At 39.9% G+C, this 143,946-nt stretch overlaps 5 protein-coding genes across 7 annotated transcripts; 3 read left to right on the top strand and 2 right to left on the bottom strand.

The window, feature by feature from the left end:
* Positions 1-30,780: 30,780 nt before the first annotated feature.
* LOC104684719 lies at positions 30,781-52,767 on the bottom strand. The gene is made up of 9 exons (XM_039552249.1): positions 51,755-52,767; positions 51,024-51,070; positions 40,966-41,087; positions 39,746-39,884; positions 38,780-38,901; positions 36,976-37,086; positions 33,521-33,627; positions 32,049-32,139; positions 30,781-31,003 (listed from the first exon to the last, which is right to left on the bottom strand). The coding sequence occupies exons 1-9, from the start codon at positions 52,765-52,767 to the stop codon at positions 30,887-30,889; spliced, it is 1,869 nt and encodes a 622-aa protein (XP_039408183.1). The 3' UTR covers positions 30,781-30,886.
* Positions 52,316-67,782, top strand: SRP54 (signal recognition particle 54). The gene is made up of 16 exons (XM_039553184.1): positions 52,316-52,435; positions 55,954-56,062; positions 57,510-57,601; positions 58,170-58,254; positions 59,180-59,284; positions 60,925-60,991; positions 61,078-61,135; positions 61,466-61,616; positions 62,500-62,648; positions 64,025-64,125; positions 64,235-64,321; positions 64,732-64,805; positions 65,057-65,165; positions 65,934-66,104; positions 66,580-66,675; positions 67,317-67,782. Exons 2-16 carry the CDS (start codon positions 55,985-55,987, stop codon positions 67,406-67,408), a joined length of 1,515 nt encoding a protein of 504 aa, XP_039409118.1. The 5' UTR covers positions 52,316-52,435; positions 55,954-55,984; the 3' UTR covers positions 67,409-67,782.
* A 3,512-nt stretch (positions 67,783-71,294) lies between these two features.
* On the top strand, positions 71,295-87,826 carry FAM177A1 (family with sequence similarity 177 member A1). The gene is made up of 5 exons (XM_010392271.4): positions 71,295-71,433; positions 75,414-75,590; positions 82,553-82,619; positions 84,309-84,406; positions 85,222-87,826. Exons 1-5 carry the CDS (start codon positions 71,365-71,367, stop codon positions 85,432-85,434), a joined length of 624 nt encoding a protein of 207 aa, XP_010390573.3. The 5' UTR covers positions 71,295-71,364; the 3' UTR covers positions 85,435-87,826.
* Positions 87,827-88,381: 555 nt separating this feature from the next.
* Positions 88,382-102,088, bottom strand: PPP2R3C (protein phosphatase 2 regulatory subunit B''gamma). Its single transcript, XM_039553185.1, has 13 exons — positions 101,981-102,088; positions 101,147-101,274; positions 99,922-100,026; positions 99,207-99,319; positions 98,306-98,403; positions 95,841-95,911; positions 94,969-95,101; positions 93,816-93,871; positions 93,668-93,743; positions 92,936-93,072; positions 91,223-91,360; positions 89,536-89,595; positions 88,382-88,822 (listed from the first exon to the last, which is right to left on the bottom strand). Exons 2-13 carry the CDS (start codon positions 101,237-101,239, stop codon positions 88,634-88,636), a joined length of 1,269 nt encoding a protein of 422 aa, XP_039409119.1. The 5' UTR covers positions 101,240-101,274; positions 101,981-102,088; the 3' UTR covers positions 88,382-88,633.
* Positions 102,089-102,130: 42 nt separating this feature from the next.
* On the top strand, positions 102,131-143,469 carry PRORP (protein only RNase P catalytic subunit). Of its 3 annotated transcripts, none has more exons than XM_039553182.1 (8): positions 102,131-102,218; positions 102,722-104,126; positions 105,224-105,271; positions 108,620-108,752; positions 119,763-119,870; positions 140,503-140,651; positions 141,193-141,388; positions 143,071-143,469. In XM_039553182.1, exons 2-8 carry the CDS (start codon positions 103,126-103,128, stop codon positions 143,197-143,199), a joined length of 1,764 nt encoding a protein of 587 aa, XP_039409116.1. In that variant the 5' UTR covers positions 102,131-102,218; positions 102,722-103,125; the 3' UTR covers positions 143,200-143,469. The 3 variants fall into 3 exon arrangements, with proteins under 3 accessions (XP_039409116.1, XP_039409117.1, XP_010390609.1); XM_039553183.1 differs by lacking the exon at positions 102,131-102,218 and adding an exon at positions 102,285-102,338; XM_010392307.3 differs by lacking the exon at positions 102,131-102,218 and adding an exon at positions 102,323-102,399.
* The last annotated feature ends 477 nt before the right edge of the window (positions 143,470-143,946 follow it).

Raw genomic sequence — 143,946 nt, 5'->3', positions numbered from 1 at the left:
TAGCAAAGGGCACAAATGCTACCTGAATTAATGCACTTGTATCTAACATCTGATAATTTTTAGTCTGCTTTGCTTCAAAACTGTGTAGTATGCCATGCTTATGACATTTAGTGTTGCCAACTCTTAGGGTTACAGTGAAGTTTTGCAACACTTTGTTTTAAGCTCTTCAGCAGATGTAATTAAATTGGAACCTCAGGTCACCTTAAAAATAATTACATTCCTAAATCTCAAGTTTGAGAGAAATGCTGGAATATGTCAGCCCCAAAAGGCTTACTAATTAGAAGGGAAAGAAAAGCTCTGAGTTTCGAATTCTTTTAAATCTTATTATTTTTAAGCCAGTATCATTTTGTTTGAGAACCTGGCTACTTTTTTTCATGCTTGTATTGTCAGCACAGCATTATTTTAGCACTAGTTGGTATCCATGAAAAATGCATGAGCTGATAGAACTGTGACATCAAAAGCAAATTCCCTTTTCCTCTTTGCTCTCTCTTGCCCTTTTTCTCTTTTCTTCTCACCTTTTCCTCCTCCTCTTGTTCTTCCCCCCTCATTATTCCCTCGGTGATTTTCCAGTGAACAGATCCTCACTGAGTAATAGGGTTGCACTGTGTTTTCATGTTCTTAGGACAGAGAGGAGCAGTTCATTTAGTTTTCACCTTTGTTCTTTAAAATCTACAAATCCAGGCTCTGGTTCTTCTTGCAATAAGGTCAACAGGACCTAGAACAAGTTTTTATGAAGCCAGCTAAATGTCTACTGAGTGGGCATTGAGAAATCAGTGTTAAATAATTCTGAAACATCAGAAAAAGTTTACTTTCCTCCCAAGGGAATATTTATTTTATTGTAACACTATGTTTAATCTTTACAATAATTTGGGACTTTTCTACAAATTACTCAAAGGAGTTTTAATTTAAGATGCGGAAATGGGATGATTGATTGATGACATTCAGTGGTGCTGTTGATGTGGATTTTACCACAAAGCAGCAAAAATGAAGCTGCTTTCTTTTAAAAGATGACTTAGACACTAACAGATATATTAAACTTAGTTCCCTAGCCGGGGAGATTGCAGTTCTCATTCACAGAACTTTAAAAATAGCTGTATTTGAAACATAAAATCTTATAAAACACTATACTGTACTCTATGCTGTACAAGGGTAGAACAATTTCCTAGGGACAGAGTCAACCCAGACTTGGGGCAGCCTCCCCCACTCCTGCCCAGCTGCTCCTTCAAAGCTCCCCACAATTTGAAAATTTTATATTTCTTTTCACTGGATCCCTCCAGTATTACAGATTCACTCCCCTATCCTATTTCTTCCCCTCTTTAAACTACCAAGAACTGCGTTACACAAAGACGCTCCAAAATATCTATTCAGCTATTTTCATTACAAAATAATCCCATATATGACTGTTGCTATTCTGGAACAAGTAGAGCACATGCAATATTTTACTAAAGGATTGTCACTTTAAAATCACACTTAACTTTATGTTGGAATAACTAGTATTTGTCCAAATCATATATTTGGAACAGTGCAAAAGCAGAAATTTTACTCAGTTTTACCTATATTATCATGCAACCGGGAGAGTATTTTCTGTAGAATGTGTTTAGCCACTTCTTCTCCTGCTTTTTTTATTCTTTTTATTTTTTCCCCAAAGTTGCCACTTTATTCTCTCAAGGTTTGGCTGAAGTTAGAGAAAAAAAGTAATTGGATTTCTTCATCAAGAACATCCTTGGACTGTGAATGGCATGCTAGGTTCTCAACTATAGTTTTTGTAAAAAACATATGGTTGAAAAGATAAATGTGAAAATGTGTAAATGATAGATTGCTAGTGAGTTGTTCTGTCAAATGACATGATACCAATATTGTCTACCTTTTTCCCAGTTTACTGGATCATACATAAAGGGGGAAGTATAACATATATGTAAGCATTGACTCATTCTAATGCACTGAGTAGATTTTGGGGGAATAGTGTCATCCTTTTTCATTCCAAATGCTATTTTGAAAATCCTTCATTTCTGTAATGTAAACATGAAACATAGATCACTTTTTTTTAAAGCTTAGGGCACACAGCAAAATATTTATCCAGTTAAGCATTTTATAACTTACTGATACAGCTTTTTTTCACCTTTTGCCCTTTCTCTGTCACCTAGCTAAGTCAATTCACTCTTTTGATCACATATCTTTATTTAGACTTTAAACGATGTGAGCAAAGACAATGTGCTAGTTTTATCAATCCACTCCAGCTGTGGGTAACAGTAACATTTGGTCTATTGTCTTTTACTGGCTGTAAAGCACTATGTTCAGTGTTTAATAACATACTCACTTATAAATAACATACTTCAGTCAAAAAAAGAAACCATGGAAGAAGTACACGGATGATTTTTCACAACGCATTTAATCTTTCGTTCTAGTGCAGTTATATTTCAACATTCTTTTCAAGTAGTTCTGTAATAACAAGGACAGGAGGTTCCTTATTCTGCAGCTGCTTGATATGTTCATCTCTTTGTTGCTTTCATGAGTCACAAATAAAGGTAAAGAATCAATCCCTGTTGACAGTGAATTTTTGGTGTGGTCACAATTTTTGGTAGTTTCTTAATAATCTTAAAACAGGCATTCCACAGTTGCAAATGCAGGCATAATTGTTGGGTCTGTTGCTATCATAGAGGGCAGTAAGTCATGGCCAGAGTCTGCTTTGGCTCTTGTTGAGGTTAAAGAACACGCAGTACAGCAGAACCCATCCCTCAACAAAGCCCTTGGGGAGCACTGGGATGTTTCTTATATCATCAGATTTATTCTGTGGAAAGGCATTCACGTTCTTAATATTTTTTTCACAGTTTAATAGGATTTAGACATATGGTTCTCACTGCTTTTAATGGATATTGCACGTTTAATTTCTATGCAACTCCAGAAATTAAGAGATACGTTCCTTTAAAGTTTACTTTAATCATAGCCTGTTTTTTCTCTCTCAGAAAATACTATTAAAGGTATTTAAGCTGATAACTTTATACTAGGGGGGAGGAACTCTGACCTTATCTACTTTACAGCAATGACCATGTATGACTGGCCTCTAACCTGGTTACAAAATGATAAAATCATGTTGTGAAACCACTATTCATTTCCTAATAGTGTCTCTAAAACCAGCTTAAACTCTGAGAGAATTGCTACTGCATTTTCTCTCTTACAGTTGTAGTGCACATGATACAGAGTATTGGCACTACTGTAATTTTCTAACACTAAAATATCCTGAATTTCTATTGCTAACTAATATTTAGAATGAATGATGACTGATTAAGGATTTTGAATAAATGAATGAATGATGGGCAGATTTGCTAATTTTTGCTACATATGCACATTGTCACTACTGGAGCAATGTATGGCATTTTACAATAGACTTGAATATCCTGCATCAGCCTGCTTGAAACCTGGGTCTGTATCATTAAGAGATTATTTATGCAGTCAAATTTAAGATTGGAAACTCTCAAGCTGCATAATACTAACCTACCATATAGTAAGTTTGCATTCATCTTATTTGAATTGCTTACATTGAACCCCTCTCTGTCAGGTCGATGAGTAGAACAAATAATTTCAAGGATGTTGCTTTATGATTTTTGTTATATGACTATACAGTCCCAACTTGTTTTTTGGGGGTTTTTTGTTTGTTTTTGGATTTTGTGGGGGTTTTTGTCACTAATACTGAGATTAGACAAACCTGCTTGCACACTGAAATGATCCCATGCTGTGCAATTCCTGTTGAGGAGCACATGAAGAGAAGTTGGCCCAGTAGCTGATCTGAGTTATTTAGTCAAAGTTTAAAGTGATGAGTCAATCTGAAGCATATACATCTGCTCAATCAAATACAGACCGTGCTGGATTTTCTTTGAGTCATTCATTCGACAAATGACTCACAACTGTGACCAGTATTCTGACTTACTTATCCCTTTAATATGAAACTGCTTTGGCCTCCACCTTATTTTCTTCTGTCGTGCTACTGATCTCTCACAGAAGACCCTAAGAGCTAAGGCAAAGAGTTTAACTATCTAGGCACTCTGCTGCTGGTAGATCCCAGATAAGCACAGAATTGGAAGGAGAGAGTAGCTGGCTAACAAAGACTCTGGATGTCTCCCCACTTGACAACGCATGGGTGAGTCACGGTGCGTACAGGTGGAACAGCCCCACCATGATGCTTCTGCGCATGCTTAGACCACTTCAGCCAAGGTAGACGAGGGCTGGAGTAAACTGGTGGCTTGCTCTGGGTACAAAGTGAGCTTCAGTTTTGATTTCATGCTTTTACAGGATGCTCCAAGCCTAGTCTGCTGAGTCCTACAGCTGGAGGGGAGCCAACCATACTACATCACAGCGACAGAATATAGTCCTTAGGGAATGCTATACTCTGGGGAAATCCTCTGTAAGGAAAGCTTCTCAGGCACAAGTCCAAATGATCATTCTCCCTTCTCCCACAGATCCAGGGACAGACATGTTTTAGGTGGACACCACTGTCCACAATACCCACACTGGGGCCTCACACCCAAGAGAAAGTGATACACTGACAGAATTTCTACATTTCTTAAAAGTCAGGCACTCATAGATATGTCTGGTTTATATAAAGCACGCATGTAGAGCAGAACTAAAGGAAACAAACTTTAAAGGTGGTAAATCCAGTGCATACTTTAGTCTTGCTGTCTTTGGAAGACTTAGGACAGCTGGAAAGTTATTCGGATTGTTACCATAGAGTTGCTAAGCATTCATGGCAAGGAAGACAATGTAAACCTTTTTGTTACCAGTACCAATTTAGTGCACAGTTGATAGAATGAAATTGCTAGTTTCAGTAACTTATGAATTAAGAACCAACAATTATTTCAGTTGTAATTTCCAGTCATCCAAGAAGTTCTTAGACAAAAAACAAAGGCAAAGGCAATCCTAAGACTACCTTCACACATGGAACTTATAGACTGCAGTGTGGACACAGATATAAAGTTGCAAAAATGCTTATATCCACATAGTTTATTGTTCTATAGGAACACTTTCTAGTGATTCAATGTATCATTATACATCTCTAAATGTACCCATGTTTAAGGTTGAATTGGCGTAAATATCTCAGCCTAAAATATATTTGGAAAGTTTGCATCCTTGTTATAATTACAGAATGTTGTAAAACATTGCATGTAAACCCAGATTTACAGAGACAGGAGCACTTAAACCAGCATACCAACCACTGTGTTGCCCCCAGAAATCTTAACTGCAAGCTTCCTTTAGTGCAAAAAAAAGTCATCTACAGCTCTGCCTAGTCCTTACTGGATGCAATGGATAAGACCCCTCCTTTAAAAATAGCTTTCAGTTACACTCCGTACCGCTGACTCATCTGAGGTACAGTGAAATAAATGCAGCTGATAATGAGAAAAAGGAGAAAATGTGCAAAATATTTCTTTTACACCTTATCTCGGTTGGTATCCCCACTAAAGTCAGTACCAAGAAGAAAGGTTTAAAAGATCAGATGAAGTTTAAAAATGGCCATACCTTCCCATTACTGCCCTGAACTGCCTTGATTTTTATTTTCTAATGTTTGTGAGTGGGTGTGTTGTGCCTCTGTGACAAAACTGGAGTTCAGTGAGAGAATTTCCTGCTTCACAGATAGATTTTTAAGCATGCAAGGCATATGCATGACCTCAATTCTCCATTTCTTGCCTGTTGTGCTACTGAGAGTTTAGCAGCAAAAGGGTTACAATCTCAGCATTATCTAATACTTGTGCATATTGCATGCGCACATGCTTGGATAAAAATGTTTAGCAGCTGACACAAGTTGAAATAAAATACTTCCTCCCTCCTGCCTCCAATAATACTTCTTTCACACCATCTAAAGGAATCTCCTTGGCAGGAGGACAGTTTGTCAAAAAATCAGGAGGAGGAAAGGGAAAGGTATGCCAAGAAACACAGCTCATGTCTGTGACGATGGTGGGATTCTCAATGAGTTCAACAACAGCCTGTGAGTACAGCCCATCTCTGAGTCCAATACATATTGATTCTTCTTAACATTCATGTAAAACCTGGTTACAAAAAGTGGTGACTTTCCAAACACCTTTGCAGAACCAAACAGAACTGCTCTTCGCCTGGTGAAGCTCAGTCCGACTGTGTGAATGGGGAAATGCTGCCAGAGGAGTTTTATTCACTGCCATCAATTTGTATCTGTTAGGCTGACATTGCCACCCTGGTGGGCACCACTTCGCAGGCTGGCCTGTCTGTGGGATTTGGATGGATTTTGGCACTAACAGTGGGATCTGGAAGAAAACACTTTTGGGAACTACACATTTTGTGCCTAAACCATGAGCAGTTGGGGGTGGGGGTCTCTAGACATCCATATGGAGGGGCTGGTAGTGGGACATGGCAGTCATACGGGAGAAGACCCTCACAGCTGCCCATTATGGCTGGCCTTGTTGCAGGTGGAGTGTCCGCCTGCTCACCTCTGGATAAGGCAGATGGTTAAAGCTTAACCTGAGCGGGCGGAGGAGGTGATGTAGGGACAGCCCTCACAGCTGACCTGACCATCTTGCAGGGGTGTGCAGGGGCTGGAAGCAGCCATTGCCCAGGCCTGCAGCCTGAGGAGGCAGGCTCGGTGCTGTGGCTGCCATGGCAAGTCCATCACCATGGCCTCCTCCTCATGTCCGTCCAGCACATCTCCAAACAGCTCATCAGGAGCCTGGGCAACGCTGGGGCTGCTGCTGGCCCCTGCACAGCAGTCATGCGCCACCAGCACACCATGGAGCAGGTCACCACCTGCTCCAAGGAGGCCCATGGCCATACCCACCTTTTAGGCCTTTGCCAAAACTGGGTAGGAGGTGTCTCTTGGCTCCAAGCCAGGTAAAAGCTTTGAAGCCTGTGGGTTACGGGCACTGGGTTTGGCCACCCGTTTAGCCGACAGGGTAAGAAACAGCACTGAGTTCAGCACTGTAAGCTGGGCTATTCCTCCTACACCAGCCGGATCACGTCCAGTGCTAGCATCGGTGCGTGGTATATATAAAACCTCACGGAAATTAAGAGGTCCTTCTGCTGAGAGTCATAAAATGTAATCAGTTCCAGTGGGGGTCAAACAACAAAATGCTCCTGGGAATAATTTGGACTTTGTTTCTTCAGTTAAGCCAGAATGAATCTACTAGTGATTCATATTTCAGTGGTGTATAACCTTGTGCATGTGACCATCCTTTGTTCTAAAATTAAGTCTGTCCCCTCTCTCCCTTTATTTTGTAAACTATCAGTTCATAAGGATTTAGGGAAAGATAAAAGCTCCTGTAAATAGTTATGGTTTCACAGTGTTAGGGAATGCAGGACAGAACTTTCCTGATTTTTTTTAACACATTCTACTCCTAAATCCTACTCTTAGATGTACCGTAAGCTTTGCATGCAGACCAGACCATGAACTAGTTTAACTAGAGTTATTTTGGCATCAGTTTAGTAGCTGTGCTGTGAACTGTCAGGTGAACACATTGAGAAACAAGGTGGAAACACCACATTAGCACATTAACACAGAGGTTTAAAGGTATTTAGTTAAGTAGGAGTAAAAAGGGGTCTAGATGAGCCAGCGAAAGCTTTGTGCATAGACTAGTTTTTCCTTTTGTCCGGATTTTGCTTGTGTAGGAACTCTGCTTAATTCTGTATCAGATGACTGGTGTAAGTATATGCTTGTCCCACCAAAGGGAGACTTGCCTTGAAGTATCTGAAATATGTCTCCTAGTATGCTTCCCTCCTACAGTAGTAGTAAAGATAAAAATCCATCTCTGTCAGCTGACTTACACACTGTTTCCTTTACACTTAAGCATATTATATTAATTCCTTTGACAATCAATAACCATGTATTTCAAGAGATAATTATTTTCCCCTAGATGAATATGTTCTAAAGCCTTTGCAAAAGGTCTGCAAGGGGAAAAGCTTATTAGTGTGTTTGAACTTCTAATGAAATTAAATGAAGAGTCCACAGTAAGATGAAAAAGTATTCAGAAGGATGGCGTGTTACGTAAGTGAACGTAAGTTCAATCATACTAAAATTATTCTTTTGTTCAGTATGAAACACGATTATTTTTTCCTAATAAAAATAATGTGGATGAGTAAGATCTGCAATTTTTCTGAAGGAATATGTGTAGATAGATTCTTTAAATATTCGGTGGTGCTCAGTATGTCAAAACACTGGAGCAGCTGTAAGATCAGAACCCAAAGGCCAACAAGCAAGCATGCAGCATCCAGGAAGGTGATTAAGGTAAAATGAAAGGCGCTTATATGGGTTCCATTCTAGTTGCTATTTAATAAACCTATCTGAACTTAACTTGTACATAGAAAAATAATAAACTCTTGCAGGTTACTTGTGCTTATGCAACTTGAAAACAAAATCTATCAGTTGAGCCAGGTCCTTGGCTGTACTCCAATAGCTCAAAACAGGTCTAGAGCCAGCTTAACTGCCCCAGCCATAAGTATTTTCACATCTCCAGAAACAGCTCTGCCAGGCATAGACCTGCCGAGACAGTGTACACTTCCCTACTTCTGAACTCTGACTCCCAGAACACAGACAAAGAAACAAAAGGCATGGGAAGCATGGACCTGCTCTGCAGTGTGTCTCTGCCTCCAGAATACTCCCCCTGGGCTAGGAATAGCTGATTAATTCTTTAAACAACAAAACAAACTCCAAGATAATTAAACAAAATGTTCGTCATGTCTTTCTTCCCCTATCCTTCATGGGTTTTTTTTTTTTAATTCTTCATCTTTGGAGATTGGATAGAATAAGTCTTGAGAAACTATTTAATGTCAACTGATAGGGTTTGGGCATGTTTTCTTTTCCTTGGTCTTTAGTGAATCATCCAAGGTATCATTTTAGAATTCCTGTTGCTTGTTTTATACAAACATGCTCTCAAAGCTTCTGTCTGATGAGGAAGTAATGACAATTTGTGGAGTAATAAAAAGGAGTCAATATTTTACAATGTTGAAAACTGTTAATAATCAACATCAAAAGGTTTCAATCTGTTGACAGTTATCCACTTGATTTATACATCTGGCTGCCCTACTGTCTCCTCTTTCAGGCTAACTGGAGGCTGCTCCTCTAGTACAGTGGTAACTCTGGAAACATGGAGGTAGCAGCTCTCCTAAGCAAGGGGTTGAACCATTGCTGAAGGCCTGAGCAAGAAGTAGTCCAGGCAGTACATGTGATTTTCCCAGGTTGATGTGAATTAATTAAGAGCAAAGACACTGCCTCTAGGAACAAAAATCCCACCAGCCCCAAAACAAAACAGAACAAAAAACCCAACCCTCTTTCTAGCAGTTGGCTAGAGCAAGGGGATGGAAATTTTGCTTTTGTGTTCTTGTTGCCTAGAGTGATGTAAAACCTTTGCCCTGTTATAACTAGCTACAAATCCTGGGGCTGACTGGGTACTACACTGTGTGAGAAGGAAGAAGAAAGAAAAGAGAGAGTCATTTGGGGCACTGAGTGGATCTGAGGGCCAAGCACAGTGTTTGAGAAGAAGAAATTTCTTACTGTCTGTTTATTTAGGAAGACTTGAAGGGATAGAGTTGATGCTGCCCTATTATCCTCCTGAAAGACATACTAATTCAAACATTCCAATAATAACTTCTCATGCCAGGAAGAAAATGTTATTTTTCCTTTTATGACAATCAGATGTATAGTGGGAGGAACGCTCAATGTGCATCTCAGAGATAGGTGATACCAATTATGAGAAAAAGAGGACTTCACACCCTCAAACTAAACCTGTTTGGTTGCCAGTACAGTAAGCAGCCTGAACAGTGCAGGGATAGAATTACAGTAATTTAAAGTGTAGTAGGTAACACATAAAATCCCTTATCTAGAGACACCATAAATTTGTATGGCTCACTTAGCAAAATGAAATGATGGCTAATGTTCTCCAGACTCAGGCTTGTCTCTTTCTAGGTTTGACTGAGAAGGGAACAGAACAAGGACTCTGGAGAAAGATGCTGATTTCAGCCTGTTTAAACCTGCTTCTCTGGTGTAAATGATCACTTTCTGTCCTCTTTTTCTGCAGATGCATGAAATCCTGGTTCAAAGAAAGATTTTCATCCATATCCTATTTTGGAAGGTTAGGTAGCAACAGGGATGAACACGTGACAACCAAAAAATTAAAAGGCAACACAGACACCTGCTTGAAAGTACTCTTTTCATACTTGTAATTTGCTCCATCTCCTTATCACTTTATGTGAACTTTGTCTCACAAAAAGATAAGAAAAATATTATGCACCAGATGATTCAGATGGCTCCCTATTATGACACTTTGCAAAGAAAGTGGTATATAGATGTTATCTGTACAAGGTGAATTTCACCTTGCCCTTCACCGCCCGATTTCAAAAATATTAGATTTATAACATTTCTGTTAATGTCACCCTTTTCAGCTTGGTTCTTATTTGTTTTTCATTTTATCTCTGAACTTGTTACAGTTTCCTAGAACTTACAGTTCTGGAATAGTTTAGATCATTAGGCAAAATCAATTGTTAGTGTTAGTTTAAGTGCATCCTTATCAATCAAAAACACAGCTTAGCATCGAACTGTTATATCCAGCTTTACAGCAGTAGGGTAAGTCAAAAGTTAGCTTGCACTGATGTTATAAAAAGTTTTTGTGGGAGAAAGAGTCACAATTCCTTGGGATATTTATAGTATTTAAGAATGCTTTTAAGTCACTTGTAATGGCAGATGTCATTGGGTACTCTGTCATAAGTGGTTTTCTTATTCATAACAAGTAATGCATATTGTAATACATTTCAAACCAGGCCCACATTAAACTTCATAGAAAAAATAAAAGACCGTGTCTGAATTACTGTATGAATTCCATTTGGATCTTGTTAATGCCATGTTGTGTTTTGATTTTTGTTTTGAATACAGCTTTAAGTGGGGTTTTTAGCCATCAATTTGATTGGATGGACTTCATGATGGATTTCACTGGATTACATTTAAAGCTCCAACACAGGTACCAATGTCACAGGCTAAATGGTGTTACCATTGGACAGGTAATGGGCTTGTTACAACAGAACTAACCTTGAATGGCTTGGGCAAGAGGCCTGCATACTAAGAGTCCTGCTTTTGCAAGTGCTGGCTCCCTTCTCCCTTCCACAGGCCACCTCCTCCTACCTCTACTACACAGGAGTGCATTCTCTTCCCCCAGGGTATGTAGCTGTGGATTTCTGCTGCTGGAAACATTGAGAGGGCTACAGTGCATCCTGGCTTGGATTAGAAGAGCAAGAGGGACTTGGAGGACCACTGGGAACTCAGAGGGACTGGGATACCAGATCTGGAGTCTAAACAAGTTCCAGTCACTGGTCCAGAAGGATCCCAGACATGGAGCTAACAGTTGTCAATGTGCTGGAAAATCAGAGTTAGAAATGATTAACCTGTAAGTGATAGGATCAATTCACAACACCACAAATCTTAGAACAGGAGCAGGCCACGTTCTAACGGAAATTGCCAAATTGGATAAGATTTTACATTTCATTCAGGCTTCTCCAGATTAGTGATTTCACAGCTGTTGAAAAACTCCCAAGAAAATAAATTTGGAACTTCAGGGGCATGTAGGTAGAACTATTTACAGTCATTGTTAAATAGGTTAAAAAATAGGTCAGTCTTCTTTCATTTCTACTCTTTCCTCAGCCATTTAACATCATGTGTGAGGATTTTAATTTTTTCAGTTACACAGCTCCCTTAATCAGCACTTCTCTCCATCTCATAAAAATCAAAGAGTCTGGACTGGGAGCTTCTCACATGTTAAGGCCTTTAGTCCAAACTCCATCTTAAGCACTGTTAGTAAGATCCACACTGGGAAGATGTAGCTCTGCTGATTTCTGAGTGGTTTTTTCCCTTGGTTTTTTTTTTTCCATTTTAATACATTTATGTAGAACTAAGCAGATAAGGCTCTGTGTGGTATGCCTCGACATGCCACTTGAGTCACTCTGGCTTCATCAAAGCACTGAATTGACACCCATCTTGGTTTACAGTTCTTCTTGTCGCTGCTGAGTCCTCCTTACCGCAATTATTCCACAGCCTCATAACTCAACAACCTGTCCTTTTTCCTGTCAACACAGCTTTTCTCTAAAGAATGCTGTTGACCAAACAAATACCTTCAAAGAGGATGAGACTGCTATTGCATGTGTAGCTTTTTTAAAAAATCAATCATCTGCTGAGGTGATGAGAATTTGGGGAATTCTGTGTTATAAATACACTGATGTTTATAGTACATGTATGGCTTGCTTGTGAGACTTCAGCATCTAGATAGAGCTATAAACAGGTGATGTTTAGTTCTGTCCTAGTGAATTATGTACCAGACACAGAGACTGGAGGTTCTGAGGATTACTTTTGAACAGTCAGGTGTTTGAGTTCTACACCATTTTAAATGCTCAAGGTGAAGCAGGGGCTGGAAAAGGCAGATTCTGGTGGCAAAGGGGAACTTTTATATTATATTGCTGCTAGCCTACAGTTTTCACTTACTGCCTTTAATTATTCTTGAATTGTATATTAGGTATGGCTTATTCAGGTGTTTCTCAAGGGCAATGAGTGTTTTGTTTCAGCAAAGTGTAAAGGTTACCAGAAGAGTGACTCCTAGAAAGTTACAATTAAGTACAGAAATGTAGATTCCATTCACAGGAAACTATTTTTAAGATGTGTCATCACTGAGAGAACAGACTTGGGTTAGTATAAGCTAGTTATTAATGGCTTTCTGATGTTAGGCATGGTAAAGGTCTGAATGTGATGAAGTTAGTAGGAATTCTGCTGCTCTTTGGTGACAATGACGTTGAGTCCTGAACTGAAAAATAAGAACATCTTAGCAAAAGAGTAGCTATTCTGAATAATTGAAGTAAAATACTAGAAAATTTCAGGATAAATGGAAAGAGCAGACCTCAGCATGAGTAATTAAAAAGAACTACAGTTGTTAAGATCTAATTATTATGCAAAACCTGAGAAGCTTAAAAATCCTTAATGTTACAGTTACATTTTCAGTCTTTTGACCACCTTATTTCTAGGTGATGGCATGATTAACATCTGACTATGAAGGCAGCTCAAATTACTTTCAATACTGCTTTACTGTAAGTAATACTATCAGCCCTAGCAGAATCTCTAAACCTAGTTTTCAGCCTATTAGTACAGGAATCATTTGTTTCTCAGCTGTTACTTTGAAACATATTGATTTTTCAGCCTACACATGCTTTCACTTGTTTGTGATCTTATCTTACTCAAATTTCAGTACCACACAATTCACTGCTAAGATAAAGAATGCAAAATTATTCACCTAGTTTGGCTTCAGACAAACAAATGGAAGTGAACACAAACAAAGAGAGTTGAATCCAAGCATTATTTGCCTGTGTTCTTAATATTTCAATACTTTGTAGAAAAAGCAAGTTGGGTAACAAGCTGTTTTGACTTCGCTTCCAGTACACTTTCAGGTTTCTCTAGTCTCCAAAGCCAAGAATCCAGTCTAAAGATGCCACAAAGCTTCAGAATGCTTCAGGCAAGACAGTGCCGTGTTCTTTCGACCTTTGTTGCTATACTTTGGAATAAAATAAAAGTTTTGCTGTAGGTAAAAATAAAAGCAGTCTAAGATGCTACCTAAATTCTTTTACACTTATTCCATATGTGATTTATGCTTAGAGGAAAGAACCTTGAGTTGGAACTGGTTACATTTGTGTTTTCTACTGAAACAAGTTCTGAGCTTGAAGCATGTCATTGGAAGCACCCTGCTTTGACAAAATTTCAGCAATCAGAGCTGAAGCCAATCTCCCCAAAATGGGGCAGTACACTGCCCAGATCTCTGGTGTCCAACCTGTTGGCAAATGGTCTGTGCATAGAGCATCCAGATCATCCATCTCAATACCAGCTGACACAACTTCCTCAAAGAACAATTGTGATTTTTCCAGGAAAAGCACAAGTCTTGCAAGTGTCCATGTTGGCATGACACTGTTGCTCCACTGCTATGAAGGAAACAGGACCAGCTTTGTAGAGAGCAGCCTCTCGACTGCTCTGGGTTATTGAACTGGCAGCTTGAAAGCCAACCTCCTGCAGCCCGAGAAACATCCTGAGAGTTTGCAAGCCTGAACTGTGGCCCTGTGAAGGACTGCACTTTCTAGCTAAGTAAAATCTTTTTGATTCATTGTCTTCATTTGGTAGCAATTTGTTTGTCCCCATCAGTACCAGAGGACAGGACCTGACTTCTTGAAAAACTTTTGTTTGTCCCCAGCAGGACTTGACACTCCTTGCCCATGTTATGCAAGCCTGGCCTACCCTACATGTGACAATTGAGAATTGTCTGGCAAGATCTACCACCACCTTTCTTGAGAAAGGGCCTTTCTGAGACAGGGCCACTCTTTCAATGCCAACTGAATGGAAAGTGTTTGTCAATTTCTGTTTTATTTTAGTTTCCTCTGCACAGATCTGGAGAGTGCCTGCCTATAAATACTTGCTTATAGGGTACTTGGGAAACCACTGTTTTCTCCAGGGATCATGTTTTCAAGTCATATCCTGCCATGGAAACAGAGGGGTAATAAAGGACCTGAATTTAATTTTTCTGCGTCAACATCTCAGTCATTCATTCATTTGACCAGGTGGAAAAGCTGTATCACAAAATAAAGTCTGCAGTCTAAAATGATGGTTTCAGAGAAAGCAGCATCCCAAAGCCAAAGGGCTCACAGTGTAATAATAGAGGTAAGCAATCTTTTCCAAATCAAAATAAGTAGTGTAGTGATAACGACCAAATATGATACTCAAATTTTCAAGTCTTACTATAAAAACTTTTCCAGTCAATTCTGAATGTGTTTCAGACTGGCCTATGAATCAAAAAATATGTATTAAAACAGAGACTAGAATGTGTGACTGAATTCCAATTCAGTCTTTGCAACTGAATTCCAGACATCATAGAATGTTTTTCAAGATGTTATTCAAAGCAATGGAATATGTATCTTAAAGCAAGCTTAATCTTGACTGAATTTTGAATGAAAACATTTGGAAATTCATGCTAATGCAATTTTTTATTACACTTCAATCTTTTACAGTATTCAAGAAAGCTATTGGAAATTAAAGGCTACAATCCTGCAAATATCACCATTAACTTTAATAAAACTACCAGCATGCTGTTAGGAGGGGCTGCTAAACACCAAGAATTAATAAATGTACATTTTCTTAAAAGTCTTTGCTGAACCAGTACAAAACTATGTCAGCATTAACAATGAAATCATTCCAATTTTTCAAGATGCTATTGAAATTATCATTAATTTCTGAATATACACATCAATCAAAACAACCAGTGAAAAAAATTAAGGTTTTGGGAAAGACCAGATCTTTATTTGACAATGTACCACACTGAAATGCCTAGAAGTCCCTGAAATGGATGTAAAAGATTTGCTGTGAACAGCTCGCTGTGCTTTTGAGAAGTACAAGAGACAAAGAGTATTCCCAAAAAAATCACCATGTGTTTCACAGCCCCCAGAGAACACTGAAAAAAGACTTCAGAAATCTGTTTGTCCAGGGAGAGCACATAGTTTCCATCATCTCTGGTAAACCTTGTAACAAGTCTTGTTGTAATATTTTAAAGACTATTTTAAAAAATTAATCTACAATAGTACTTTACAGTACTGTCATTCCTGAGTAGGAATCACTAATTTCTTGGAGCTCTTGATATATGTTTGCTAATTGGAGAATGGTGATCAGAGAGATGTCAGAAACAATTTTTTTTAATCTTGCACTTTGCTTAGCCCTCTTTCCTCTTTTGGGTGAAAGAGTAGTGGTAGCATTTCATTCTTTGTCCTCATTACTCCAGGAAATTATTATTTTGTGCTTGATCATCTTTCAGTCCAGTTTGTACCTCACTCATGACACCAGGGTGGTAGGAGCATTCTGACAGAAGGGAAAAAAAGCTATAGAAGGACTATCTAAGTGAAAATGTTTGAAAGTCAAAGGGAGGGCATGTTTGACTTCACAAAAGAAAATGCCGGTTTCTGTTGCAATGTTGGTTACACAATCACATAAGGTTTTATTTTTAAAAGCAAGTAAAAAAATCATAGTGCATCAGCTCCTTGACTGGTGTAAATCAAGATGATTTTATTGACTTTGATGGAGCTATGTCGATTTATACCAGATGAGGATTTGGCCTACTGTATGGAGATATTTTTATTTCTCTTCTCACTCTATCAGTTAAGGAAAGGGTAATAATCAGCAAGCTGGAAGCAATTATGTGTGTGTGAGGAGGGGGTAGTTTCATAATAGCTAACTTAATATTATTTCCTGTAAAATGCATCAGGAGAAAAAAGCCTGGAGCCTGCTGACCAGTTTGTTTTGTAAAGAAATATTTGTTCAAATCTGTTTATAATAATTTGTCAAATTATGGGCAGACTCAGCTCAAGCACTTGCCTTCCACTGACACCAGAGGCAGCAGTTCTGGAGCTGATCAGGGCACCAAGTGGCACCCATGAGGAAAGGCCCAGGCAAAATTTGGCTTTCACTTGCATCTGCGTAAATCTGGAATAATTCTACCAAAATCAGTGGAAATATTTTCTATTTACAAGTGTGCCTAAAAGCAAAATTTGGCACGGTCTTCAACTGAGCATTTATAAGCTGTTTCTGGCAACAAATGAAGATGGGGGAGGGGAAGATTATTCTTTGCAGATGCTTTGTAAGATTACCAGAGGCTTTCTGGTGACAATAAAATCTACTAACATAGTCACTTTTGGAAAATGCTTTTGAAAATGTGATTTGAGGGGGTTTTCTGTCATCCTTTAATTCTTAGATTGTTTCACGGTGGTAAAAAATACTAACCAAGACCTCAAGTGAAATTACTTAAATTTTTCTCCTTATCCTGGTGAGGCAGATAAGTCCCAACCTGCAATTCCAAGTGGACTAAAGCAATCCATGGGAAGCGGTCTTCTTCATGGGAAGAAACCATCTTGCATAAATGCATTTCATAAGATGCAGTTTAATTATTGTTAAGCAGCCACATATTGACAAGGGAGCTGAGGACAAAATAATCACAACTAAAATACATTGAAAGATTAATGAATTTATTTTTAAGTTACAATGCAGATTATTCTAAAGTACCAACATTAGCACTATAAACACTAAAGTATTTCAACCAGCTTTTGCAATATAGCTCATTCATCTGTTATCTTTGCTCCCAGGAATGATTTATACACATTTTTGTAATGTTTTAACTTAAGAATATAATTAAAATTACTTCCTACCCTGCTGGGGTGAACACAGTTATACTAGGCTAACGATGCTTTTAGCACTATAGTTTATACCCATATAACCACCTCTTTCTGAACTGATCTACAGGTAAATGAATCCCAAAACCAGCATGTAGGTGAACCTTTAAGCAGTAGCACACAACTCATAAAAGACTGGAAAATATGCAGTTCAGAAATTATTATGCATGAATGCAGTTCTTGTCCCAGCTAGGGAGAGCCCCGAGGAGCTGTGCAGCCCCTCTTCCCTGCACCGGCCCTCTCCAGCCCTCGCTGCTGTGTCTCCCTGGGAAAGGTCAGGTAGCCTATTAATCAAGCTCTGGACTTAAATTTGGAGTATGTATATGTCTACCATTTCCTGGATCCTTCTGAGGCAAGGAAGAATCAGCAAATTTCCAGGGAAAGTAGGTTTACTTATTTTGGGATTCTTTTTTTCAAGAGCTCGAATGCAACCGCCTTAAAACCAAAATAAGGTGTCGTTTCAGCTAGGGCAGGTGATGGCATTCTGACATTGAATTTAAATCCACCTTCCTGTAGTGAATATGTAACTTTATGTATAAAGTGCTGCCTGGTTTATTCTGTGTGTTGGTTGCTACAATGCATCTTTCGCCCGTTTTCTTACTCAGCTTTTCAGCTATGCATGGAAATTCATGAGGTGTTTTTTCCCAATGAGTTTCAAAAGTATACGCTGTTCTACACTGAAAAAGACAACTGCAAGGCCATTATCATCTTTTCTAGTGAGAACACAGAATAGAAAAAGAAATGCATTAATGTAACCAGGAGCTACATTGATTGACTGAATTTCTATGATTATGTGTGTGTATGTAGGGGCATGTGTTATATGTATAAAAGAATTATTCTGTTTTTTATAAATACATGCACTGAATTGTTTTTACTATGTAATATATTGCACAAAATATAACTGCTTACAGACAGTATTCCTAGAATCAATACCACAAAATCAATTCACACTAAGAATAATTTAAAAGGATGAGAAAACTTTGATTATTTTTCTGCTTAGGTTTCAGATCTTTACAGAAAAAAAAAATTAAAATATCTCTTTCAAATCTGGTGTATGCTGCAAAGATGATGTCCTAGCTAATGTTGATGTGGACAGAGGTTATGACTGAAGTCAGGAATACATAGAAGACTAAATTCTAAACCATGACCCTGTTTTCATGGAAACGTACTAAAGAAACAAAATAGAATGACATACCTAAACCAAAGCATTTCTAAGGAAGGCATCTGTCAGATTTTTCCATGAGGTATAGGCAGTTTAAGATGTACTGTGACGGTAAGATTGCTGCATTTTAGTGTTGCTCAGCTTTCAGGGTAAGAGTGGTCCAAAGCCTGAAAATGAATTTCAGAGATAAGCTGAACAGTAGCCAGGAAAAAGGTTAATATCACAGTTAATATTAGATTTATATGTGTCAGCTAATCGCTAACTTGAGAAAACACTAGAAGAGGTCATCATTAAATCAAGTGAAGCTTGAAGGTATGAATGAATTTGAGTTTGGTGTTAAACTACACAGAGGATCAGGTACTACACCAGTATCTAGTGCTGTGTATACTACTGGAGTTGGTGCTTAGTGCAGCAGAACTTCAGGCTGTAAGCACAAGTTCTCATGGGGAATATTTGTGGGATGCACTGCATGCCTCTTTTGTCCTAATCAGGGACCAAAATAATCCTGTCACCAGGATCTGTCATCTGCTGAGAGATCTCTGAAAGCCACCTCTTGGGGTCCTGCAGGAACCACTGCTCATCACTTGAGGCTTTGTTCACTTGCTGTTACCCAGATGCAGGAGAGAAGTGACCCAAGTACCAGCTCAACTCCCTAGACAGGCAGGACTAGGGTAAAAACCGACAAAAGTACCAGATTTCCCTTCCAAGTGCTTTAGCCTGATCTGAGAAGAAACAGTAATCATATCTTTACTGTCTAAAATAGAGAAATAGTGTTCAGCAATTCTGAGGTACATAGTTAAGGTTCTGAAGGCCTCCTAAGCTTTTTTTGGGGTTATTTTTTGGTTATTTGGTTGGGGTTGGTTGATTTTTTTTCCCTACACATGTAGTTAACTTGTTTACCAGCTAGGAATAAATCTTTGGAAGCAAGAGGCACCCACCACTTTTCAGTCATCATTTTCCCATGGATATTATGAAGAGTGGAACAAATAGGGCTGGATGGGGTCTCTGAAGGTCATCTATTCAAACACAGGTTGAAATAGCAAACATAAAATTGCTGGAATATTTTCATTCATATTACCTATTTCTAGTGTGTAGCCTGGATCTGACTCTACTGCAAGGTTTTACAAAAAGGATTAGTGTGGGACTTAAGAGTTCCTTGGGAAGAAATGCAAACAGAAGTGGAAGTAACAGAATGACTTCTAAAATGCAGTTGCTCAGCTTGGCCTCCAATTGAGTATCAGTTTAGGAGAACTTTTAATTAAAAAATTCAATTTCATTAGTCTGGTTAGTCCTGAAATTTAAGAAGCTAGTGTCAAGGCCCATAGAGCCCGAGACCAACTACAGTCTAATTACCAGACTGGAATTTTTTAATTACTACAGGTAAGAGTATTGGGGGAAAACTGTCATGATTCAGAATTCAGAAACCACATCCTCCCTATTTTCTGGCCATCCCACTCAGCCTCTGAGAGGGAGAGTTCAGAATGTAGTAAGTGAAGGCAGATAACCACATCCCCAATCTGCTGTCATCCTCAGACAGCAGAATTTCCGATGATGTGCCTCCTGCTTAACAAAAACAAGTGATGAAATCAAAGAGGGTTTAAGTAACCTCACTTGTCAACAGTTGCCTTTGCTATAATTATTCATAGTTGGCCTTTTGCCAACAGGCAAAATTTCAATTAGCTTTTCAGCAAATTTCTGCCATGTCTCCACTTAGAAAACTCAAGACGAATCAGCTAAAATGTGTACAATTTAAGACATCTTAAACTCTACATAGATCCTCTCATTCAAGAGCAAAGGGTCTGCAAAACTCTAATGGATCTCCCCTTCTTGCGGTATCATAGTCACAAAATATTAGTCTCTTTTGCCAGGTAGCAGAGCAGGATTTGAACATTTGTGAGGGATATCCTCATTTACAGCTTGGTGTTTTTGCACGAGGCCACCATTTTTAATGGCTTGAGACAAAACCCTGGGCTGTGAACGGGAAGGGATGAGGTGTGTTACCCATCTTGTTCGACTCTGCAGGGAGGAGTAGCAAGTTGGTTATGCTAATGCATTGAACTGCTTAGCTAGATTTGGCAGACGTGCCTGTCCAAGTTTTTGGTTCATTATTAGCAGATCCTACTAAATAGCATCAAACTAAAGCCTCTTGTTTTGTACTGGGACTGAATGCATTTTAAAGGCCCTGACAGATAGGCTCTGATGAACTGAACAGCAACAATCTGTAACGCTTTACCTCCCCCATGTCTGCTGTGCCCTCTCCCAGTGCCGTCTGTCCCAGCAGCAGTCCCAGCAGCAGGGGAAAAAAAGCAGATGCTGATAAGGGCAATTTCTCCAAGTCTGGCTGGTGGACTGTGCGGGCTGAGGCAGCAAGCCCCTGCTTTGGCCACTGCTAGTGCAAGGACCCCGGCAGTGAGGTGGGGAAGATGGGAGGTAGACAGTGTGCAACCATCACTGTTAAACCTGACAGGGTTCCACCAGGATGTCTCACACTTGGCTGATTTGCCAAAACCTGCTGCAGCTGCCTCATGTGGCACCTTCTTCACATGCATAATTATTTGACCACAGTCAAAGGTTTTGCTTAAAGCAAAGCATAAGAGAGTGCTGGTGCAGTGCAGGAGGAGAGCAGAATGTGTTTTAAAGCCCTTTCACAGCTTTGATCTGAAACTTTTTGGGTTCCAGTTAAACCCATTTGGCCCTGCCAGCAGCAATCCCCACAAGTACACAAACAAGGGCCCTGTCTCCTCCCTTTTGCAACACTCACACCCCTTGTGTCTGGGCTTACCTGCCAAATTTTGTGCATCTCTGTGTCTGGCACCTATGCAAATTAAGCAATCTGTATCTAATGTATATATTGTCATAAATATGGCTTCTGAAAAAAACACTGGTAGGGGTGGTTAAAAGTGTTAGGCTGAGCCTAGGCTTCGCAGAGAGAGCTCCCTCAAAGACCAGGGTCTGAGTGCAGTGGAGATGGAAAGAGCCTTCTTGATAGCCAGACTGGAAAGCCTTTCTGTGGCAAACACAAGTAACAGGTGTACTCAATGGTTCTTACGGGTCTCTTCCAGCTCAGGATCTTCTGTGGCCAATGAGCATAGCAGGGGAAGACCAGAACTTGACAGAGGGCTGTTCCCCTTGGAAGGAGGAGAACTAACTGCTATCCCATGCTGCAGACTCATCAGGTGCTGCCAGTCCTCTGCTGGCTTCTTGCTCCCTCTTCCCCCTAATCTACCTCTTCCTCTTCACTGGATGTCCAGTGCCCTAAAACTGTCCTGGGAATGGGGAGCACACAGAGGAGAAAGGGAAGGCTGTCCATCAGCTGTACATCACCCCAGCTCCCAGGGATAGATACACAGACTCCCTGCCTGGAGCAATTTTCCCCTAATTCTTTCAGAACAAGCCTTGCTGCTCCTGATTTCTCCTACTTTTCCTTCTTGCCTTGCCCCTTTCCCACCTCACAGGAAGTCTGGTTGGGAACCAGCATCCAGGTGAACCAGTTTGGGCAGAAACAGATCCCAGTCTATTGACTTCTGTAGTCCAACTTCCCTCACCGAGGGGTGAGGCAATTGGATAGCTCATGTAAATTTCTAAAAACATTGTAGGAAGAGTAAAGGAGGGAACATGATGGGGGGAGTTGGGATGGTTCTGCAAGGCAGGGCAGAGAAAACAGTCTGGGTCATGCTAGAAGCAAAGCGGGAATCTATGGGGAGAAGTCCTGACTGACTTAGCAAAGCTAGTGGCTGCAGCAACAGACAGATGGCTGCTCAGGGCTGTGAGTGATGGAAAGGGCTCAGTTGTGGCACAGTGCTGAACAGGGCTTATCACTAGGCTCAGGTCATCATTGAGTCTGCAGGCTTTACCTCCTCTCTGGGGCACCGAGCAGTGTATGACTGCTTTTCCCACCAGACAGCCACTAGGCTGCTCTGGTGATGCTGAGAAGTTTGCACCCTGTTTCTCCTGTGCTGTGATCCCAGAGGTAAGGTTAGCCCATTCCCATGCGCTGGAAATACTTGTTTTGGAGCCTAGATATCTGTCAGTTAATTTAGGCTGTGAGCAGGGACGCCATGCACACGTACTGGATGTTTGTCTGCTCTCCTCTCTGCCAAGGTCCTTCATTACTATTAAGGCCTGCATGGGGAGTGGACAGAATTAGTTGCTGACCAGCTGTGCCTTCTCCAATCCCTCCATGCCCTTTGCAGCCACTTGCAGAAAGGACGAAGGAATAATCCCAAGTCTGGGTACCATAACACTGTAGCTACAAGGCAGTAAAATAAAGTAAATCCTTATTACTGAAAGGCCATTAGCTCTGGGTTGAATGGTCTGCTTCAAAGTCTCAGTGAAATAGCTCTTTCTAGCTACTAAATACTCATCCCTATTATCTGTGAGAGCTAAACCATATGCACAGTTACGATTAAATGTGGGTGCTGCAACTAACTTCTGTTAATTCAGAGCATGACAAGCAACTCAAAGCAATAAGTGGTAAGAACATCCTTCTGTTATGAGAGTTTCAGGGTGGCATCACCTGTTCTGCGTGGAAAGTTTGGGTGGAACAGTTGACCAGGAAAGAAAACCCCACTGAACAAAACCAAACACAAAAACAAGAGACAAAACCAAGAAGAGCAGAAAAAATTAATGCAGTGGTGGATTTTATATCATACATGTACTGTAAAAGAGGATCAGTTTGAAAGAGATCGGGAAATTTCACAGAAACCATCTTGTTATCTATGCAAGTAAAACCAAACCTAATTATCAGGCTTGCTCAGTCATGCTGTTCCTGTTAGCAAAGCCCTCTCAGAAAGTGAACAAAAACCAAGTAATTTTAGGGTTCCTCTTACCTGGAGAAAAATCTGAGGATGGAAAGGAAGAAAATAGCAGCCTTAAGACGTACTTTCAGCCTTCCAGACATTAGCTGGTAGTAGAGACCCTGGGATTGCTAACCAGCTCATGTTTGGCTATTCTGCAAGTTAAAGTATTATTTATTTTAATCAGAGCAAGCAAAATAATACAGATAAGGCAGAAATTCAAAGGTACCTAAATCCATTTTTGTACTCTCTCAGCCCATATCTTTGGCTGTAGCTCAGGATCTGACCATCTGTGCATAAACAGGCTTAAAGATCCATCTTCAGAAGTCTCAGTGCTCAGAGTTGAAGGTGGAGAGCCAAATACTCAGATGATGAGAACTGGAGGAAATTCAGTGAAGTCTTGCACACATGGAGTTACACCAGCAAGCAACCAAACCAGCTCCATATCCCTTTAATTTTATCTAACAGTTCCAATGCTCAGGACCATCTAATGGGTCCTGGTGGCTCTTGTAAAGGGAAGATGCTTAAATTGTGTCAATTTTGTACTGCAGAGACACTTCAATTCACTCTGTTACCTGATGGGAAGGGATGAGAGGCCTGCAGCAACCTCATTTGCTGGTGCCAGCCTTTTGGTCCGTAAGCTGGCAAGTCTCCCTTTCCCATGCATGCCTGAGGCACTGGTTCCAGGGCAGCAGTGCAGCAAGCCTCATTGCAAAGGCATCTTAGTCGAGGCATGGACCAGAACACAGGCTAAAAACCTCTGGGCATGAGCTGAGGCTCCTCTCCAAAGCTGTCACTCATCAGCAAGCAGTAGGCAAGAGCCTGGGGAGTCAGAGTTAGAAAAAAGCCCTGTAGAGAAGCAGAACATAGCAAAGCTGGCAGCAGCCAGGGGACATGCCAAGAGGCAGGATCACACCAGTGGATAGGAAGAGCTGAAAAGAGCTGGGACCATGCAGCAGCAGCAGCATGAAGTCGCCCGGAAGCTGGATCTGGGAGAAGATGCTGTACTCAGAGCCTCCATGAAAAAAAAAAAGCTGAAAGGTAGCTCCCCAGCTTTATTCCCCAGCTGAGCGTGTGCAAGTAAAATGGCAGAGGCAGCACTAGAAGTTGGTATTAACACTATCACAGCTAAATGTCAGAAGTAGCCTAGAGAGGGAATTTCACTCTGGAAAATGCATAGCTGTGAAATCCATCGACAAAACTGATGTCTGCTTCTATTAGTACCACAACAGCAGTTTGACCTAAATAGTAGTTTCTGTTTGGCATTGAAAGACAAACAGGAATAAGGTCCAAAATATGAGTCATTAAAAATAAAAAAAGGCCAACAACATGTACTGTACTCCACAATTAGCCCCTTCCCGAAAGGGGGCCAAAATCTGTACACATTTTGGATTCTTCCATAGCAAATCTTACTGCCACTTCAGAATTTTTGGCTGACACCTTGATGACACTGAAGTAGAGTCAGTCTATGACACAGAGATTTTGACTAAACAGCGGTGGTCCTTACTAATTCCAGTAAGTGCATTAGAAACACAGGCTCACAGTTTTGCAACACCACTTGTTGTACTCACACATGTGGTAGTTTTGACTATAAAATCCTTGAATGCTTGGTGACCCCCTCAGTGCCTGGCTCTGGTTTGGATTTTTTTGCTGATGACCTTTTGGGTTATTGCCCTGGCAGGAATGGAGTGCTGACAATGACCTACCAGTCACTGGTCCAGTCTTTCTAATATACACAAGTGGGAAAGGATCAGTGGGAATGCCTGAGATGTTCCTGTGTAGACTTCTTGAGAGTGACACCCCTAGTGCAAAATATGTAGCACAGTAGTTCAAGATTACTTGAGCTCACGAGCTCAAATAATTGTTTTCCCCAATTGCCACAGCTCCTAACTGAAATGTACTTACTATTCAAAATGCTTTCAAAATTACAAAGCAAATGTGCGTGTTTACTTACATCCTCAGCATGGACACCTTACACAGGACTGAAAGAAAACATGTAGGCATCTGTGATCTCTAGTAGGGAATACTGTTCCTCAGCATCCAACCCTAGTTAGTTGGAAAATGCTTCTGCAACATCATGCTTAGTCTCATTTTAAAATGCTAAGTCCAATGTTTTGTTAGCTTTCTCTTTAGCTTACTTTTAAAATTAGTAATTTTTCCTTTGTTAGTTTCTTTGTTCAAGCAGTTGGAAGCAGGCAGCTCCACCCAAATTCTTCATTACACCAGTGCCCTTACAATGTTTATCTGTGTGTCAGCTTCGTGCTTGTATTCTAGTGTCTTAAATTGTTTTGCCAGGAAGCCGTCAGTAATGTTCTGTCTCCCTCCTTTACTTCCCCCAGTAAATTGTGTACTATTTATCTTTTTAATGCCGTTTTTAAAATAGAGATTATTTATTTTAACAGCTATGTATTTTCATGCTCCCAATTTTAAGTCCCTAAAAATACTGACCACAAAAAATACACTCAGCAACCCTACAGACCATGTGCATGCAATTACTTCATTTACACAATCACAATAACCACACAAAATTCAATGCCCCATCTGGTAGATAGGAAATATTATTTCCTTTCTTCTACCTTTATTCATGTACATAACCAACTCTCGAGGATAACCAGAGTCTCATTTTGTGGGTGGATATATATACACACACATACACAATACATACGCTCACACAATACTGCAGACAATCGGGGCCTGATCTCTGTTTGGGCTACTACCAACTCTGGTAAATTATTGGGCTTCAAATTTTGGCATGAAATCGCTTGCCAGCTTTCCCCATCCTTGCTATTTCCAGCTCAGGCTGACAGTTTTGGCTGGCTGCCTTCCCTGCTTGGGCAAACCTGGGGAAGCACAGCAGAGCAAAGACACAGAACCTGCCCCATACATGTTTGGTGGGGCTTGAGCCAGGTGATGGAAAGTAAGCCCTCAGACTCATTTTCACAGAGAAAGGGGCAGATCAGGAAGAACCTGGGACTCTGATGCACCCTGTGATGAAGAATAAAAACTGTTTTCCTCTCTTTCTGTCCCACCAAGTGGAAGGAGTCTCCAGAGAAGCATGAATGCAAAAATCCCCAAGACAGGGTGTCCAGGTAAAGTAGTACCACAACTGCAGGAGGAGCTGGGACATCACACGAGTCATGCAGCAGAAAAAAAGGGGGGAAGCAAATGCTTAGTACAAAAGACTTACAAGGAATAGTGAATTTCTGGGCTTGGGGTTTTAAGATCTCTTCATTGGATGGGGAGTGACTTCACCATGTGCTCACGCAGAGAACTCCTATGTTATAAGCAACAAGGGACTCTGGAGGTGATCTAAGCCTTCAAGCATACTGCTACCTTGCTCTTGTTGGAAAAGACTCACCACTAGGGCGACACAAACACGGCAGTTTTTTAAGAGATACAAGCTGCACTGAGTTTCAGGAATTTAAAAAACATTTGTACTTAAGCACGATGTTCCATCCCTCTTCCTTCCCCAAAACACTGTGCCACATTAATCTGGTCTCAAATAATGAATGAGTGAAAGTATAGACATTTCCAGAAGGAGCATTTAACATGCATTTGTTGGAAAATAAGCAGCACTGCCTTCTTCTCCCACTTATTTCTACAAACACAACCCCCTCTACTGCAGAGGGCTTGTGACAGCCCAAGGGCATATGAGAGGCCATTTGTTAAAATGCTGGCAAAGAGTACTGGCATTGTGCACGTCAACTCCTGCTTTACCGAGGGTGGGCAGCGGGCAGCCAGAGCCTGAGTCTGTTGTGAGGCCTCAGAGATGAGATGCAGTAGCTTTTCACTGGAGTCCCCACCAGGAATTCCTGGAGAGCACAAAGCAGCCCCTTAAAAATGTTTCTGCCTGCAGCGAACCCTAGAAGTTGCTCAGCTGAAGTTACCGGTCATATTTTCTATTATTGTCTTCCAGTAACAGAGGGAACGTGCAGGCTGCTGCCACACTCAAGCACAGCTCCTGCTGCACCACAGGCTGGTCCTGGCACTAGCAGCAGGGAGAGAAAATACAGCTGATAAGAGACGAGACAGAAGCAACCTAGGAAAAGAGTAGGATACGGATGCTGAGGAATGAAGGAGCTGGATTTGGGTTTTCCCAAGCATGGGTCATTAGCCCCTTCCGGTATTGCTTGCTGTGAAAAAAGACACAGGGAAAATGACACACCTTTGAGGGCTGGGCTGCCCTTATTAGGCATTTGGCAACTTTTTGAAAACGAATTCTCAAAAATATTTGCAATGTTTCCTGTCTGCAAAGTGAATCTATCATTCTTACAGCTTAACAGTTTTGTGCTATTACAGAAGATCCAGAAAGTCTTTTTTTTCTTCTTCTTCTTTTACTACTACAAAAGTAGTTCTTGATGGGTTTAAATTTCAGATAGCTCTTCCTGCAGAAACCAGGGTACTGCATGGGAAGTTATGCTACTTACTGTGGAATAGCAGAGCTGCTTTCCATGTGTGACAGGAACTCCTGGTGATTACAAGCACTGCAGATGTGCACCTCCCTCATTAATTTTTTCTAATTCAGGCATACAATAGTGAAATGTTGTGATTTACGAGTTGTTCATGACCACAGTGTACTGCTGTTGTAGCTGGGGTTGGGACCTCTGTCAGGCCATACGGAGCTGTGTTTCACAGGCACTCGCAGCACACACCAGCCGTGCAGCCCCAGAGCTGTGTGGGGCAGCGAGCAGCGAGGGCTGCCAGCTTCTGGGAGCCACCGTGACATCTGCAGCAGCTGTCACAGGGCTGCCCTGCATGCAGACCTGAAAATCTGGGTGCCAGTGGGAGTTTGTTTCTCCCCTCTCCCTTCCTCCCAACACCAGTGGCCATCTAACAGCAAGGGAAATGTAAAAACTGAGAGCACTAGGAAATAATTATTTATGCATTTTCAGCACTGTACTATGGTTAATCTGTGCTTCCTTTTCAATGCTGTCAGGTGTAGGAAAGAGCCAGAAAAGTGTCTCAGAGAGGTACTGGTATTTTTTTTGCCTTTCAGGTCTTTTAAATTAGGTCACTTTACAAAGAAGAGTTTCGCTGTTTAATGTTTTTTATATGACAATCTCAAAGCAATTGATATTCAATCAATTCACAACCTTGCTCTGATTTTGTTGTTCTCATTTTCACTTGGTAGACACCACGGAAAAGTTCAATCACTGGCCAAATACCATGCAATTCAGCAGTAGCAGAACCAAGAACAAGGACTCAACATGGTGAGTATACTCTGGCAGCTTCCTCAAGCTGAACAAGCAAAACCTGACTTGAGGCAGTACACACACTCTCAGGAGATTTCAGCTGATGTCCGATGCCTTCCGAGCATGCACAGGGAGGACTGATTTGCCCCCTTTTACACGAGGTTCTGCTTCATACTTTACCTTTGCTACTCCTGTGTGTGGGAATGTATAACAGGACTAAAAGGGGCCAGAGACAATTACTACCTTCATTCATACATTTGTTGTTTCTACCTCTTCAGTAGGTGAGTCCAGCAGGTCATAACATCCTTAAGAATGGCCCTATAATCTCTGGCCCTATGAAGTCAAGTTAGGAAGAGGCTTCTAAAAGGACAGAGGGGTTGTATTTCTTAGTATCGGTTTAATCAAACCAAACTGAATTACCACCTCCTCTTCTCGGTGAACGTGTCAATGTGAGGGTTTTAACCAAGGACCCATTAAGGGCGAGAGAGGAAAACACACATTTCAGCAGCTCAAACTTACCTCTTGAGTTTCTCCTGATGTCTAAAAAGACAGGGGGACCTTCCCTTTTGCACTCTCTGTTGCATATGAGCTCCAGATGCGTGCATGCTATTTTCAGAGTCAGAGGATACAGATGTCATTAAATATGCTGGTGATCTGCTCCAGTCTACTGAATTTTTTTTTTATCTGAGATCAACACCCAAAAAAAGTATTTGAAGACTCAGCATGAAGAGGGGAAACAACTGCAATGAAAGTTGTAATTCCTGTATTACCAAAACAAGGTGCAGGGCACGGATCATACCCAGTATCATGAGCCCTAAGTCCTGACAATTGATTCTGGAGATCTTGCAGGACCTCTGGCAAAAGTAAAAAACATTCCAACATGGTGTTTTCTTCTCACATGGTAGTAGGGTTATGAAGTAACTTTTTATGACCCATTCAGTCTTCCTTTTATAGCAGCCTATTTATACACTCCACTTCAGTCACAGCTTCCACTGTACTGATTACTACAGTGCTCATTTCCTCATTCTGAACTGCGCATGCATTTCTTTTCTCAATTTTTATTCTCTCCTTATTAGATCTATTGGCCTTGCATTACCCCTCCACCCTGTTGCTTAGCCTCTCCCAGGGTTCCTTTCTAGGGGCACTTGTTTCTCTGACAACAAAGTAACCAACAGTTCAGTTATTGTACTTTAATAAAATAAATGTTTTAAGAAAAGCTTTCTATCTTTGTTCATTTTTAAATGCATGAAGATTAGATTCAACACAGTATTTGAACAGCGGTTCAGTATCACTCAAGTTAAAACATCCTTTTCCACTCCGAACAGGCCATGAAAGTAAGACTTCTTAAAACTCACTATCCTTTCTACAGTCCCAATTATTTACTGTGTTGGTGAGTGCCTAAAGGTCACTGATCCTTTTTGCTTACAGCATGTATTATCAAAGTCACTGACCTGTACATCATTTGAAGACTGAAATCCAATTTAATGACTTCCCATTTACACTAGACATAAATTGTGCAGCAAACTTTTTAACAACGCTTCTAAATTCACAACACACTTAGTCCAAAACTCCTGAAGTTAATATTTTTGCACTTGGGATTGTTAATGTTTGCTAAAACCCGAAACATACTTCAGCTGACTAAAAGCTTTACATCCTTAGAACGTAAAATCTAAATATAAATGTGGTGGGCGTATGTGGATATTTTCTCTCTGAGGAGGCTCTGTTACAAATTTCCAATGTTTTACGCCACCACCAAGCCTCTGCTAAGCCGTGACACCTGTTCAGAATTTTCAGCTTCTTAACCCCTTATTACACTTCCTACCATCTGCAGCAGAAGGTGGAAAAGAGTTCCATCATCCCGGACTTGCTGTATTAATTCTCAATGGCTCCTTGGTGTCCTCCAGTATTTTATATTAATACCCACTTTAAGGACAACTAACTAAATGGATGAACTTGCCTCTCTCATAACATATGCCAGTAGATAATCTGGTTATCAAGCAGACCCTGGGAAAAAAACCTACAAATTCCATAGGAGGAACACCAAAGATAATACTGTTAATAATAAATGTTATTACTGATAATAATAAATGGTTTAGAGCAAAATGGAACAGCACTAATCTTTTAACATTATGCTAAATGCATTCTTATCATTCACATTAATAAGGATTCACTATTCTTAGGTTTGATATATTTAGCAAACATTGGCAGTACACAATGCTACTGGCCGAAAATTCTTTTAGCATTACTATGTAGACATTCATTTTAACATTTCTGAAAAAAATAAACCATGAGGATATCTCCTAGTTAAAAGTCAAAATACCCTGTTGAGACAAAATGCCTCTGTAAGAAAACCTGTTTCAAAAGACTCCTTTTAATTAAAAACTACACACGAGTCAAATTAATCACAATATGAATTTTGACCTGATTTATTCATACAAATCAATCCAAATTCATTTTAGGCCCAAAATATATATGATAAGGATACTAGTAAATTTTTCCAGGTACTAGAGAATCTTGTATAAATGTATCTGTTCAAGTGCTTCTCTGTCAACATCCTTTTCCATATACACATCATAGTTCAGCTGCACCTCTTCGACCCATTGACTGAGCTGTACATCTGTCTGAAACAATGAAAGCAGAGCCTTAAATCAACACCATGTTTAAAAACAGCAGGAGTTTCAAGGTCAATACAACATTAAGAAGGCAAGACATAATATGAGATTAGTCATTCTAAATTATATGGCAATGATAAATTAATTTCTGGAAAAGCCATTTTAATTCAAATAGGAGATAACAAAGATAACTTTAAAAATTATCTCAGTCAATAGTCTAGATATTTTGTTAGCATATTCCAACTGCCTTTCTGTATGCATTTGTGTAAGCCTCAAGCATCCTGATCAGAGAGCAACACTCTGACAGATGTGCTGAGGGAGCAGCTAACAGTACCATGGAAGAATTGCAGGTATTTTCTTGTTTTACACCCAGGGAGTATTGTATTAAGGCTACAAAGGGCTTGTCAGCTGCTGTGTGACTACAGCCTGCTCCAAGAAAAGTTCAAATGACACCATTGCTGCTCTTGGGTCTGAGGATCTACTTCACCCATGAGCATACAGGCAACAAGTAATTCAATTTCTCTAAAACTAACTAACTACTGTGGCGAGCAAGTCACTTTATACACAACCTTGTCACATCTGATCAGTGTTTTGTTTCCTAACTAAAGCTAGACCACATAATTTGACTAGGTATCACATACATGATCTACCAATGAAAGACGGCACTGTTGTTGTTTCCAACTGCCATTTAAAGCTATGTAACTGATTCAGGATGCCTGATGGTAGTCACATGGCTAGCTGGGAGACCACATCTCTCACTAATCTGTACTTCCAAAAGCTCCTACTGGCATATTAATACACATGATAATACAATGATTCATGCAGACTACTGATACAGGCTGGGATTTTCATTTTCACATGAGGACAATCGAAGCACAGGAAGATGTGTTGGTGGTCAAAACAGAGTCCAGAGTCTTACACCTTTTAATCTCTGCACAAAATTGTATATCCTTCCTTACAGTAATACTGGCAAGCAGCTAACTTCAGCTACAGAGATGCCACTTTGATAGAAAATAACGAAGTGTGTCAGCTAAAACTGGCTGAGGGAACTTACCTGGAGCTTTGAAAGTGATTCTTCAAGACTTGGAACTGTCACTAACAGGGACCCTCTTTTCCTTACATTACAGGCAATAAATTCCCAAGCTCTGAAACATATTTAAAGGTAGATGACCAGTTTTTTGGGGAAAAACCACCCATATTTGATATACAATGAATCTAACACTTTATTTAGTTTTTTGGCCAGAGGTAGAGTAAGCTTAAAGATTTGCAATACATGCTTATCAGTCATTATTAATATCTAAGCAAATGTATTTGCAGGAATAAAACCAAGCTTTGTATTAAAAACACAGGGAATATACGGTCTTAAAATGTTAGATTTTGTAACTTTTTATTTCTCATACATACATGCATATCATTTGGTATTGTCAAGACTTTCACTTTGAACAAGGGTTAAACACTGACATTTAGTCCCTTTAAATCTTTGGGTTTGAAGAAAATCCAGTCCTGAAGTGCAGTCTTTTATTAAGCTTCACAACAACATACATACCTCGTGTACAGTCGTGACAAAGTACTTCTCTTAAGACATTAGTAATCAGAGTATTTAAATATAGCCCCCAGCACTCCTTTTTTTTTGATTTTGCAAGTAAGATAATTTTTCACACTATGGTAATTCAGACTAAAAAGAATTTAATTTCCAGCATTCTTCAAATGTCATTTGTCTTCATGCTACTAATGCAACACTAAACCACTATCCCCAAGTTAAGACAGAATCAAATGAATTCTTAGTCATGTGCCTGGAAACATATCTCTTGGCATTTTGAAACACCCACTATCCTTCACCCATCCACTCTTTGCCTCTCTGGTTGGCATTACCATCTGGTATCCAGGGCAGCAGGGCAAGCCTTAGCTGAAATTGGTACAAAATGTCAGACTTGGCTGGGACCAAGTGGAGACACAGGTACTCCTTCTTTTTGACTGCCCATTCTAAACTTCAGATGATCAAGTTATTTACATTTTAAATGGATGCTGCTGGATTAGCAAAAGCTCATCTGTGAGTGTCTTGTACCTGAAAGAGAACCTTAGCCACATGTTTGTTTGCTACCACATCCTTATGAGTATCTATTAGAAATATAATTAATAACCATGCTTTGTAGTCTGCATATATTACAGCTCTGACATCTGCAAGTCAGTGACCCATCTTACTTCTGAAGATTGAGCTTTATGCTGATACAAAAAAAAAATTTCAGATTCTTTAGCAGCAAGATACTATTTTACCATATCAGTGCAAGGATTCAAGCCAAGGTTTGGGTAAACAAAGCAGCAGGGCTTAGTGGGTTTAACAATAAGCAACTGCCAGAACACCTTAGCAGTTAAGTGTAACAATTAAAAGTAGGCAGTCTGAAACAATTTCCTTATATAAATTATGTATGTGCCTTCAAAAAGCACAACCTTAAGGTTTTCCATAATTCACAAGGTTACACACACACTCCCAAAGAAATAGGTAACTTGTTTGGACACAGAGCTTACCTGGCCTGTTCCTGTCTGTCAAGAAAATATTCAAAGACATTATTCATTACAACAACATCAGCCTTCTGCAGAAGTGAGGGCTGAGTACAGATGTCTGCATGAACCACCTGAAGGAGAAAAATTTCCCAAGGCATAAATTAAGAGACAAATACAGCCTTCAAGCAGTCATGAAGCCTGTCAGCCTAATACAGCACCTGCTACCACCCTTTTGAACCAGCCACAAAACCAGGTATTTCACCGGCTCCCCAGGAGATAAAACTGACATACAAAACCATAATAACCTTTCAAAAACAAAAAAAAAACCCCAAAATCAGATTTAACTCTTCTAAATAAAATACTCAATCCATTATGTTAAGTAAAATAAAGTACATCTTAATTTTGGTTTAGAACTGTGTGCCATAAAAGAGGAGATGATGTATGTGATGGCTGTTACATTCCACTTACCTATATTTTATAACAAATGTCCAGTGATTTCAGGAAAGATGTTAAGCTAGTTGAAGCTATTTTGAGGATATTAAAAGGTATCTCACAGGGTCAGTGGGTTACTGAAGGATTATAGCTAGAAAAGACATAAAGGACCCAGATTTGACAGCTGAATTCTCACAATGCATATTGGGACTGGGAATGCTGGAAAGGCAGGATGCTCAGCAGCACTGGAGGATCTTACTAAACAACTTCCTCTCCAGTCAGCACAGGAGGAGCTGTTTTGATTTCATCTAACTTCACCTACCAAAAAGGATATTAGCACATCATGTCATTTTTCAAAACAAGTGAGATGGGAGAACATGGATGCTCATTAACACTCTGATGTGTTTGATTTCCTCTTAAAGACAGAAAAATCTATCAGTCTGACTTGATGATCTATATGGGTCTTTTTCAACTCAGGATATTCTATTATTCTGTATCCCAAATCTGATGAGAAATGTAAATTGGAATATCTTTTGAAGGGGTAAGTGCTAGTCAGCATGAATTCACTAAAGGTAAATCATGTTTGACCAACCTGACTGACTTCTGTGATGAACCAACTGCCTGGATGGATGAGGGCAGATCAGTGGATTTTGTCTACGTTGATTTCAGCAAGGCCTCTGACACTGTTTCTCACAACATCCTCACAGGCAGACTCAGGGTGTGAGGACTGGATGAGTGCACAGTGAGGTGGATTGAGAACTGGCTGAACAGCAGATCCCAGAGGGTCATAACCAGTGGCACAGGGTCTAGTTGGAGGCCTGTCACTACTGGTGTCCCCTGAGGCTCAATACTGGGTCCAGTATTGTTTAACTTATCCATGAATGACTTGGATGAAGGGGAGATGCCTCCTCAGCAAGTTCACTGAGGACAGGAAGCTGGGAGGTGTGGCCAATACCCCAGAGAACTGTGCAGCCCTTCAGAAGGGCCTTGACAGGCTGGAGGGATGGGCAGAGAGGAACCTTCTGAAATTCAGCAAAGGCAAGTGCAGGGTCCTGCACTGGGGGAGGAATAACCCCATGCACGGGATAGGATACTAATGGCAGTCCTAATATTTTAGGCCACAGTTCAGAGAGATGCTTGAACTATAGGCAAACTTTGACCGTAAGTTGATGTTTCCTTGCCTTGAATGATACTTAAGACTTGACCTAAAATTACTCTGCATTTACAGAGTGGGTGAGCATACTGACCAAAGTGACCTAAGCACCTCATTCTCTCCAAATACATCCTCATTCCTGTTAGGGAATTAGGGACCACATAAGCATGTATGGTTGTACAGTGAGCCAGACCCAGGTACTGCTCTAGTCAAAACTCCAATATTGCTGGGTCCAGTTTCAGCTCAACCAGTTCTCTGATCTGCTTGGCTGTGTGCTGGCACAACAGAGGAGGCAGCAACTGATTTTAAAACTGCCCTGTCGTCCAATGGAATACACACCAAGCCTTTCATGATTACAGGCAATTTCTGAATTGAGGTCACAAGTTTCCTAAGATCTGTTGAACTGTTTACTTTCCTCCCAGTATTTGTTTCCTCAAATGGCAAAAGATGCTGAGCAACCTTCTATGTACTTTAACAAACCAAGTGTTGATCAAAGAAACACAAGGATCACTCAGAGCCACTAAAAATATCATTTCACTTTGCTATCCTTTAGGAACGTATTCTAATAAAAATTCAGAATATCTTGAGAAAAACAATCTCTATTTAAGAAGAGTCTCTTAAAAGTTTTTCAAATTTGTGTCATGAATTATGACCAGCAAATGGATTCTCACAATTTTTCAAGCTGATATGTACCTCTAGAGAGGATTCATTTGGGGGTGAAATAAAAATCTAAGATTTAAATGTTCAAAGCAGTGTGATAACAGGAGTCACATGACTAAATTAGCATTTAATGAGACTCAAATAGCTAAGTCCTCAGGCACTGCTTTGAAAACCTATTATCTTATCTTTATGCTCCAAAATTAATACTTCAGCAGAATTACAAGGTGTGAAGAAAAACCATAAAAGTTTATAATAAAAAAATACACAAGGCTGAAAAGCATGCTTACAGATCTCCAGCTCCACTGAATTAACATGACAGAGTTCCTAACTGCACTTTCAGTTTCATCACAATGAAGTGTTATGAACACAAAACATATGCAAAACCCAAAGGTTATGGATAAACTGTCAGCAACTGCGATTGAATTGAGCAACCCAATGATACTGCTTACCCTGTGTTAAATATTTTATGTTTATTGTTTCTTTCTAGTTTAAAATTGGGTTACCTTAATTCCAAAGAAATTACTATACTCAGCAGTTTGTGTGACTTCATTCAAGAGCACATGCATACAACACAGAATTAAAGCCAGTATTTTACCCAGCATATTCTATTTACCAATTTTTGCTGGTAACAAAATAATGGGTATTGTCCAGAAAGGAATTTTTTTTTCCTCTTTAAAATATTAGTAGCTATTCCCATAATGAAACTAGGGAAATGGTTCCCATAATGATAGCACTTTGTTTGAAACCCATTTTGTTTGTGGAAGGTACATATACACAGACATTCTATGGAAGGAAATACTGATAATTCTAAGTCCTTTAGGAGTCCTTAGATGCAAATTTGCGAATCCTACAAACATCTTTCTGCTAACAAAAGTGAATCACAGACATATACTTTTGTATTCATGACAGAAATTCTTTATACACTCAGTTTCACAGAAGTGAGTGGCAATGATTTCATTGATTTTACTGGGAGAATCAGCTAAGATATATCTGTTTTGTGTGAGCCAATGGGAAAGTCCAGTCAGGAAAAAGGCTAAGTGATTCATATTTTGATAATTTCCCTCTTCCTCTCTGCTATAAGATTTCTTTTTTCCTAATGCAAAGCCTTTGTATAGGATCAAAACAAGCAAAGGCAGAAACTTTTCAGAATGCTGATTTACCAGCCACTCACTTAAGCCAGATACCTTGTACACAGTGGTTAAAAATACATAAACTAAAACATATATTTAGTTACCTTTATTCTGTCAATGAACTCGTACTTTGTAATCATCATTTCTTGCAACTGGCAAAAGTCTGCATTCATTTCTACTCCGTGCAGCTGGGAAGCTGAGCTATAAAGATAACCCTACATTAGGAAAAGGAAATTTAGTAACTGTGATGCCTTTTAAACAAGTTCAAATTTTTAATTTAAAAAGAAGAGAATAAAACACAAGTTAAGATTTAAAAAAATTTTAAAATAGCGAGTTGAGAAATGCCTTTCAGTGGATGTGACATATTTTTCAGAGCTAAGCCCCTGATCTGGCAATTCCCACTTATGTCGCATGAATTTTAGTAAGAGATCCGAAATGACATGTCAAAAAGACAAGAAGGAAAGCTCCAAGTTCACTTCAGTTGCAAAACATACGGAAAATAGTCTAGGAAAAAAAAAAGGTGTACCAAACAAGTTATGAAAATAGTGTGAAGGGAAAAGACTAAATGTAATTTTTGTTTCTTGGGAGAATTGAAGAAAGTATCAAGAGAAAAGAACAAAACCAGGAGACATAACATAGTCAAAGTGAGTGAAAATGGAGGACAATGTACCAATAATATAGTGGGATATTTTGATACCAAGTCTATATCAGCACCTCTAAGTTACTGTATTACTGACATTTTCAGATGCTTCATACAGGTACATGAGCAAAAAAAAGCTAAACTATGCCTTAATCTTAAGCCCAAAAACCAGTTCAGTTTGGACTAAGATTTTGAGAAGTTGTTCGAAACGTCAGAGAAGTACAAATACTTGAGCATACAGGGCCCGAGCAAAGATACTGCTTTAAGTACCACTGTCTCCACTGAGCACAGTTACACCTTGCCAACAATGGCAAAGGCAAACTGCTGAAGATACAGAATATCTGAGATACACATGTATTACAGCTTCATTATTAAGTTTTCTGAAACCATTCAACTCAGAGAGTAGAAAAGCAACCTGTGAAGGTGAAGTCACCCCTCCTCCAAGGCAAGGACATGTTACAAAGCAGAACCCTTTTTTGAAAGAGTGCTTTGAGAGTACCTTCTACTGTAATAATACAAGCATTTAAATACTTCAAAACAAATTCAGCCTAGCAAAAGTGTTACCATTTAAGGACCCAATGCTGCAAATATTTACAAATGGGAGTAACTTTCCTCATTTGAGTAATCCCAAAATTAGACTATTCAAATGAGTAAAATCACATGCTCAAGTGTTTCCAAGATTGAGCCCTAAACAGCCATTGACTTTTTAAAGAAAATAGTAATGTGTGTTTTGCATTGCTGTTGGCCATATGTTGCACCAGCCATGCCAAAAGCAATCAAAATTGCACTCAAGTTTCTCGATGAAGTATTTTATGTGCATTTTAAAACGCAGAGCAGGACAATATGTTTTTGGAGACAAATTCATATCAAAGTCTTCCTTTGTGTAATTTAACAGTTTGTCAGCTTCATAAAGGAATTTAACATAACTAATCTATATATAGGCATGGTCAAGACATAAGAGGACAAACTTACTTATGAAAGAGACAGCAGGAACGAGTAAAAGAGCAGCATGTGTGACAGCAATATGCTACTCTGTTGGACAACACAGTTTTCCTCTCCATAAGCAAGATCATTTGTGTTCCCTCTTGTGAGGAACAGCGGAAGAACTGAAATCGCTAGTAAACAGCACCTTACACTATTCAGAGAGTCAGATCAGAGGTGCCTCTCAGAATGACCCATCCAAGATTGAGTAATGAGAGTAGGCAGTCAGAAAAGAGGGAAAATGTTTGTCACAGTAATAAAATATGAATTCCTGTGCTGGAAGTTACCGCAAATAGCACTGCACCAAGCCTGGAGCCAACGTCAACCACTACCTTTCCTGTCAGGTCAGGCAGTACATGTTGATAAAGAAACTTCAGTTCCATGAGGGAAAAGGAATGCGAAATAAACTCTGGGAAATAAGAACAGAACAAAGGTGTTGGGTGGGCAGTACTAACTACAGTGTAATTAACTATTGAAATAGTAACCCAAAGAATTATCTTCACTGAAAACTTGTATGGTTTCCTGCCTGCACTAGCGCTGGGCACCCTGGAACACCAGGGTTTGCAGATCAGAGGTAATCTGCCAAGCAATCTGTCCCAAGTCTGGGGATTCTTTGCCTTACATGGAGAATTTTGAAATCCTTCATGAAACTGAATTACCTTTTTCTGCACAGTAACATATGTTAGAGAATACAAAACAAAGTAACTGGGAACTGTTCAACTGAAAAAGGAAATGTGGTATCCAAGGCTCAATACAATTTGTGCATAACGTTTTATGGGCAGACACCTTAATAGCTTTAATTTCAGCTCTAAGGTTTTAATGAATGAAATGTTCTCCATATAAACCATTCCTTCAGTGGCTGTGCTATACTGGCAACAGCACTGATCTGTACCACACCACACAAAAGCTTTAAGACAGATGGTGTTTTCTACTGTTTTTCAGCATGTGAGAGGAGACTGAGGCTACTGCATGGACTCCTACAGTGTTGTCTTCCTCTCCAGGGGTACATAGCCTGCCTCTTACCTGCTCAGTTTTTGTGGGCAACAACCGTCACTCATACACTGCAAATTAATTCAACTTACATGTGTAGGAGGCTCCTTCCACTGGTTATGGGAAATAATTCTGGCCTGTGTATTGCACCAGTCTGGACAGAGTCCTCCATCAGCTGGATGTTGTCTTGTCCAGCTGAGTCACTGCACAAACCAGTTTAATTAAACTCAATTTGTTTCTCTTGTTCCCAAAAGAACACTTACCTAAAGATGCAGTTTTGTATGAGCCACACTCTGTGCAGTAGCTCCTACTCATTTTCCCCTCCTCACACAATGAATCAACAACATCATCATCATAAAGGAATGCATCAACATGAATCATGGGCAGTGGATGCTGGTGTATCTGAGAAGAGGAATAAAACCTTAGAAAGGCATAACCAAGTCTCTTAATTTCATTTACACTGTCACATGTTAACTGTCCCACCATCCTACCTTTCCTAAATCTCAGAGATCCATGTTTTTCCCTATGCAACAATTACAAAAAAAAATTAAACAACAGAAATCCTACATGTAAACTGGGTCATCAAATTCCACTAAAATAATCAGTACGTGACAGTCGACAAATGAAAGCAAGCTAGTTTTGATACCTGAGCAGGGGCCCGATGTGAGTTTTGTCTCCTTAGTGCTTGCTTGGCTATAGAGAAGATACACGGTAAAGGAAGCTTTTCCTCTTCTTTTAATGAGGAGAATGTAACTTAAATTTAGGAGAAAGGTCAATTTGCTTCTCAGCCTCAACTGACTATTTTTAACATCATGCCTTATGCCTCTACCTAGAAGCACCCCTGATTAACATGAGTGTCACTTTCAATCAAAAGTACACCAGGTGGGATGCTTGCCTTCTCATCATTTCAAGGGATATGATCTTCATCCTCCTACTCATCTTTCCTCCCTTTTCCAGGCTTGCTGCATGTGGCCAATCCACTTTTCCCATTGAAGAGCCATACACCACTTTTCTGGGGAATGCATTAACTTTCCTTGTATACTGACAGCTCAAGTAGAAAAGGTGCACTCCCCTCCCACAGGACTCACAGCCCACTTCTTTCTGAGACATCAGAATCTGAAAAGAGCTGGATTATCATCTCTGGGCTGCCCACATTATGGCAACAGCAAAACACTGGCCCTGGGTTCTTGTTGCCTTTAAGGGGGCTGTTAGAGCCTATTATGGAGCTAGCATTAAAGAATCACTGTGACAGGTGCCATACCACACAGAATTAAAGCTATGCCAAATAACTCATGATCAAAGTATTAAGAACTATGAAGAAACTTCCCTGGAGTCATGCAAACACAGAGCAACAGACCTGAGAACCAAACTGAGATTTCCTACACTTCAATCCATGCTCATTCTCTATTATGAACTACTGCTAAAAATGAAATCAGAATAAATGATGTGGTTCAGCAAAAGCAGACCGTAACAGTTAGCTTACTTTCTGAACAGCTTGATGTTCCGAAGTGAACATTGCCTCAACGGGTAAACGATTCCGCAAATCTTCAGCGATATTTCTGAGCACAACATCGCTGTTACTCACCACAAACTCATCAAAGTCATCTATAAATCAAGACAAAAAAAACCCCCTGAACAATCACATGCAGATCACGTGGACTAAGTGATGACCAGTACAATACAGTTGCAAGACATAAACAACACCAGATGGATAAAGTTTTTTATTTGAATGCATTTTTCAGCCTTTGTTAGCTTTTCCAGCCAATGACAGTTTTGGATTGTAATAACTTTGCCATGTAAAATAAATGCACTGCTTTTCTGAAATCTCAAATTATTTTCATATTTATAAATTTATAACTCACATATGATGGTCTGGGCTGCCACCAAAGTGATACTGTTTCAGCTTAAGATATAAAAAACATCAAAGATGTTTTTGAACTATTGGAGAAATGACAAAACTCGATAGTTGCCCGAATGCAGGCTCTTTTTTTTTAATACAAGTTTCTTTTTATACATATGATCTTTCTAATAAATTTACAAAAAAATCGGGGCTAATGCACAGTTCAACAGTTCAACTCACAATATATTTTACATTACCTAACCTATCAAAATATTTCAAGTGGGAAGGAAAATAGGAATGGATGTAAACCAACACATTTTTGCAAAGCCAAACTGTAAATTTTTGCTATTTTTCCAGGATATTCCTGCATTACTTTAGCACATTTTTTTAAAAGACATCTAGAAAAAAGATTGAGAAGGAAGCCATGTCAAGTCACTAATCCTTTCTTCTTCCAAGGCTCAATCAATACTGTCATTACTTCTCCAAACTGTTCTTTTAAAAATGATTGTTAATCCTGGAGACTCTATAACCACCCTTAGCCATCTATTTCAGTGTTTGACTACCCTTAATATTAGAAAGGAATACTCTTCGTAATTACTGATTTAGACTTCCTCTGCCACTACTTATTCCTTTCCATTATATAGTAACTATTTACTTCCCTGAAGACTTATCGTGCATCACATCAGTCTTCTTTCCAAGAAAAAACGAGATTTGCCTATCCAGACCCTTCCTGATTTTTTTTCTCCTAGAGTATGATCATTCTCAACACTTCCCTTTGGATCTTCTGGACTCTCTCATCCTTTATGGCCTGCAGTATTGAGTGCCAGACACGCCAGCCAAAGGTTTACTTGCACTTACCAGACTTCACATCTTGCAGCCAATATCCTGCTTACACCCCCCCAATTTCACCTTGAGAGTATGATGTTCCTAACTGGCATTCAGCAGCTTTTCCTGCTATGGTTTCCTCAAAAGGACTAGATGAAATTCCTTTTTGTCTGGACATCCCACTGCTTTGAGGATGTTGAACTGGATCTAAACAAAGGCTCATCTCAGATCAAAGCTACATACCTGTAAAAGACAACAACCGCTACCACCAAAAAGCAATCACTAATCTAATCCTGAAAAAATACACCAAACCCATCTATTAAGTCACATCTAAAAACAGACATGTATGTCCTCTCTTCCCCACCCCTTCTGTTTTGTTTCTTGTTTTATTTAGACTGCCAACATGTTGGGCAGCAACTGGGCTTTTTCATGTACATGCATCACTCACAAAAAGAAAATCTGACAGCTTTTACAAGTGTTTTTAAAAAAAGCAGTGTTTGCTAGCATTGCTGTTCCAGGTGGCAACATTAGTACAGAAAAGCTTGATGGCAAACACGCTCAAAATAAATCTACAGCATACACTACAAGTTTCTCCATGCTAATATATTTAATCTTTCCTGTGGATCATGGGAAATGCTAGAAAGAGTGAGAAATTTCAAGGCTAATATAGAAAACAGAAACCTGCTAACCTTTTAAATGCTTCTGAAATGCTTTTTGCTTAAGCACTGTAGTGAGAACAGTATGATTAAAGAAACCATCATTTATTGGTGCAAAATGCTCTCCTCTTAACAGTGCAAATGTAAATGGTTCTTTCAACCCATCCCAAAATGGACTTGAACAGATAATCCTGAATCCCCCTTACTACTGCTGTGTAGTAAGCAGCAGAAACTTTAAATTATCCGTATTCCCTTAAGATGTATTTGGTTTATAATTTATTAAATGCATAGCAGTAATGCTCCAAGGCCCTGATGGGCCATTGCCATTGGTAGTTGTTATACTTCAGGAAGACAATTCACTGCTCCAAAGTGCTCACAGTTGCGTTCTCCAGAACCTCAGCTCCTAAAGAGATGCAGACTTTGCAGTGAGGAACACAGGAGGGATAGAGGCAGCTGCAACAGCAGCAACACCAACACAACAGGTGCAATGTAGCAGCTCCAGCTTGTCAGCATTTTAATTTGAAACCTCTAATGAGCACCCATCCTGTTAAACTCACAGTCCATCCAACAATTTGTAGATTTGTTGTGAACATCCCAGCAGCAGTGAGTGATTTTTCCGATCAGCTCCGGGAAGATTTCTATGGATGTGATACAGCACAGAATAAACCCAGATATTATGGGAAAAGAAGGTGGGGAAATCTAAGTACCTTAACTGGGACTATCAGCACCACGACATGCCCTCAAGAGTGCCAAGGTGCCAATTTGCTGAGGTGGATAACATCTGAGGAAGCAAGGGGAAAAATCATGCTAGAGACAGAACAAGAGACTAGAAAGCTGATATTAGCAGCTGAACAGATCAGTGCCTGTGGGCAATAAGCCTCTACATCTGGCATTTGCTTTAAAACAATACTATTACTATGCAAGAGAGCTCATCCAGCTGTTATAGTGCCTGTTAAGAGTATCAAATTCATATACAGCATTTAATGAAACGCAGGAAGTGTTCCTAGACCACCAGGCCAGCCACATCACACTGCAAATACAGAACTTCAGCTCTCTTCCTCACAGATCTAGTGCATCAATAGGATCTGCTTCCTCATGGCCTGGGTGACCTTTCCTGGCCAACATTAGTGACTGACAGCTCTCCAGACTATTCAGTGTTCCAGCTCCATAGTAGAGAAACACACACCTTCAGTGGGAAGACAGGCAGCACATCCGTCTTCCTCTAATCCAGAATATCCCTTCCCTGCCTTGAGTTCTATCTGTATGCTACCTGTCACAACACTGACCATCTTGCATGGGGCCCTCTGATCTCTTCTTGCAAAACAAAGTAGGACACACACAGGTTCTTGTATGCTCTGTACAAAACAGGTCCTAAGGACAACACACATGCAGCCCAATGAAAAAACTGTTGAAACACTGACACTGAAAAATAAATTATGAATGGAAATGCTCCCTTCTGACTATCAGTTAATGCTCTAAAACAAAAAGGAGAAGGACATCTGAACAGACTCCATCTGAGACAACAAAATGGCAGCTGCAGCAGAAGTTGTGTGCGCAACACTCCACACCTGTGTGTATAGTCTGTGACTGAACTCTGACATGGAGAGTCGACTCATTCCTGTCAAAGCAAGAAACAGCAACAGCTACCATAATAACTCATTTACTTTTGCAGTATGTAAATATTTGTAGATTGCCATCAAGTAGGAAAGACCAGTGCCAAATATGAAAATATTCATCTCTGCTGGTATAGTTTTATCAACTCCACCCTTGTGTTTAACAAATTGTTCACTCTTGAGAATCTCAGTATCACCTTACAAGGGATCTTCAAGAGGAAACAAAAATAGAAAACTATTTTATACATCATTTTTGCACTTGTTATATACATAAAATATATATAACATGAAATGGAGAGTGTGCAAGCCAACCTGTGTTCATTGAACAGACAACTAACCAGGAAACAATGTACAGTTCATGAAACACTGCAAGATGAATCACAATCATTTGTTTATGGAGGAAGTCTGAGTGCGTAGTGTTTGTATTTTACTTCAAAAACCGGTTCCACTGGATTTACTCAACATGCATTTATAAAATTTAATTAACACATTGCAAAAAGCCTCATTATCACCCTGGTGCTAGTCAGCCTTTCTACACAAGCTAAGAAAACATCACAAAGCTTCACACCAGACAGAGAGCACCACTATACCAACATCTGAACACCCAGGCACTGCAAAATACAGGACTGAAGACAAGCAATGTGTGATTTCCAAATGACAACAGAAGATTACAGAAAGAAGAGGATTTAGCAAAGGCAACCATAACAGCAAGCACCTTATGGTCTTCTAGATATATTCTCCGACTCACAGAAAAGCAAATATTAACAGCCATGTTACTTAATACAAGGTTAATTTAGTAATTCAGCATGTTTTCATAATACTGGACAACCCAGTCAAGGAGGAAGCACCACATCCCTAAAACTTTAGTATCGCCCTTTTTGGCTAAACCATTTGAGAAGCAATATGTGACCTCAGTATATCAAGTACCTCAGGAACTCTAAATATTATTTCTATCCCAAAGCACACATAGCCACTAGTAGAAAGTAACTGGCTTTTCCCAACAGAAATATAACGAGAGCTTATTTTGTTAGTTTAAGTCTTTTACATTGATTAATTGAAAGAAGCTTTAAAGTTAAATTTTAAACAAGGTAAGTCACATGCCTGTTTAACAATCACTAGTTTTCCCCACCACTATTAAATTTCAGTGACTAACAACTTAGAAGTACTTGGTACTCTGGAGACCTCTCTCGCACCAGTATCACTTGTCACAACAAAGGAAATTAATGACAATTCCCAAAGTTGATGATTCATGACATTATACGCAACAACCCATTTTAGTTTACCAAACAGAACAGTGGAAAAGAATTGGTATGGTATAATTTTAACAAATAAATCCATTCCAGTTAATGTGGAAATGCAGTGTTATTTTTATCTCTTCTGAAAGGGTATTTTACTTGAATAAATCACTTCTACAAGTTTGGATATGAAGCCTTGTACTAAATTGCTTTTTCACATGCACATGCACAAAAGCACATACTATACTTGCCCAATTGCAGAAGCCCAGATTTTCATCCTTTTTAAAGCTACTCATTCCACTTTAGTTCCATTCCATTAAAAGAATCAAGCCTTTTCTTATCCAGTTTCCTCTTCTTGTCTTGTGAAAATTATCATCTGGTAACTTTACCTAGCAGGTCTGAGAACATGCTAATGCCTAGATAATAAAATACATGATAGAAAATTCTGGACACACTTGGTCTGCTCCCAAGAGTCTGATGAGAAGTCTCTTCTCCGTATGCAGAACACTGTCCTAAAGCAGCACATCCTCCATAATCAGTTAGGTTAATTTTATAAGATACTCCTCCCTCACTGCCTGTTAAAAGCCTGAATTTACAGCACTGACTGCCCTCAACTTTCAAGTCACAAGACTAAATTGTGCTCCAACCTCTTAAACAGCTGGTTGCTCCCAGTACAAGTGAAACCACAAGAAAAAAATTAATTTGTACTTAATTATATGTTTCTTATCCTTAAATTATAAGATTTGTAATGAGATTTGCAAGGATTATTATTCAATTATTATTTTGAGCAATTCTCGTGATATTGGATATTTTGAATACTGTAGGAACAATCAGCAATTCAGACCAGTATATCACTTCGAAATCTTAGCTTCAGATTTAAAAGTTTCTAAGGCAATGCATAGATTAGAATAGGTTTGTAACAGTGTTTTATTACACTGTTACATGAGCTAAAAAAAACTTTTAAGTTAGTATCGAAACAGTAAGTTTTAGCCCTGATGGAAAAATATTTCAATCTTAGACCCCATGAACAGAACACAAGAAGCATAAAGGGTCTTATCACCGTATCTGTGCTTCACTGACACTAACTAAGAGGCAGGCTTTGTAATCTACATTTAAGTGCTAAGTACAGCCGAAGTGTTCAGTAGTTGCCAGTACGTAGAGTGGTTTGGTGACTTCAATCTCAAACTCAAGATTCAGATTCCTGTATTTACCTCCCCTGATTCCTGTCTTCCTGTTCATGTAAACACATAGCTTGGTCAATTCTTTCACTGGTTATCTCCTCCAGCACTCATTCTTACCAAATGCAACCTTTTCTGCTACTGAAAATTTTAGAATCTCAGCAGTGGAGGTTCAAGTAGGAACATGACATACAACAAATGCTGGACCCAACTGAGGGGAATCATAAGGGGGGTTTCCCCAAGTGGTTTGAATTAGCTCTTGGGCTTCACCCAGGTTTTCTTAGCCGGAACTTCTGGAACATGGTTATTGCAAAAGGATATTAAAGCATTAATCATCCTATTATAAAAAAGTTAAGACACCAAAGGTTCCTGTTCTTTTTTCCAACTCTTACTATTTTATTTTCTTTAAGATCTAAGACTAACTCAAAAGAAAAGCTGGAATGCAAGTCACCGTGAAATGACGTACATTTCACTGCAGTGTGTGGGAAGAGCTAGCTGATTGTGAAACAGCCAAGCAGTGTTGCTAAGCAGCTGTTTTAAAACAGTAATGTCTTCTTCCATCACACATAAAGATTCGGAATGTCTAAAATTCTCAACACAAAAAATCCCCACATTCATACAAAGAAAAAACGAATAGAATCTTGCATTCACTTACATTCCCATAATTACTAAGGAAGGTTAGTCAGAAATCATCGCAGTGAGAACACGTTCAGTGTTCTCTCAGTTCAAAATATGTAAGGCTTTACTTCAGGTAAGATAACCGGCTTTACTATAAATAAATTTGCCTCTTCTACGGAAGTTTCTCAATAACGTTTCATGCATTCAGTGTGCGAGTCAGAAAACACCAACTAACCAATAAATAAGGCTGTCTTTGCAACAACACTAATCCTAAAGGTCAACCACTTTATGCAGGACTTTAAGGATGCATGTACACTTTAATTCAGAGAGCGGCGTGATGAAGGAAAAAAGCCTGACTACAGCTAACACTGGAATCATGCCCAGTTCTCCTCAGCTGGAGGTAAAACTATAAGCTCAACATCTTGACAGAAACAGGAATGGGATTCAGGAGGACGAGGTGGGGAACTGATACACCACAGAAAAACAGTTTGTCTGTGGGGATACCATTTTTGTTTCCATTTATCCTATCCTAGTTTTCATTCAGAATATTATCTCTCCATCCCTACCACTTTTTTTTTCTTTTGTTCATCAGAGGCTTGTTTCTTTCCTATGTCTATATCACCAAAGACTAGGCTTTTATTTCCATGTGGCAAAGAGATCTGGTAATTTTACATCTTCCATAAAACAGTCTTTTCTCTGCACAGAGAGAACACCATATTCCCTAGCTGTATTCAGGGTACAGCAGCAGAAACCTCTACCAGCTCCTCACTATCCTCAGTCCAACTAGTATTAATTATCACAGGACTATCTAGGTATTAAAATGGGCAGTATAATTACTCAAATGCAACAATTCTGAGGGGGAAAAAAGAGCCACAGTAAAAGTTACTGCCAGTATGCAGCCACAGAAGTAGCTCAGAGAAACAATCGAAGAGAAGTATCATCAAGAGTGCTGTGCTGGGGACATCACATAAAATATTTGCATCTCTGAGGAAACTGCACAAAGGCTAAAGGAATGTGACCTGCAGGACAAATGCCTCTCCTCCCTTACTGTTCAACGCTGCAAGAAAATAAAACCAGTAAGGGAGATACTGATCTTGTACTCCAGTCCTGTACTCATCAGGGTGAAAGCTAGAGATAAAGCAGGACACAGCCATTCAGACAAAGGAGATTAGAAAAACAGGAACAGGTTAATGACCCAAAGAGGCAATGAAACATATCTTGATTGTTTAACAATGAAAAGTTTTTACACATAGCCAAAAAGCTTTCTAATTCCCACTCTTTTACTATGTAAACATAAACGTATGTTAGAGAGGGAGACTGCAGCACCGAGAGAGTACAAGAATTGGACAAACATTAATACTTTTCCTTAAAACACCATAAGCAACAGATTCAGAAACTGGTAACTTCTACAAGCATTAGCATGAGACCAAATCCTATAGGCTCTAAATTCCTCCACAAATGTGGCAATCAGGGAAATATGATTTAACTAAGTCACGCATTCTAAATGACACACCTGGGAACAAATATGGTTGCCTATAATTCTATACTGCATCAGCACTTGACACAAAGTGTAAGCAAATGCCGAAGATGCAGATGCCTAAAGTGCAACTTGATTTCTCAGAATATTAATTAATAGCATCCAGCCAGGATATTAACAATGAGCATTTTTTAAAAGAGAAAATTAGCATAAAATATTACCAGAGCACAAGCCTGTAAAGAAAGAATTCTAAACCGAAAAAGATTCTGAAGATGGCCTGACAAGGAGACTAAAGAGATGAAATTATATTAATTACTTCAGCTGCTTGATCCTGATTGCCCTGTCCACTCTGTTCTCTGATCTGCAGCATAAGAGCTGAAAAGCCATTGAATGGCAACTGTAAAGCTAATTATGTTTAAAGATGATGCACACAGTGAAGCAGCAGCAATCACTACTGATGTGAACAGTATAAAAATAGAAGGACACAGATTGCTCAGATGTACCACACACAAAGTAGATCAAAATTTGGAACCTAATTTACACTTTGGCTTGTATCTTAATTATGAAGAGCAAATATGAGGCAAGGATATATGTGTCCTTTCATTGAAAGGACTAGGCAAAGAGCTGCATCATTAAAATTCAGGAAAAATATTTGAGAGATCATAATCTAACAAACACTAGGAACCGTAGCATATTATCTTTCACAGAAACCATCTATGGTAAGTTTTGGAAGCTGCAACATAAAAAAAATATTAAAACGTATTCATTGACAAAGGATTTTGGAGTCTACATAAACTACGCCATTGGCTAAAAATTCCTATGGCAGAAGTAAAACACGATCATAGAATCAAAACAGAGAAAATAGTAAGTATTAGTTTCCTAACTGAAACAGTTCAGCATTTTCAAGTTTCATTAGTAAGTTTCCATGTGCTTTACTGTATTTGTAAAGGAGTCAGGAAGCTGAGAAAGCCATATATGCACACCACACGAACTAACATAGTGTATAGGAGCTGTGATGATTTCTGTTAAGTGAATAAGCAATATGAATGATTGCATATGAAATTCAATGAGATTTTTATATTAGAGCATACTGGATAGAAGAAAACCACCTCTAACAAGATTATTTACAGTAACCCAAGCCCTGTTTAGCAAGCAGAGCATGCTACTGTGTCCAGACAAGACCTCAAAAATGGAAGGATGAAGTGCTTACAGCCAATTGCTCCAGCATTATGTCTATACACACATGCAGATGTATGCATGTGTAGATATATATATACACACAGATATGTATATGTACATACACACACAGAGAAAATTAGAATGTTTAACCACAATTAACACTAACTACTTCCATCAAAATTCAGCCTTCAAGTTCTAGGGAGGCCCATCTCTGCTCTAGTCATGGCAGCTGACGCCCAGACGCTCTGCAACATTTGGCAATGTCTCTTCTAAGAAAGTACCCGTTTGGGTGGGAGGGCTGCATGCCTGTCACTGGACAGTAAATGCTGTTCCTAGCTAGCTCCCATCCCATAAATCCAGCAGAGGGCCTGCTCCACCTGAGAAGGATCTGCCCTGCCTCTCCGAGTGACTATGGGAGCCGCAAACCACAGGGCAACGATGAGTTTGCAGTTCCAAGTACCTGGACAGCTGGACAACTTCTTGGTGTCAGATGTACCTTTGTGCCACGGTGCCTGTGTGTTGGCTTATGAAGTTTTCACCTTGAAGTGGAAGTGCTGGAACAAAGACCCAAACAGGAAGCATAACCCGAGCACAGCAGGGCATGACTTGGAGAAGTATTGTTATCATATGATGAATTTCTCCTAACACGTGATCATCAGGGTAGATTTATCATCCCAGGAGACAATCATTAATAAACAGGACACACGCGTACTGGATGCTTGGGACTGGATCACAAGACTGAAGGGGTCTTCCAGATTCCTATCTGCAATGGCAAACTGCACATATATCCTGAGACTAAGCAGCGTTTAGACTTTATTCAGCATGGCACTGTGTGCGTACAGCTTTAATACACTGACTATATTGAGGTTTTCCGTGTCATTCTTTGTGTTCAGTTGCAAATTAACAGCTTCTGCACTGACCCGTATTTCCCTTCTTCATCTGCCACAAAATGCTTGATTGCAGCACACTGATGAAATTATATCCAGGCATAAACAAGGGAGTAAACAGAAAACTATGTTAACTTAAGGTGACATCAAGTGGTGAAAGTAGCGTTTGTAAACTAGCTCAAACCGCTATCTCCAAACTTGTGAAAGTCTGCTGTGAACACGTGTGAAGTTAAACAAGACAAGCCTAATACCCAATACTCTCGGTGCCGCAGGAGCAGGGTGGCTCCGCACGACCTGCGCCGCCGCGGGGCTTGCGGGTTACCCCGCAGCCCGTCCTGCTCCGCTGCCGGGCGCGCTCGCGCCGCGACACCGCCGGTCCCGGACACGGCACCGGCACCCCAGGCCGCGGCGGAGGGGGCGAGCGCGGCCCGGACCCGGGCAGCTGCGGCACGGCCACCCCCGATCGGAGCCGGGCAGGGCGGGCGCCACCGGCCGCGCTCTGCTCCAGCCTCCCGAGCGCCGCAGCCCGGCTGAGCCGCCCGGCCGGCACCCGCCGGTACCCTGCGAGCCGCGTGCACCCGGCAGGGCCGGAAGGGGGCGGCGCCCCGGCCCGGGCACGGTGCCCCTCGCCAGGGTCCGCTCCCCCCCCCCCGCCCTGGCTGCCGCACCGCGCCCCACAGCCCGACCCGCCGGCAGGGCCGAGCGGGGTGTGGGCCCAGCCGGGGACGCGGGCGCGGTGCGGGCGCGGCCCCGCCGGCGCTTACGGGTGTTGCGCATCCAGTGCAGCAGGCGCGGGCAGGTCGGCGGCGCGCGTGCCCCGCACGGCCGCCAGCACCGCGCGCCGCGCCGCCTCCAGCTCCATCGCGCCGCCGCCGCGGGGGGGCGCCACGCGCACCGCCTCCCGCACATGGGCGCCCCGGGAGAAGCCCCGCCCCCTGCGCCCCCACCCAGCCGCTGCCCGCGCGTGCGCAGGCGGGAGGGCGACGCCGACCGGAAGGGGCCCTTCTCGCATGCTCGGCCCCGCCCTTAGGCGCCGTCCCTCGGCGCGTGCTCGCGCTGCCGCTCGGCGCCGCGCCCGGCCCCGCCCCCGGCCCCGCCCCGCCCCACCGTGACGGCGTGCCACGGGGCGGAGCTCCGCCCTCTCTGACCCCGCCCGCGGCCGCGCCTCTCGCCCGGCCTTAAGGCGGCGAGGCCCTATTCCCGCGTGTGCCGCGCCGGGTGCGGGTGGGACGTTCTCACGAGCCACCTTAACGGCGCAGCGGGCCCGCGCGCGTCCCGGAAGCGGAAGCCAACGGGGGCCGGTGGGGCGACGGCCAGTGCTGACGTTTCCCTGGTCGGCGGCGGCCGCGACTCCTCGCGCTTCCAGCGGCGTCTCGCTGGGCGGCCTCGCCCCGGCGGGCTGGGCTGGGCACGGCTCCGCCCGCGGGCCCCCCGCCGCTCTCTCGGTGAGTGCTGGCACTGCCGCCGCAGCCGCTCCGTAAGCGGGCACCGCGATCCGCGGCAGTTTCTCGTGACGCGGAGGGGCCCCCGGCCCAGTCCCGGCGGGGAAGCAGGAGGCACCGCGGCTTGCCGACCCCGGGGTTGGGCGGCGGTCTGTCCTGCGGCAGCCCGGGCCGGGCAGGGTTCTCAGTCCGGCGGAGCTCCGCGGGAGCAGTTCTGGGCCTCCCGGACCCAGCCCCCGCTGTCCACAGCACCGGGACGGGACTGGCCCAGCCGGTGTCCGGCCGCTCTCTGTGGCCAGCCCTGGGTGCCTGGGGGAAAGGCAGCGACCGGCCATGTATCCCATCTTTTGTCTTCATCTCTTTTCCCGTGAAAATGAGGGCGTTGGGCCATAAGCGAGACAGCCGTTCCCTGCTGCTGCCTTGGGGGCGCTTCCCATCGTCAGCTGGGGAATTTTAGGAGGTGGAAGCTCGTAAGTTGAGGTTGAGCGTAGCTGCAGTAGCTTAAGGCATTCCCACCTGTGAAACAGCCTCTTCTCTGTTACAGTGTTGGACTTGCAGTTGGTCTTAATCCATGTATGTGTACATGTAGTATAACTTTATTGTACAGTTTTTAAGTGTTTATTTTGCTTGTTTTCTTTTAAAAGAGCTGTTATGTTTTAAAGCAGCTGTTTAAACTGCTTTTACCTGTTAGACCTATATTTTTTTCAAAATCTTGTACATTGGAGTATTGCTAGTTTAACTAGACAGATTTGGTTGGAGGTTTATGCTGGATGGGTGGGCAGGGATGGGTGGTCTGTATCTTCAGAGTTGCTTCATTGCTGGTTTGCTATGGCATAGAAAGACACCCGCTATTTCTGCTGCCCCTTTATTCCTGAAATGCCCATTTACGGCTGAAGCACAGAGGTCTTGGGACTGCAGCAGCACGAAGACCTGGGAGCTCAGTGTGGAGGTGCCCAGGCTGCTGCTCATAGAGGGGACTCGGACAGCACAGAGCTCGTGGCCTTGCTCAGCACGAGGCCTGCTCCAGGCAGCCTGGCTGTGTCCTGGGGGGCCCTGCCGGGTTTAGCCCTGCTCAGTGTGTTTGTGGGGTGCTGCATTCAAGCTAAAGTCTCCAGAACTAGGGCTGCTCAGTACATACACGTTCTGCAGTGCAGTTACCGCTAATGCTTTTCTGGCTATCTGCCAGCCCAAGCTGCCTACCTGCTAAAACATCTTATGTGTGTTTTTGTCTGGAGTGTGGCTCTCGACTTGGATGGACTGTGTCACAAGTTCTGTTAATTTCTGTATTTGGCAGCCCTTAGAAATTCTGATGGCTTACGATTTCATAATGTGCTACTGAGAGCAGTTTATATGAAAATGCTTAAACTCATCTCCTTAAGCAAAGGATTTGAATTATTATTATTTTAGGGCTGTCAGAAGAAGCTTTTGGAATTCTGCAAAGGAAACATTCATTTATTAGGAAATAATTAACCTTCTGTATTTGGAAATCTGTAGAACTCTGGAAACTAATTTTAAATATTGAGTATTCACGTGACTTCTGTATGTTGGTCATCCTATCAAATTTCTTAGCTGATATATCCAAGCATTATAGTTAAGTTTGTCATTGGTTGCCATTTTAGCAGCTCAAGCTTACTGAGTTGCAAAGCTGTTTTTAAAGGTTTGGGGGGTTGTTTTTTCTTACACATTGTGATTATCCAAAATGACCTGGAAAACGTTTTGAACATCTGTTTTGCTGAGACCCTTTGGTAGAGCCTATTGATAATAATGCTTTTTTAGAATTATCCTGCAATAATGTGACTTGTATGCCTTGTAAGGAAACCTTGGAGTTTTACCACTTCAGATATCATGTAGAAATCCCCTTCCAGCAATGTAAGAAGATGGACATCCATTTCTGTTAGTGTACTGGTTTGCAAATACTCTACTGGCAGAGTTCCTTAGGAAGCATAGACTAATCTTTTAATTAATATTGAGATGGTAAGGGATATCTTTGCTTGTACATTCAATGTACATTAAATTTAAAATGTGTGAATATATTTATCTGTGTCATTTGCCTTACCCAACTCCTGCACTTACACTGGGTTTATTTATCCTATGTCTTCTGAAGCTCCTGGAGACTTTGTTCTACGTTGTGGCCTCAGTATCAGGGGAAGGTGGGTTAGACTGGCAGTTGTTTTGGGGGCTTTGTTGTTGGTTTAACCTGCCAAGTTGGTGACAATAATAACTCTCAATTAGACAAAGCAATCTGGAGGTTGTCTTACATGGGTGCATTGTTTCAGCTCTTATGGAATCTATCTTTTATTATTTATAAACACATTTAAAATGCTTTTTGGGGTCTGTGCAGCTGGTAAATCTTGATGTGTGTATACAGTGAGCTGCTTTCTTAGCCGTGTTGGAGCCCTCTCTTTTAAATAAAATCAGAATATAGCTAATGGTGCATTCTGAATTTCAATAAATGGACTGGCCTTTCTTCTCTGTTTTCTTTTCATTTGAGGCAGGGGGAAGTCCCAAAAATCTTTGAAACTCATCTGTTTTGATTACAGAGGCTCCCATTATTGGGAACTTGGCTTTCAGTTCTGAAAGGAGGAGTTCAAATGTGAGATTCTGATTTTGGCTGTCAGCAAGGGAGTAGTTTCAGTTGAGTACAAGGAAGCAACACTGTAAGTGGAAGATAAGAAGTATTTGAAGTGCTTCATTCCAGCAGTAGCTGTGGTGTTGCAAATTTTTGCTCTTCAGACAAGTTTTGGTTTGCCCTTATTCAGAATTTTAGATTGCTAATTCTACCATGCGTTCTCCTGAATATCTTGCCACCTTATATAGGGGGTGGAGTGGTTTAGCATGTTAACTAGAATGTGTACCTTTCAGAAATTAACTTTTTATGGTTTCCTAACTGTAAGTTATGGTATGCTTTAAGCTTATATATGAGATCCTAGGTGTTTCTAGGGAACAAAAATAGTCTGTTTTTCCAATACAGCTGTTAAAAACTACTATATTAATTTTGCTTATCAAAATGCAAGTATGTTTGTAGGGTTACTGAAATGGGAAATTCAGTTTGATTTAGTGGAAGCTGGATAAAATGCAACTGATAAATAATGTTGAATTTTGCTAGCAAAATATTTTGCTTCTGGTCATACTGTTTTTGCAGGATGCAGAGTTTCTAGGCTATTCTGCTTGATTTTATTCTGTCATGTAGTATATTGCTGATAAGAGGATAAAAAGCATTTAGCATTCTTTCTGGAAGTCTATCTGGACTGGGTTTTTTTCATGGTGAATTCAATGCACATTTCTTCTACACAGTGAAATCCTTCCTAATTGAAGCGTGGTATCTCTCTTTTTAAGTAGGCCATCAGAATTGCCTAAAATTAACTTCAGGCCAATATTTCCTAAAAATAACTTTAAAAAGTAAAACTTGTGCACTTTCTAGAATGCAAAGCAGGATTCTTACCCAAAAGTTACTTGGATAATTAATTTGTGATGACATAGCTTCAAATAGTTTAAAATTTGATTTTTAAATTTTTTTCCAGATCCTTCTGAGTTGTACTTGAAGCCGCCAAAATGGTTCTGGCAGATCTTGGAAGAAAAATAACTTCAGCATTGCGCTCACTGAGCAATGCTACAATTATCAATGAAGAGGTATGTAGTGTACAAATGTGGTGGCACTAACACTTGAAAAGTTCTGAGAAAAAGCTCTCAAAGGCTGATGAGAAGCTTGAAGTAGGCTGATGTTCTCCCTAGACTTTTTTTTTTCCTTCACGTAAAATTTCTACTAGAGGTTTTAAGCCCCTAAGAGTACTACTGCCTGAACGTAAAACTAGATTTATACCTGGGTCATCACCTCAGACATAGTGGGTCCCGTGGTGAAAGGGTCCTTGAGCCTGGTGGCTGTACTTAGGGAGATTAGTGTTCTGTGGAGGTAATGCTGGAGGGAGGCAATGTGTACCTAAGTTTGGATGAAAGGTAGGTGCCTGCTCTGATTTATGTGTGTGCACAGGCAGACTATGGAGATGTGTACTAGGCTGCTAGAAACTGAAATGTGGAAGAACAAATATGTTTCAATGTAAGCTTTGCTGTCTGAAATGTGAGGGATGTTTTGCATTTGCTGCCTTTATATTCAAGCCAGTGTGTGGTTCAGGAAGTTTGTTTGGCTTGGTATGGTCTGTATTTTTTCTAATTAAGAGTTTGAAATTATAACTAGGTGTGTTCTGTCATAGGAGTGCAATACAAGATGGAAAACTAACTAATGTGATGGTTTCAAAGTGTCTCTGAGTACATAGATTGCTAGAAATGCTTTTCAGGTGGAAAGATGGGTGGCTTAAAGTAACTAAAAAGTAGGCTCATTGAGAGCTGTAGGGTTAGAACTTATGCATAGAGAAAAACTTCTAATATATGTTCTTTTGGGAGACAAAAAATCCTTAACTGAAGCAAATACAGCCCAATTAAATTTTTTTAGCTATGGAAGCTTTTATCGTGCAAGAGCTCAAGATGTGAAAATGAGATCATTTATGCAGGTGTTACTTTCAGAAAAATCTTTCTGTTCAAGACTTTGAAAACTCAGAATAAACAGGGTTTCTGGCTGAGGCACCTGCTTACCTAAAAGGCATACAATCAGAGCAGCAGTCCAGTTTCTGAAAATGCAGCTAGCAGGGTGTCCATCTTACAGCTAAGGAATATTGTTATTTACAGAAATGGGGTTGTGATCTGAGATTTTTTTTTTTTTTGATGTACTCTCTAAGGAGTACCCAGAGGGAAGTTTAGGAAGTCTTGCTGCCATATGAGCTGCTGGCCATAATGCAATAGGAAGTGTTTTGTGTTAGTGTTATACAGTGTGCAATTGTTAAAATTGAGAACCCTTCTCTTTCAGTATTACCCTTTCAGATTTAAATTGTATTTACATAGGAACAAATGCACAGATTTTTTTTGTGACAGTTGATTTAATGGTAGGACTACGTGCATTTAATTTGTGAAAGCCATGGTTGTATCATAAATAGACTTTAACATTCTTAATTTGACCTAATAGTGGCCTAGTTAATGTCTGTGTATTGTAAAGCAATTTCTCTAATTTTTCTTTTATACTCCGAAGGTTTTAAATGCTATGTTAAAAGAAGTATGTACAGCATTACTGGAAGCTGATGTTAATATCAAACTTGTGAAGCAACTCAGAGAAAATGTCAAGTAAGTGAAATAGTGAAAATGCATTTAACTTTTGATATTTGTAAAAGCTGTAATTTGAGTTTACAAAGAACAACTAATTTGTAACTTTATATGTTGGGGTTTTTTTAGACACACCGAGTTTACTTTGAACTAAATGTTTAGCCAGTTCCATCAAAAGAATCTTCAGTCAAATTTAGTCATTTATTGCTGTTACAGGGTTGTTTCAAATATCTATTGCTGTCATCAGTTGAGTTGTCTGATAAACAAGTTCTTCATTACTTCCTAGACACATCATCTTCACATGTTCTGTGCTGGCTATAAATAGATACGTGTATCTGACTAGTACTGTTACGTTGCCTATTTTCAGATGTGTAATCTAAGTAAATGCAAGTCTGAAAGATGCATTTTAGAAACCTGTTTTTGTCCTCCACATAAGAATGTCTCCCATGCATGTCACTTCTTAAGTACATCCTATCTGAAAACTCAGAACAAATCAGGGTGCTGTTGCAGTTGCAAAAACTTCGTTTATTACTAGGTTCAAGTGATGCATTCAGTTATGCTAGTTGTTTCATGGTTTTCTTAAACTCAGGTCTGCAATTGATCTTGAAGAAATGGCATCTGGCCTTAACAAAAGAAAAATGATCCAGCATGCAGTCTTTAAAGAGCTTGTTAAGGTAGGACTTAAAAATTCTGCATTGCATCACTTTCCTTGTACAGTCTGGGCTTGGAAGTAGTGCAGTAGCAAGCCAAGATTTTGAGTGGTTATGTGGTACCTGCAGTTATGCTTTCTGATGTGAGGCTTCTTACTATTGCAAACAGTAGTATTCTAATTGAAACTACATCCTGGGCATTTCTCAAACTAACTTCAGTTTAAGCTTTAAGTTCAATTGTTCTTATTCTTCAACTGGAAGGTAAAGACAAGAGTAAAGTACTGCTAGCTTCTAGACTGTCTTTGGTTGTCCCAGAACACACCTTTGCTACCCTAATATTCAGACTACTTATAAGTCTTTGGGAACGTGTTAAGTAATAACCCAACAGCTCAAAGCAACATTTCTCATAAATCTGCCTTCTTGGTCAAATCAGGACTTGGGTATCCATATTCTGACCTCTGTCCAGTTAACAGTGTAGTCATTTGTTCTTCTGTAGTCTGTGCCCAGACATATGGTGGCTCTCAGGAATGTATGTACCTTCTACTCATTTCACAAGTGAGGCAGCAACCCTAAAAAGCCTTCTGTGCTGTAGGATTCTTACTAGAAGAAGCCCATCCTGAGCAGTGACAGAGGGGCAGAGGTCACCTTTCTGTGTTGGTTGTTATCCTTTTGCCATATATACAGGCCACCCTGACTGTGCTTGGTGTTAGAAAGAAATTAATGCTGTTATTGTTGCAGAATTATCATGCAGAACATTATGTAGTATAGATATCTTGCATGGGCTGTTGCTGTTCACTGTAAATCAACAAGAACCTAAGCCAGATTAAGATGACAATGTGCAAAAATCGATTTGCTCCTTTGAATATGAAACCAGGCACCTAGCATGACTGTGACACCAGCTGTTCTGTGCTTTGGAAATTTGCTACCTATATTACTCTTCGTTCTTTAGCTTGTAGATCCTGGAGTCAAGGCATGGACACCTACCAAAGGAAAACAGAATATTATAATGTTTGTTGGTTTGCAAGGAAGTGGTAAAACAACAACTTGTTCAAAGGTAACATACAGTGAATCTCTTTGCATCGTTTTTGGTTTGTTTGTTGGGGTTTTTTTTGCCTTGGGGAAGCTGGTGGTCATTGGACTCCTTAGGTAGGATTGGCTTGTGATCTGTGCTGGTTTTGTTAGTAGGAAAGCTGTAACTCACTACCACGTAGAGATACATTTGCAGAGGGGTTTCTGAGATGAGATGAATGTTCAAAGTAATATTCTTTTGGGGCAATTTATGGCTTGTAGGACTCCCTTCAAAACTTTTTAAACGAAACTCTTGATGAAACAATACCCTATATGGATAAGAGTCTTTCTATTTGTCCTTGTACTTAGTGGAGTTAAACCACAACACTGTAATTCACTTTGTAGGATTAAGACTAGTACTAAGACTGGATGCTTATTCTATTACTTATTTAGGAAAACGAGAGGAATTTGGCCTTTGTATTAGATACCTCAGTTAAGTATAAATGGGTGATATGAAACCTCTTCCAGCCCCTGATTCATTGAGAAAATTTGCATTTGTATTTTTTTAAGGCTAAAAAAGAAATGCTCTGAATCAACATATCTTCACCTCTCCAACAAGGCCTTCCCCGTTTGTTAGTGTAAGGTCAAACAGCACACCATTCCTTGTGGGATCATCTGCTACCTGTGACAGAAAGTTGTCATCTGTGCTTTCCAGGAACCTCCTGGATGGTTTGTGCTTCACTGCATTGCTTCTCCAGCAGATGTCAGGGTGCTTGAAGTCCCCCACAAGAACCAGGGCCTGTGACTTTGAGGCTGCTTCAAGCTGCCTGTAGAAGGCCTCATCCACTTGCTCCTTCTCATCAGGTGGCCTGTAACAAACACCCACAACATCACCCTCACTAATCTGCCCTTTTCTCTTAAACCATAAGCTCTTGACTCGCTCATCATTCACCCCGAGACAGAGCTGGATATATTCCAAGTTGTGAGGAGAAATTATCCTGTGGAAAAAGATGCATCTTTGTTGTTTTTTGTCATCTCCTTTTGAGATTTACATATAGTGATAAACTCAGTATAGCCTGCTCTGATTTCAGAAGACTTTAATGCTTCTGTAGGTGAACTTTATTTTGAACATTTGTCTTTGGTCAGTCAAGTGTTTTGTGAACGTACATAGCACCAGTGAAGCTGAGTGTTGTAAGAAGGTTAAGGATTCTATCCACTGCTTTTAAACATGTCCTTTAAAGGGAAATATCTTTGTTCCTGTGGAAGTACAGAAACATAGAGCTGTACAAGTTGTAGCCATTATGGTACTTGATATTGAAGTATTGCTTTGGGTGGTTTCTACATCCTAGTCCAATCTGCAGGATTAATTTATCTGCAGTAAGAAGAATTCAGGAGTTAGTAAAATGGGAACTTAAGTTATTTGTAGTCATTCCTAGAAATTGTCATTTCAAGAAATTGAAATCAGAAACAGAGTCAAGCAGGTGTTTTCATCTTGCCATTAATAATTATTTATAACGTGCTTTTCTAAATAATGGCCATGCTAACAGTGAACAGTCTTACTCTGTGGCCTCAGTTATAGAAAGGCTGGCTTGACTTTGTGTCCTCTGTGTGAGACTTACAAGATGTTGGAAGTGTCATGTCAGTGGGACTTCGGTGTAACTACTTGTTTTGGATTTTATTTCACAGTTAGCGTACTTCTATCAGAGGAAAGGCTGGAAGACTTGTTTAATATGTGCAGACACATACAGAGCAGGTAACACAGACTTTAATGATGTAGTTCTCTATCTATAATATTTGCAGATTTTCTTAAGTAGTCCCTTGACTATACCTGTCTTACAGGTGCTTTTGACCAGTTAAAGCAGAATGCCACAAAAGCAAGAATTCCCTTTTATGGGAGGTAAGCGTCTTTCAGAATCACTTTGGAGAACAATTCAACTCCAATTATGTATTGTTCCTTATTGAACATTTTGCACTAAACCCCCTCTAGCATCACCTAATTTGAGGGAAGGTGTAATAGAACTTATTGCAACTTCCAGCAGGTGAGACAGACTTCAGTCTTTGTGCTTTGGTTCACTGAACAGTAAGGGTAAATGGCTTAGGAAAGCGTATTTTTAACCAATTTTCTCTTGGCATAAGAGGAATTCCCTCTTGAAATCTAGATAGATTTATAGTTAACAAGTTTATAGTCAAGTGACAAAATTCTGAGTCTCTTTCTCTTTTTGACCAGTTATACAGAAATGGATCCTGTAATAATTGCCTCAGAAGGTGTTGAGAAATTCAAGAATGAAAACTTCGAAATAATCATTGTTGATACAAGTGGACGTCACAAACAAGAAGACTCTTTGTTCGAAGAGATGTTACAAGTTGCTAATGCCATAGTAAGTAGTTTTGAGAAATACAGTAACTTGGCATAGTCATTTGATGACAATTGATTGATCTTTATTCTAATGTTCTGTGTGCATTTTGCTTTAACTCCTAGATTATATTAGAAATTACAAACAGGTATGAATAAGCAAGGGCTGAATGAGCAGTGCTTGTTAGTTTTGTGTCAGTTTTAATTCTTCTGTTCTTCTGTTCAAGGGTGCTTGCATATAACCAGACTGCCATTCCTGCTTTAACTTTTCCGGATCTTTGCATTGAAAAACTAGATAAAAGAACTAGTCTGATCTGGTTTCCTTGAACTATGAATACTAAACTTTCTGTGATTGTCACAAATAATTGCAGTGAAACAGAGAAGATGATTGGATAACTTTCAACAGTTTTGATATGTAAATGAAGCTGGTGTTTCTATGGCTTTAAAAAGTCTGGCTATTTGTTTGATTCTGTGGTCTTGCATGACAATATGACACTTCCCACACAATTCCTGCTAATGGCTGATTTATTTTTAGAGGAATGGATGTCTTAAATATCTGAATGTAAAACCAAATGGAAGATGTTAGCTATTAATTGCTTGTAGATACTAATTAGCTTAGTGGCTCAAGATACTGGCTAAAATCACTTGAAACATAACTAATAAGCACAAACCTATTAAATTGTAATGTTTCATGTTATAGATAAATCATGTAGTCATACAGCATCAGAATTTAAATGGTCCTTAGATAATATTGTTCATAAAACAGTGATCCTGTTTTAAACTCTAGCATACAGCTCTTGTATACTGTTATTGCAGTAAGTTCTGCTACTGAACATACATAATAATAATGCATGAACATTGTTTTGTAAAGCAGGAATTGATTATTTTGTGAATCTCATTTCTCCTAGCAACCAGATAACATTGTTTATGTGATGGATGCTTCCATTGGCCAAGCTTGTGAAGCTCAAGCTAAAGCTTTCAAAGACAAAGTAGATGTAGCTTCTGTTATTGTTACTAAGCTTGATGGACATGCCAAAGGAGGTGGAGCTCTTAGTGCGTAAGTACTGTGGTATAATAGTGTCCAGCGTCTGGCCATGCACAGTCAGCCATGAAATGCGTTTGTGTCTCGCAGAAACCTGTTCTGTGGAAGTGTCACTGTCACACTGCACAGAATCTAAGTCAGTCACACTTAGATTCTTACCCTTCTTCTGGTGGGTAGGATCACCTGTTGATATTTAATGTCAGAATCAGATGATATGATGTATTTTCAGTGCAGTAGTATGTATTGTCACAGGTCAGACTTTTATCTTCTGAAATCAGCATCAAGCAATATTCATTGCATATTGTGTATCAGGCATTTTTCCAAAAAGATAAATCTGGGCTCAATAGATATGACTGACATGAAAAGTTTTGCACCCCGAGAGTTTTTTCCAAAAGGGGAAAAAGTGTACCTTGTCATATCTAGTGACCTTAAAACTGTGATGCAAATTAAACTTCTGGATTGGCAGCGTCCAGAAACTTGGTGAAAAGTTGTCTGTGGTCATACTTAGGTGATTCCATTCTTGTTGGACTTCCCATGTGCTGTATCTTGGCAGAGTGTGGACTAGAAAATGTTACATTTTATCTTCAGCCTTTTATGATTGTTCCAGCTGCCTTTCAATGATATAGTTTGTATGGAGCTGAGATGATTTGTCAAAACAGTCAAAATTAGCTGACACTGACTTACTAAATCACTGCCTGTCTTTGATCTGAAGTGTTAAGAGTTCCTAAACTGCCATATGTATTTTGCTTTTTTAATAGCATAATGTTGGAAGACTAAAGCTTTCCATATTTTCATTTTGCTCATGCTCTAGTTGTCATGTGCTTGTGTGCCTTAAGTCTGCTGTGTTTGCTCTGTACTGTCTATGGACTGAAAGCTGAGTTTTAGATAAAAGCTAGTACAAATGTGGTGAAAAGGTTCTGAGTTTTCTTATGCTTGAGCTTTTTCCTGTGTTGGAAATGAGATTGTCTTTTGTATGAGGTACCTTGAAGAAATTGTAATCAATACCTGTCATCTGACAGTATTATCATTAGTATCAGTATGGATCAGTAATATCCCAGTATAAGGATAATTTGGAGATGATTTGGTTTTCTTTCTTTCCACTCAAGTTTCTTAAACTCAGCAATGAAAATAAGCAACTTATATTTTTGTTGATGATTTTTTTCCAAACAGAGTTTGTATTTCATAAAGTACTAATTAGAGAAAAATCTTTTTAACTACTCTGAGCTAAACATCCCAGTGCTGGATGTTTTTTCATTAGTAGTTTGAGGAGTAAGGCAGATACTTCAGACAGAATGCATAGTGTTGATGCTGCCTAGCTGATTATGTTAATAGGTGGTACAAAAGATAGATGGTATTTGAGAGGCCATTTCATAAAATATATTTTATTGCAGAGTTGCTGCCACAAAGAGTCCTATTATTTTTATTGGAACTGGCGAGCACATAGATGACTTTGAACCCTTTAAAACACAGCCTTTCATCAGCAAGCTGCTTGGTATGTCTTATGTACAACTGTACTTACAAGACACTTTTAATTGGATAATGGAAAGTCAAAGTGTAATCTTAATCTTAATGCTAATTTCAGAGCTGTTTTCTTTTTCCAGGTATGGGTGATATTGAAGGATTGATAGATAAAGTAAATGAGTTAAAGTTGGATGATAACGAAGCACTCATAGAAAAGCTAAAACATGGTAAGTTACTCCCAAGGCCTGAATAGCAGATGCATTACAGTGACCTGACTGTGGCAGGTTCTCTGCGACAGAGACCACTGAATTAATTTGTGCTGTGTGTAGACAGAAACAACTTGTTCATGTGCACAGTGAAGAATGGTTATTCTTTCTCCAGTAAATGTGGCGGCCAAGTAAATTGAGTTGTGTTTTTCAAATGATAAGTCTGTCAGACTATAACTGCAGAGTAACTAGCTTAATGGTTCAGCATGTGCTATCTGAAACTGTTTGGCCATATTAGAGGTTTATTTATCCACTTATCTATGTAGTATAGCATTTACCTTATAAACATGAAGAATAATTGAAAAAGGAGAGTAAGACCAAAATGTTAATGTGTGACTTCTGCTAACTTTTCTTTTGTTGTTGTGCTTCAGGTCAATTTACATTAAGAGATATGTATGAACAATTCCAAAACATCATGAAAATGGGACCATTCAGTCAGATCTTGGTTAGTTATCCCCAAAATAATTTTATTTTATCAGATTTTCATTGATATTTGACAAATTTCTATAAACTTAAAACTCTTAATTGAAATTTGTTATAATCTGTGCTCTATGTTTTTCAGAAAGGTGAAATGATTTGCCTACTGCAGTATCTAACTACTGAACTAACAGTTGCTGTCTATATATCTTTCTGCTTAATTAAAGTTATAGCTTTGCCTATTCTGACACAGCTTTTGTTTTCCATTCTTAAAACAAGGGCATGATCCCTGGTTTTGGAACTGACTTCATGAGTAAAGGCAATGAACAGGAATCAATGGCAAGGCTAAAGAAACTCATGACTATAATGGACAGTATGAATGATCAAGGTAAAACAAATTTCACTGACTACTTTTTAATTAATTGTTGAACAAGCTTATTTAGAGAGATCTTCCTGGAAACAAAAAGACATACTGTAGCATGTACAACCACAGAAAATGACAAGCATTTAACATTCTTGGAAATAGCAAGGAGTACCTGTGTCTCCAGATTTCTTAATAAATCTAAATATTTAGAGATACTTTGCCTGTTGCTGCTCTGTCTTGTGTAGAGTAGGTAGAATTTTGAATAATTTCCATTCTATTGGAAATTAATATATTTTTATTTTTTGTATTGTAACTGTTCATAAATTATTAATGCTATACTTGCAAATTAAAAAACTATGTTAATCTTTAATCTGGCATTGCTGTCTTTTTTCCTACCCGTGCTCAAATTTACTTGGTGACATAGCCTGATCTCTGGAATTCAAAGTGTTGTTTCTAATCCACCCATAACTCCTGCAGTAGTATGCTCTGACCCTTGTGCTAAACCCATTAATATGGCTTAAGACCAAGTATGCCAAGAGCATAATTTATTCACACAGCTTTTCTTCTATCATGGTGATTAACATATGACTATAAGAGCTTTTTAGTATTACTTCCTAGAATATTATGTCTCAGTGATTTATGTAAAATTTTACATTGTCACTTCTAAAACTAAGTTTTTATTCTCTGGCTCAAAATTAGATTCTCAACAATGAGAACAGGTTTACTTCCAATTGTAACAGTTTTTAATGTCAGTAACTCAACGGATTTTTCTTTTCCCCCCCGTAATTGCAGAACTTGACAGTACAGATGGTGCCAAAGTTTTCAGTAAGCAGCCAGGAAGAATCCAAAGAGTAGCAAGAGGATCAGGTGTTTCTACCAGAGATGTTCAGGAGCTTTTGACCCAATACACTAAGTTTGCACAGATGGTGAAAAAGATGGGAGGCATCAAAGGGCTTTTCAAAGGTAAAAATCCTCAGACAAACAAAAGACTGCAAACCAAACACCCCACCCTAAAATTTATTAACTCATTGGGGAGGTCACTTGATGTGTGAACACAGAGGACATGAGAGCATACTGATTAGGGAGAAGAGAAAGTGAGTTGTAGCTCACTCATTCTCATGATGTTTGAAAGTTCTTTCATGTGACTGGTAAGAGGTGCATTGTTCTTCATGCCACCGATGTGTAACTTACCAAGGAAAGCTACTGTATTTCTATCAATGCAGACTTGATTACTGCTACAGTACTAACACTCCATTCTGTTACGTGGAGTGCAGGGACTGCTGATCCTAAATGGACTTTTAAGTGGCTGATGTAGTAACTTCTAATAATGGACTCATTGATTTGAGTCTAGAATTAGGAGGTAACATTTGGATTTATTTTATTTCTAGCCCCGCATGTTAATCCGCTTTCTTATGATTGCTCTTTTCTTTTTATTTAGGTGGTGATATGTCCAAGAATGTAAACCCATCTCAGCTGGCCAAACTGAACCAGCAGATGGCAAAGATGATGGATCCAAGAGTTCTTCATCATATGGGTATGTACTGAATTTTTATAGCTTGAAGAGAAGACTGCTAATTATGGTGGAGCATTTGAAATATAGAAGTGAGGAGGGGGATGGGAGACTATATGCATTATATATCAGTATTAAGTATTTCTAGGGTTTTCTAACAAGAATCAGAAAATTTAGTCCAAATGCTTTGCACTTAGCAGTGCTTAATCTAGTCTTTTCATTTGGATTCAGCTCTCAAAATGAACAATTGGAATGGTGTCTGGGAATAGTGATGACTTGAAGGATGTCTGTGGTAAAACAAATCTTCCTAGATTTCCCTTCTCTTCTAAGATTGCCTCAAGTAATTAAATTTGACAAGAGCAGCTTTAAATACAGACCCCCCCCATACCTGAACATTACTAATTGATAATAGTCATTCCATCAAGGTTTTTTCTTTTGTCTAGTTCTTAATACACAAGTCATCTTAAAGCCTGGTGTTTTGCAGACCTTTCTGTAATTACTCACTCAGTTCTTTATTTTCAATAGCTGTTTAAACCTAGTTTCAGTCTTGGGCTTCTGCCTTTGTAAATTACTGGAATAGTGTGTGTACAGTAATGGTGCCTCAAGCAAGAGAGCTGTGCTTCAGAGTTAATTAACACATTCATGTTCTCACTTACTTTCTCCAGGTGGCATGGCTGGTTTGCAGTCAATGATGAGACAGTTTCAACAAGGTGCTGCTGGGAATATGAAAGGCATGATGGGATTCAATAATATGTAAAGAAGCCTTAACACAAATGGACTTGGTTGACTCTTCATTGCAACCTGAGTAAATGAATTTGCTTTCTTCCTTTTTACAGTGATGAGAGGGTGGTCTTTTGAAATCTTATCCAGGCTTCTCAGTTTCTACATCTAATTTCTGAAAACTATTTTTGCTTAAATTAGTTCCTCTCCACTAATAACTGATGGCACAAAGAGTAATTCAGTTTAATAAAACAAAATCATGATGTAAAATTTTAATATTTAGAGACACTTTTTAATCGTTTACATCAAATGGCAGCCATTATATTTGTAAACAACCCTGATCTTTGGTTATAGTAACATAAAATGTCACAAATATACTGTAAAATAAAATTTAAGTGGTTATAAACAAGGGAATGGCCTGTTTCTTCAGTTCCTTTTAACTGTCTTTTATCAGTATGTAATGAGATTATTTCCTTAGTTTGATTTGTTTCTAAAGACTGTTGTAACTTACGTTTGGCATAGATACTATAAGACTGTGTCAGTACCTGAAAATGTGCTGTTGGTGCTCAGCTGTGGAGCATTTTTAGAAAGTAGATGTGTTGTGCTCAGGTTTGTACAAGACTTTGTTGTAAAGAATTTTATCATTCTTCCCCTATACACAAAGAATCAAGTGACTGAAAAAATACAGGTATGCAGATACCAAACTGTCTCATATGCTGAAGATAATCTTCATACCAGGCTGCCAATTAAGCAGTTCTTTTGTTCTGGAGATAATTTGTAATGCATATTCAGTGAAATTTTTTGCTGGTACTGAACTTTAAAACAGCTGTATCTAACAGAACATACTGCCCCAACTCAGCTACAATCTGATCTTCATTTCCTATAGCATTTGTTTAGTATTTCAGTTTACCCTGTTGGTCTCAAAAGGGTAGAATCTACAGGCTGGCTTCAGAACTAGGTGTAGACCAGGATGAACCTTGAAATCCAACATAGATCTTGGCAAATATGGTAAGATCTTTTACCCTTATCTTAGGGTAAGAGGGTGTATTATAAATTTTAATATACTGCAGAGTGCTTGGTTTGTAAATGGACACCTCTTGCTGCTGTCTAGATAAAAGTTGAGTGCAGTAATTAAAACAAGTGGGTCCCTCTGTCAGCCAGTTCTCTGAGATAGTGGCAGCTAACAGGGAATATCTTACATAGGAAATTATACTCTTGCACTAATAAAATGTAAGGTATGCTGTAATGTGAAACTATCTCCTGCTTGATTAGTGGTATGTGTTCAATATATGGAAGGTGCTGAAAAATGTTCAAGTATGCCATCTCCCTAAATGCACTGCATTTTATGCATAGCATTAATCTGTAAACTGATCAATTAAGTTGAATCTTTGTATTTTAAGTATGACAAAAGAATGAGTCTTTGCATATCACCAGTTTGTAGGGAAGCTGTCCTCAGCTACTGAAGTGGTATGCTTACTAAAACTTGATTTTTCTTTTTTATAGTATTTTTAGTTCTTGAGCAGTATAAAGCAATGCAATATGCAGAACCATGCAGTATGAAATCTTGGTTTGAAATGCAGTCCTTAGGGGAGAGTGGATGGTTAATGTTTTTGATGGAAATCAAACATGAATAGGGATATTGAGGATGAAGAGTGAAGCACTGTGCTCCAGGACAGGCTCAGTCAGACTGTCGAGTTACCAACAATTAACTCTTATGTTCAGCTTGTGGCCTACATTTAGTTTTAACTTTTAGTTCACCATTTCCCAAGTACTAAAACTGCAACCAGATAGGAAGAGCTGTCACTAGCTGAGTGTTGGCAGAGACAAGGGCAAGTAGAGAATGCATTTTCTTTAAAGTATAAGATGTGTCAATTATTACTTCTAAGCTAGATGCTGGAATGAATAACATGTATATTGCTCTCACCTTAGCAAGCCAGGCAGAAAATACTTAGGAGCCTGCTTAGAAAAATTGCCTGATGATCCCAAGTCTGGAAAAAAAACCCACATCCATGATGGAGACACTAAGAACAAGAGTTCAGCTGTATAGGAGTACTTCTAAATGGATTGGTGACTTACATGGCCTCTCACAGCTTGATGCAAATACAACTCTCCTGGCAAGTGTGTAACAATACTCCCAGCACCATTTTCTTGCATTAGGGTTTTTGTACTCATCCTCTACAGGATCTCAGAAAAGTCTGCAGAAAAGTTTTCTCTGGCATACAAGAACCTTGAAGAGCTAGAGTCAAGCCAAATTCACTGGAAATGCTTAGAAGACTGAGGTCTGTCTTCCTGTGTATATCTTGCTGAAAGCTGTTGCTGCTGTCAGACAAGCTTTTGTCTGAGCTGTTTGAGCTCAGTCTGCTGCTGAGCAGCCTACTGAGAGGAAATGGTTATAATGGTCAATAGATAGCTGTGTGATAGAAGCTGGACAATTAACTCTTAGCACACACAAATAGTTACGGCTTTATTTGTTAACTCTCTACCTTTCCACAGGCCTTTCAATATTAATGTGCTAAATGTATTAAACCTAAGTTGCAAATGCTAATTTTTCTGGGAGGTGAAAGATTAGGTTTAATATGACTATACAGCTGCTAAAATCACAGTAGAGGCAAAGGAAAGCAAGTTGGTTAGTTGATGGTTTAATGCTCTTGAGGAGCTGTTACTCTATTCCAACCAGTCCTTTACTAAACAGAATGTCCCAAGTATTGGGACTTGGGGGTAAAAAATATCTGGGGGTAAAAAATATTTATGTACCCTAACATTAGTTTGTTTCTTTGCAACTTTAAGTGATGTATGTTTGTTGCAATCCCTTAAGCAGGTATTCAGCCCCGTACTGTCTAAAATAATACTATAACCTTTCCTTCCCATGTTTCTGTAATTATACATTGTATGTCAGCCCTTTTCACAAGGGAGCATTTTCTGCCTTATGCTAGTATAATTTTAAGTCTGATGTGTCTGTACTTTCCCTAGGCTTTTGTCTTGTGCTCTGGATAATGCTTTGGTAATATGACTAAGAAAGTGTCTAAGAGCCCATATGTGCTGTAGAGTGTAATGTGTTGGAAACTATTCTTAATGATGTAGGATTGAAAGATGGCTCTTGCTGTCATGCGAGTGCCTGTTACAGCCATTGGTTAGATCCCCCAAAAATTAAAACGACTCCCTTCTCAGTCCCATAAAAAGAAGGTTTCCAATACTTCCCCCTCCAGCTGTTTTCACCGGCAGTTGGAATTTACTAATGCACATTTTGCCGGGGTTAGCCCTCCTTCTCTGTTCAGGCCGGGCCATTCCCTACAGCACGGAGGCCTCAGCACATACTGGAGACAGAAGGGCTCTTCCCATGAGCAGCGGAGCAAACCTCTCACCTGGCAAACACTTCTCGTACCCTCCTGGGCATGCATGTTATTTTCTCGCCCAGCCGCAGCCCAGGGGCCAGGGCACCCTTGGTGTGCATTTCTTTATTGTTCAAGGGTTCGTTACTTACAAAGGGCTGAGTTGCTTGAGCCAACACCCAGTCCTGGAAAGCTGAGCAAGGATGGTCCTGGACGAGCAAGACCCCTAACCACTGTCAAGGAACTCCATCTACTTCTTAAAATATTGTTCTTTTGCAAGGTTTCACACTGTTTTGGGAAGATGATGTGTGTGTTGCCCCAGAACTTGTACTTTTCCCTCCGTGCCGCGGGGGTATGCTTCAGCCTCTGTGGAGGTGCGTGCGGCTGGCCCTGGCAGCCCGGCTGCTTCTGGCCTCTCCCCTGCCTCCCTCCCGGCTCCGGTTAATGCCGGGCTGCGGGGAGAAGCGAAATGACCGAGGTCAGTGTGCCGAGTACCCCAGTCTCCGCCGGGCGCGTTCCGGCTCCTGTGCGCGGCCAGCCCCGGCGGGCCGCAAGCACCGCCCCGGCGGGCGGTGCGAGGGACGGTGCCGCCCGGCCGCTCTCGCCTCCCCGGGCCGCGGCGGGCCCGCTGCCGCCCTCCCCCGGCGCCGCGGCGGGCGGGAGGATGGAACAGGGGCTGTCCGCCATCACCCTCTACTGCGCGCCCGCCGCCGGCGCCATGGAGCCCGAGCAGGTGAGCGGGGCCGGCGGGCGGCACTCCCGGTCGCTCCGGGCGGGCGCTGGGGCCCGGGCGCAGCCGCTTCCGGAGGGGGGCGAGGCCGCGGCGGGTCCGGCCGAGGGGTGGGTGGTGGCCGCGGCCTGACCTCCCGGGGGTGTGCGGGGTGGTGGGAGCCCCCGGTTCCCCGCTGTGGCGGTGGGGTGCAGTGGCCCGGCCGCGGGAGACGAGGTCTGTCTGTCAGCCAGTCTGCCCTTCCATCCAGCGCGCTGTAATTACAGTCAGCGCGGCGGGCACGCGTGTCTCCGGTGTCTCCTGCTCGTCGGCGGACAATGCCTCAGACAAACGAGCCTGATGAATATTAAAGTGAGACAGGTTTCCACTTCCCTCCGCGCTGTCAAGTTGGCGAAGGCGTGGGAGGTGTTCAGGGACAGCAGCTCTTAATTACACTGCAGCCCGGGCAGCTCTCCTGTCACTGCCGCGGCCGCTCCTCGCACCGGCCTCGGCTTCGCCCTGGGTGTTGCAGGCGCTGCCGCTGCCCCTTCACCGGTTATGGTGCCTTTCCGAGGCTTGTTGGGAGGGTGTCTTTTCTAATAGTCGTCCTCCGGGTCTGTCATCTCGTTGTCTTTGTTTCAGAAAGACTCAATGCTGTTTAATTTCAGTTGAAACAGAAGGGTAGAAAGTCAAACAAGCAATACGAAAAAACCCGAACCACCCAAGCCTAAACAACCCCCCGCCCACCAACCCTAGCCAAAAAAAATTATCAAAAAAACCAGTAAAACAGTCAAGATAGCAGGGTAGAAATATTTTTCAATAGCTATTACCAGCATTCTAGTGACTAGCAGTACCACGTCAGTAGACCTGTGCATATTGAATTACTCATCTTCCTCAGGGAGAGTGGACTTCACACACTTTATAGCTTTGGGTCATAAGCTCTCACAAGGTTAAGGGATGCCAAAGTGCCTGATATCCCTATTACTTTTTGCTTTTCTTCTTTGTCTTCCTGCATGAAACTTTATGTTATTGCATCACCTAATATTGCTTGTGTCAGCTCTCCCTGCAGGTGTCCAGGCACACCTTATCCTTAATTGTAGTTTATTTATTTAGGCATTTTATATGTGAATTAAAATTCTGTTGTGCTGGGTATTGTATCAACACTGTCAAAAGATGCCCTGCTCTCTCTTTGTTTCTGGACAAAGGGTGAGATAGAGTGAGTATAAAGAGGGTAAACATGAACATGAGTTTCAGATCCTGACTGCCTGACAGACAAGGTTTGTATGTGTGCCATAAAGCCAAGAAAAATCCCAAGAGGGCATTTAAAAGAAACAGGAAGTCGCTTTACAGTGTTTACCGAGTGCCTTAAGAGTGTTAGCTGGTGTGCCAGAAGCACAAGAGTGACCAGCCTTGGTGTCTAATAGTTGCCAGAATAGAAGCCAAAGTAAATACTTCTGTGACGTGGGGACAAATGCTGAGTCTTTCAAGACCATATAATATGCTAGAGAAGGAGGAGCCTGTGGAAAAAAAATGAGGTCAGAAACCTGACTAAAGCCATGCACTAGAAGAAAGATCTTTTTAAAAAAACTTCCTAAATTGGAAAAGAAGATCAAATTTGTTAAGGAAGATCAAAAGTATACATTTTCAAACAAGAAATACTGTAACATTTGAGCTATAAAGTGAATCTAGCTGATAGCTCTAGAATAGATCTCCATTACCACAGTTTTGGACAGATAAAATTTATTGGTGCTGAACTTCCTGGTTGTACCTGGGAGAGCTGGCTTTTATTGGTGCTGAGCAGGTAAAACTTAAAAGGCCAGTGTTGACTAAAACCCACACTCAGGTTTGTTGACTAGGTAATAACCAAAACAACAGCTGATACTTTATGTTATTTGTTAATGTAAGACTAAGGGAACCAGATTCACTGTTCCTTGGTGAATCCTTACTGTCTTGAAGTACTGCATTTGTCTGAAATGTTGTAGCAGTACCAGCTGTGAAGCTGCTTACTGTAGGTTGTGTGAATGTGGGATGGGTGTGCAGGGAACTAAAGCTTGCTTTTTAAACTTGAAATATTAAACAACATTTTTAAAAAGTTAAAATATTTTAAGCATTTGCACTAAATGAGCCTAAATCAGGTAAAGAGACTGTGCTTTTAAAGGAACTCTAAGGAGGGGCTCACATTGCTTGCTGTTATTAATCACAGTGATATTTATGATGTAGTGTTTGCAAGAAACAGTGCTCTTCAGTACTGTGACTAAATATAAAAACAGTCATTGTACGATGCCAATAAAGGAGTGTGGAATGTTCATAAAAAGCTGATTCCGTGGTGCTTTTTGCACAAAAAGATACAGAACCCCGTCACAGGAAGTGGCACCTGCTTTTATAATGCCAGCAAGGAGTGCTCCCTGTGCTCAGGTTGCTTCACTGTTTTCAGCATTTGTGTTTCGTGTCTTGCTCTGTTCCCAAGACTGATAGCAGAGAGATTGCACTGGGCCCCAGACAGTCAGTTTTGTCTTTCTACATGAAAATGTGATTCTACATGAAAATACAATCCTGTTTCAGCTGAATTACCCCATTGAAAACTTGCTGCTGGATTCTGCTCTGCTCCTCCAGGAAAAAGCCTGAAATGTGCCACCATGGCTTGAGAAATGCTGGGGGAAGCTGAGATGACTTGCAGTTTTGAGAAGCGGTGGTACAGGGCTCGGAGAGATGATGAATGAGTGCGCTCCCTCTCCACACTAGAGCTCAGCACGTGATCTTTACCTTCCCTCCCTCTTCTCTCTGGGCATGAGAAGAGTCTGTGGCTGGAATGAAGCAAGCTGTTCTGCTCCCCGTGATCCCCTGCTGCCCCTCTCTCCCATGCCCACAGTCTTTCCCAGCTAACCAAGCCTGCTTGCCTTGCAAAGCTGTGTTGTGTAATCTAGTGTGAGAGATGGGGATGGTGATGCTGCACTTGCAGTGATTAAGGGATGTCTTACAACTGTGTGATAAAGCATGTATTTTTATTTATAATTTTGAATTGTGCTCTGTGGAGATCATTAGGTTTGTATAGGGAAGAAGTTGGAAATTGGAATGTGCCCATTTTATGCAACCTGGATTCTGCACACACTATGCATGTCATTCCTTATACAGTTTCAAATTACATGAGCTCATGCATTTTTAAAAACCTTCATGGTACATTAAAAACATGTGGTTGACATTTCCTAACCTCTGTGGCCTTCTCTACATGACAGAAGTGTTTCCAGCAGTTTTGTGCATTTATTGCAGTAGCCTCTTAAAGCTCTACCAAGATGAAGGCTCTGTTTTGATAGCTGCAATACAAAATCTTACTCAAGTTCTCTGTGGGCAGGAGTGACTAGCCTAAAGATTTATTGACTGGCCTTTGAATTAGAAGTATATATTCATAATGCTTGTGACCCAAAGACTGCATTGTAGCATTCAGCAGCTGGAAGAACACAGCCAGACATTGTACTTCTCACTTTGTATGTTCTTAGCCACAAAACTAAGTGTTGTCCTTTTACCATGGTCCCTTGTACTAGTCATGGTTACTGATGAAAGTCCCCAGGGGCAGATTCCTTGGTGCATCTTTTTAAAGCTTGAGCCTGGCTGCTTAGTTATTCAGTTCTCTTTTGTGCTAGAGGTGTCTGTCTGAACTTGCAAAGAGGTGGCTACAGCCTATGAGCTTCTTGATTAATTTCATTAGATATTAATTCCAAACCCAACAATACTTTTAAATATTAAAATTTATGTGCTTACCAAATTAGTTAATGAAACATGCCCCAACAAGAAACCTTTTTGTTACTTTTAGAGAAGGGATCAGTTTTTACATATCTGCAAACAAGAATGTTTCAGTCTTTTACCTACAGGCAAATGTCTTCTAAATGTCCACTGGATATGATAACCAATCTAAAATACTTTTAAAATCTCATGAAGTTTGTTAAGGGGGAACTTTCCAGTTCCAGAAGCGTGTACTTGAGATAATGATTTTTTTTTTTCCTTTATAGCAACTTTCAAAGGGAGATAGTGGCTTTGAGAATGTGGAGCTGGGTGTCATAGGAAAGAAAAAGAAAATTCCAAGGAGGGTTATTCATTTTGCAAGTGGAGAAACAATGGAAGAATACAGCACAGATGAAGAGGAAGATGAACAAGAGAAAAAAGACCTGTTGCCACCTGTAGATCCTGTAGGTATTTTACTTGATAAATTGCTACTTCTGGTTTACTGGGTAACAACATTTTATACTTAATTTTTTGTGTCATAAATCTGATACAGTCTTTACTATTATAAATTCTAATAATTGGATTGGCTTAAGGGACTCAGAAATCTTTGAAAAGTATTCTTGGAAAGTTTTGTCCTGGAGTTCTCCTCCACTAAAGTAGCCTTACTAATTAGAAATGGGTTTAATTTCTTCACAGTTCTAGTTTGTCTTCTCCAGCACGTCCCTTTCTAATAATATTTGCCTGGTATCTCCTTGATTTGTACTGTTGTTTTAAAAAAAAATGTTGCAGGGGAGACTTTTTTTTCCTTATGTTTGTTGACAGTGGAGAGTTAAACCTGTAGTTTAGGGTTACCATGCCAACAATCCAGATTTTAAAGGACCTGCCTAGTCCCTGTAGGTAATGTTCATCTGTCTTGTAAGCTATTGAGATGTTGCTCAGCCTGTGAATGGAGTTTCCTTTTATTGGTCCAGATTCCAGTGAAGTCTCAACAATTAAAGCTGGTTGTGTGCATTGTAGCTGCTAAAATGCATTTTTCTTTTTGTAAATGATTCTGGATCTATACTTAGAGGTAAAATGAAATATCTAATCTGTTTTATTCTGTTGGCCTGCCTGATGAACTATTTTGCAGTGATAGTGTGATTGCAAAGCTTACAGCTGCATGTGCCAACACCAGCGGCAGCAGCTCCCCACCCTCTGGCAGTCAGTCCCAGAGAAGATCCACATCCTGCTCTTCATCTCTCCACATGCCCAGTCTCATGTTTCTTTTATGACAACCCCAGAAACTGGTGTCCCAACCACCTCTTCTCTTACCCTTGTACAACAATCCTGCCCCCAGTAAGTTGAGTCTGCAGTCCTATGTCCTGCCTGCTGGTGGAGCTCTCTTCTTGGCCCTCTCTGTGCTTGGGTGCCACTGAGGTGGAGACTCCCAAACCGGCTGGATCCTCCCTGATACGCTGGAGTGTGGTCAGGCAGCCAGGAGCTAGGGCTTCATGCAGCAGCTAGTCCTGCCTGGTTGCATACTGAAGGCAGACACTGGTGTAGAGCTGCTTCTTCCCATACTTTAGAGTTCCCTGCATGTACAGAAAACAGCACCCTGCTTTCTACTTGACATTGCTGTTGAAGAGACTCCTGCACCATTGTTTGGGAATCCATAATTAAGAAATGTTGTGGTCAAAGCTTTCTATTTACTCTCCAGTAGTAGGCCCTGTATTTATTAATATGTGTATCCATCTTGGGAGAGCTTCGCTTTCTTGAAGGGACTGAAGGGTTTGACTTTCTGGTTATGCTCTTCTGAAGAAGTGGTGAACCCTAAGAGGTTTGCTTTGACTGTCAAGCAATACCTCTCTTCCCCTCTGTAAAATGCATTTATTTTGAAGAAGAAAAAAGGTGGATTGAGGACTAAGTTCCAGTGAGACTATGGGAATTTAGCTGGGATTGGGGTTCCTAATGACTCACAGGTTAAGCTGTTGCATTGCGTTTTGCATGGATTGATGGCAGTGCTCTCTTTCTTGGCAGGCAGTTCTTGTATACAACAAAAAATGACATTAGCCTGATAGCAGGTAGGATATTATCAGTATAAAATACACATGAAGTTTATAGTTGGAAAAGAAATGTATTGTAGTCACAAACAATGAGTAAAGTGTTAAGCTGCCTTGCTGGGTACTAGGGTGTTTTTTTCCTCCTTAAGGATCTTCTCAAAGAAATGCAAGAAGTGTGAAACTTACTGACTATTATGGTAATGTTCAGGTATCTTCAGAGTGAGGTCTGTTCCCCACTAGGCAGTCATGTCAGATACCTGTGAATGTCTGAGATATTTTTTTTCCCAATTATAATGAGCAGGGAACAAGTTGTGTATAATTTTTTGTGCCATTTTCTGACAGTGGAAAGAGTTCTATGGTGGTGCAGTGATGGAAGGCTCACGAGCCTTGGTGTAGGTGTTGTGAGGGCAGAGACATGCTCGCTGCTGTGCAAATGGACACTTATCTAAAGAGCCCTCAAGTATGCACAACAGCCAGAAATGCTGCATGATTGTTCCCCTCCTTTCCTAATACCGATTCCTTTTCTGAATACCAAAAAGTATATTGTATGGTGGAGTTAAGATTGTGTTATTCTCCTTTCACAGTTTATTAAATCCTTAATTTTGAATACACTTTTTAATAAAAGGACCCCCCAAACTACCAGGAGTAGTTTATTGTGGAGCACACTCTACCTTATTATGTATTGCTTTTTACCTCGGACAGAATGAACTTGATTAGAGCAGGGGTTGCCATTAAGTGAGGTTTACTTTATCTCCTGCATGCTTCATGTATCCCAGCTGAGCCAGACAATTGAAGAAATGTTAGTCCAAGCTGAGCTTTGATGTTTTAGCCAACAGCTGCTTTTAAAATGTTTTTATTGTAGGATTTCTATAAAAGCAATTAAATAGTCTGTTTGCTGAGACCAGCATGTCTAAAACTTGTTATCTCAGTTGGGATACAAAAAAGTATGTTGCAAGTAATAGCTGTTTCTGGACCAGTTTATTTTTAGAAAAAGCACATTTAGTATTTTGAATAGAACTTTCAAGAAATTTCAAAGCTGTGCTGTTATTAGCATCCTGGCAGCTTTTGAATGAGTTTAAGGGAAACAAATATTTTGCTGTGTTGTAAAGAAATGTCTTAAGTACCTTGGTTTAATTGTCTTTTAGAGCTAAGCAGGCAATGACAATGTGTTTCTTACTAAGCAAAGTAGTATGTATATATCCTGGTAATACCATAGCCAGAGCACTTGGTGGGGTGGATTCCTATTATTCATAACAAAACAAATTCTCAAAAAGAACTGGGTTTTAAATTTTCTTTGAAACAACTTCTGGTGCTTCTGTAGGTCAGCACTCAGTTCATTAACACTGTTGGACTGGGGTGTCCATTCTATTATGTTTTATATTTTTTAATCCAGAACACATTATTTTTTAGATAGTAGCATTCAGTATTATCTGAGTGTTCTCACATTGAAATTCAAATGCTTTAATAGCATAAATGTATTTTTGATTCTTTTGTCCTAAAATGTAGATATTTGCACTCTATATGTAAATTTGCTTTTGTCCACCAAAACTTTATTTTGTATTAATTAAGAAGATAATCCTTCTGTTTATCCTTGGAGGGACACCTGGTGGTGCAGCACTTTGCTGCATTCACCTATTAGATGAATAGGCAGAAGGTGGAGTGTAAGTCTTCAGAGAGGAGCTGTAAGCAACATGACTGTTGGTGTGATAACCTTAGAATTCATCCCGAGAAGACATCTGCAACAAAACTCCAGGAGAGATTTAACTTTATTAACCTTCAATGCTCAGAAAGATTGAAACACAACCTTGCAGGAAGGTTATCTTGATATCCTGTAGTCACAAGGGCTTTAACTTCAAATAGAAAAAAGTCTTCTCTTGAGGACCGTCCAACTCTGATTTTCTCTAACAATTTGGGGATGAAGGAGAAAAATAGTCACTGACCAAGTAATAACTACTCATAATATGGTAGAAGCTCTTGATGGAGGATGGTGTGCGTGTTCCTGATCTTGTTTTCACTGGCTTGTCTTAGATGTCACAGTTTTACGTGGTGCATACGCTAAAGAACCTATTATAGCAATGAACAGGCAAGGATTAAACTAATTAAAAATGTATCTTGGCATGGTAATCAATGAAAAAGTATCTATTTGGTGGTGTATATTAACTACTGAATACAGGATTTTGTTTTTCTGAAATCAAGGTAATTATTATTTTTCTCATTTTGCCATTTTCTCTGACAAAAAGAAACCCTACATACCTTGGAAAATTTAAGTGTTATTAGGGCTGAAATCTGCCAAAAATAAATATATATATGGATTGTTTAGGAACATGGTGCACTCAGAAATTCAAGGGAACATGTGTGCTCCCTTTGGCAGCCCCACAGTAGGACACAAAAGCCTGTTCTGTTATTGGACCAGAGGCCTCTTGGTTTTATCAGTGATTGAATCCATTATGTTCATTCCTATTTAAATTAAAATTGTACATTAAGATTTTTTGTAATTTAAAAATCAGTTGTCAAAACCATTGTGTTTTCCATTTTAACAACAAAATAAAGTCAGGGTAGCTGAATAATATAATTAAACATCGTAGAAACGTATACTAAAGAGATGGATTGCAGGAGAAATACAGTAAACCAGTGTACTGCGTTTCATACTGTCCCTTGTTCCCAGTCAAGAAATACAGTACTGCTGTGTCCTTGAGTTGATTAAAGACTGAACATTAAGGCTTCTCTGGCTGGCCAAAGGAAGCTGAAATACAGTATCTGGGTATGTGGTTGTGTAGGTCTGTAGGACCTGACTTGGGTATGGTTTTCCAGTTCCCAGCTCAGTGCATTAAAGCTACTTCACAGGCAAGGATTAATTTGATTAATTTGTACTGAGCCATTACTTAACAGCCCTGTTCATGTCACTTGAACAGTTCCAGTTTCCCCAGTACCAGTTCTTGCCTCATATCTGCCATTTCTGCTTCCATCTCTGAGGTGCTCTGGGAAGGCACCCAAATTTACCCTGAGGAGGTAAAGGGGGAATGTGTAGAAAAAGAAGGTGACTCCTTGGATGCGTTCCTTTGTTCCTGGTTGTTCCTGGTGGTTCTCTCTCCATGCCATCTCCTTTCTCCTGTTGAATTTCTGTGGAGTAGCCTCTCCCATGATTTTATATTGCCTTTTGAGACACTGGAAAGAAAGTTACCTTTTAAATTGAGGGGCTGGCAAAGCCTTGCTTGTCAGGGATGAGGAAGTGTCTGGTTGGGCTTTGTCAGAAAGCAGAGGTTCCCATGAAGCTGAACTTAGAAGTGCTTCTAATGTACCAAACTGATTTTTAACTGTGCTGGGGGAAGAGTAGAAATAGAACCTCTGTGTCTGCCGAGCCTCAGCTGTTACCCATGTTTGTGTTACCACAAACTTGTTAGAATGTTCTGGGTCTGAGTTTCTTCTGTCACGTTGAAGTTCAGCTTTGTCTTTCCACTCTGAAATGTTATGGGGGTTCTTGTAGCTTCTTTCTTACAGCACACAGCAGGCCCTTGTTTGTCCTGTGCCCTGCGTGAATGCTTTTTAACCCTGTCACCTCATCATGAAGGATTGTACAGAGCCCTGTCAGTGCCATTATTTGCACCTGTGGCAACAAGCTTTTCCAGCACTTTTTTTGACTTCTTCAACTGAACAAACTCCTCGTTAGCCTGTCTGCCAACTGAGCACATAATCAATGAGCAGGAGGTGCTTTTGTGTGAGCAGGATAGCAGCTGATTTTGCTTACACTTTTACCTTGGCAGGACATTTTCCATATCCACTGCCAAAAATATATAACATCTGGCTTTTTGTCAGCCTGCCCAACTTGAGTTTCTGGCTTGACAGACAATTTCTTGCTGCAGTGATTTGTAGAGACTATGCTTGGAAAGCACCAAAGTCTGGTAGCTTGTGTACATGCATACTGAGGCCATACCAGCTAGTTTCTGTAGCTGTATTATTTACAATAATATTGGTTGTTCCTGTACAGATATCTATTAAATAAGAAAATAGAAAAAGGTTACTACCAAACAGTTCTTATAGAAGTTATAAATACTTACGTATGTGAGTAGAGCTAATGTGTTTCACGTAATGAAAGCTGACACTTTTAATTGCTACGTTCCAGAAGAAAGTACTTCTACAGAGATCTTTTCTGGGGGGAAATACGTAACAAAGAGCTTGCTTGAATACAGCAGCCTGTTAACTATAAACATGTTTTGGTTCACTATGAAAGTTGAATTTGCCTTTTCACAAAAATGAAAGCCTACAATTTTTTTCCTCTTTACCTTGGAATCTGCTTTTCCCCTTTTCCTTTTTATTACATGGTTTTGTTTGGGGATTTTTTTAACCGATACAGTTTCTTCCCTTGATGAAAAGCATAGCCTGTGCATGCCCATTATTTTATAATTAATTTAATTCTAAATCTTTAATTTACAATGTGTGTGTGTGTATATATATATATATATATATATATATATATATATATATGTATCAGTTTGTCTGGAGGCTGCAGTATTTTTCCTGTAGCTGTGAATACACCACAGTTGTGCAAAGAGCAATTCCCCTTCTTTGTCTTCCTGGCCAGCCCTTCCTCAAGAGTCTGTACCCCTCCACAGCAGCACTCAGTCCATTCACCCCATCCCTGGGATCATGACGAGATCCTACCCCTGGAGCTGCACACAGATCTCCAATTCCTCATGTTTATGTTGTGTGCCCTGGTGTGGAGGCTCTTTGGAGACACTTCCTCACTCACATGCAAATGCTTGAGGTGACTCCACTTGAGCCCTGTTTTACTCATCTTGTGTTCCTCGTGGTTCACATCACCCCCGGCGATTTGCTTGGCAGCATCTCCACTGCTCCCTCAGAGCTGTGGTAACTCTCCTCCTCCCTCGGTTCTCCTGGTTGTGTTTTTCAGGTGCAGTTTCAAGGGATAATTCCTATCTGGTTGTAAATGTTTGAAAGCAGCCTCTTCCTCAGAGGTTTGAAGGTTTGGTTTGATTTTAAACAGTCATTTGCAGTTCAATCATTATTGTAATGAGAGACTACTTTGTTACCTCACTTCTCCTCTTGGCCTGATGGAATTCAGAATGTTGTGGAGAGCTTTTTCTAGTCAGGGATTGAGTTGGCTGCTTGTCATTTCCCAAGTCTGGGAGCAGGAAACAAAAAGCAGTGAAAGAAAATTTCCCAGAGGTAAACCATGGCTATATTTATATCTTGTGGTGATACTTTTCTTCATTTGTCTGGTCTACACTTATTTTAAAGCAAAAATATTGTAGTAGCTGGAAAACAAGACATTGCAGGTCTTTCTTCTCAAGCTGTTTGAGGTTTTGCATGTGTTATTTTGTGCCATGAACATACAGCTGTACGTATTCATACTACTCTTGTTCCTGCAGACAACACTCACGTGGGGACCCTACTTGTGGTTTCACATGCTGCGAGTTGCCACATCAACCTTATCAGGTACTGCTTTATTTAATTCTTGGGTAAACCAGAAAGGGAATACTGAAAGTCACAAAGTGATGTTGACAGACTGTAAATCATCTTTGGGTTCTTCTACTTGCTGTTTTTTCAGAAGTATGAATCAAACTGTACTTAATCTGTGGAGATGTACTCTCTTGCCTTAGGCACTTTTAAAAATTTTTTTTTACTTTCCATCAACAACTCTTGCATGGAAGAATGACTGGAAAATACCCTTTTGATGAACACTTCTTCCCCTTTTTCTTCGTATGGAGATAGGTTGGTGTTGGCAAGGGAATGTATCAGCTTTCTGTTAGGTTTTGTATGGAACCATTCTGTGTGATGTTACCTGAAAAGAATGCTGGCTGGTGTGACTAAACTGACAGTTTTTCTGAAGACAACTAGAAATTATCCCAAGGACACATCCAGTTGTGTGGCGTACGATGAACTTCTGGGGTTACAGAATAAGCAGGACTATTGTCAAGGGTCTTAAACTCACTGCACAGAAATTTGTATGACTCATGGACCTCTTAGAATTTTGCCAAGTTTTAAAAATGCTTGTCATAGTCTGTGTTCTTTCCAAGGTGTAAAGTATCTTTATTGGCTTTTTTTCCACAAATATTATGGAGTTTTGAATATTTTAAAATTTTCTGGCAGTCTGTTGTATTAGTTAACCTATCTTTATTTTTAGAAACACTTTTTCTCTAATGTGCAGTGTAATTAAATTCCTTGACTCATCTGTTCTTCATACGCAAGGGTAGGTAATGCTGTCCTTTTTTCAGAAGTCCTTTATGAATTTGAAGGTCAGTGCTTTCTTCTTCGCCCTTCATTTTTGGCTCTTACATTTGTAATTTGAACTGGTCTTTTGCCCAATGCTTGGGATGCCGGGATATCTGTAAAATTAGTTATTGTGAATGTTCATTGAAGTAGTCAGTTGCTAACTATTAACTTTTTTTCCCTGAAGATGACTAACTCATTTGCTTCCTTGGGGCAGATTTACAATTTGAAGTGCAGTATATTTGACTTCTTGATTGCCTTTACTCAACCAGTGCTGTAGCCATCACCACGGTAAAGAAACTGAATGACACAAACTTCCCCCTGTTCCATACTTTTGACTGTGCCCTACCTGTTTTAGCAAAGTAGCACTGAATGTAGCCTACAGCTTGAAAATTGAGGCAGCTGAAACATAAATATTTTATTAATCCATTAGTACGCAACACAGAACATTGTTAAAAGTGACTTGAAGTATGCTTGTATCAATAAATACTGTCTAGTTTGTTAGTACCACTAGACTGAACTGCCAGTACAGCTGGTACCCATGTACTTTTGTCTAACCTTAATTTTCAGTTGAAGTTCAGCTCAACGCTTACCCTTTAACTGATTCCTAGCAAAACAAACTTAGATCCAAAGCTGAAACGAGCAGAATTCAAACACTACCACCATATATATTTTCATTGAATTTCATATCCTTCTCCTTTTGTTCATTCTTTATCCTAAAGAACAATTATTAGTATATTCAGCTAATAATTACCTATAAGGAGATTAACCTCACAGATTTTTGTTTTATTTTGTGAGTGAAGTAGGACTACAGAAAATCATTCAGGAAAGATGGTGATAATTTTTATAATAAAACTGTTTTTAAGAATTTTCTTCTAGATCCTAATCATATGTAAACCTCTCTTTATTTTTCAGTGTGTGATTTCCTGGGAGAAAAGATTGCATCTGTTCTGGGGATAAGCACACCAAAATATCAATATGCCATTGATGAGTATTACAGAATGAAGAGAGAGGTATGTGTGAGAGATAGGGTTCTTGCACTCCCTTTTCTCCCAACTTTTCTTTCCTGGTATTCTAAAAAATAAAATTTTTATTCTAGCATTAAAATGAAGCTTTAGATCGTCAATTTCAGCTTGTCTCCAGTTTTCATTGGATGCATGATTAACAATTTTTTATCCATCAGCCTATTCTCTCCAGCTCATCAGTCTTAGAAATGGGTGGGTCCTGACCTCTGCTCTGTTTCTCTTGTACAATGCATTTTCAAGTCAACACTGTGACAAAGTTGGATGGACAGGGGCTGAACACTGTAGAGGTGGCTGCTAGCAATACACTTTCCAGCTGTAAAACTTGTTCAACACAGTGTCATGGGTAAATTGAACACAAGGTTACCATTTGTTCTAAAGCATAACTGGACAACACTGATAGGTAGCCAGTGCTTTCGGCAAAAAAAACCCTTAAAAATCTTCATTTAGAAGAGATGAAAAACATATTTAAAGCTTTATTAGTTATTTTTTTTATTGAGAGCTGAAAAAGCTTTAGAGGAGGCAGACCAATCACTGTTGCTATTAACTAAAACTGCTTATCTAGGTATGTGTCTTTTTTCTGTGTTTAACAAGGTTTAATCCTTCACTTTTGGTGATTTTTTTTTTCCATAATGGGATTTCTAGAATGTACCTCATCTTACGATCAACTGTGACTGTTTTCTAGTGGAACAAATGTCCTTGCCTTGTAATAGCAACTGGTATGCTTTTATGGAAAGGCTTCAAGTTAATCTAAGTAAGTGGTAAATAGTAAATAGTAGCATATGAATCTGGTTATCTCTCTTCAGGAGGAAGAGGAGGAACAGGAAAACAAAATGTCAGAAGAAGCAGAAAGACAGCATCAGGAACAGCAGAACAAGCCACAAGCTGAAGCTCCTGTCCAGACAGACCAGCCTGGAGCAACAGCATGCTCTTCATTCGTGAATGTAAACTTTGAAAGTGAGGGAGATTGCCCGCCCATTGCAGAAACTAAAGAAGATGTAGTTCCTGTCCCTCCTTAAGTGTAAAGTTCTGTATAATGTAGGAAATAAGAACTGTCAGGTGTCACAATCTGCCTATAAACAGGAAAAATAGGATTATACTTGTTCAGTGAAATACAACTCCTACCATTCTTATTGATCAGGAGAGAGCTAGGTGATGTCTGTTCAGTCTGTCTGCCTAATAAGGCTGAGGCATTCTGCCAAATTGGCACTTCAGTTAAAATGAAAATTGCACTACAAACATTTGGTCTGAAATTGAATGTGTGAGCTAAGTTCTGTGTAAAGCAAGTAGAAATGTCTTTTCTTTGAATTGCTGTGTCTCTCAACACTTGTGGATTGCAGAGGCAGTGCTGTTTCCTACTTCTAAAAACCTGATTTGCACATTGTTTGCAACTCGGCTCTCTATGAATAGATTAATAGGAATTAATATCCTGTAACTCAAAAGTAATTATAATAGAGTCTTATTTCCCCTATTTATTGTCACTGTTGTATGCATGTATTTTTTTCTGTTGTTAACACAAGAGAAAAATGTTAGATTTAATGTTAATTAGAATCAAGGGTCCACTGACTTTTTTTTTTTTAAGTAAAGAAATTCCAACTTTCCAGGAGGCTATAAGCACCCTTAAGAACTTAGGACAAGTACCACCACTCTTGGAGGCTAATAGTGCTCAGCTGCTCCATGCAGTGCTGCAGCAAAGTTCAGAACTAACATCCATGTAGGATGTTCTCACTCCTAACCCAAGAATTAAGAGACCCGTGTGCTTAAATGCATGCTCTCAGTGGTCCTGGAAAGAAACTAAAGTCTTGCTAAATTATGTTAAGTGCACTGGACACTCTATGTAGTACCAGTCTAGAACTATGAACTCTTCTGGACATCGATTACCCAATTTAGGAAATAAAGAGAGGTTTACGTATGATTAGGATCTAGAAGAAAATTCTTAAAAACAGTTTTATTATAAAAATTATCACCATCTTTCCTGAATGGTTTTCTGTAGTCCTATTTCACTCACAAACATTAGGTTACTGTACTTCAGTAACCTAAACAAACTGTGTCTAATATTAAATTACCAGGAAGGGATGTACCACTGCAGGTGGTTTTCACCCTGTAAGCACAGAATACATAAATAACTAGAAACAACAGAACCAAACTTACCACTCTTTCCTTCTCATAAATAATGTGTTGTGATACTGCACTTGGAACAACAGAAATTTTTGTCTAAATGAAGTGCAGGTAGCTCCAGAGCAAATAGCAATTAAGGCTCTTTTAGTGCAATGACTGTTGCACCTGTAGCTTGTAAAAGGTGAATGGTTTACTTCGCAACAGTCAGATGTCATTGCCCCAGTCATTTTCTGTGGACAACTGTTGCAGGCAAAGGAGCAGAGAACCTGCATTAGTTAGCATGTAAAACAGTACTTCTGTCCTTGAGATTTCTAAAATAATTTAAAAACAGTCTTCAGCAAAACTGGGTTGTTGGGTATCATGACGTGTCCCTGGCCTTGCTCCCACTGCCAACTGAGGAGCCTGATGTAACACCACAGGCCAGGTAACTTGGCTCTTAGTTTCTGGAATGGTTTCATATTTCAGATGACCCTGTGCCTGAACCAGTGTCCTGTACAGCACAAACTCTTCCTCTCATCTGTCTGTGGCACTCCAGCACCACAGAAAAGCTAAGGAGGAGGATTCAGTCTTCAGCTCTAGGCCATCTATTTAGATACTCCATTCTTTGCCTTTTCTGAATTCTAAGACCGAGGGTGCTGACCACTGTGTAAAATCCCTCCTTAGCCCTGAACATCTGCAAGAGACAGCTTGGTTCAACACCTGGGGAATACACAGAAAACGAGCTTGTTCTCTTATGGAGTTGAGTTCTCTTAAGAGTTCTTAGAGCGTCAAAGAAAGAAAACCTCACATAGCTTGAGTAATACCTTGACAGCTGGAGAATACTTTGCTTTTCTTCCAAGAAATTAATGTCAGTTGGTTTTTAATCTCCTTTCCCTACTATTTCTTGCGTAACAAATGCTCTCACTGCCTTCTTTGTATAAAATACTGTATTACTCACTGTGCCTTAACTTAATCCTTCCTTTTTTGCAAACTGTATGAAAGTGGTTACTTTCATATTGGTTTAATTTTTCTGTAAATGCATTAATTAGTTATTTTATATCTAATATAATTTTTGAACTGGAAGTTGGCTATGGATTTTCCTTTAAAACTGTGTGGTCTTTGAAACTTTATGCCTGTACACAGGTGTGCGTGGCTGTTTACTGTTGTCATCTTTACTAAGTCACACATCGTGGTTGAATATTCAGGCACCAGAATTCAAAATATCGTTTTACCCCCACCCCTTCCTTAGACTCTTGTGTAGTACTCTGTGTTCAGCACTACCTCAAACTAATAAATCATGCAGAATTGCAAACATTTCTGGCCTGGAGCTATTGTAATTCTGTCTGAAAGTTGAAACATTTCTATGGCTTTCTTCAGGATTAAGGGACTTTCGCAGCTCTAACTACTGCTGTAGCTCAGTTGTACAATTAAGATAGATTACATAAAATACTTGCACAGGAGGTTAACTTGTTGAAAGCCTCTGTACAGGTGTTTGGATTGTTTGGATTACTTTTAACTAGATGTAAAGCTAGTGCAGTTTTATTTCTGTTAATGAGCCTCTTAAAAGTTAGGTGTCCAGTTATTTTAATTTTTAATTTACTTATCATTCCTGTTACACACTTAAAGCTGGTCATGCATAGAAGAAAAAGTCCTAAATTCTTTACTTCTTACTGAAAACTACTGCTTTCACAACAGAATGTTCAATGGTGCTGTCACTAGAGGAAGCCATACAGAATGGAGTGGGAGGCTTGGGATGGCTGAGTGGATATAGGCCAGTGCTGAAGATACCAAGAACCACATTCTTACTTTCAGGGAAATTCACACTTAGAATAAGGTATTTAAATAAGAATAGGGCTTGGTACACATGAAAAAAGTCCAAAAATATTTATTTAAAAAACAGGTGATTTTTGCCTCTTAAACAACACTTGCTTTTTTGGTTTCAGAAATTAGTTCTGTGATTCATGTATGTACCGCATTTTGTATCTTACGGGGGGGCAAAGGAGGAAGGGGGAGAAGTAAAATGGAGGAGGAATTGATTCAGATAATGAATGCTTCCAGCTTCCAACAGTTGGCCCATCAGATTGAGATCTCTCTATGGGTACAGTCTGCTCCCATTCGAAGTCATGTATCATCAACATCAGCAGTGTTGTCATTATCGCTTGCCACAAGGACCTCTCTGTTCTCGTATGTCCAGAACCCATTCAGATCAATTAGAATGCTGGTAACAGTGTCTCCTTGACTGCTATTGATCAAGTCTTGAAGGGAGATTTTGTAAGGGTCCTTAGGCTTCACCATATCAAAGATTTCATCCTATGAAAGACAAGTCAAAATTGGGAGAAAAACCCCCACACATTAATGAGCAGAATAATGGCTATTTCATACCATATACAGAATGATCTTTGGCTAACTAGTGCCACCCACACCAATTTACAAAAAGCAGCTGTTAAGTCCCAAAGCATTGAAAATACAAAGCACACTGACTGATTTGCTACAGTTCGGAGCAGTGTCCTCAGCTCCCACATCTCAACTAAGAATTTGATTTTGTGGGGAGGCTTCAGCCTCAAAGTGGTAAAATGAAACTCAGTTCACTTGTATGAGCTAAGTTTTGCAGAAACTCCTGTACTTTTTTTTTTTTTAAGTACTAAAACTGCTAAATATAAAGTAGGCAGTATTTAGTTTTATAGGCTGTTTTTTTAATTCACTAGTCGGTCCCCTGTCCCCCAAGGAATGATCCTCAGAACTGTGAAATGGACTTAGCAAGTACCTTCAAGTGTAAGAAACAGCAACATGTATTTAACAGGTAATTTGTCTATTATTAAGGAAACTACTAGAACATATCAGTTATTTTGGAGAGCAACTGCTGACCAGAAAGGAATTTTCAAACCTATGAGTAGGACAAGTCTGCTTATTTCTACTACTCTGCAGGTAAGTATACAGCAACCTACAAATGATGACATAACATAATTAAATCATTAAATGCTTATTCAACGATTATACATAGTACTCCATTTGGTAAAGCTAACCTTGACATCCTGAAAAGAAACTGGTTCTTGTCCATGAATTTTCATTTGTTCCTGAATAGCCTAAAAAAAAGAGAAGTTAGCAATGGCTAGTGCAGTATTATACTGGCGCTGTATGGAAGTTTTTTAATGCTTCTGCATCTTAAGCTGCATTGCCCTCTAACAAAGCATTCATGGTACAGCTTGCAATTGCTTTTCTTCTACAGGTGAGGCAGGGGTGAGCTACGGCATTATCAATGATATATATCTCTAGGTTCACAGTTCTTAATTAGTACGACATGAATCTCACTTTCATTATGACCAGTGTTTGAGAAATTTGCATATTATCCTTCAGCACTCAAGATATTCATACACTCGAACTATAAGGTTACATTTTCTGACACAGTATGAAATACAGGCTAGGGAAAGAGAGAAGGAAAATGACCAATCAGCAGAAAGACAGATTAATTCTTTTAAACACCTGCATCACCAAACCTGCATCTGCAAGTAACTGTGAACAAAACTCTTTCACTAGCATAAGCTGCACAGCCTTGTCAGCACAGTTCTGCCAGCACAACCTCTGGAAGTGCAGACCTATTGACACTTAATGCTAGCAGAAAAGCAATCATTCAGAGTCAAGAGGAACTGTTCTGATTTCAAGGAAAACTTAGAACATTCCCTGTCCAAAAGGAGACTTGTTACAATATAGAAATAAGGTGGATATAAGATTATGCCTTGAGCAGGCCTGAATGCTTTAATGACTAATGAACTACGTACATTGTTCTTCATCCTTTAAGCATACAGCTAAGTACAATGACATTACCTATTTTTACAGTTATAATACAAAGATCCACATAAAGAAATTTGGAGTGCTTGCCCATGTCTGAATAGATATCACTGAGGGGATCCTGTACATGAATAAAGCATCAAGCTCACAACTCAGCTGAAACCACCCACAGCAAAAAATACAATTTTACTGCATAGCACTTCCCTTCACAAGATATCTCAGGTATCTTTTAGAAAAACAAGACAAAACAACAAAATACCTGCCCCCTCTCCAAACCAAAATCACCACTAATCAGAAGGAAAAAAACCCAAAACAACAAAAACCCCATCACACACAAACCGCAGTTTGGAGGAAGATTTTACAATCTTAAGTTAATTTTAACAGCAACTAAAAAAAATTAAGCTTAGTTTAAATCTATTTTGGAAGCAACATGTAAAAATGCAGACTATGAAAAATGCAAGAAGCTTTTTGCAAGCAAAGCACTGAATGAAAAATCCCACAGCTGTACAGGCCTATCAATAAATTTAATTTTCTTTTCTTTTACTGAATTTTAGGATTACAGTTGAAATTAAAACTATGGGCAATAATCAGTTAGAACCATCATAAAAAATCTTAATAGGTAATCATCACGCAATTTTAAGACAATTCACATTTAAAAAAACCCCAAATCAATAGAAAATATTTTTCCTAACCAAAATCAAAACAGTTAACTTCAACTGCAGATAAACTACTGAAAATACCTTTTGAAATCTTTCCAATTTTTGTCTTTTTAAAAAAAATATTTTAAATCTTCTTAGAAGTCATTACTAGCCTGCCTGTGGCTATTGGTAATTTAAAGTGATTTCCTGCAGGTCTGCATGCAGAAGCACATAGGCTATAACACTAGAAACACAGAAAATGGCCTACTTGTATAAAGAGACTTACCCTAAAGAAATAATTAAGGGAAAAGACATTCAGGTGTCCTTTGTTCTCTATATCAAGCAGTTTGAAAATATATTGCAGAGCTGCAGGCTCCTTTCTGTTTTCTAATGCAAGCACAAAGTCCAGGTAGGTTTTATAGTCCTAGAAGTAGATACAATCATGTTTATTACAGTCTTCTTTCTAAATTGATTTTGCAAGCAGGAACTCTCTAACTGGCAGCTATTTCATTGTAGGGGATCAGTCTATTTTCTGAAAAAGACAACATGAAATAGAAAATGGCTGCTACAACTAATGTGCACAGGAAAGTTACTTTTTAATGACTGCTGATAATGGGAACTCCTGCCATTTTAGAGGCAAAATAGCATTCCAAGCATAAATCCAAATTAAACATGCCATATATATGCTTTTAAACAATGTTTAATATATCTTTAAACTGCTGAACATACCCAACTAGTGAAGAAAAAACATTAAATGTTTTCATTACCACAAATTAAATGTCTAGCGGCAGCGAGCATGCTGTTACCAAATAGCTAATTAAGTATATAATCCTTAGACCAGAGTCAGTGGTTTGGCAAATCATGTGCTAGAAACATTGGTCATGATTACAAATAAGTATCACACTTTTCTTTTTCATTAGTACTGATTCTTGGTTTCCCAATCAAGATACAGTTGTGACAAGGGCAGAAATCCTACAGCCCTGTGTGTTTAATAACCCCATTTACCTGCAACATCTGAGAGTTGTGCTGTCATTCAGAGGGAGCTTGACAGCCTGGAAAAATGGGCTAACAGGAGCCTCATCAAGCTGAACAGAGGGAATGCAAAACCCTGTATCTGGGGAGGAATAACCCCATGTACCTGTAGAGTTGGGGGCTGACCAGTAAGAAAGCAGCTTTGCAACAAACAGGCCCTTGCAGCAAAGGCTGCTGAAAGCACCCTCAGCTGCATTAGGAAACGCTTTGCTGGCAAGTTGAGGAAGGTGAGTGATCCTTCTCTAGTCAGCACAGCTTACACTACATCCAGGCACTGGGTCCTGCTCTGGTCTCCCCCACACAAGAGAGATGAACCTACTGCTGCAAGTCCAGGAAAGGACGACTAAGAGGATCCCTCATGACCTCAGTGGCAAAAGGGCTGTATAGTGAATTTGTAACTTGTCACTGTACGCTCCAGTCATCTGAATGCAGACAAGAATAGTGGCTAAACATTAAGAAAACCTTCAAAAAATATAGATATAAGGTGTTACTTTAACTCCTTTTAAATTAGGTAGACTTCTCATTTTTCACAGCTATGGAAAGCTTACAATGAAAAACACAACTGTCTTCATGAAGAAGTAGACAGCTTAGCTAACTTGCACTGATCTCAAGTGTGCCACTTGTCTTTGGCTCTCTTTAAAGCATTACATTTAACTAAAAAGTACTGCTGCATCTACACATTTTTTCAACATGCACTTTTGTAATTGGATCTACAAGTGGCCTTATCCTAGCCTGTCTGGATTCTGTATCACCTCTGCTTTTTCAAACAAGCAATTTATTTTTAAGCAATCACCTTGCTCTTAAGAAAATTAACTTTCTAGTATGGTGCATGGTCATTTGTGTGCACAATGATAAACAAAAGTTACCTCAAGCTACTCTTTCTTTTAAAAATACTGATTATTAGACATTTCTCAACTCAGTAAGCCAAAGCTTTTATGCTGTGGACAAAGTGAAAATATGTGATTACCATTTCACCATCATAAGTTAAGCATTCTTGAAAGACACGATCCAAAAATATGTTGGTCAGAGTCCCTGTTCCATATCGGGACAGTTCTTCTTTGCTGAGCATGCCATTGTGATCTTTATCAAGGTTTAAGTACTGACCTAGGGAGTAGATGAAAAAATCCAGCCATAATATACCTCTATCAGAAAAGAACTGTTTCAACCGAGAAAAATAAACACTGAAATTTTGTCAAATCCATAATAAAATTAATGCAGCTAAGTGAGAATATGCTAGATCCACAATAATATTTATAAAGCATTAGAAATAAGTGCAGAACATGGAGGGAGAGGAAGTGGGATTCCCATAATGAGGTGTTAGTAGTTCTGCTCTAAGTTAATAGCTGTGGATACAGAGAGAGGAGCAGAAGGCTGAGAGCATATTATTTTATACAAATATGCTGTAAGCATGAAAAAAGAGCTAAAGACAATTCAAAGGCATGAACAGAGCCAGAAGAGAAGGTTACACAGGAATCTTGTACCTTGTGCAATAAGGTGACTGATTATAAAACCATGATAAAGAGCAACAGCAGAGAACCAAAACTATGAAGAAAGTCAGGAAGATATACTGGAAGGGTGGATACAGGATTTGAAAAGACGAGTTAGCAGGAGGGTTTAACATGACAAAAGCAGAGGAAAAATACAGTAATAATGTGACTAAGTCATACAAGAAAGAAGTGTTGACATAGAAAGGACCTACCATAAACTCTTAATGCAGAAGGAGCAGAAAACCAATTTGTTTCCTGACTTTCTTTAGAAAGTTCTTCATCCCTTAACTAAGTGAAACATAAAGTTAGAATTCAGAAAGAGTAAATTAAAATACAACAGTATATGTTAGAGACCTTTACCTCCAGTAAATCATCCAGGAAGCTGCAAGCTAAAATATCTTGTATCTTTATCTTCCCTGTAGCAAGAAAAGGAAAATACATTTTAACAGTTGTTCAGCCATTTGACTATTCCATTTGACTATTCTCATTTAAGTGGTTCTACTTAAGAAAGAAGTATTCGGAGCAGAAAAAAAAAGCCTTTTTAAAAAACCAAAGCTAAACAAAACCCACATCTAACATCAAGGATAAGACTCTAATTTCAGAGATAAAATAAAATACCTTTTAAAATGACTGGACAAAACTAGCCTGGTATAGGCAGGAGTTATCCTGAAGCCTTAAAAGCCAGAAAACTCGATTAAAATAAATGTGAGTGTTCAACTCAAAATGTAAAATAAAAAACGCAAAGAAAGCATGCTTAAAACATTTGATGAAATAACAGTCTCCTAAGTGACATGATATTCTTACATCTTCGAAACTACAGATGTGACACAAAGCTAAGGTAGCAGAATGCACTTCTGCTGGTGCAGCTCTGACTGGTGCACAGACACTGTGCTCACCGCTGTGCAAAGTAATGGCGTTGTAACTTCCACACACCCTCTCCACACGTTTGTAATTACCTCTGTCAGAGGCTGCTGCCCACACAATTCTGACCTTTACAAGGGGCACAGCTGGACCTTGAAAACACATGCAGTTTGCGATTTAAATCGAGGGCATACAAGGGAGCTGCACCTGTAACAAGGATTATCATACCTAACTGCAGACCTTTTCTAGTGGGTCTACACAGCGCACACAGATTTAATCACAGGAAAAGCACATCACTGCAACCATTCCTGACCATCTCCAGCTCTGCGGAGGTCCTGACAAGCAGTTGTGTTGTTGGTTGCAGTGTTTTCTATTCACCCTGAACACTTATAAAATTAGCTACTGCTAATGGCTCATTATGATGAAACAGTATCTTGTTTCTCAGTTTCTATGAGATAAATCTATAGTACCTCAACTGATGGATATCTCACAGAAATTCATTAGCTGCAAAAGTAGATTATTAGATCCACAATAAAGAATTGTGGTCTTCAGTGGAAATGAATCTCCAATGGTGAACAGAAGCCTACAAAGACAACTACATATTACTTTGAAAACACAAGTAGCTTCAGTGGAAACATTTCAAGAGACTTACCTGTTCTGAGAGGATCCAGAAAGAAGAAGAACTTTCTAACTGCTGTGCAGACATAAAAGGAGTAAAAAGATTTTTCTAAGCCATCCAGTTGTGGCAAAGTAGGGATGAGTTCCAAAATATAGTTTTCTAAATCCTGCAGAATTAAGAAAGAAAAGAAAACAAGCATTAAACACCACTATTGTTGCATCTTTGCTATATTCCTCCCTGGCTTTCAAGTGTATTTTATTAAAAATAAACAGTCCTGAAACAATGCAGAAAAGAGCAAGAAAGCAGGTAAAAAAGCTTCTGTCTCTGTGCAAGAAATCCCAGATCATATACATGCACCTGCAATTCTAGGGCTGAAACAATCTATAATAAAGCAGAATTTAACAAAGTACATGATATTTATATGTAAATATAAATGCAGTCAACTGTACCTTTTTCAAATATCAATGCATAACTCCTGACTGGATTATCCCACTGCTGAATACTCTTTAATAAAACTTTTTTCTTTAAGTTGAGCAGTAACTAGGACATTTGTATTTATTTTATAATATTACCTCCCGTTAGAGCAGGAGAATAATTCACTGAAGAATAATTTGTTATTTTTACCATATCCTAATAAATCTAGTAAAGTGCTAATGACATGAAATCTTTATAGATACAATCCCCTTTTCAGAAAATTACCCATATATTTGAAAGGCTAGCACCACTCTCACCACCAAATCTCCTGAGCACATGAATTGCAATTTATCCCAACAAACGTGCCCACTCCAAATCTATGTTATGATACAAGCTTTTACAAGACAAGACTAGAAAAAACCTGGAATCTTTCTGATGCTCTGCCATTTGATTCTAAAGAGAGACATTAAGTTAATCAAGAATTTACTTACTGATTCTCTGAGGTACCCTTGTCCTGCCACATCATATAAACTGAGACCTATTCTTGTCTGATGAAGCCATACTGTGAAACAGAAAACAGAATTACAATGCAAGAAACCTGTGGGGCTTTTGAGTTCTTGCCAAAATTTGAAGTTATTCTAGAGGCCGCAAGGCACAGCTGGATTTTAAGTGCCTCTTCCCATTTTTCTGAGATTTAAGCAAAGCCATGTCATGTACTGCTTAGAAACACTGTTTCAGTCTCTAAATTTGTAAAAGTCATTGGCAATATACTATAAATATACACTTTATAAATATATACTATTTGTAATATAAATATGCACCGTTGCCAAGACTGCCTTATAATAACTAGATGTGAAAAATGGCTGAGCAGACACCACATTTTATTTGGTGTATCACAGAATCATAGAATGGCTAGGATTAGAAGCAACCTTAAAGATCACCTAGTTCCAACCTTCCCTCACCATAGGCAGGGGTGCTACCTACCCACTAGATCAGAGTGCTCAAAGCCCTGTCCAACCTGGCCTTGGAACACTTCCAGGGATGGTGCATCCACAACCTCTCTGGGCAACCTGTTCCAGGGCCTCACCACCCTCTGAGTAAAGTATTTCTTGCTAGCATCTCCTCTAAAATGTTTCCTCTTTAATATAAAACTGTTTCCCCTTGTTCTATCACTATATGCCTGTGTAAAAGTTGCTCTCCCTCCATTTATACACTCCCTTTAAGTACTGAAAGTGCACAGTGAGGGCTCCCCCACAGCCTTCTCTTCTCCAGGCTGGACAACCCCAACTCTCTCAGCCTGTGGTCATAGGAGAGGCTCACATCTTTCCTGTGCTGACTCCTGGTGGGGTCTCACAAGTCTCAGAGCAGAGGGCAAGAATCATCTCCCTTGACCTGCTGTCCATGCTTCTTTTGATGCAGCCCAGGCTTTCCAGGCTGCAAGCACACACAGTTGGCTATACAGAATCATATGGATTTGTTCTCTCTCACTGACTTAGAAATGTGTAGCAGTGCACTTTCACTGCATTAAACAGCTGTACAATGTCATATACATATAGATTGCTACAACACCTTTGTACAGCACCAGACACTGCAGCTACAGCCGAAGATCCTGCCCTCACTTCTGAGCTACGAGAATTAGAATTGCACAAACGTCTATTTTGTAATGAGAAAGCACATTAATTGGACAATCTACAGGACAATGTGCTTGAGGCCATTATTAAAGCACTGGAACAGTGATGGAGAATAGATTAGGCATAAAAACTATTATTCACAAACTCAACATTAAATTTAACTCCCATTTTATGAAGAAACAGTTCAAAAGTTCCTCTTATGCAATATGAGCTGTCCTTCAAAACATTCACTCTTCAAGGTAAGTGTTTCTCATGGTGGGCTAAGCGTCATTCAGATGGCAGAGGTTTTACAGTGAGGCTGTTTCTTTGTTGGCTTAAGTTTAAAGGTAAATGCATCACACATGAAATGATTTGGTGGTGGCAGCTATTATTATTATTATTATATTTGTTTGCTTAGAAAAAAGGCATCATCCTAAATACACAAGACTTAAAACTTCTGGGTGAAACAAAGCTCTGAAAAAACCTCTGTTTGTGTCCATCTGGTTGGGCCTTTTTGAAACGCATACAATTTTAACAGACTTTGCCACAAGTCTCCTATCCTGCAGCTTTTGGGCTCGTTGTTGGAAATGGGTCTGTGACTAATTTCTTGCATATTGTACACACCTGCACATCACATTTCCTGCTCAACACATTTCTCATCCCTTGCACCACAAGATTTTAAGTTAAGCAGTCTGAGCTGCTCAGAGAAAGGTGCCGTTCTCCTCTCTTGAAGGCTCTAGCAGATCTAAGAACACAGTAGCCGGGGCAAAAGATAATAACACAATCCTCCTTTCTGCTAGCCAGCCTAGTGTTTTAAACAACGTGTAATACAGATTTAAAAAAAAAAAAAATTTAAAAAGGCATTTTTCAGCCCAAATGGCTATTTATAATAAAAAATAGCTGAAAATATGGTAAGGCTACAGTGACAAGCACAGAAACATACTCACATATTTGACAATCAGTTAGAAAACATAGACAACACCACTCTGTAAAAGGACAAACAGCAAACAAAGCTATCTGCCTGATCATAGTGGTTAAGACCACACCTGCCATGGAACTTTATTGTTTTGCACTTCACAACATTGCCTGAATAAAGGAAATCAGAATGACAATATACATAACAAACAGATCAAGGATAACTGTGGCCAGGGAGAGGTGGATTTTAGAGGTATGGTGGACTCCCACCTTTTAGTAACCAGAAAAAAATCCCAAGCCTCAAGAAAAACAGCATTTGCAGTTAAGTGCAGATCTCACTGCTGCTGAAGGGAACATCAAGTAACTAATAAGGCTGAAAATAGCCTTAAAATGAAACAACTTCTCTCTAAGCAGAAGAAGCATCCACTAACCTTTTCGCATGACATAATTGAAAAACTGCATGATAGATATTCTCCCATAAGGATCATTATGGAGTAATTTAGCAAAGATCTTCGCTGTAAAGAATTGTCTGTAAAACATAAACACAAAGCTACTTCTATGCATCCGATTACACTGCACTGACAAATCCAGTTACAGTATCTGAAATTTACAGATCCTGTAAAATAATGTTTTAACACAGAATATGTTAATATGCTACATTACACTCATCAAGTGGGATCCTACCAAGTAACAACAGTAAACTCAATAAAAAGCAGCCACCTTTTCTGCTCACGAGACTCTTCATTGATGTAGAACTTTTGAGAGCTTTTATTCAATTTAATTTCTCTTTAGTACAATATGTTTGGTAGCTTCCAATCTTCAACAACAGTATGCTCATAAAAGAAACTGCCAGTACTGACAAATAATCTGCTTCTACCCAAAACTCAATCACAAAGCCATGTGCACAACAGCCATCTCCAACAGGAGCACAAAGAAGACCATTCATTGCATGCTGTGCACAGAACATCTGGTAGAAAATTCTGCATCAGAAGGTATTAGGGAAGGTTGGGCAATATCACTAGAGACATGACTTCCAGTTCAAATACATAATGTGCTATTTGCTGACCACTAACATCATAAAAATGCTAATGCTGATAAAAAGTTCTTCGTCAAAAGGATGCACTACCATTCTTTCATGCACCTCTGTTAAAAGTCACCTCAAGAGATGCAGAGTACACCTTTGCAAGGATGTCAAGCAACCAGTTCATCAGTAACTACATGGATATGATTTCTTCTCACCATTAAACTGTTCCCATCTATTTTAGCAACTGAAAGTTACAGCAGCACTTAGGTTTAGTCAAAATGAGCACATACAACAGAAGAACGCCTTACTTGCATTTTGGTCCAGCTTTTTCACCAACTTTCAAGAAGTTCTCATAATTGATCATTGCTTCTTCCCCAATCATTGGTGATGTCTGATGTTTGTCCAGTAGAAACCATAGATTCTTAAAAGTTATTTATATTTGGTTAAGAAGGTATCTCTAAAGAGATGTCAATGTACTTAAGATACAGTGTTTTAAGAAACTCAGCAAAAATGTGGGCTTGATGCAAGGCTCTCTCAGTTAATCAGTACACACAGTCAGTTCAGCCAGAAAAGTGAGTATGCACTACTTCCACCGCCTTACATGCTGTTAAACACATGCACACTCTCTCTCCCTCACTAGGATTTCTAGGGTCACACTAAAAAGTCTAGGGTCACTTCTGTCTTTGCAGTGCAATAAAATCAACCATCTTCGGAGTGTCTCTCAGTGATACATAAACAGAACCTATTTCATCATCTGGGCCCACCAGGGGAATCACTGCAACATGCTGGAAAACCAGAAGCCATCAATTTAGTCCTCACATACATCATAACGAGGAAGCTTCATGCTGGCATTACCAGCCCAAGGCTATGCAGGACTTCAGCTTTACCTAGTACTGTGTGCCCAAATACAAAGCATCTTACCACAAGATTCTGTGGGCGCACAGGAGATAATCAAACTCTGACAGGAGATAATCTAAATCCATTCAGAAGCCATTACAAGATATACAGAAAATAATTTTCTACCTGCAGCTCTTCATTATCCAACAGTTCTCTACTTTTTCTTTGCAGAAAGACAGCTCTAGATTCTTCTCTTAATTTCTGAAGCAAGACTTCATCTTCAGCTGGCAGCTGGAAACATTGTGGCATTTTAATTTTCTGCACAGTGGTAGCATTCAAAAACTACACATACAGCAAGTAGTCTTAGGTAGTCTTGAGTCATACGCTCTGATTGAAGTTGTTTACGTGACAGAAGACAGCCAGTCTACCAGACTTGCTTCTGCTACAAGGGATATCACTTGCATACTGTCTCAAACCATTTCAATAATGAAGTATTTAATTAAAGCAGGACATCGTTAACACGAAAGACACTCTAAGTAGCTCATACCTGAGGTACCCATCTAGTAAGCACTTTCCCATGCTAGATATGAGGGCTCACACATAAAAGACATTTACTGCTGTGTTCTACTTGGGAGAGAGCAGCACATTGTATTTTGTGGTAGGCCTGATTCTCAAAAGTGTGAATGTCTACTAGACGTGTTTTGGCCAACAAATAAGATGAAAGAACACCTAGTGTAAAAATTCTGCCAATATTTATGTGCCAAACTGTACAGCACCACCAGAATTTGGAGAATTGCACATATATCAATCAACTGAAACATAGGTACTCCAGAACTTAATTGGCAGAAACATGAGATCCTAAGGAATACATGACCATGAGAGGTTTGACAAAAGCTGAGTGGTCAAGTTGATGAGTGCCAGCAATATCAAGATGTCAACATGTGCTCCCATCCCAATCTGATTCATCTCACAATTAGGTTGCTAGACCAAGCATTTCTGCTGGATGATGCAAGCAACAGATTTATCTTTAGTCTGCAAAACCAAAGACCCACCATTTTCATTAGGCAGCATCCCATCATGTCTAAATAGGAACCTGAAGATAGATATGTGTAACACCAAGACATCAAAACTTAGTTAGAACATGAAGTGCCTCTGAAAGAGAACTTCCTATCTTTACCAATCAGGCTGATTAGCAACCCATTTCACTGCCTTTGGTAAGATTCTCAGTAATTATTTAAAACTAATGAAATTCACAATTGAACAAAACAACAAATTAGACTAATCAATCCACGTCAGTCAGATTTCAATCTACTTTAGTTTCTGAAGGTGCAGGGTCCTTGTAAGTGACAACAACTTTCTTTACAACACAGAATAGCCTCTTATTAAAAGTTTATCTGGATACTTCACTTACCCTGTAGTAAAATCGTGGTATGTTTGCATATGATATACTGTCACTTTTTTTCCCTCCTTTCCATTCCATGTAGTATTTTGTGAACAATTCCATTTCTTCATCCTTCAGCTCTTGTTCACTCTTTTTGGCTGATTGACACAGAAAAGAATGTTCACGTTGTACTCCAGAGTTCTAACGTAACGAGAGGCTTGAAAAATACAGTTAATACTGAGGCTTATCCGGTTGTGCGGTTTAGTAACACAAATATTAGGTGGAAATCAGTGGAGCACAGACCAATCATATAAATTACGTAAGAATACATAACATAAGTATTTTGAGTATATACACAGCACCTCTTTCACTGAATGACTGTTCACACCCGATTCACTGCAAGGTACGCAGCGGTAGCAGCTACATAGGGATGCCTGACAGAGCAGCAGCGCTCCTGCTTCAGTGGCAGCCCTGTTTGAGACGCTGCGAGGGGCGAGCCGCAGCTTCAGACCGCCTCCCCGTGCCGGGCCGGGGACGCCGCTGCGCACCTGCGCCAGCTCTGGGTGCGCTCACCGCGAACACACCGCTCCCAGCCAAGGCCGCCGCAGGGGCAGGCGCTGGGCAGCGCAGCCCTCACAGCTCCTCACCGCTGCCTCTCACTGACCCCTGAGAGATGGCAGTTTGTTTCTGAGGAGGGCGACTGCGGAACCCGCCCGGCCCCTGCGGCAGCCCGGACACGGCGAACTACGGCAGCACCGGAGAGGCCGACGCTGGCCCCGCCGGCCCTGCCTCCGCCCCGCCGGTGGCTGCGGGCACCCCGGGGCGCTTCCCCCGCCCGCTCCCGATCCCGGGGCACTCACGCACGCGGCGCGCGGCCAGGCGGGCCCGCAGCCTCCGCTCCCAGTCCATCTCCCCGCGCACGCGCGCTGCCCTGCGCGAGGCGCCTCCGTCCTCCGGCGCTTCCTGCCCGCACCCAACATGGCGGACGCCGCCCCGCCCGGTGAGGCGCGATTGGCTCCACGCGCTTCCGGGCCAATGGGAAGCTGGCCCGCCCTGCTGTGGGCGCGCGCCTGCTGCGCGTGGGTGCCGCGCGCGGCGTCAGGTGGGCTTCTTGCGGAGGCGTGAGGGAGGGGGGGATGAGGGAGAGCGGGGGCAGCGGGAGCGACTTTCCCAAAGGCTGGGAGTTCTGCGGCACGGCTGGACCGGGCCCGCGGGGTACCGGGTGAGGAATGTGGGGCCATGCGGGGTCACCCCGTGAGGCGGACCCGCCTGCGGATCTCCCGGTATTTACCTGGATAACCTAACTTGTACCTGGGATTTCAGTATAATTACCGCCCGCAGTGTTGCTCCGCCTCTGCAGCGGCGTTACCTAGGATTTGGGATTGGGGAAACAAGTCATAGAGAAGTTTGTCACCAGGTGAAAAATGTGAGGGAAGCAGTGTAGGAACCCCGTCCTGGGACTGCCTGAAGGATCAGGATTGGGATTCCTCACCTGAAATCATCGAGTAGCCTTGAATTTCGTGTTTGCTAGCATGCAGATGTAAATATCTATCACAGGAAACCACGGAGCAGGTCATGATGTCGTCGTGTTGTTTTGATTTTTAGGAAATCTCCCGACTTGGACCAAGGCAGAAAGAAAAACCCGGTGCTTTTGCATAGCTGTATCAGCGTTGCCTTTCTGCGTACAACACAGACAGTACTCATCATTGCTGTAACCAATAAACAGGAATCATAATATGCAAAAGATCTTCTCTAGAAAGAAAGATACCCTCATTTTGGATGATTGTCCTTACAGTCTAAGAGATTAACTGTTGTGAAAAAAGATTTTACTGTTTTTTGTGTCCATAAGAGACAGAAAGGACTCAAAGAACAAGCATTTTGAAACAGAACCTTATACAGCTTGACAGCCCTTGGGCTTTTATTAATAAACATGCCCATGCAAACTGTATTTTTCATTTTATAACTGCATCAGATACAGTGAGCTAATAGTGAGATAATTTCGTCTTGTGATGGCACTCTTTTCTCAAACTAGTCAGCAGGGTTTTCAGGCTTTGCTATGGAAATGTCACATGTTCTGGCCTGTTTCAAGATGCCGACAACTGTTTGCTGCCTCTTTCAGCGTCCCCAATAGGGAAAAAATTAACTATCTCAGTTTTATGACATCTTCCAGCACTGCATTACCAGTGGACCCCAAAGAAACTGACGTCTTACCTACCAAGAAAAGATCTGAAATTGATTGCAAAGAAGGAAAAGGATGGGATGAGGAGACTAAAGAAATACCTGAAGGGAAATTCCGCTTTTCTTCCTCTCTTGGAGCTGCAAAGAAGTGGTCAATGAGTCATGTTCAGTCAAGGCATAAGTTTAGCAATGTACAACCTCCAGAAAAACCTTTGCAGGCTGAGGAATGGAACAAACTAAGGGAAGATTTCCAATCACCTGAAATATTTGAAGAGGTCATGCTGAACAGTATGATCAGGTGCAACAGCCCCATTGATGTGGCCAAGTCCTTGCTGACCCACCTGGCAAAGCGTAATGGTGACATTGCATATAATGTGTTGGTCAAATACCTGACACTGTGTGTCCAGCAGGGACAGGTTTCAGAAATCCGTGATGTGTATGATATAATGAAAGTCAGATTTAAGATTTTAGAAAGTGGTGCTTACAACCTTCTAATCAGGGGGCTGAGCAACTCAGATCAATGGAGAATGGCCTTGACTCTTTTGGAAGAAGTAAAAAAGATTATGATTCCCTCACGGACATGCTATGAATCTTGTATCAAAGCAGCCAGCCGTCACCAAGAAATGAAACTCGCCTTTGAACTGTATGATGAAATGTTGGCTAAAGATGTGATCCCAACCTTGGATGTCCTGCAATCATTTTTTGACTACAGCAGGGGTATGAAAGATGCTGAGTTACAAAAAGAGCTCTTTGGTATCCTCTTATATTTGAGAGAGAACCAGATATATCCTCACAAAACATTTATGCGGAGTATAAAGCTATGGTTTGAAAGGTAAATAATGTTTCAATAGCAAGGTGCAGTTCATGAGGAGGAGGGATTCAGATTTTCCCACAGATCAACTCTGAGACCCCTCAAGGTCTCATTTTGATTTTTGCTTCTCCACAAGAGACTTGTTGTCATGAAAAATTGCATTTTATTTTTGCTCCCAAATTATTGTGAAAGTTTAAAATTTGTACTGATTTCATCTTTTCTTTTACCTGTTAAATATTACTCCTTGGTACAAAAATTAGGAAATCATGGTGGGTCATGGCAATTCAAAATAGCTGACTTCTTGTCTTTCTGGGGTGGTACATGAGGAATATTGACAGGTGTACGAGGGCTTTGCCTGTAATTTATTGAAGTGTAGAAGTAGTAAGCTAGTTGAAAGTTAGATAGTTTCTTTTTTTAAATGAAAGAGGCAGCAAATTCCACTAGGTAAAGTGAAGATTAAATGTATTGACTTTGTTCACCTCCTAGTATTCTATACAATCTTTATAGGAGGCTCTTTGTTTCAGCACGGTATTTAGCAGGTCACACGGTTTGTTGTCATGAGAAGTGTTTGTCAGACTCTGCAAATTACAGCTTGTTACACTGTGCATGCACAATGGGGTTCACCTGAGCCCTTTCCATTTTGTCATGAGCTCGTATGTGAGCCCATCTGTGATTTTTTTTTTTTTTTTTTTAAACTGTTGGCTTTGATTTATGTGGGCTACAGAGCCATTTTACAGGTTACTCTTCATGGATGGAAAATGTGGCAGTGGGAATGCACTACCATTTTTGGAATGGTTTATGAATGTGTAGGGCAGTAACTTAAAAGTTGTCAGTGCACCCTGATTGTTTGTATGGTTCTTAAAATTTGGGGACAACATAAACTGTGGAGGTTGATGGTGTTAGTTCTTTGCATGCTGTTAAATGCTGGTTCTTTATATAGTATTTCCAGGTGTTACTAAATTAATATGGATCTTTGTGTAATTCCTATGCAGGGTAGATGATTGTTTGGTTTTTTATTTCTAAATGTTGACCAAAATGTAATTATTCTGACAGGTAATTCAGATATCATTAAATAAGAATCTAATGTTTTTATTTATCTTTCCCTCTGTACATATTAGTATACCAGGAGGGAACTGGAGAGGACGCCTGACCAACATTAAAGACAGGTAAATGCAACATTTTATTTATAAGTGAGGTGTTGTCTTGATTATTCTATCTTGAAATCTTCTTTCAAAAACAAAAATAGTTTTCCTTATATACGACAATATTTTAATCCTTGAGGGTATGAGCCTTTGTTGTGACATACGATTTCACAAACTTCAGTTTCCAGCTCTTTCTTGTACATTAAACAAGACCCAACATGCACATTTGGAAAAGAGTTATGCTAAGCAGAGCCAGGATGGAAAAACACAGCAAAATATAAGAGTTTTTAAGTAAAAAAGTTTTACTGTGTGGCTTATTTGTCTACTGTTTAGGATTTAAAGACTTTATTTTTTGTTGGCTTTATAATACTGTTGTTTAACATGATATATAGTGGAGAAGCTTTGGTGTGTAAAGTGTTATCTTCTTGAAAACTGATACTGTTTGCACACTGCAGTTAATTTGTACAGATGGAAGGTTTCTCCCTTCCTATCTGATTATCAGTGAAGACAAAATAGTTCTTAGGTTTTCACAGGCATAGCTTGGATGTGTGTTTCTATTACAGTGCAGTTTTCTTAATGTCTGTAAACTGCTATTTTAAATGTTATTCTATTTGAAACCTTGTTCTATGCTTTTGTAGCAATTTGGCAGCTATAAATGTATTAATTAGGAGCATGTTTCCAATGGATTATGGGTTTTTTAGGTGGTTTATAAAAATACTTTATGTTGCATACTCTGAAGCAAAAGCTCGTATAGAGCCTGCAGCTTTTGAAGCCCTTGAAACAGCAGCACAACTCACTCTTCTAAGAATTGTTTTCTATACAATAAATTATTATTGTGTATGAATGTGTGTGGTACTGTACTCTGTTATAATAATAAATAATATTTTAGACAACCTTTTCCAGCCTTTAAGAGCTTCAAAATTCTAAAGTCATTTGTCTTGACTAAGAGCTGAGTCTGTTTTCTATCTTACTGTCTGTAAACAGTTAAAGACTTTGAGAGCTAAAACTGACTTAGATCACCTCACCTTTTACCATGGCTTAAGAATCTGTGAACAAAGTGATGACAAGTAGTTACGTAGTAGTTATGCTGTTAGAACTGTAAGAACACTTTATTTTGAACTAAACAAGTTTGAGGTAGCCTACTTGGATAAGTATTTGAATAAAATTAAAATGGTTTCAAGAAAATAAAAATAATAAAAGAGCTTTGTTTTGTTTAAATAAAATGGATGCTGACAGATAAACCAAAAAAGAGTTCATTGGTTTTGTTGGTGTTTTTATGTGGGCTTGGTTTTTCTTTTTGGCCCTAATCATAAGGGACAAAGCCCTTAATGTATCTCTGAAACTCATGCAGTGATTGTTACTAGACTCTTCTCTGCAGTCAGCATAACTGATGTCTTAAAACATGAGTCTTGAGTTAAAAAATCCATGGTTAAAAACTGTTTTTTCCTAAACTGACTTTGGCAAGTTAATAGGCTTATTCATAGGTTATTCTGATTTTGTATAAATACTGGCAGTTATATCTAAGATGCTCATATGCAGGATATTTTCTTCTTCCTCTAGCACTGAGTTCCTAGTTTCTTTAAACAGTGATAGCCAGAAACTTGAACCCCCTACAAATAAACCTTGAAATTTGACCATTTTTTCTTTTGAGAGTTACAAGACTTTTCATCTGTGGCCTTTTCCCAGTGCTGGTAAGGTTTTGCAGCACTCGGTTGGTGAGATACATGGTTGTGCCTCTTGGCGGGCATGGATCTGAGTGTTCTCTGTAGTGTAACCTCGCTCATGCTGTTCTGGAAAATTGTTCAGGATCTCTTGCGACATGCCAGCGCTCTTCTTAAGGAAACTAAAGAGTTTGAGAGCTGTTTCTTCACATCCCCTATTGTTCTATACTGTGATCTTTTCTTTTATGGTGGATTTTCAATCTCTTTGATATTCTAGTCTTAAAAAACATGCATGGACTAATCAGTGGAGAGTTCTTGCATGTGTCAGAGACAAAATTGTATGATTTAGGATTTGCAGACTGCAGTTGCTACCATAGCTGCTGGTCGTGCAACAGGGAAAAAAGAATACTGAGAAGTGGATGATGTAAGTGATAAGGAAACTGTGCCAGTGCTTGCAGTCACACAGTCCCTGACACAGCTGTGCCTCATGGAAGTGTTTGTGGCTCTGGGAAATGAATGCCAGTTGGTGGCATTGGTTGACTGTACCTGCAGAGCTTTTTCTTCTGCAGCAGTCTGCATTTCTAGATCCGTGTGAGACTCAGCCTGTGCTGCAGAGCAGGAATGGAAGTATTTTAGCAATAAACAAGTAGTGATTAGTTGTCAGGAGACAGCAATGTAAAGCTGCTTTCTGTTTGGGTGCAGTCAGCCAGATATTAGAAAGTCCTTGGTGTTATGGGGCATCGTACAGGTATGCCAGTGTGACTTAATATTCCTGAGAGCTTTCTGAGAAAAGAGTATTTCTGTCTTAGTCCCATTCTGCTCTCAGTCTGTTCTCTCTGACCACCTTGGAGAGATCTGAGCAAACAGCCTAGAATTAAGGGGAAGTCTGGTAGTGAAAGACAAGTGGCACAAATAAGTCAGTATTGGTCACTATTTGCTTTTCCAACTGTACAACAGATTTATGTTACCTTTTCTTGCTTTCCTTGTTTTTTTTTTTTTTATTTTTCCTTATTCTTTTGGGCAGGGTTATTCCTATACCTGTGGCAGGTTTGGTTATTCTAAACCTTGATAAACCAGGCACATATAGCTTAGCTTTTTTTGTTAGGAGCAGTCGTTGGCACAACAGTGGAGCATTTCACTGGTGCATTTTCTTGTTGTAAGACTTCGGAATGGATTTATAGCTAGATCAAGGCTCTGCGATGTGCCTGCTAGCTTCAACTAACATGTCTACAGCTGTTTCATATATTCTGTTCAGGCCAGTGCAACAGGCTCACCTTCCCACATTGACATCAGGGCTCTGTGTGTCCGTAATGACTTTCCTGTCTAGTAGGGAAACTTTTGAATGTTTGAGATGTGGGAATTTGTGGTAATGCTTAGGATAGAACTCCTATCTCTCAAGGTATAAATAAATGCTGAGGAATTAAATATTCTGTTTTCCCCCTTGCTTTCCTGCAGAGTTTTACTGCTAAGTCTTCAGATGTCACTAGAATTAAATTTTTGGTGCTGATCCCACTAAATCACATAAAAATAATTCTAGTGACTTTAGTAGGGTTTGGATGCATCACAGAAAGAGTACAGCTGATTTTCTGATGATTGTACTCTGTTGGGGTTCTTGTAAAGAATTGTGCTCGTTGATAAGTTAGTAATATTTAAGGAGTTTCTTATTTAAAAGCCTTTTTCCTTTTATTTTCTTGTTTCGCTATTATTGCAGTGGACAATGCCCAGTTTGCAACCATCAGCTGGAGGATAGTAACCTCACAGAAGAGGAGTACAGTAATCTCAGCGAGAGAATAGTAAGGGATGTGATACATGGAACCGACACTTTTAGAAAGACAAGTCCACAGGTAGGTCTTGCACACTGCCAGGTTCATTGGCTACAAAGGTAATATACAAGTAATGTTCAGACACTTCAAAAACACTACAAATTTTTTTCTTTGTTTTAAACATTGATGGGCCATTAGATACGTCATGAGGTATCCTATGTGTCTTTTTCAGTTGTGTTTATAATTCAGGTCTAAATCTCAGCATCTTTCATATTTTATTTGTTCTTGTATCTTCAGCCAGGTATTAATGAATGCTGAAATAATTAAAGTGTGGGGGTTTTAATGTTAAAAAATTAAAATATTTTAATCCTCCAAAAGCTAAATTTAAAATATGGAATAAAACCCAGTAAATAGAACAAAATAAGACGTCTAGTATTTTGAGCTTGCAAAAAAGTAAAAGAACCAGTTGTAGTTTTGTTCTGTCACCTTTCACAGCCCACCAACCAATCAAGTACTCCTCAGTTTTAAAGATACACTTTCATATTTATAATTACAGTATACATTAGCTTTTCAAAGGTTGTGGTAAACTTATGAGAGGGCACAATTTCCAGACACTATAGTATATTGCAGTTCTGTGACTTCAGTAAAGCTTTTGACTTTGCCTCACAGCATTCTCCTGGGGAAGCTGGTAGCCCATGGCTTGGACAGATATGCTCCCCACCAGGTGAAAACCTGGCTGGATGGCCGGGCCCAGACAGCAGTGGTGAAAGGAGCTACATCCAGTTGGCAGCCGGTGACCAGGGGGGTTCCCCAGGGCTCAGTGTTTGGGCCAGTTCTGTTTAATGCCTTTGTCGATGATCTGGATGAAGGGGATCAAGTGCGCCCTCAACAAGTTCACAGCCAACACCAAGCTGGGTTGGGAGTGTTTATGAGCTGGAAGGTAGGAAGGCTCTGCAGATGGATCTGGATAGACTGAATCAGTAGGTCGAGGCCAACTCTATGAGGTTCAATGAGGCAAAATGTCAGATCCTGGACTTTTGTCACAACAACCCCAGACAGTGCTACAGGCTGGGGACAGAGTGGCTGGAAAGCTGCCCGGAAGAAAAGGACGTGGGGGTGCTGCTTCACAGCAGCTGGACATAATCCAGGGTGTGCCCAGGTGGCCAAGAAGGCCAGTGGCATCCTGGCCTGTATCAGAAATAGTGTGGCCAGCAGGACCAGGGCAGTGATTGTTCCCCTGTGCTCAGCACTGGTGAGGCCATATCGCTAATCCTGCATCCAGTTCTGTGTCCCTCGCTGTAAGGAGGACATTGAGATGCTGGAGCGTGTCCAGAGAAGGACAACAGAGCTGGTGAAGGGTCTGGAGAGTATGTCATATGAGGAGTGGCTGAGGGAGCTGGGGTTGTTCAGCCTGGAGAAAAGGAGACTCAGGGGAGACCTTACTGGTCTCTACAGGTACCTGAAAGGAGGCTGCAGCCAAGGGGAGGACAGTCTCTTCTCCCAGGCAACTGGCAACAGGGTAAGAGGACATAACATCAAGCTGTGCTGGGGGAGGTTGAAGTTGGATGTTAGGAAGAATTTCTTGACTGAAAGGGTGGTAAAACATGTAATGGGTTGCCTAGGGAGGTGGTAGAGTGAGTCACCGTCCCTGGAGGTGTTCAAGAAATGACTGGATGGTGCACTGAGTGCTATGGCCTAGTTGACAAGGAGGTGATCAGTTGGATTCGATGATTTTGGAGGTTTTTTCCAACCTTAATGATTCTATGATTCTATTTCTGAGACATTTTGTGTGGAGATAACAGATTTGGTGGTAGTGATATGGAACAAAGCTGAGCCCCACTAGATGGAGCCCACACCACATCTCAGGGCAGGTTTGCTTTATCTTTGAGTATTGATTTGGGATTTGTTGCAGCTGGCACCTCAGTTCTTCACCAGCTTTGAAAATATAGAAGAGGAAACCAGGTTTAATTCTTCAGGCTTTCTGCAGGCACAGACATTAAACATGCTTATCAGTTACAGAAACTTTAAATAATTAATCTTGGGGTGTTTGTAATATGTGCAGCCTATTGTGCAAACATCTAATTTCCACACAGATTTTATTTTTGGTTCAGGACTTTTGATCTGATCTAGCTGTGAATTGTACAGGAGAAAAAAATTATCCTTTAAAATGTAGCAGTAATTTTAAGTATTTAATAGGTACTGGTGTTCTATAATATCATAAAGTAAACAAAAGGCTGTGTTTTATCGAATGCTGTATGGTTTGAAAATTTCAAATGTGTCAAGTAGGCAGGGCTAGATTGGCAGTACCAGTTGAAGGTGGGGAGATTTAGGAAGGGAGTTCTGGGTAACAGGACCTTCACACACAATCTGAACAGTAGTAGAAATTATGTTCCCCCTGTGTGAGAACCTGATTGATTAAATGAATGCAATCTAATGAAACAAAGACTCAATACACTATATTAAATTTTGATGTCAGTAGATTCTGTTAGTTTGTGTGATAGCTGAAATTCCATCAGTTATCACTCTGGGGCCACCTACTTACTAGTTTCAAACTCATCTTGTTCCAGTTCTGTATCAGCAGGCAGTCCCTGAATGGAGATGAACTTGGTGAGTTTACTGTTGTTTGTACAGCTTAAAGCCTGCTTCTTCAGTGAATTTTGAGTATGGATGTGGGGGTAGTGGCAAAACAGTGTCATGATGTATCAGATGTTTCCAGAAATAAATTTGGGACTTTTTAATTGCCCTTGTGCTGTGAAAGCAGACATGTGGTGATGAAAATACACTGCCCATTTTAGGTATGTCAGACTGTGTGACTTCTTCTGCAGCCAGGGGCTTCCAGAGGGGAACTAGGTGATGAGGCTGAAATAAGGATGTAAGCAAATATATCTGAGAAGGCGGGGGGGGGATTCATTTTCCAGTCAGTCACTTTTTTTGTAGTAGCCATAATTCAAGTAGGAAACTTTAGCTTTGTATTCCTTCTTCTCTCCTAACTAGTTTTCTTTAGTGCATCTGTATTTCTTGCAATGAAATGATTAATCAGGGAAACAGTTTGTTTTGAGCTCAGTATTTTTTTTCCAACAGTGTTTCAAATTGAATGTGTAATGCATTTGGTCTTTTTTTCTTCACTGAGGAACAGTCTTTTGTCTTACTTTTGCAACAGCATCATTGCTTTATTTTATTTCTGTCACTTAAGAATAAATGTGATCAGAGTAGAAAATTAGGAACAAAGACTTGGTTTGTTGAGGATCCCTCAAAAGTGGTTTGTTGTGCTGTGATTAAAAAAAAGAAACCTTTTTTGTAATTAGTTTTAGGAAAGAAAATCAAACAACATGGGTTTGTACATCAGAATGGTAGTGAACACTGTTTACAAATATGTTAAAAAGATGGCTTGCATGAACTATGATTATCTGTGATAAGGAAATGTTACACATTAAAAGTAGGCAGTAATTCAGATCCTTATGCATAGCTTCTGGAAGGTCTGTTAGGCTGTCATATGATGATCTCATACAGTGAGCTGTAACCTTGCAGGCTGCCATAGAAAGAAAACAGTTACAATAAGACTGTCACCTTTCATACCAAATTTCTATGTGATATTTTCAGTCAGATGCTTGTTTACTCTGGCTGCATTTAATTGAGAGCTATGCCATTGAGCCTGGGAGGCTATAATTGGTGTGCTGAGATGCAGAATCAACTTTAGCTGTGATGACTTTCATGTCGCAGCTGCTCCTGGGTGTTTACGCAAATGCTGAAATTTCATTCCCTTTGTGGTCCTACATACCTCTAATAAGCCTGAAAGGACTGTTGTGCAGTGGGAAGGAAGCTCATTGGAGATGTTTATGTGCTGTCAAGAAGGCAGGAAGAGATGGGCTTGTGGATGGGATGTGAGTTTCCACACTAGATCTGGACTAAGCAGGGATTTTACATATTCTTCTAGAACATAAGGGGAGGACAAAGAGGAAGTAGCCCATTCATCTCAGCTGAATGAGGCGGTATTTTTTCCAAGGAACCTTGAAGATAAAGTTCTAACTCTTACCTTTTAGATTGATACTTTTTTTTTCTGTAAAGCTTTGGTTCTCCTTCCAACTCCATGATTTGCTCCAAAGGCTAAGTGACCCAAAGGGGGCTTTGGGTACATGTCAGTCTTGTTCTGAATGGAGTAATTAATTACTTCCAAAGCCTCTATGTACTAATGTTTAAGAAGCCTCTGTCTGACACATTCTGCTCTAACCCCACCTGGTGGTGCCTTCACTCTCAACTTCCACTGTGATCTTCTCATTTTTCTACCTGCTTCGTTGACTCTCAGCTTGTGGTCAAAGTCAGCTAAATTGCCTGCACTTTAGCTGTTTGCAAGGTGAGCTACTCTTACTTGCCCTGAGATGCCTGGGTGATTATGGCTGTCCATCTTGGATGTCATGGCTTCTTTGCTTGAGCTCAGGAAGGCTAGTTAATTCACTTAGGCTGCTGTGTCTCCTTGGAAGATCAGGGGCTATGAGGAGAAAAGCGCTTCCAAGCAAACAGCTGATACTGTGTGCACAGTATGTGCCACAGCCCAGGATACGTGTGCCATTTACCTCCTCTGCAGTATTCTCATGTGGGTTAGCTGAGTCCTGTGCCAGCCGTGCCCGCTGCGGACAGAGGCTGTGCACGGGCAGCACGGCACACATCGCAGCCAGGGTGCCTGCAAGCACCTTCCTGTTCATGACCATGCCTCTGAAGGCTACAGCCACAGGAGTTCCTGACTCTGGGATTATTTGTAAACTCAGAGACGCATGTAACAGGCCAAACAAATCGTGTGCAGTCCAGGCTACCTAGGGATACCATACATAATACCGAGAAAAGCCTTCCTGTTTAGAAGGGTTTGGAGGGGATTTCCAAGCTTTGAAACTGTAGGGGAAGTATTCAAACCCTTCAGGCATAGGAACTAGATTTAAGAGTGCTCCACCAAGGCACCTTAAAAAAAAGAACTGGCTGGATTTCAGTTTGACAGCTGAATTTTATTTCTCACACTTAGTATTCATTCCTGTGTTTTTCTTCTGATATCAGGAAACATTGCTGAAAACAAAGCAACCCCCATAACATTGTATTTTATGAAACTGTTAAAAATTGAATGTTTTCACTTCTCTGAAAGCTGCTCTTGTGATACTGGAATACACCCTGTTTGATAATAGGGATAGTTAAATTATAATTAAGTGCAGTATAATATTTGGTTAATTAGAATTTGCTCTTTCCTTGCACTTGAGGATATTGTCATTTAACAAGAGGAGAAGCACTGCTTCTGTTGTACAAAGCTTAAACTATTGTGACTTCCTCTTGAAAAAACACACGTTGAATATTGTAGTTTTGCATTTTTTAATTCAACTAGTATCTCTCCACCATTCCTGAAGTGAGTAAAAACTTTATTGTTTAGAGGAAGTGACAAACAGCCTTTTCTGCAGTGATTTGAATAGGTTTTAGTGTAGTTTTTTTTGTTCTTAACACTTAGAACTGTTACAGACATTAAAATTATTTCAAAATACTAATGTGGATTACTCTCATTGCACTTGCCAAGGGACATGGTTGTTTAGCTATATTTTCTTTGTTTTGAAATATTTATTTATGTTATCATGTTTAACATAGTGTCTGTAAATGCTAGTAATGAATTCCTTCCCTCATTTTTGTTGTGGTTTTGAAGCTTGTAATCTGTATGTGCACTAGTATGGGAAGAAAAACATGTATTTCTGTTCTATAAAGCTATAGATGTATTTACAGAAATAGTATTGTCTTACCAAAAATTACTATTTTCATATTTATTACTACTGCTATTTCAAATACTTTTCACTGTGCAAACTAGACTTTTGAAGTCTGAGGGTACACTTACTTAAGAAAACACCCTTTAAATGAATTATTTAAGGTAGCAAAACTAGTCTTTTTATTCTTGCTTGCTTTTTCAAACAATAATTCCTATAGTTCTTTTTATAAAACCAACCTCTCTTGCTTTTCTGTAGTATTCCACGCTGGGAGTAACATTTCATAGAATGTTGTAGTTTCATAACTTAGTCAGCATAGTCAGGGCTACCTATGGGAAAAGGTGATCCCAGTAGTCTCAGCTGTTACCAATCTCATTCCATATTCTGGCTGCATTTTCATGCCAGGACAATCCTCTGTGTTGTAACCTCAACAGGGGGACTGGTGCAGACTAAAACTGTTGTATGGGCTCAGTTCATCCACTTGAGTCTTTCTCCATGTGCTAACATGTGTGCATAGGTAGGTGAGGGAACAAAGCCAGGAATGAATGGCTGAGGAAAGGGAGAAGGTAGAAACACCCTTTTCTGGGGCAGCACCAGTACATACCAGTATAAAATGATGGTGAAATAGTGCATGAGCCATCCAGCTGGTGTGAAATACAAAAAAAATGCAACTCTTTATGCTTTTGCCAAGATATGAATGGACTTGAGCCACCCACACCCTAATGATTAAACAATTAATTATTTTAAAACTCTTAAATTCTTTACATCAATGTAAATTCCATCATGGGTTTGGTTATAGCTGGCTTTTTCTCTCAAATTGATTTAGTCAGTGTGTATCCGTTTGTGAAGAAAAGATTTTTTTAGTAGAAGGTGCAGTGAATCATTTTTAAAGGTTGCGTAGTTGGCCTTCCTCCGTTTTCCCAGTAAGGCAATGAATGAAATCAGGTGGGTTTTTACAATTCCCTTTTCTTTTGTTCGTGGTGTGAAACAGGATATCACTGGAGCCACTGTGAGCACTGTGCTGTGCTGTGCTGTGCGTGTGTGTGGGGGGAAGTCCTGCAGTGAGGTAACAGCCCTGCTGTATTGCAGTACTTCTCTGCATGACCGGAGCCTTAAGAGGGTCACGTCAATAAGCAATACAAAATGTGGTTTTAGTTTAGTTCCTTCAGTTTGAGTCATGTTTTTGAGGCTGGGAAAATGGATTTTTCCTTAAAAACTTTGTGAGATGAACCCAGTCAGAACAAGTTAGAAATTAGTGTAAGATTTGCTGTGTTTGTTTTGGTGCTCTTACCTGGAGGATGGGGGGGGAGGGAGGGGGCAGGGAGAAAGAGAGAGGTGTGATTTGCTACTTGTTGGCTTATTGAAGGAGTTAATCAGAAGTGCCCTTTGTCTTGCTGAGCAGGATGTTTCCATGTAAATGCTCCTGTGGCATACGCAGGGGTACGTGTAGATCATGTTGCAGTCTCCATTTGGAAGGGTAAGCCTTTGTGAATAGCTTGCTTTTTTTTTGCCTAAACCAGCCTGGCTCTTGGGGATGGTCCTGTGCAGGGCCAAGAGTTGGACTCAATGATCCTTGTGGGTCCCTTTCAGCTCAGCATATTCTGTGATTCTGTAACCTTCACGTCATCCTTGTACTGCCTTGATGGCCATCATGTTTGGATTCTCTTGATTAGTTGTACCCTAACTGCAGCTGTGCTCTACTTCATTTACTGCTTAGAAAGAAAGCCTTTAATTTCTTCTAACAGTTAGCTAATGGGGGAGATATCTTTAGGGAACTGTGGATGAATCATCTGTTTACCACTGTGGCTGAAATAAGATCTACATAAAATCCAGACAAATCCCAGTCTTTAAAAGATCAACATCCTTTGAATTGTCTCCTTTCTCTCTTTGTGGTGGGTTGGTCTTGGTTGGACACCAGCTGACCACCAAGCTGCTCTGTCACTCCTCTCAACAGGACAAGGCCAGTAGGGGGAGAAAATGAGATGGAAAAACCCTTGTGAATCAGTATAGAGACGGTTTATTAAAGGAAAAGCAAAGGCTGCATGCAGAAGCAAAGAAAAATAAAATATTTATTCTCTACTTCCCATTGGCAGGTGATGTCCAGCCACTCCCTGGGAAGTAGAGCATCACTATGCATAGCAGTTGCTCCAGAAAACAAAGGTCATAATAACAAATGCCCTCCCCTTGCCCCCTTCTTTCTCTTAGATGTTGTTCTGAGGAGGTGTCATATGGATGGGATATCCCTTTGGTCAGGTTGAGTCAGCTGTCTTGGTTATGTCCCCTCCCAAGATTTTGTCCACCACCAGCCTACTGGTGAGGGGGAATGTTGGAGACACAGCCTTAATGTAGGAGCACTGCTCAGCAGTAGCCAAAACACTGGTGTGTTAGCAACACCTTTCTAGCTACCAGTGCATCACACAGCGCCGTGAGGGCTGCTATGGGGAACATTAACTCCAGCTCAGCCAGACCCAGTACACTCCTACAGTGTAAGTCTTTGGGTGTTTGTATTATTTCTGGATGAGGTAGCCTGCTGCTTATTTCCAGGGTTTGCCCTTTTTTCTTCCCTGTGTCCAGACAGGATGAGAAATATGGCAGCTCAAAAACTGTCTCTCATGGGAGGAGACCTTCTCTGTCATTCTTAATGTATTTTTTTTCTGGGAAAGGAGAGAACACACTCTCATGTGTTGCTGGGGAAATATGGGTGGTGAGGAGAAAATGAACTGTCCCTTGGGATTTTTTAGTCTGTCTGAGGCTTTTTATTGGAGTCTTCTGTGTTTGGTGACATGAATTAAAGTTGGCCATTTGTCTTCTGCACTTTGCTATTAACTCCTCATCTCCCTGCATGGATAAGTCTCCTTGCCACCAGCAAACCTTCTCTCCCTGTTTTGCACAGTTTACTCATAAAGATGCACAACGATTAAGCTGATCTGGGAGGCTGGCAGGGCATACTGTCTGTCAGGCATCTGTTGAGAATGTTAGGAGATATGGGCAGGAGGAAATGGTGGGGAAAGGTGAAGTGGCCAAAGGAATGACACTGAAAAAGCTCCAGCATCTCCCCAGCTCCAGAAGAAAATCCCAGAGAGCCAGGAGATGGCTTTCTGAGGAGCGCTGAGCCTATCCTGGTGCCTCTCAGCAGGACCCTTCTGACAGCCTCGCACCATCTGCCCTTCTGGGAGAGGAGAGGGATCCAAGCAAAGAGTGGGCAGAGTGCAGACCCACTGAACCCCTCTGCTGCTTCCCCAACTCATGCTGTAGTATTCCCTGAACAAAACAGTCTACTCTGCCCATCAGGGAAAACCACCTTTTCAGGAACTGCTCTGTAACTATTGTTCCTTGAAATAAAATAAAGCTTGAAAAATTCTCTGCAAAGTGCTTGTTTTGAATTGAGCTGAGCCTGTAAAGACAAGGTTACTTGTACAGCTTGCTTCTAAAAAATGTCTGCTTGACTATAACTATGTTACTTCAAATAATATTTCCATTTGTTGGCATTGAGAAGATAATGCTCTCTTGGAGTATTTACCACATGTTTCACCTGCTTCCACTTGTTTTGTCTTCTCTATTTTCACTCATCTTTATCTTACCTTCACTTGGGCTGTGTGTATTTTGCTTCTTTTCGCCTCTCCCACATTTCAGACAGCCATCCAGTATTGCAGTGATGACTCACCAGATTTGGAACCATGCGGAGGTCCGTGGATGGCGTATGCCCGGAAGTCAGGAATCCATGTTGTTTGGCTTTGCACTTGTTTCTACCTGCCATCCCTGCCACTGCCTTTCCTAGTGACTTCCTTTTGTGTCTTGGTGTCCCTGTCAGATGGCAATGAGAATTTTTATTCATCTGTAGAAAATATGTTGAGATTAGGGCACGGGGCTGGGGAAAATACTTCACAAGTACCAACAATTCATTTTTGTTTTAGGTGACAATTTCCTTGGCCAGCTTTTTATATCAATAGTAACATTTATTTAAGCAATGGAGAAATGAAAGATCACATAAAAGGTGATTGATTCCTAGGTGCTAGGCTGAGCCCTGTGTTGTCTGTATTCTTATCACTGTGCTTTGACTGGTACACCTCTGTTCACTTGGAAATTATTCCTGAAATTTTAACAGCTGAGTGAGGCATCTTATCTTGCTTGGTTTGTACTCTTAATACAAGTAACCCTTTTCCTAGTATAATTTGTCGTAAGCATTCCAACTAAATTTGAAGTTGGTGATCGTTTGTTACTGCCTGACAGCATTGTAGTTTCTGGAAAAATGAATTCTTTCTTTCCTTTTTTCTCCAAGGAAGAATTGTATATGCTGTATGTGTTTTTGGGTGCTGAGGCAGTGTTTTTTATGTAGACATATGTTGCCATATTGCTGTGTGGAAGAAGGCAAGATTAGAAGAGTACTTCTTGAATCCTTTGCAGAAGGCATGAAATATTAATTGTTTTGAGTTCCTGTGAAAGTTAATTTATAGCCTGGACTTTGAAAGCTCTGTCAGTGATAAATAAATCTTATTTGTTACTAGAAAGGTAATTTATGCAACTAGGTCATTGCCCATCCAGATAGTGCAGAGTTCTTGTGCTTCTTAAGAACAGTCAGAAGCAAAAAGTAGAAATCTTATGCAAGTGTCTGCAAAAAAACTACTAAATCTTTCCTCAAAAATCAAGGGAGAAATTCCTGAAGATTTTATTATAGCTTTGTAGTCTGTTCTCCTCTTATGGACTCTCAAACCTAAAGCAGTTGTAGTTTCCTTCTGATGGAAAAACTGGACGGATGCTGCTGTTCTGCTCAATCAGTGCATTACATTTCTGACCTAGTAAGAAAGTTCATTGTTTTAGCTTTAAAACCACGTGTTTCTCACAAATGGAGTACTGTCTTTCTAAATGAATGTTTATTTAAATACTGAATGACATTCAGAGATTTCATAATTCTTCCATAGAACCTAAGTATGATGACTATTTTACATTTGGATAAGTTAAGAGCTACTAGTAGTGAAAGTGTCTACTGGTCTGTAAAGTTGCTTTGTTTAGCAGCTGCTGTGTGACAATGACTATAGCATGTATCTTTATATAAAGTGTACAGTTCAGATTGTCATTCTGAAAATCTGGATGTCTGTAAAGTTTTGGTTTTCAGTTGTAATGTAATTTTTGGTTGTAATGATTTTATCGAATGTATCCAATGTAGGACTTACGGTTTAAAAGATGGGGTGGTTTTTTTTGGTGTGGTTGTTTTAGGAAATAAGCAAGTAATGATGTGAAGTGTAGCCAGCAAAGGAAAAGTGAGACATTTGGGCTTTGTTTCCTTTTTTAATAAAAACAGAATGGAATTTCTTTCTGTTAAACTCGATGTATTACTCCCCTGTGTTTATTTATTTATTTATTTCAGGAATTTGAGGCCTTTCAAACATTTGTGGAAAATCGACTTCCGTTTGATATTGTTATTGATGGACTCAATGTTTCCCACATAAAATCCAGAAAGATGCAGTGTGAAAATGTAAGTGCTGGTTAAATATTCATTAAGTGTTTTGTGTATACTGATTGTAAAACAGTGAGTGCCTCATTATTAGTTATCCTCTAGAGAAAATGAGCAAATACTTTGTAGCATGTCACAGTGAAGTTCAAAGAGTTACCTAAGTTTCACAAATTAAAAATTATTAGTGGGGAGATGCTTCTTCTTATATATTTGCCTGTATTAGCTGTAAAATGTCATACATTTCATCATGTACTCAATGTTTATAGTTACAGCTAAGGTCTCAATAATAACATTATTACACAAACACTGTGTGATTGTGTAAGTTTTCATAGTAATAGGGATTTGGGGGAACAGGGTAAATCTGTGTCGAAAATTTAGTCTAATATAGTTATGCTGATAAAAGCTGTCATTAAGATAAACCCTTACTTAGTTCAAACCTGTATACATTTAAACATTATTTCACTTCCTATTGCCTTGAGACTTGAGTCCTATTTGACAAGGGCAGCTCAAACTGGCTTCAATTCTTTCTGTTTGATGATCTGTAGGAGAAAAATCCTGCTCTTTGTCAATACCTATGTTTGAGAATTCTTGATACTCACATGTAGCATTTCACTAAGAATTGGCTTAAGGTTATTTGGAGTTTTTTGTCAATCAAATATTTACTTTGAATTAGGAGTAGCAAAAGAGCTGCTCACATGTATTCCAATGCCAGAATTTAAATTTTCACACTCTTGAAATTAAATTGAATTTATAAATGAGCTTGATAATAAAAGAAGAAATTCACTTGTAGTAATTACAAGAAATGCATTTTTGTTCTAAGAATTACCTAAAAGCTATTGTTAGGAAGTAGTGTATATTCTCATATATGTAGATAAAAGTGAGCTAGGGAGGTTAGATAAACCTCCCTAAAAGATGTTTCTGAGTGGCAGTGAGATACTGTCTCACAAAGAGGCTACTTTACTTAGTACAAAAATAGAAAAAAATGTTCACGAGTTATTTGGGTAGGATCAGGGAAGAAGTTTTGATGATCTGAGAAGGATTTCAGGCAGAACATAGAATCACATTGTTTTAGGATCTAGAAAGACAGATCTGTGCTGCCAAAGATGAGGAAGAGAAAGGAATGTCCTTCCTCAGGACAGCTGTATGCCTGTCCCTCTGGGGGAACTCTAAACAGAGTTCTGTGTGGTTTGTAGAAACTGGAGGTGATGGAGCTAAGAGCCAGCCTGGTTTTGACAGATCATTATTCCTGATTTCTGATCAGAAATGTTACTAGGTGGTATTAGCATGCTGAGCAGCATAAATTGCCTTTGAGTTTCTCCTTAGCTTATGCTGTAATGGAAGGACATTGGGATCCCTGGTGCCAAAGAGCTCCAGAAGGACTCTGTGGAGGCATGAACTTTCACTTAGGTTGTTCCATTTAGGTACATGTCAAAGTTCTTTTGAATCCCAGCTGTTTACTGATTAGGGGATTTTTGGGAAGACCTGCCTTTCCTTCCTACACAACAGAACAGTAACTTGGGCTCACCCCAGCTTATCTCCAGAAGGTTCTCTTAGCTAAAATTTACTTGTCCTATGAGCTATGTTGCTGTTTATTATTACATTTTGTAATGCACAAAAAATGTTAATCACTGGGTCTTCTACCAGCCAGTCTTTTGCTGCTCCTGTTTTCTGGATCCTATTTTTGGGAGTATGGAGTCATTATATGAGAGACTGGAGATGCCTGGTATTTCTGCCGTAGACCTGTAGATACTCACTGGCTGAATAGTACCTGTGTTGGCATGGGAAGTGTATATTTGCACTCTAAGCAACAAAATAGCTCCTTCATTTCCCAAAAGAAATAATCTTCTAGACACATGGACTACTAAAGACTTTTTTCTGCATTGTTCCTCTCAATTAATGCTAGATGTCTTTGTACACAATTACAGTAATAACCATTGAGTTTATAGATTTTTCCAAGTGGAAACATTGTTTAAATGTGAGATCATGCTGGATGCTAGTGGATCCTGTTTAATTTCTTCATGACTCTGAACTTCTGTGTTGTAACGTGTCAAAAAAGGACTATGTCTTTGTTCTTATTTTGGATACTTCTGACAAGAAGCATGTATTCTTGTTTTCTGAATGTTTTTTCAAGACTGCTAAAAACAGAAAGAAACCCACAAAGCAGAGCAATCATTTCTTCTGTCTCCAAACTTCTTTCAGAGGAGGGAAGGGAAGGCCACAGTAATCTGGTCACGTGTTGCTTTTCTGGTTACGGGTGTTGCTGCCAAGTAGTCCCCCATCTGTGAATGCTGATCTCCCTCCCTGAATGCTGTAGTCTTGTCTTTGAGGGCTGACTCTGCTACAAAACATCCTCTTCTGGAGGCTCCTATCCTCATGCCTTTGACAGCCAAATGGAAAATGTAGAGTGGCACATATGGGGCATTTACAGCCTGCCTTATTAAGTTCTTCAGTTTATGTAGGGAAACACAGTGCCGAACTGAGAAGATGGAGAGGAGAAATAATGTGAGAGAAGTGACAGGCAGAGCACAAAGGATGGAAAAAGCCAAGAGTGAAAGCTACTGAGGTCAAGCTGTCTGACTAGGATAGCATGACAGTCCCATTTTGGAGAAGAGAGGTATGCTGTGACTACTTCTGCTTGACTAGAGAGGTAGTAAATGAGCAGTGTTTCTGAGGACCTGTATTAAAGCTGTCCAGCCTGTCAAAAGGTAAATTATTTTACTTGTCAAGAAGTGAAATTATTTTGAGTCTCCAGGTATGGGTGAGTCTGTGTTCTTTTCAGGGGTTCATTACTACAGCTGTTAGACCCAGTCAGGATATTGTTTTATAAAATTTATTTTGTTAGAGTGTGTAGTTAGTATGCAGCATGGTTGAAAGAGAAAATGAGATGGTTGCTCTGTTTCTAACACACTCTTAAGTGTTACTATTTGCAAATTATTAGTTTCTTTGGAGCACGTCCCTTATGTGATTTAGAGAATGGCAAAATAAAGGGTGTTGTTAAACACAGGAGAAGGCTTAAGATTTATGTGACAAAAACATGGTAATTTAAATGCATTCTGGTCTTAATTTAAATTTAACAAAAAGTACTGTTTAACTTCATAATTTAGAAGTCTTTCCAGAACTGCAGCTGTTCTGATGAAGACCAAGACTCTAAGTAACTCTTATTCATATGATTAAAATAAAAAAACATTGATGAAATATTCCTCTCTGTTTCAAACAGCCTAGCATTTGTAATTCCGTTTAGGCATCCCTTAGACATCTTGGAGAGGGGCTGGGTTGTGTGGCAAGGCACAGGTACCTTGAGGGATGAGAGGAGACAGAAAAAAAGCAGAAGTTGAAGGAGTAAGTTTTACTCATTTAATGCCCAAAGTGTTCTGACATTCTAGAAAACTAGATATGTGACTACCCAGGCAACTTCAGTCCTCATAGCCAGCACTTAGCAAATCATCATGAATATTACTGACTTGGCAGATTTACTGGAACATCCTGTGGCAGTTTCTCAGGTTTATGACACTCTTGCTTTGTCATTATAATCCCCAATCCCCCTTTTTTCTAGGTGGGTCTTATGCTAGGTCTGTTTTGTGGTAGAAATCACCATGTGGCTGCATCAGTTACCGAAAAAAAAAAAAAAAGGAGGCAGCATGAGGATGGTAACAAAGATTTTTTGAGGGCTAGGAAATGGTGAGACCATTTGACTTGAAGGCATTGCACACACAGTGACTCTAAACTGTAAAACTGCAACACTGGACAGCACCTCCTTTCAACCCTTTGCTTCCTTACTGTAGCATTGTAAATTAGACATTAAAGTTGACTCCTTAGTAAAAGATATTATAGAATGGAAATTATTTTTGCTATATAATTCAGACAGTAGAAAAAAAACCCCAAACCTCCCTAAAGTCTAAAATCACTCAGCCTAGTCTTCTGCTGCTGTTTAAGACTGTACCTGATGCGTATTTGCCTGACTTGAGTCAGTCACTGTGCTGCAAACGTGTGGTTTTTAAATGGAGATATCCTTGCAGTTTAACTAAGCAAAGTTGATTCAGGCTGTATCGTGACATGTAGTTAATCCTTTCCTCCAGATGTATCTAATTACATAAATCCTTGCCCAACACAATCATATTTTGGTACTCTCTGTCCTCTGCTGCTGTAACTCTCTGTAGTGCTCTCACCTTTCATCTTGTAAAGGTCAAGAGAGGGAATTTCCACACACTAATGGTCCATTTCTCCTACTAAACAAGCTGTTACATAGTTCTTAAATGGATGTTTTCCTGTTTATCACAATTTTCTTCAGAAGTATTCCTTGGAAGTGAGAGGGAATCCCAGTGCAAGCAGGATATCTAGGCTCTAGAGACCTCTCTTTGGTTGCGAAAGAGGAGTGAAGGCATTTTGCTCTGCTTCAGTTACCCCTAAACTGTGGAGGACCAGGGTGGGAGGTGAGAGAGGGGTGAGAGAGCATGATCTGCAAGAACAATTTGAAGAGTATTTTGGTAATTTTAGTTTACAGTGAGTTTGGTATACTGTAAATTAAGTATGCAGCCAGGTCCTTTTTTTTCGCTGTACCCATCTGGTGTTAGAAGTAACTGAACATACATTTCAAACGTGTGTTGGATCAAAGCTAACTCACAATTCCCTTCTTCAAGCAGTTTGGCAGCTGGGATCAGCTCTGCCCTAACTTTACCCTCTCTAATGTCTGTATTAAACTCAGACATCTAAAAGATTGGTAAAATAGTTCCAGATTGAGTTACTCGAGGCTGACAATGCACGAAGGAGTAGTTTTTGCTCTTGGCAGATAATTCAAAGTAGTTTCTCCTAAACTTAATCAGCACTTCTAGAAATGGACTACATGAGTTTGTGTAATTCCCATGTAAATTGCAGTAGGCCTGTACAATAACTGAGGAAGCCAGATCCTTGCTGCTCCACTCCCTTCCCATCCCGATCTGGTGTCAGCAGCCAGCATACCACATCTCTGGCCTGAAGCAGCAGTCAGCTCCTGCCAGGAAAGCCACCACACCTGCCCTCCTGCACCTCTCACAGGCTGTCACAAAAAGCCAGGCTGTGACTGCTGTAATTCGGATTGCTCTGTGACAAGTGCAGGGGACACCTCATGTTTTGCATCTGTTTCTTGTCTCTTCCAGGGAAAGAGCAGCAGGCTTGTTGAGTGGAGATTGCTCTCTGAATTGGGGAAGGGACTAAGTGAATTTTGTGGTACTAATAGTTGTGTGTAAACATATTATTGCATTTTGTTTTTCTGTATGTTAAAGATTTAAAATTACATTTAACAAGAGGATTCAAGGTTTAAAACTAATATTATCATTTTAGTTATTCTAGTGGTTCTGTAATAGTTATTCCTGGACTCCTGGCTGCATTAGCAGTAGGGAAAAGAGTGGGTAGAGAGAAGTTGCAGTTTTGAAAGGAAAGATGGTAGTGAAAAAGAAGTTTCATCAAGATAAGGGAGAAAAATAGGACATAGCATAGTAGTCTACAGGAAAATGGTGAATGGTCCTGTTAAATTTTTGAAAAAAAAACAACTTTGGCCGCAGAATTAAAGAACCTTGATGAATTATACTTTGTGAATTCAGCTCAGAGCCATTGCTTTGGTATGTACTTTATTCACATTTGCAAGGCTTATTTTCCAAATATAAAAGACAATTATCAAGACAAAAAAAAACCCCATCAGCTCATCAAATGAAGGCAAAGTTAAAAAAAAGAAGGAAAACAGAACATCTGTGACCCACGATTCTCTTGGCTTAATAACCCAAATAAATTTTGAAACATAATTTTGCTTCTTTGAAATCTCTGCCTAATGCCTATAAGTCCTCTATGATGAAACAAGGAGAGCAAAAAATGTATTGGAGCTTGTAGTGTTTGAGAAAAATAGTGAATGAAACTTTCTCTCCTGAGCTCCAGTTACTAAACAGTTTTTGAAGCCGTGAAACACACAAGAAAGTTCCTATGCATACATAGTTGACAAATACACATACTAGTATGCTCGGGTTTTCATGTGGTAATCTTTACGAGTCTTCAAGTCTGTCTTAACTGTGCAATGTGCCTAAAAGATCATCTGTTCAGTTATTGAGACAGTGATACTTTGTACAAAACATTAGCTCTACTGTATGAGCTGTCCTACAAAACAAGCAGTTATTAATAATTTCGACCCCAAAATCTCATGCATGGAAAAGAATTTTTTTCTTCTCTGACTCCTTTGGCAGCATCTGTGATTTGTTCAAGTACTTTACTGTCTGTAAATGAAGCAAGAATGAAGTAGATCCATGAGTCATTCTCTGTTCAGAATCAATACATCCAACAGAGGTCTTATTTGTCATACTGTGACAGTTCATCAATTCTTCTTCCTCCCACCAACTCTTGTCTTACCACTCAACAAAGCAGTCAGATATGTTTGTTCATTTGCTCTCAGCCTTTTCCATCTCTTTTTTTTTTTTTTTCCTGTCTTCTAATGGTAGTTCAAGTTTGCATTTCCATGATAACAAAACATTTGGCCTATTGCTCAAGATTGGAGAGATTTTTATCTTTGCAACATGTGTTTCATTCTTTAGACCTGTACTTTCATTTCCTGTAAGTATTGCACAAAGATGAAGATTTTTGGTGTTTTCATTGAAAATCACCTTCAGCATCTGTAACCTGATCTTAGAAAAGAAAGATGCTCAAGCAGTAAGGGGTACTCTTGAAACTTCGCGTATTTTTAGTGTTAGAGATTCATGACTGAAATATTCAGCATTGCATCCATATCTCATCAGTTAGTTTCTGGGGGTTCCTTGGATGTCCCAGCAGAAGAACTCAGTTCTTCTCCAAAGACACATCTCAGAGATTGATACCAATCTGCTGAAATCTTCCCCCTCTTCTGTATTGGGGCTATCCTAATATAGCATAGCTCAAGCTCAAGAATTTTTGTCACCAGATGCAGAAGAACAAAGCTGTTAAGTTTCTCAGGAGAGCTGAAGGAGATAGACTCAGTTGCCAGTGAAATCTAGAGGGAAGGCCTGGCCTGCAAGTTCTCCTCTCCCTGCAGCTCTTCTGAAGCCCAGCAGTTCCTGATTGTGGCTAACAGAGAAGTAAAAGGGCATTTATTACGTTCAACTTTGTATACCTATACACTGTAAGTGAAGATGGATTGGACATCAGTGTGTCAGAGGTTTTAGAAGTACTCCTACAACTGGTTGGCACGGGTGCTTCCACCAAGGAAATGCCCGTGTTGACTACACACCTTAAACCACCAAGTCTGGCTCTTTCCATAAGGGTATGCTCCAATGTCCTTCACTGCTTCTGCAACACTGGGACAGGAGAGTAGGAGGTAGATGGGACATCTTAAGAAGGGAAGCACAAAGTCAGACTGGCTACTTGTGAATACAGTGGAAACTTTCTTAAAACTTTAAAATTCCCAACATTGTGAAATGGGGGAAGGGAAGCTGACAGGATTCCCTGAGTAAATGCCTCATCAGTCAACTGTAAGCAATTACTTTTCCTTTCAGAGGTTTCCGCTCTGGTTTTGCGCTTCCTGGTGAGAATAGAGCAGCAGAAATTGATCAAGTTAAAGAAATCTGACTATCAGGCATTTTGACAACTTTTCCCTGTTACTTTCTCTCAGTCAGATTCTTCCTGGTGCTGCCTCCCATTACTATTTGTAACCTTTGTATCTGGCTATAAATCAATGAAGCCCATGTGGTTAAATTAATGATCTCTATTGGTTTCCATTTGGTGTTTGTGATTTTTACCTTTGTATTTGGTGATAATAGAAAATCAACAGTTAATGTAAGTACAGGAGCACCCAAGCACACCTTTTTTCTTTGCAAGTGAATTTGCACCACATATGTTTCATAACAAGATTCTTCTAATCACTAGGAATATAAGCTTGAAATTCAGCAGACCAGAGTGAACCTGCCTTGATGCTTCATGTTCCAGTGAACTTGGTAACTGTAGCAAATAGGTTGGTTGTTACCTGCTGTAGAGAAGTCCTGCTAAAATCTAGGTGATGAAGTCAAATAAACATGTCTTCTGACCTGGATGAGCTTCTATCTTGCTGTTTTCACTTCTCCCTTAGAAACCACAAGATGGGGTTTTTTGTGCGTAGCTCAACTGATTCACATAATCATGGAATTGTTATCAGTGCCGCAGTAAGAGGTGTTGGGCCTCCAAATTGGAAACCTGGTCTTTAGGGAACTGAACTGCTTCTTTAGAAGTGATTCTCATACGAAAAGTCTGCATAGTAGTGCAAGGTTACGAGAAGCATGCCAGAAAATGTGAAGGTTGGGTTACTATAGGCCAGTTCTCTGTAAGAATAAAGATTTTATTTGAATGTGAGAAGTGCTGGTTTACTGTCATCTTAAAGGCAGCATAGATAATCCTCAGGACAGTGATTGTGTTCATTCATGTACATCTGGATTTATTTATATATTTGAAAAGCAACCAGTTTTGGGTTCATGCTTGGCTTTTACATTTAATATGCTATTTCTGGTAAAAGTAGGAAAGAAAACATATTTGAAAGTTGTGTTATCTGAAGGAGAAAAGGTACAACATAAAAAAAGCCTAAAGTCCATTTGGATTTGTTTATGAAGCCATGAAATCCTAATTTTTTTGAACAGTATGTTATTCCTAGGGATTTCCGCATATTGACATGATGTTTAATGATCCAGCAATCCATTAAGCTGCATTTTTTGTTTTTTCTCTAGTTGCAGGATTGGAAGAGACATTTATTTATAAGTAAATATATTTAAATTGAGATTATTAAATTATTATAACCTGCAATGAAGTTTAACACTGAAGTTAAAGTAATTTTAATCTAGACTCATAGAAAATCAAGTACAATTGTCCACAGCTTTTAATCTAAATCCCTTCATAAACTGATTATTTTGTGTTGTCTGGAACATGGAAATAGGAGCTCCTATTTGAATCTAGGAGACTGATGTCACCAGAATTAAAATTCTATTCTGGGAATGACTATCATGCTGGCAGTATTCTTGCTTAAAACCAATTCACAAGAATTCCTGTTTCAAACTGAACTTCCGTAAAATGGTAAGAACTCTTACCCAAAATACTGTTGCCTATTAGAGGTGACATTCTGTATCAAACACTTCTTAATGCAAACCTCACCTTTTGCCAGTATTGATTTTGTACATCAGATACAGACATGAAAGGGAAGAGGCTATCCCTATTCTACTTTTTACTTATTTTGTAAGGGTACATTTATGTAGTTCTTCCAAATAACCGAGGAGAAAGGAGGCAAGGCAAAAAACCTAAGAGTCAAAATAAAATAGTCCCTATGCTAATTCAGATTTATGCTTTTATCTGTGGTGTTAATCTAAATTAGATCAAATCAGATTAAACTAATATGTTTACTTGTGTTCATATAAAGAGGAGATCTCATTCAGGTAGCTGCTGCATTGTCCTATCCTTGCACAATGCTTCCTGTAGTGACTGTTGAAACTGGACCTGTACTTCTGTCATATCATTGATACCAATTTACCTCTTAGATAAATCAGAAAGTATTAGTGATGCTTATGTCTGTCCTTATCATTGTCCAGCTTTTATCCATTTACCTGCTTGCTTCTATGCTCAACAAAAAGGAAGCAGTGAATTGGCAGTAATATTTCTTCTGCCTCTAATGTTCTGAATTTTTAAGTCTTGAGTTTTTAAGGAGTCACGTTGACATGGCTGAGCAAGCTGTGTACAGTGTGTGTGTACTAGTTTAAAAACAAACCAGTGAGAGGCACCAAGTCAGAATAACAATTTGATGGGGAAATTAAAGAAAAAGAAAAAAAAAAAAAACAAACCAAAAAAAACCCACACTGGTTCAAACTGACAGAGTCAAGATACAACCTGACACCCTGTTAGTCAGGGTGGTGGTAGCAGTCCAGTGGAATGGTGGCTGCTGTCCTGAAGCGGTGATCCTATAGAAAAGGGTCTGCTCTTCCTCAGAGGGTCCAGTGGTGACTATGTAGCTCCTGTCCTCTAGAAATCCAGTGGAAAGCTTGTCTCTGGTGTTCAGAATCTCAGATTATATCCAGGATGGAATGCTTGGTTCCTCCCTCTGGGTGGAGCATCTCACAATGGGGTAATGAGTCATGAGGCCAAGTGTTGATTAGGCTCATTAACAGAAGATGGTCCGGAGGGAGTTACCTCTGAGTCGTGAGGCATGGCATTGATGGGCCATTAACAGAAAGATAGTCTGGGGGGAGGAGGCAAGGAAACACTGCCCCTCCTGGTTTCAACAGCTCATGAGGATGGTAATGGAATACACTGCAACCCAGGACAGTTTGCCATAAGCTCTCTAACAGCAGCTAAAAGCCAGTTCAGTTCCAAAGGTTCTGAAGCTGTTACTGTTCAGAAGTTGTTCCTGACTTACGTGGTATACCAGTGTGGGAAGATCAACCTTGCTGCTGTCTTCTCTCCTTGTTTATTTCCTAATTGTGTGATACTTTGGTAAGCTAGGTAGCGCTTACACTATACACTGGAAAAAAAAAAAGTAGAAGTATGATGCAGGTGTTTGTTAGAGCTGTGGTTCACTGGAGTTTGTGCTTCTACACTCAGTGCAAGCTTAAGAAAAGTACAGTGGAATACCTATTTCTTGAATGCTACCTATATCTGATTGATTGGTTGATAGGAATTAGCTTCCACCACAGCCCTAAGTTGCCACACATGTGAATAAATAAAATTAAGTAGTAGTAAGAGGGCTGCAAACAAGTAGTCATAGAGCAGAACCAGTCAGTCTTAATGATGTTGATTTATCCTGCTCCTTATTAGGACCTTATTAGGAGTAGTTACCCTGGGCTCTTCTAATGTTAGTGTCACTATGCTTCTTTCATCATCAGAAGTCATGTACATGGTCTCACTGTAAAACATTGCAATGTGCTCTTTAAATCCATTTATGTGGAATGGCCATAAGACTCAATAGTGAGAGGAAGTGTCTTAAAGAATTGGAGGGTTTTGACATTTTCACTTCTCATTGATATGTATCTGCATATCATGCCTTAAAGAGTGAAATTTCTTAACTTTCCATTGAATGGGCATTCCCAAATGGGCTTTCAGAAATCTGAAATGCTATAGGTTAGGGATTTCTTTTCTGTCATCCCACCCACTCTCGTTTTCACAAGCCCATTTAGCCCACCAGCCTAGTTAACATAACCAGTAGTAAAACAGTTTTAACCATTTGCTATCTGATAAATTTGGTAAACAAAACACTTCTGATACTACAGTTCTGTCTTGCACTTGAGCACTGCTGTTCAGTCCTGGATGCTCCAGAGTTGTTAGCTGGGTATCTGCATCTTTTCCATGGAAATGGACAAAAGAGGGAAAGATGCAACATAATTCCTCAAAACTGCTGGCTGGTATAGTCATACAGATACCTGGAAAGCATAACTCTGAGTCCCCAAGCCACAAGCTGCTTTAAAAAAATAGATCCTTTTATGAAATAGGGGTGGGGCTTGGGAGTTGTTCTTATTTGGCTTCTGTTGTCCAAGCCGTTCTGGTGGTCATATTTTCATATTCTCAAGCTTGTTTCTCTTGACAAGGGGAAAAAAACGGCTAAGTAGACAAAGTTTTTCATATAACCAGTTGTTCCCAAGGGGTTGAGCCTTTAGACAAATGGCAAATATTATCTGTAATTCATTTGTGTGAGCTGACAGTATTATCTATTTGTCAAATTTCTGTATCTTCTGAGTTAAAGAAAATACTTCAGATAATACAGTGGCCTGCCCAGGGTCCAGGTATTGAGTATTGCAGACTGCTACCAATATACTTGCATTAAAAGCATCAAAGTAAAAAGATTCGATCTTGTGGATTTTAGCTATCGTGGTGGGCTTTGAGGCTTTCACTGCCTAGGATGTCCAGGCATGGACACTGCTGGCAGTGTTACTAGTAGTAAAATGACCTGTCTTCAAAGATTCACAATCAAACGTAATGGCTGTCAAGATAAATAATGCTGACCCACATTTTACATCAGCTGCATTGCACTGCATCACATTTTTGTTGGTTTTGTAGGAACAGTGGGTTTCTTGCCAGGGTAAGCCTTGATCCAACTGAGACAGTTGAACCTCTGTCTCATGGTACTGGCAGTGCAAGGTGTACTCATGTATATGAAAGTGCCCTGGGTTTTCTCCAATCTGGTAAATATAGTTATGCTCTTATCAATATTAAACAGATTCCCTCCTAGGTTCGTCCTTGCTGAAAGCTTTGGTTTCATGGTTGACCCAGGACTGATAGGTCGGACTCTGACCACACAGCTGCTCCTCCCTCTCAGACCTTTGTGCTTTAGTTTGCTTCTGCTGATTTTTATACTGTTGAAGAAGAATATTTTATATGTTCTCTTTCATATTAAACAAAATTTTCCTGTTCCTGACCTTCACAGAGAAATCACCACTCATTTCAGTAGTGTTTGTTAATGTATTTATATGTGTTAAGAGCTGCAAAGGTTCTTACTGAAACAATTGTTTTAGAAGGTGTATAAAAGTTTTGAAGGTAACCTCTGTATAAAAATCTGTAGCAGGCAACTGGAAAATAGTACTAATGAGAAACAGCAGAAAGGCAGTGTGAAAATTGTGTTATAAACATTTGCAGCATGTTGTACTCTGATGCTTTTTTTCAACTGCAAGTTGTCAATTTACTGATGTTTCCTTGGTTATCATGTCATTCTACCTGGATGTCTGCTATCCTGTGAACATAGAAAGAGTCCTTATGTTAAAGTATTTGTGGAACTCTCAAGTTTATTAAAATCTGGGATGTCTCTGTAGAAGCATATGTTTAATATACCATAACAGCATCATGCCTGTGCCTGCTGTTACAGTGATGTCCCCAGCTGCTGCAGGACCTTTTCTCAAAGAAAAAAAGTACTGTCTGGGACTTTTTGAACCACAAATAGGACACAGGGAAAACACTTAACAACACACTAGGTCAGTCACGCTGTACAGACATCTGCATAGGACAGTGGTGAGAGCTGAGGTGTTTGTACCTTTTAAACTGTCAGTTTCAGTCTTAAAAGCTGATTTCAGTCCTGCACCGAGTTATTTCCTATCTGTGGAAAGGATCAGTCAAGCTTGTGCTTTCATTTTCATAACATCCCATTACCACTGCCGCCGCCACCACCACCTGGAGATTCTGCTCACATTCTGGATTTTCAGCACTTAAATATAACTTCTGATCCACTCTATGAAAATCTTAAGACTGGCACAGCTCCATTGGGTTCACAAATGTTCCTTTTTAACAGCTACATGGTTTCTAGTTCATTTCCAATAGCTAGATTTTTACATTGTTTCTAAAATGAAAAATGGTAAGAGAAACTGCCTTATGTCCTTACTTCTTTGTATACAGTGCTCTGATAATAGTAGAAAAGCAAGACTACCAATGTAATTGCAAAGACTAGCTTTCCAGTGAAAGAAGGCAGACCCCTGAAGCTGTGACTTCAGCAGGACAGTTATTCCATTTACAGTCAGTGGCTCTGACAGGTAAAGTTTCACATCTGAAGCTTATGCAAGAATAAGAGTAAAACCTCCTACCTGTTCATTTTTATGTAACTTTCTTCCTTAAGAGTATAAAGATGATGTATGTGTAATATTGGTGCAAGAAGCAATGTGTAGTGATCAGTAAGAAAATACTGTTGAAGAAACAGCAGTACAGGCAGAAAGAATTAAAGGATGAGAACAAAGGATAGTATTGATATGTGGAAATGCAAAGGGAACACTTGCAGGTTTTACACATTTCTTTTCCTACTTTGGTATAATCACAGAGACTGTTACCACCTAACTCCTCTCCTTGGTGTGGCGGGTTGATACTTTCTAATCTTTTGTAAATCTCCAGGTTTTGGTACAAAATAGTAGGTTCTCAGGAGATGTCTGGTTAAAATCGAATCCACGTAAGCTGCCCCTTATATATTGTCAAGATCTTGGTATTTATTCTTTTTTACAAGAAAGAAGATGAGTAAAAGGAGAGATAAAAGTATACAACAGTATGAGCTATGGAGAAAAAATACCTCAAAGAAGATCAGAAAAGGACAAATACCTTTGTCCTTTTACATGACTCTAGAAAGGAAGACATTCAGAAAATTTAAGTTCATGAACAAAAATGGTTTGGTGCCAGTCCACAACTAAAATAGAAAACTCTAAGTTTTAATTAAAAGAGAAAAAGTAAGTTGTTAGGACTGGGCTATAGTTAATGGTGAATTGGACATTTCCCACTTGCTATCCTAGCAGAATGCTGCTTTGGATTTCAGATTCACCCTTTCTCTTACATCTTTATTCCTACTTCATAATTGCTGACACAACATCAAAGGGTCTGCTTGTACATTTAAATCAATGTTACATTTTTTAGTAAGTGCTTGGGAAAGAAAATAGTATTGTAGCTGATTAACAAAATTTTTGGATTTAGAAACTTGACTGGCACTGAAGTAATTTACAGTATTCAACTTCCAAAAATGCAGTTAGACAGCTGAAGAATATTTTTTTGTCTGTGTATTTCTTGAATTGTAAGAGTCAGAAAAATTTGTCTGTTTTTCTCTTTTGCAACTTGTACTATAAAATTCAGCAATTCCCCAGCTGTCCATATCTTCTTTAGTCATCATTTCTAGAGTTCTTGGCATTGTTCATTTAATAGCATGCTATGTTAACTATTGTCACTACCCATTTTTCTTCCTTTTATTTGTGGTTGAACTTCATTCATCTAAAGATCATGGTGATGAAAATATTGCCATTCAAAAGCAGAGACATTCAAAAAGCGTGAGCAAGAATGTTCACACTAAAAGGTTTCTCAGGTGTAAGGTTTGACAAAGTGGCTGAGATCTTCCAAAGATGACAGTCCATTCTAAAAAGCCAGATTCCAAAAAGCTAGTGGCTCCTCCCCCTGATGATCCCCCACCTACCTCCCCATTCTTCATGTCATACACACACTTCAATTCTGTGTTTAAGTTGTGTATGTATTTCTTCGCTCTCTGCATGCATCCCACTGTGATTCTGTTAATTCTCCTAGGAAATACTGCTTCACTGCTGGTCAGATTACTCCTTGTGCCTTTTGAGAATAAGACAGAGCAGAATATGACTGTAATTAGATAGAAAATACCTATTTCAAAACATTTTTTCTTATATGGTTCTCTGCTGGAAGGATAGGCACCTATCCCTCCCTATCTGCACAGGAGAAATTCATAATAGTCTTACCAAATCTGAAGTTGATTTACACAGTTTTGGTTTATATTGTGCTGTTCTCTGAGCTCATCAGTAGAATAAAAGACAGGGGTGGCTCTGTTTGAAATTGGAAACTTTACCTACAGTTTATAATACAGCAGAATGTAGTCTCAGATTATTTACAAACATATTCCTTCTACATTCAGAATTGTTTCAGGGATTATCTTGAGCAGATTGCATCTTCAGTTGAAATCAAATGGAGTTGTAATTAAAGATATCCCCATTACTGGTATAACAGCCAGGATACCATGAATACAGAAAAATACAAATTGTGCTGTTGCTTCTGTATCTGACCTGAATATATTTACAGCTACTCTGCTTCATTCTCCCCACTACTCAGGATACAAGATGGTTCATTAGCTTGGTCACACAGTCCATGGGGTATTGTTGTAGTTAATTTTGACCTGAAAGGAATGCGTTTACATTCACCCAGTGTTGCAACTGAGCCAAGTCCTCCAGGCAGTGGGAACACTGGACTGTGCAGGAGCACCAGGTGTCTTGGTACACACTTGATACCAGTTAGTTTGGACCTGACTGCAAAAGCATCTTTGGCCTCTGAACACAAACTTACTCTGCAAGTAGCAGAGCTATATTTAGGCTTCACCTCATCTGAGCAAACTGAGGCTACTGTACCATCCTCAATCTATATTAAATCAACTTGGGAATCTGCTTCTGTGGTTTAGTTTTCCTGCTCAATCAATAATCTGCCTTTGATTAATAGTGTTGACTGTTAAGAGTGAAAGCTAACATCTAAAAATGAACTGCAAATTTTAATGAATTGTGATAGGGAGTTAAGGCATATCTGTAGTGAATGTGTCAAGAGAGGATAAGTCAATTCTAGGTGCAGAGTCAATGCAGACAGGTTAAAACATGTTAAACATTGTGTGATTGCCATCATTGATGTGTGAAGTGCTGTCACTGGTAGAGTTTTGCATCATGATGTGTTACATCAATCTAAATAGTTTTACTGTAACACAGTATACAAATATTCCCAACAAAATAGTTTCTGCAGTATTGCAGAGATCCCTGGTGTTGTAAGGGATAATTCCAAGGGTTAGCTGTTGGCTGTCTGAAGAGCAGAAAGTAAACCAGGCTGATTAATCTGTGACTGTTACTTACTCATCCATCCATCACTGCTTTCCCTTCAAAGTAGCTACTCCCTTGCTAGTCAGGGACAGGTAATCTCTAGGGAAATCAAGAAATGTGTATACTGCCCTTGTATTTGAGTTAAGAGGACTTGAGACTAATTTATACTGTGTCATCAATAATAATGTGGAGAATATAAGCAGCATTTGTATTTGGTGCTGTGGTAATGGTATTGAATGTGGTTTGGTGAAATTACCAGGCTCAGCGAGAAAGTCCAGCCTTTCTTGCAAGCAGCACACATGCCTTCCCTGAATAACTGGCTGTCCTGTGGGAAAAATCTCTGGCTTCTCATCGTGTCTCTCTCCTGTGTGTGGACTAAAGTAAACAGGTTTTTCTTGAGGTTATTTTCTTGGTCTACAGTATGGAAAAGGGGAACCAAAAATGGTGAAACTCTTAAATAAATGTGGTGGTGAAAGGAATTCATTCATAGAATCATAGAATGTCCTGATTTGGAAGGGACCTACAAGGATCATCAAAGTCCCAACTCTTGGCCCTGTGCAGGACACCCCAAGAATTGCACCATGTCCCTGACAGTGTTGCCCAAGCGCTTCTTGAACTCTGTCAGGCTTGGTGCTATGACCACTTCCCTGGGAAACCTGTTCCAGTTCCCAAACACCCTCTAGGTGAAGAACCTTTTCCCAATATCCAATCTAAAACTCCCCTTACCCAGCTTCAGGCCATTCCCAGGACATGGGTTCTGTCACTGGTCACCAAAGAGATCAGTGCCTGCCCCTCCTCTTCCCCTCAAGAGGAAGCTGTAACTTCAGTGAGGTCTCCCCTCAGTCTCCTCTTGTCCACACTGAACAGACTGAACATGACCTCTGTGCTGCTCGTACGGCTTCCCCTCCAGGCCCTTCACCATCTTCATTGCTCTCCTTTGGATGCTGTCAAACAGCTTAATGTCTGTTTTATATTGTGGCACCCAAAACTACACCCAGGACTCGAGGTAAGGCCGCACTAGTGAAGTGGGACAATCACCTCTTTTGACTGGCTCCAATTTCTTGCTAAACTTTGGAGACAATGCTTATGCTTAGCCCTGCCTGACAGAGTGCAGTAATGGCAGCTCTGAACCTGTGGTCTGTGCTGGAGTTTCTTTTGCAGTTTCACAGCTACAGTTGGGTGGGAGGCAGCACTAACAACAGGTGTAAATAGAGCAGTTTGTTGCTCTTACTAGCAGATAACCTGTAGGTGAGTTTTGCTTTTAAATGGCAGTTAGTGAAACCAAATGTTTAAGCAATGTTGAGCATGATTTATTAATAAAAAATGTGATTTAAATATTTTTTGGTGGTTACTTCTTCATGCTATAGGTGTATACAGGTGAGTCACTTTTTGCTGAATCACTGAGTGGTGTGCCTCCCAGCAGCAGTGTGTAGGGATTTCCCATTTCACAAGTGGGAATCTACCAGTAGTACCTAAGGAGAAAAGCTGTCCTACCTCCAGGTGACCTTTGAAACTGGGGACACATGGCACAGTGTGACCTAGTGATCAGAAAGGGACTGGCAGTGAAGTCTTAGGAAATCCGTATCCTGCTCTGTAGATAGTTCCTTGTATGAGTTAGAGTAATTAATCTATCTTCCTTGTGTTCCATTATACACTCATGTAACTTTGGGAAATACTAGATTAATAAAATACCCCTGACTTTTAAAATGAGAGATCACTACTGCTGTTTTTGTATTAACACCATTATGTTCAGTTAGTTTCCTCTGTGACTGAAAAAAGTGTTACTGAGTGTCTCACATCTTCCTTTCTTGAGAAGCAGCCAGGCATGGGAGTAGACACACTTAGGAAACCCCCCATGTAAGTTCTGTGACTCCTTTCAGACCACCCCCATTAAGTGCCCAAGCCTAAAGTGAGATAAAATGCTTTTTGCTAAAGTTGTGTCAGATTGGGGGGGTGTGCAGTACAAAATTATTTTTATCTTAGGAAAACAGAAATAATTTCTGTCTTCTGTATTTTAGTTGTGTAAGATTAGTATCTGTGTTAAGTAGAGGAGGGACAGTGGGTTGTTATGTAAGCAGGAGTTTTAAAATGTTAAAATGTTGACTCTTTAATATTCCTACATTTTAAGCCTGGTTCAAGTTTTTCCATTGCTGTAGCTAATGTATACCAGCCTCTCAATTTTTTTCCAGAAGCACTTCACACTAGAAAACCTCATATATTAATAATATGTAGGACAAGGAAGTCCACATGACTAACAGGTACAAAGTGCCACTAGTTATAACCTCCAGAAAGAAAGACTTACAGGAGCTGGATCCAAGACACTTTAAGTCTTTCATAAACTTGGGAACAGCCACTATTGACCAATCTGTATCTGGAACAGTTTTTTAACTTCGTTTTTCACATTATTTTTTGCTAACCTTCCCTTAATGTAGCAAAGCATTAGGCAAAAAGAAAAAGTATTTTCAGTTGGAATTTGTAAGGGTTTGCTAAAGTTACTCATGGTTATTATTTCTTCACTGTTGACTTCTGTACATGAAAATGTCTGTGGATGCAGTAGCTACATTCCTAAGTTTCATTAGCTTTAATGAACTCAGATTAACCAACTTAATTCTCCTTTGGTATTTGTATCCAGCTATTTGCAGGCCTGGTTCAGTGCATGAGAAGTTACTGAATTTGACCTTTTCCTGCTCATGTTATGTTTTGTTTGTTTTAACTAGGGAAAAGTAGATTGTATGCATGTATAGCCAATAGCCAGTGTGATCTCCTGGAAGCAGGAAGCCAGTTCCAATAGGTACTGTTAGGTGTTTGTGCTTTTCATTAGCACCAAGCCCCTATATCTGTATGAAAACAGAGCCTTTAGTCCCTCAGAATCAATACTGGCAACAGCAGCTTATAGCTCAACAGTTTGAATTAATGTAGAAAATCTTCTGGCCTTCTCTCCCCGATCTCAGATCCAGATTCATGGCATAAATTTGAGCCATCTGCAGGTCCTTTCCGGTGAAGGGCAGTCCCACACTTCCTGTCCTCACCACCTCCAGCAATGTGTTCCCATCAGTCATTGAACCTTTGACTCAAGTCTGTCTGTTGGGTTGCTGCAAGCTCAACCCTACAAAAAAAATGTCTTTTGTTGGATTAGTGAGCTTGTGGGTAGTTGTGACATAGATCTGACACAACAGAAGTAGTGAGAATGTGCGTCTTGAGAGAAGACTGAGTGTTGAGAGAAGACTGAGTGGGGCCACTCCTTTCTCTTGGTACTTGAAGGTAGATGAAACAAAATGCATTGTAAAATGGCACACAACAGTTACATGAACAATTCTTTCCCTGAACCAAAAGCGAGTGATACCAAAAAACAATAAGGATCACAAATAGAAGAAAAGGAGGGAAAAGAGCAAGAGGAGAAGGGCAATTGAAGGTATTACAGAGAGAAAAAGTAACAAGGAAGAGAGAAGTAGCTAGAAAAGCAGGAAGAAGGATTAAAGAATAATCAGGAGATTGTATGTTGACAAATAGTGGCAGCAAATGCAGGTAAAAATTAGGAAATACCTTTCCCTGGTGGTTGTGCATACTGTCCGTGTCTTTCAAATATGAGAGATATATGAATCTCAAGAAAGAATTCTTCTGTCTTTCTGGGTCGAACTGAAATGCCATTGTTTGTGAGCATTCCACAGTAATAACCTGGATGCTGAAAGCCAGAACCTTTGTCCTCCCTGAACTCAGTCTGGGTGAAGCAGGGAGGGAAAGTCCCGGGCACAAGTGTCTGTCCTGAGAAGTACTTGCTGCCGAACAGGCACAGCCCTAAGAGGCTGCTGAAAGGCCCCTGTGAACGCACCTCAGTGTGTTGGCTCACAAGTGGCCGGCCAGTCTGGATGTGGTTTTCATAAAGCCTTAATCCCGCGGTCAGGGATTTCCATCTCCTGCCGCTCGCTGCTTCCCCACAGGGCAGCTCGGGCCGTGTAGTTCTCCAACTCCGCCAGCAGGTGGGGCTGGAGAGGCGGTGTGCTCAGGGCTCCCGGTGCTCCGTGATGAGAAACGGGCATTACTTAAATCCCAGCGTGATTCACTTCCCGCAGCTGTCTTGGAACTTCCTGACATCTCCATACAACTCTGTCCGAGGTCATTCATGTCATTTGAACTGCAAGAGCTGGCGTATACAAGCACTGTATTTTCTGTCTGGTTGAGAGCAGCTTCCTTCAATGAATTGGTTTGTCATTTCTTTTTTTTCTTTGTGATTAGGGAATTAAATCGGTTAACTGCCTAATTCATATTGCAGTTAAGAACTCTGTGAAACGAGAGTAGTCTAAAAGTCCCTCTAGTTGAGACACACATGAAAATGTTCCGTGTCACTCTGTTTTTACAGCTAAAAAAATTTGTGTTTGCTTTGTTTTCTGCAGCTGTTTGATGCTGTCAACTGCCTGGCAAAAGAGAATGCCCGGTTGCTTGTGCTGGGCCGCAAACATATGCTGATCAACTCTTCAAATTGGAAAAGAGAGATTATGAAGGAGATGCAGAATAAGGCAGACTTCTTCTTTGCTGAAAATATGTAAGTTGAAGAAAATGGCTCAATATAATAGAGACCAACACCTGATTTATGTGCATTTTGCTCTAGTTTTTAGTACCATTACTAGTATCTCTATCTCTGTGTGTGAAAGAAACATATCCCTCGCTATACTTGCTTCAAAAATACATAAAAGGTGACTTTCATCACTTAGAATCATATTGACAGCTGTGTGGTTTATTAGCATTTATGGCTGATAAAACCACTGCCAAGAGCACATTAGTTTTAGCAGTTCTGTTCCACACTGCATGGTACTCTTAAACTTTGTGGCAGGAGATTTTATTGTCCTATTATCAGATTGTGATAAGAGAAAAAAAGTGTTCTATGTAGCATGCAATTAATTTTTATTGCGCTCCAGTTTTTGGCGCCCTGTGGTAAGTAATTTTTTATTTTACCAGGGAACTAGAGTAGTGGTGGGAATTTTCAGTGTTGCTGATGAATAAATCTTGATCAGCATTTGAATCACTTCCTGCAACCACTTACTGCCGTGTGAATGATGACTGTCTTTTCCATTTGTTTTGTGAAGCTCTGAAGATGATGCCTTCTTGTTATATGCCACTCTCCGATCAGGCAAGCATTGCAAGTTTGTTACTAGAGACTTCCTCCGGGATCACAAGGCTTGTCTTCCCGACAGTCTGACACGTCATCTGTTCCGTAAGTGGCAGCGTGGACACCAGATAGTGTTCTTCCCTTCTGCAGAAGGAAGGAGTATGAAGTTTTTGGTAAGTTTTCCCGCTGCAGTCAGAAAACACACAGAGCATATTCACTGAAGATACATTATTTCAAACTCTGGATGCCAGAATATCATGGTTAAGTCTAAGAAATAGATTTGTTGCAATGTGCTCAAAACTCCCATGTTAACTGAAAATTCACTGGATCCACAGAGCATGCCACAAACAAGAAAATTGTCAGAAAGCCAAGAAATGCTACCTAAATGCTTACAGTGTAAATATAAATAAAAGTTTGTGTATACAAATCTTTCCAGTGCTGGAAACTCTGTAACCATTCCTGGCCTCATTAAAACCTGAGTGTCAATGTTTTAATTTATTTAAACTTTGAAATCCCTTATTCTCCTCTGCAGCACTATTATAAAATATCATGCTTCTAATTTTACAATAGAAATTATTTCATCTTTATTTTAAAGAAGCAGAAAAATACAGGTATTTCAGTATTTACTGTAATAGTAATCTAGCATAGGTATAGTTTCATGAGGGAAAGCCCAGAACAGTCAGGTTTATAGTTAATATTCAGCTGCAGAAAATGCAGTAATGTCATGTTATGGCAGAATACTACTGTTATTGTCTAGGAGACATGTATCCTTGTGAACAACACATTAACAGGATTGCAGCTGTTTTAAGATTTTTCTAGGGAAAAATTCATCGTGACATTCTACATGTAGTTTTTCGTTATCTGGTCTGTCTGGTTATTCCTGGCTTAAAGGAAAACTGCACCTATGCAGATTAATTTTCTTCCTTCTCTGGTTAAAATTGTAAAATAACATTCATAATTACAAACAGAGAGAGCAGTCTGTAAGAATTACACAGCCTTTCATTCAGTGTTGCCATATATACATTTCTTCTTATGGAGCCATAATGAATGTTGGGTTACCTGAGGTACACCTTGTTTCTTTCTTTTGTACAAAGGGACTACTAATTTTCACATCTGAATTCCCATAGAAGTGATTTGGATGATTGATATTCCCAGTCATAGCTGTTTTCTAAGTTATTCTGGAAGCTACCACAGGAAAGTAGATTTCCAAGATTATACATATGGAGTGATAGTATGTCCTGACAACCATAATTACCAACCAGTAATGTTTCTTTTGCATTTGTCTTATATATGTTGAATTAGTATACCTGTAACATAATAGAACAGAAAAATTGTTTATTCTATTTGTTCAACCAGATGCTTCTGAAAGTGTTAGTGATAAACCCTCTTCTTACATCTCCTTGGGACACAGCAAGTCAGCTCTGTAAAGAGAGAGACTGGGAGAACAAATACAAGATGTCATTAATGTCATTAAATCCTATGTTCAAGCCTATAAACTCCACATCCTGAGTAATTCCCATATGATTTCATTTAACTGAACAGAACAACAATCATTTTGCTATTTCTAGAACTTGAGTGCATTATGCTGAAATCATTAGTATCTGGTGCTGATGGAAGATAGAATTTATAATGACTCCTAGACCACAAAATACTGAAAGATAGTTTAGTTTTTTCTCCAGTACTAAAATTTAGAATTTGTTTTGTGTAAGAAAATAAAATGAGAGTTGTTAAGAGATAAAACTATGGAGACTTTTAAGGTAAGCATTGGAAGTCATAACTACCTGTAATTGATATTTTAGTAATATGTTGTATAAAGTCTAAAAAAACCCGTTTTTCCTCTGTTTTTTCCCAACAGCCTGCTTTCCATTATGACTGTGTGGTGCAGACTACAGGTGATACATGGCATATTCCCTATAAAGATGTTTTTGAGGAAAAATACTCATATCAAGTACCAAGAAAATGGCTCTGCATTCAACAGAAATGATGAAAAATGGAATTGGACAAGCTGAAGCTGCCTTTTTTTTTTCGTAATTTCTGTTGCTGGCTAGGAGAACTCAGCAGGACAATTATGGGATTAATGTGTGAGGTGTGTAACTAAAGAAAATTCAGTGACTGCATTTTGACGAAATCATTCCTGCATACAACTGTTAACATCAGTGGGGCCCAGGGGGGATGAATTAGGTCCATTATTTCCATTTTTACAGGCAATTTTTGTGATTTGAATTAAAACTTGATTTTTCCTGTTGGAATTACAGCTTGGACATTTTTATCTTTTATTTTTCTCAAGCTTTTCATCTACACTGAAATGCATAAACTCTGTATGTTGAAGAAATTAAGCAGGACTTGCAAAGTACCTTCAAAGTTTGTGGGGCTGGCCTTGCAACAGAGTTGCAGAATGTCTACCTCTGATCAGTGAAGCTGAGGGGGACAGATGGTGCATTTATCATTCGCCAGACACACACAGACCCAATACTTCCTCTTGATCACATAGAATGCAAGAGGTTGGTTATAGCAGTAGATAGCAATAATTTGTTTGGAAGAATAAGAAAACAACCTGTGGAATGGTCTGTGGCTCTTTCACACTCCTAAGTTTTCCGTTTCTGACAGCATTTGGAATCACTGCAATAATTTGCTTATGGAAATGCATGGATTTTTTAAAATTAAAATTGATAGCTAGAAATTCTTAAAGGCAATAATAGGATGAAACTGATTCTTGTACATTTCTATAAAA

This window comes from Corvus cornix, chromosome 5, assembly GCF_000738735.6.
Source record: "Corvus cornix cornix isolate S_Up_H32 chromosome 5, ASM73873v5, whole genome shotgun sequence".
Taxonomy (NCBI): Eukaryota; Metazoa; Chordata; class Aves; order Passeriformes; family Corvidae; genus Corvus; species Corvus cornix.
Note: the sequence above shows the minus strand (reverse complement) of the source record. Positions and strands in the feature narration are given on the sequence as shown.

Excerpts from the sequence above, each read along its gene's own strand:
- SRP54 (XM_039553184.1), top strand. The coding sequence starts at position 55,985 with ATGGTTCTGGCAGATCTTGGAAGAAAAATAACTTCAGCATTGCGCTCA. Across the intron at positions 56,063-57,509 it reads CTACAATTATCAATGAAGAG|GTTTTAAATGCTATGTTAAA; the intron begins GTATGTAGTGTA and ends TATACTCCGAAG. Across the intron at positions 65,166-65,933 it reads GGACAGTATGAATGATCAAG|AACTTGACAGTACAGATGGT; the intron begins GTAAAACAAATT and ends CCGTAATTGCAG.
- PRORP (XM_039553182.1), top strand. The coding sequence starts at position 103,126 with ATGGCACTCTTTTCTCAAACTAGTCAGCAGGGTTTTCAGGCTTTGCTA. Across the intron at positions 105,272-108,619 it reads CTGACCAACATTAAAGACAG|TGGACAATGCCCAGTTTGCA; the intron begins GTAAATGCAACA and ends CTATTATTGCAG. Across the intron at positions 119,871-140,502 it reads GAAAGATGCAGTGTGAAAAT|CTGTTTGATGCTGTCAACTG; the intron begins GTAAGTGCTGGT and ends TGTTTTCTGCAG.
- FAM177A1 (XM_010392271.4), top strand. The coding sequence starts at position 71,365 with ATGGAACAGGGGCTGTCCGCCATCACCCTCTACTGCGCGCCCGCCGCC. Across the intron at positions 71,434-75,413 it reads GCGCCATGGAGCCCGAGCAG|CAACTTTCAAAGGGAGATAG; the intron begins GTGAGCGGGGCC and ends TTTCCTTTATAG. Across the intron at positions 82,620-84,308 it reads TGCCACATCAACCTTATCAG|TGTGTGATTTCCTGGGAGAA; the intron begins GTACTGCTTTAT and ends TTTATTTTTCAG.
- LOC104684719 (XM_039552249.1), bottom strand. The coding sequence starts at position 52,767 with ATGGCCGGTCGCTGCCTTTCCCCCAGGCACCCAGGGCTGGCCACAGAG. Across the intron at positions 51,071-51,754 it reads GCACTGGATGCGCAACACCC|TGTGCTGCAATCAAGCATTT; the intron begins GTAAGCGCCGGC and ends TAATTTCATCAG. Across the intron at positions 33,628-36,975 it reads AGTTCATTGACAGAATAAAG|GTGGTTCATGCAGACATCTG; the intron begins GTAACTAAATAT and ends TTTCTCCTTCAG.
- PPP2R3C (XM_039553185.1), bottom strand. The coding sequence starts at position 101,239 with ATGGAATTGTTCACAAAATACTACATGGAATGGAAAGGAGGGAAAAAA. Across the intron at positions 93,872-94,968 it reads TCTGGATCCTCTCAGAACAG|GGAAGATAAAGATACAAGAT; the intron begins GTAAGTCTCTTG and ends TTCTTGCTACAG. Across the intron at positions 89,596-91,222 it reads CCCTTAATTATTTCTTTAGG|GCTATTCAGGAACAAATGAA; the intron begins GTAAGTCTCTTT and ends TCTTTTTTTTAG.